Raw genomic sequence first — 144,179 nt, 5'->3', positions numbered from 1 at the left:
TCTTAAAACACAAAATGTATACAACTTGTATATATCTAGGTGCTGCCAGGATTTAAGACTATTAGAATTACACAGTTTTGTCTGCATTCAGAGAAAATTTTATTGTGTAAACACAGCCATTTTTGTTAAAGTGTATAAGTGAACCTTAAGTGCTTTTTTTTTCTCATCGTATTCGTATTTTTAAAAATCATTTAAAGAATTGAACAACGCCACAATCAACACAAAGTACCAGTAAATAACTCGCTTAAAAGAAAGCAACAAATCAAATCAAATCAAATCATTTTATTGGTGTAAAATCCAAATATTGGATCGTTACCAAGACAAACATGACAATCATTACAAACATACAATATTTAAATTTAAACAACATTCATATTCTATAAGACTATATTTAGATGTTTTGGAGGAGGTGATACTTTTGCAAATTTGAAAGTGCAAGTACAAAAATTATAATACAATTGTTATAAAATATATCATAACAAATACAATAAGAAAAATATAGAATAGTCACAACTTTGTTACATCGATTAGTTCTTCTTATCAGCTAGGCTATTTCTTAAAACATATAAATCATTAACTCCCTTGACAATAATTTTAGTTACATAATACTCATTAAATGTAAACATAAATGCAAATTTTTCCTCATTAGGCATTTTGGTGAAATCTGGAACTATACTCTCTACTTCCTGAAAAAGTTTTTGCCTACATTCTTCTAAAATTTGACATTTTAAAGCAAAATGATATTCATTTTCTACCTCCTTTTTACAGAGAGGACATAATCTTTTTTCCAAAGGTAATTTACGGTGTCTACCCTGTTCAATATTTAGATAGCTATTACTTATTCTTATTTTTATAAAATTTGATATCATGTATCGATCTAAATCTATTAATAAAAATTTTTCTAATTTGTATTCTTTTTTTAATTTTCTGTATGTTCTTAATTTGTTTCCATTAGGATTATTTTGGTCGTTAAAATGACTGTCTTTCCAGAAATCTGTATACCTTTCAGCTAATTTTTTACCTACAGCATTAATAAGGCATTTTTTGGAGAAAGTATTTTGATTTTCCCATACATGATTGAATCCTATTTTGGAAAGAGTATTTTTCAATTTGGCCGCAAAACCATTATTTAAATTGAAACTACATTTATACGCATTTGAAGCATAACTATCTTTTTTTGCATTCATCAAATGGCACCAATAGCCAACAGAAGCCTTTACAGCATCAATAGCAATAGGTAACATACCTATTTCTGCTAAAACTGCTGTGTTTACTGCAGCTTTATTTACACCAACAAGATATTAAGCAAATTTTATTTGAAATTTTGATGGTAAAAAAGACAAATATCTACATTCAGTCTTGAATTATCTTTAACTAGCATATTAAGTGCCCATATTTCACTGCAATAAAGTAGTATAGGTTTTAAACAACTTTCAAACAGTTTTAAATGTGGATAAATATTAAGTTTATCTGAGAATAAGAGCTTTCTAATGCAAAACATTGCCTTTGAAGCTTTTTTGCACAGATGATTAACAGCATAAGTGAAAATTCCTGAGGGCTTAAATAAAATACCCAAATATTTATATTCATTGGTCAAATCAACTGTGTGTTCATTTAATTTAAAGTTATATTTTTTTTAACAACATATACAACAAACAAAACAATAAAAACATAAACCAAGACTGTATATAGCCCTTCTCGTTTCAGTAAAAAAAATGGGATAATACTGATACTCATTTTCCCAACCTCAGACATCCGTCATAAGCTCATAAACTGTTAAACCATATAATGCACAGCTTCAATGATAAAAGCAATTTGGTGTACATTTGTTAAGATGCATATAAACTGTACATTTGTAAATATTCATATCGACTATACTTTTATTGAGATGCATATAAACTGTTTAGATACACTGACTGTGCATCTGTAAAGATGTATATAAAATGTAAATCTTCAAAGATGCACATAAACTGTGCATTTGTAAAGATATATATAAACTACAATTATGTGGCCTTCCAAATACCGTTTCGATCCCTAAAATCACTGAAGAGACATTAGTTGTCGAAATCCGGACATGGTGTATAAAATTTTTGCACCTCATGTTTGTGGTAAACCATCTTTTCCACAATTTTATTGTTTTCTGTTTGGTATTAAATTAATATTAAGATCCATTTTATACTGGTGATCAATTTATTTGGCAATCGCCAATGGCAGTCAGCAGGGTTTAAGAACATCCGTTTTTCGACCTGTTAGTCACATGCGTTTTGTTAAAATATACTTTTTCACTATTTTGGTGTTTTGGAAAATGTTGTTTGTGCTGTATTTAGACCCCTCTACCAAGAAATTTGTCTTACATGCACACGTATAAAAAATTACGGTTTTTATCCAACGCAATCATAGGATTGGACGTTGTTTTCAATTTAGACTTGTTTATATTTTTCCGTTTGGGCTTGTATTATATTCGACTCTTTAAAATTCCAGAGTCTATCCTAAATTGAGGTAAATTATATGGCCTTCCAAATACTGTTTCGATCCCTAACATCACTGAAGAGACATTAGTTGTCGAAATCCGGATATGGTGTATAAAATTTTTGCACCTCATGTTTGTGGTAAACCATCTTTTCCACAAGTTTATTGTTTTCTGTTTGGTATTAAATTAATATTAAGATCCATTTTATACTGGTGATCAATTTATTTGGCAATCGCCAATGGCAGTCAGCAGGGTTTAAGAACATCCGTTGTTCGACCTGTTAGTCAAATGCGTTTTGTGAAAATATACTTTTTCACTATTTTGGTCTTTTGGAAAATGTTATTTGTGCTGTATTTAGACCCCTCTACCAAGAAATTTGTTTTACATGCACACGTATAAAAATTGCGGTTTTTATCCAACGCAATCATAGGATTGGACGTTGTTTTCAATTTAGACTTGTTTATATTAACTACATGTATACACAACTTTACAGATATACAATTTATATGAATTTTCACAGTTAACATGCATCTCAACGAAAGTACAGTTACATTTTATATGCAGATGTGCAGTTTATATGCATCTTAACCGGTATACAGTAAATATGCATCTCACTAAATGTACGTTACGATTACTGTTACTAAAGTAGCTGTGTAAGCCGCATACTAAATATTGCTCGAAATATTGATATGAAAAACGAAGAAAAAATATACAATTGAAAAAAATACATTTGAAATACAAGACACAGAATATATAATCTTAATACAATCTAGCCCAAAAGGATTCTGATTGTATCTGTTAGACTTGGCATACATTTTATCAGAAATATCACATTGTGAGAACTCTGTTATTAATGAAAAAGCATTTTTTTCCCTAGACTGGGAGTTTTATTTGGGATTGAGTCACAAGTTAAAGCACTTTGTTTTAGCTTTTCAAATTCAAGTAAATTTAACTATCAATTATCGGGTTTCGTGTAATTCATAAACGAACCAACTGATTTTTAAAGTTTGTTCTTATGTTGTGCTATTACACCACTGTCCCAGGTTAGGGGAGGGTTGAGCGCTCACAAACATGTTTAACCCCGCCACATTCCCAAGACAGGAACCTGTAGTTCAGTGGTTGTCGTTGGTTCATGTCTGTCATATTTGTTTTTCGTAAAGTGTTTTGTTTAAATTAGGCCGTTCGTTTTCTCAATGGAATTGTTTCATGTTTTCATGTCGGGTCCTTTTATAGCCGACTATACAGTATGGATTTTTTCTCATTTTTGAAGGCCGCACGAATGCCTATAATTGTTTACATCCACTTTATTTGAACTTTGGTGGATAGTTGTCTCATTGGCAATAATACCACATCTCCTTCTTTTTATATAGTACAAATGCCTACAAATACCACTATTAGAGGTATACACTATAATGTTCATGAGCACTGGTCTTAATCTCATCAACAGGCGTATTGTACATTGTATGTGATCTGTTTGTCTTTTGAGGCATAACACATTGTATACAAATAAGGAGATGTGGTATGACTGCCAATGAGACAACTATCCAGCAGAGACCGAAGGACAGGAATGTAAACAACTCTAGGTCCCAAGTAAGGAGATGTGGTATGCTTGTCAATGAGACAACTATCCAGCAGAGACCGAAGTACGGGAATGTAAACAACTCTAGGTCTCAAGTAAGGAGATGTGGTATGCTTGTCAATGAGACCAATACACAACAGAGACCGAAGGACGGGAATGTAAACAACTCTAGGTCTCAAGTAAGGAGATGTGGTATGCTTGTCAATGAGACAAATATCCAACAGAGACCGAAGGACGGGAATGTAAACAACTTTAGGTCTCAAGTAAAGAGATGTGGTATGCTTGTCAATGAGACCAATACCCAACAGAGACCGAAGGACGGGAAAGTAAACAACTCTAGGTTTCAAGTAAGGAGGTGTGGTATGCTTGTCAATGAAACCAATATCCAACAGAGACCGAAGGACGGGAATGTAAACAACTCTAGGTCTCAAGTAAAGAGATGTGGTATGCTTGTCAATGAGACCAATATCCAACAGAGACCGAAAGACGGGAATGTAAACAACTCTAGGTCTCAAGTAAAGAGATGTGGTATGCTTGTCAATGAGACAAATGTCCAACAGATACCGAAGGACGTGCATTTAATCAAAGGCCTAATTTGTGATTTATAAATGTAGTCAATATAACTTGTGTTTATTAAATCTAATCATATAAAACAATAAATATTACAATGTACTACAATGTACCGGTATTACAGATGTTTGCCAAAATACATTACATTTGGCACCGTCATTAAAATGTTTAAATTTGGACTTACCATTAGCGGTGGATCCAATGTTCAAAATGAAGGCGAGTAGTTGCCTACCGAAAACGAAAAAATGACTGCAGTAAAAAATAAGAAGAATGGAAAAATGTATCAAAACAAAATTTCGGCCTTAGGGGGTCCGGGTCCCTTCGTCTAGATCCACTATACGTCCAAACTATAGTTGGGGTTGTTTTTATATTTTGTAAATGATCCGTCATATATATATATATATATATTACCCATTTGCATCTGTTGCACCAATAGTCAGGAAAACAGATGTGCATCCATGAAATTTTAGAACAATTCGTACAAATACAGTTTGAAATATTATGCATGCAGTTGAAATAAATTTATAAATTATCACATCAATTCACTATTATAGAATGTTGTGATAATGGTTTTACAATAAAAGTGTTAAAATCATTATAATCATAACCATTCCAATGTATTACAGTAATGTCATATTAAATCACATAACTATATTTGTAAAAACTTTCATGACAAAGAATGCACCAAGACTTCTATATATCAATAATATCAATAGTACGTCAAGAACTAGCAAAGTTAGATAAGAAAGAAAAACTGTACATGTATAGATTATCGGTTTTCTACACATTGATATCGTAAAATATCAGCCGCGATGTACACCGTTTTTGGCAAGTGAGCGTAGCGAACGAGCACAAAAACTTCACATTGTTTCGAGCGACTGATATTTTCAATCTATATTAGCGAAGGGAAGGACGAAAAATAAACTTATGTCTCATTTGCATTCATTATCTATTTTTTTTGTTTTCATAGCCTCTGTAAGGTAATTTTTTTTGTTAAGGCATAATGATGTCTCCCTATTTCTTCATTTGTAAAATCATCATTGAAAGAAGTTTATCACACGATAATAGCTCGTCAAATGGATTACTTGCATTTTGGTCGATACAAAATTTGCTTAAACAATCAAACACATTCATTAGTCGGCCAATAGAATAGGGAGCATTACATTTGCGCGTATTTGGGGATTATATTTTTTTAAGTTTGCGCGCAGTTTTTTCGTGTTTGTGTATAATGAAACGGATTTAGCCTGCTCGAAACCCAAATTCCATCTCCTCGTTGGTGAGCCGATGTCTTCGACTAACTGAAGGGTTACTTGTAATTAGTTAATTAAATTAATAAATAAGTATAATTTTTACACGCGTTTGCCTAAATTTACATGAATTTACATGTAAGATGAATGCGCACATATGTAGTCAAAAGCTACGCGCAAAAGTAATAATTTTTACGCGCAAATGTAATAGTAATGTGCGCAAATGTAATGCACCGATAGAATAAGCCTTTGGAATAAGGTACATCGATTTATGTTGAAAATGTTTGAAATCAGAACCAAATTTGGCAGTGGTCATTATATCGAATTTTAAGCTACCCACGTGACCTGATGTAGAATTTAATTTGTGAACAACCCAAAATATGCAATCGCCACTACTACTTTTACGTCATATATCAATTATACTATTTTTAAAATTCTCTTCTGCATACAATACACAATTTAAAGAAAACACATTTTTTATCAGTTCCAGTACATTTAGGGATTATAATAGCTAGTAATACAAAAAAGAACACCCCAAAAAATATTACAAATATAACACCACACTAGTATTAAAACTAATTCAACCATTGTTTGAAAAAATCTACTTTAAAATTATTTACCACATTTTTTTATAAAATAGAATGCTATTTTTGAAAATTTATAACGTTATGAAGCAAGTGATCTTCACATTTTGCTCTATGTGCTATTTATTGTTCTGCTGTGAGATAAATTATGATAGTGAAATTTTTTTTTTATCATAATAAACGGTTTTGAATATGTTTGCAATGATTTAAATTGCTTGAGTTTTTAATTAAGCTTTTTGAATTTGCACATTTAGCTATCGTGAAAAAAAACCAGTAGAAATAAGTAAAGATATATATAGCAATCACCATGATGAGAACTGTCTCTTTGGAGCAAAATAAAAAGTAATAATTCATTAACTGATTTTTTTTTTTGCAATGCTACGAAGATATACACCTTAAATATAATAACATTTGATACAATGTATGCGATCCGGCAAGTTTTAAATGAGTAAAAAAAGCTGTTAGTAATTATTTTAAAATCCATATGCAAATAAACCAACAAACTGTGAGGATAAATGAAGGGCCTTTTTGCCTGCGTCCGCGTGCGTCTGTTTGCTGGTAAGTTTTGATGGTCTGAGGTAAAAAAATATTCCTGAACAAAAAACCTTTTTTGATAAAAGAAAAAAAAAGAAAAATGATTTTTATTGGACATTTGAAACTTTAAGTCATACATGTAAAATGTCCTAAACTATTATTTAGTTCAAATTTAAAGTATTATATACTGGAGTCGGTTTCACAAAAATAACTTACATCTCAGATTGACCGTAAGTTATGAACAATTCAGTATACTCACGATCAATCTTAGTCGTAAAGTTTTTTTGTGAAACCGACTCCTGATGTATAGTTTCTTGAACAATAGTGATTGTATGCTACATCAAATTATATGTGTGATAATTTGAGTTTAGATGTTACCCGTAGTTACATTTTTTATGGGCTTATGTAAACTTTTTTTTAATTTGACTTGACGCAAAACAAATTAAAAACAGACACTACCTAATACTTTGAAGTATTGTAACATACAAAATTTATCGATAGACAATTGCAAAGACATGACAGAAAAAATTATTTAGATTTATTTATTTTGTTATTGCTTCGAATATTTTAATAACTTGATTAACAAAAACTTTATTAAAGGTTAAGTGAAACATACCCTGTCCTTATTCTCGTCACTGTCTATTTTTTTTCTTAAAGCTAGGTAACACTATAGTCAGAAATAATAAAAAAATAATGTAGCAAGCAAATTTTGGCATTTTTCAATTAAGAAATTGGAGGAAGCATACTCCTCTTGCGTAAAGTCTGACTTGGAAATTGTGTTAGTTCACTTCGGCGTCTTGATGATTGTTGCATTGACATTTGTGGCAATTGGCTGGGTCTTCTTATCGTGCTTTGCCGTCTTGGTGAATTGTCTACAAGTGGAAACATGCTTCTACGTCGGCCTTTCAGTGTATTATTAGAATCCAAAGGAACAAATTGTCCACTTTCATCTCGAATTTCAATTCTACTCATTCTTCTCTCTGCAGCTCTTCCTTTAACTCGTGTTTGCATGCTTGTCTTATAGAAAGAAAATATGTCTGGCAGCTTATCATCCTTAAACCGAATTTGAGGTTGTTCTACTATCTCTGACTCACCTTTCTCTTTCTCTTCCGATTTGTAATGCACACCCCAGCGTGATTGAAAATAATGTTTCACTTTATTTTTCATCTGATTTTCTTCAAGTATCTTTCCAGTTTCTTTATATTTCTTCATCAAGAAATCCATTTCTCTTTCTTTTCTAACTTTTGGATCTTTACTTGCGATGTACTTTTCAACATCCGAAGAAAATGATGCAATCGGACGACCGTTATAGTGTCCAAATAGATTTCCAGTCGGCGAAGTTAAAGTATCTTCTCTACTCATTTTTAGACATTTTCCAAGTACCATTGACTGGACAGCTTTCTTGCGTACACGTCCAGCTGATCGATCGTTTCTTTGAAGTTCCTCTTTCTTCTCTTGGTCAAAGTAATGTTTTAGGGCATCTTTTCTATATTTAGCAACATCGTTCATAATAACCATATATTTGCGATTACTATTTTCTTGTCGTTTTACCACTCCTAATCTTCCTTCGTTCATTGTAAACGTGTCTGATTACACAAATTTCTGTAAATCATCGGTTAAATTAACCTACCATCAGTTTTTCGTTTCTGGCGAATTGAATTTTTGCGTTCCAAATAAAACTTTGCATCCTTATTTATCCTAATAAATACAAACTAGCTGAACTCTTCCAAATTCTTTTGGAAATGCCGTAAATAATTTTAAATGCAATAGTCAATTCATGTATTATTTTAAACTTGACATTTAAAACAAAACCCCGTGACCTGGATCTTTACATTTAATTAAAGACATATACCTCGATTAAATAAATAAATCTTAGGCACTACAATTGCTCAAATAACTTGTTGATGTTTATTGTTCAATTCGTTTAAAGATCTTTATCCCCTTCATTGGCATTAAATGTTTAAATAAAGTAGTATAATTAACCTAACGATAAACTGGACACGGTTCTTCGAGGGTCTAGATTATGTAGCATTAGCGCAGATTAAAAAGCCAGGCATTATAGTTTGCAAAGGAGTTGAAGTTTAACTTACATATCCTTAGTTGACCGCATTATTTTCTCTGCAACAAATATGCACTGTTCTTATTCGAGAATATATTCGATCATCACAGCTTTTAGTTTTAAGGACCTACGAATTCGACAAAACAACTAAATATGATTTTTTTATATTTCAAACATTAATAAAAGTGGAATAAAGAAATAAGATTTCAATATTAGCAGTTAGTTTGGTTCAATTTAGTCAAAATAAGCTACAAAACATTACTGGTTAATTAATGACTTGCAAGCCAATAATTTAATCATTTGAGTTCGTATTCATGCAACGGTTTTAATTTGACCTTTAGAGGACATGGGTTCATCATGTGGCTCAATCATTAAAAAGAAAAGAACTTCAACATTTAAAAGTGATACAAGGGAGCCAACAAGAATAACCATTTCGTTGACTCATCGGGCCCAACAGGCAAAACGATAATTTATATATTTTTTAACCGATAACATGAAATCAAACGGACCTAGAAAAATCCGATTGCACATGCTTGCTATTTATATTTATATTTGTGTTTATATCAGGTTATATGACCGTCGGTAGTCTTCGGAGATCACATCGATGGATAATTATATAGCGTCTGGTCTAAAAATCGTACGAAATGCTAACACATTATAGCGAGCCCATGCATTGTTGGTTGTTTCAATTTGGATTTTTTGTAATTTGAATATTCGTTTAAGTATATTATAAAGAAAATATGAGATTATAATTTGTTGAAGATCTTTACTTCTCAATCTTTAGTATGCTGACATTTGAAAACCGGTCGGTATAAGCAGTTTTACAAATCTTAATAATCCTGTGGTGTCTTATAAAATTACCATCATTCTGTACTCATATTATATGTACAACTGTAAGCTAAAATATGATCACATTTTTCATAATGAGTTTAAATTAAACATTATTTATTCACTGAAAAAAATCAGTTTCGATCAACATACTTGCATGCCATTTTAAACCGATTGAAAAACTCGAAATTTTGGACACTCTCGTATATAAAAATGAGGTGATGTGGTATGGTTGCCAATGAGAAACATATATTCACCCAAAATTAAAATGAAGTGGTATTAAGCAATAATAGGCCACCATACGACCTTCATCAATTAGAAAACCCATTACGTATATTCGACTATAAAAGACCCCGACATGAAAAATGTGAAACATTTCAAACGAGAAAACCAACGGCCTTATTTTATAACAAAACAATTTACGAAAAACAAATATGACATACATGAACCAACGACAAGCACTGTACTACAGGCCCCTGACTTGAGACAGGCACATAAAGAACGTGGCGGGGCTAAGCATGTTTGTGAGCGCTCAACCATCCCCTAACCTGGGGCAGTGGTGTAACATCACACCATAAGAACACACTGTAAAAATCAGTTGCAATTCACTTAACTCAAAAGATCGGTACGAGGAACAAAAACACTAACATAAAAACAATAGACATAAAGCACAGAAATAATGATGTATGATTCAGTGCTAACGGACATCAAATAATCATTATGTCACTACTCGATATAGCCTTTTTGGGCTGAGGCAGCTTTTAGCAAGCACTAATCAATTGATCAATCTCATTATGGTAGATTGATATTTTCCACACGGTTTTTCTATAATATTTCAGTCTTTTATTTTCGTAAGTGAAGTACTCCACAATTTCTATTTTTTACTTCTTTTGATTTTTTTTAACAGACCTTTTAGAGCCTCATCAAACAACGCGTGTGATATTAGACAAACAAGTTTATATTTTAGAAACAAAGCATCTCAAGTATGACTGAAGTATTTGATTAATTATTGATAATATCATGTTTATGAATAATAATTACAAATAATTATGATATCAGTTTAGATAACACAATGATGAACTTATACAACTCGATCTTAACTTCGTGTTATTTCAAATTGTGTACCATTAATTATTAACATTTTTTCTAAACTAAAAAGCTAGGTTCATCTTCTCAAGGACATATGTTTTATCTGACAGTTTTATATCGACTAACAATTTTGATGATTTTCAATAAGATCCATCAGAAGACTTCATGTTTGTAGAATTTCTTACGTTTTAGCGTTGAACGGACCACATCTTACCCGATGAAGACATCTTGTATGTACCATATGGAGACATCTTACACCAACCCGAAATATCAAAAACAACGTGGACGCAGTTTGAAATACTCTGTATCTATCTTTCTTTTTAGAGGACTTTTATAATTGTGTTTACTTGTTTCAGTTGTACAGTCGATAGTCTGTCCGATATGTATTAAATTTGCTGTTTGGTTGTTTTTATATTCTCTCTCTATCTCTCTCTGTGTGTGTGTGTGTGTGTGTGTGTGTGTGTGTGTGTGTGTGTGTTATGCTTAGTATAGTAAACATAAGAGAATTGTATGTGTGATAAATACAATTAATTCTAATCGTACTGTATCAGACATTCGTGAACTGAAAAAGCTATATGATATTCTCTATACTTGCGTAATAGAAATAATAACTTTATTACAGATGAAGTTTTTATTACACAAACAGTTGCAACAAAGCACCATTATAACTCATTTTACATAACCAAGATTTCGTCGATGCCATGCAGTGATTTTCAAATATCACAACTATTGTTTAGGATTTCAGTTTGAAACTTCAATTGTATATTATATAGCTAGTTTTTAAAAAAATCACCGTCAGTTATAGGGATTTTATTGTCTTCGACTTATAAGATTTACATTGAATTTAATTGACAATTACGTAAAAACGATGTACTTTTAAACTCCGATTTCTAGATTCGGTGCAATACGTCAGCGTAGTAATCATATCGCTGTCAAAGAATTGCAGCCTTATTGAATTCTAAAAGTACACTTCTGTTTTTCCTTTAATCTAATTTACTACATAACTTAATTAAATCATAAGTAAATTTCAAATGAGAAACAGGCGATGCAGATATCAATTTCAAGTCTTCTGAGAAGATTTTGTACATAGTCATACACAAAACAATTCAGAATCCTATATATTTTTGACATAAGTAGTTGAAATCTTTCATTGATAGCATAAATTTAGTCTATGATGTTATAATATGTTCAAAAAGGCAACGCTCAAGAACCGGCTGTTTCGACAAGTCATGCCTTTTTAGAAACAAAACAGGGCTTTAGTTTTAAGTGTTGTTCTTTGTTCGTTTTGATTTTTAGTGTCTATGTTATTAATATCGGTAACAGTCTCGTTTATACTTTGTCATAAAAAACGTTTTTCTATTTTAAATTTTCACATTCGGTCAAGCTTAAGGGTTAGATTATTTACTTGTGCGAAGGTTTATTAGTTTGGTGATGACTTAGGTTATATAAGAGTCAATTACCATTCCGTTATTGTGTAAGGATTCAACTCCCAAATTGTTTATCAAAGCCGCTTTTTTTTTGTCTATCATAATGAACTTTTGTTACATCTCTCAATCTAATTAAAATAAAGATCTCTGATTTCATTATACTCATATGACAAAAGTAACGATAGATCGATAGTTTAATTAGATTGTTACATTCATTAGAAAGGACATTAGCTACGAATTCCACAAAAAAATACATTTTGTTTTGTTTCAAACATTTATAAAAGCGGATTTAAAGAAATAACATTTCGCCATAAGAAGTCAGTTTCGTCAAAATATGCTAAAAAAAACATCACTGGTGTAGTATTGACTTTCAAGTCAACAATATATCTCATTTGAATCTGTATTCATGCAACCTTTCAATTTACCTTTAGAGGAGATGAGTCCGTATGTGTTCATCATGTGGCTCATTGTTCAGCATGTGGCTCATTATTCATCATGTGGCTCGTCATTAAAAAGAAAAGAATTTCAGGGATCCACCAGGAATAACCATTTCGTAGCCTGATCAGGCCCACAAAACAATTATTCTTATACCTTCTTATACAGGTAAAACGATGATTTACAAGTATTTTTGACCTATAACATAACATCAAACAGACCTAGAAAAATCAAATTGCACGTGCTCCCTATGCATTTATATAATATTTATATCGGGTTATATGACGGTCGTTAGTCTTCGGAGGTCATCTCGGTGGACAATAAGATAGCGTCTGGTCTAAAATACGTACATTATAGCGATCCCATGCATTGTTAATTGTTTCGTTTTTACTTTTTGTAATTTGGATATCCGTTTTAGTATGTTATAAATAAAATATGAGATTTCGGCTCAAATCGGTGAACATGAATTTGACGGCTAATGCCCCTTTGACAAATTCTTATTAGCAATAAAGGGAAGTTATTTTATATTATCTGTTATTGATCATAATAAGGTTCGTTTTCTTTTTACAGAATGATCAAATCCCCCCAAAAAGTATAATTTCTGATTTTAAACAGTAACTTCGAGTTCACAAAGTACTGTAACAGTAAAAAGTTTATAAAATGCAGCCAAGAAACTCTTGAGAAACTTTTGGTTCTATCGACACCAAAACTTCAACTTTCAGGTCTTAAAAAGTTGTAGAAGATAACAAGGGGGAATAAAAAAACATAATTCGGAGATAGATAGACAACACAATAGAAAAATGAAAAAAGGGAAGAGACAAATAATACTACCCAAAAACTATCAAACAGAAAGCTAATGATTAAGCAACGAAAACTCCACTTAAAGCCGGTGTTGAACTCTGTGCTTCTGACGGCTCTCTCTTCGTGGCACTATCATGTATGATAAACAAAACTCTGCTTATGCGTCACTATATAAATAACACATAGCCGAGAGGGTGATAGAGCAGATTGTTACGCCGAGAAAACATTGTCAACTGAGGCGAAGGGTAATATATTCGATCATCACAGCTTTTAGTTTTAAGGATCTACGAATTCGATAAAAAAACTAAATATGATTTTTTTTATGTTTCAAACATTAATAAAAGTGGAATAAAGAAATAAGATTTAAATATTAGCAGTTAGTTTGTTACAAATGTACCATTTAGTCAAAATAAGCTACAAAACATTACTGGTTAATTATTGACTTGCAAGCCAATAATTTAACTCATTTGAGTCCGTATTCATGCAACCTTTTAATTTGATAGAGGAAATGGGTTCATCATGTGGCTCGTTCATTAAAAAAAAGAATATCAACATTGAAAAGTGATACAAGGGAGCCAACAAGAATAACCATTTCGTTGACTCATCAGGCCCAACAGGCAAAACGATAATTCATATATTTTTTAACCGAAAACATGACATCAAACAGACCTAGAAAAATCCGATAGCACATGCTTGCTATTTATATTTATATTTGTGTGTATATCGGGTTATATGACCGTCGGTAGTCTTCGGAGATCACATCGATGGATAACTATAAAGCGTCTGGTCTAAAATACGTACGAAATGCTAACACATTATAGCGAGCCAATGCATTGGTAGTTGTTTCTTTTTGGATTTTTTGTAATTTGAACATTCGTTTAAGTATATTATGAAGAAAATATGAGATTAGAATTTGTTGACGATCTTTACTTTTCAATCTTTTGTTAGCTGACATTTGACAACCGGTGGGTATAAGCAGTTTTACAAATCTGAACAATCCTGTGGTGTCTTATAAAATTACTATCGAGCTGTACTCATATTATATAAACAACTGTTAGCTAAAATATGATCACACTTTTAATAATAAGTTTGAATTTAACATTATTCATTCACTGAAAAAATCGGTTTCGATCAACATACTTGCATGCCATTTTAAACCGATTGAAAAACTCGAAATTTTTGACACTCTCGTATATAAAAATGAGGTGATATGGTATGGTTGCCAATGAGACACATATATTCACCCAAAATTAAAATGAAGTGGTATTAAGCAATAATAGGTCACCATAAAACCCATTACGTATATTCGACTATAAAAGACCCCGACATGAAAAATGTGAAACATTTCAAACGATAAAACCAACGGCCTTATTTTATAACAAAACAATTTACGAAAAACAAATATGACATACATGAACCAACGACAAGCACTGTACTACAGGCCCTTGTCTTGAGACAGGCACGTAAAGAACGTGGCGGGCTAAGCATGTTTGTGGGCGCTCAACACTCCCCTAACCTGGGACAGTTGTGTAACAGCACACCATAAGAACACACTGTAAAAATCAGTTGCAATTCACTTAACTAAAAAAATCGGTACGAGGCACAAAAACAATAGACATAAAGCACAGAAATAATGATGTATGATTCAGTGCTAACGGACATCAAATATTCATTACTCGATATAGCCTTTTTGGGCTGAGGCAGCTTTTAGCAAGCACTAATCAATAGATCAATCTCATTATGGCAGATTGATATTTTCCACACGGTTGTCTATAATATTTGATTCTTTTATTTTCTATGTGAATTACTCCTCAATTTCTATTTTTTACTGCATGTTATTCTTTGTACTTTAACAGACCTTATAGAGCCTCATCGAACAACGCGTGTGATATTAGACAAACAAGTTTATATTTTAGAAACAAAGCATCTCAAGTATGACTGAAGTATTTGATTAATTATTGATAATATCATGTTTATGAATGATAATTACAAATAATTATGATATCATTTTAGATAACACAATGATGAACTTATGCAACTCGATCATAACTTCGTGTTATTTCAAATTGTGTACCATTAATTATCAACATTTTTTCTGAACTAAAAAGCTAGGTTCATCTCCTCAAGGACATATGTTTTATCTGACAGTTTTATATCGACTAACAATTTTGATGATTTTCAATTAGATCCGTCAAAAGACTTCTTATTTGTAGAATTTCTTAAGTTTTAGCGTTGAACGGACCGCATCTTACCCGATGAAGACATCTAATATGTTCCATATGGAGACATCTTACACCTACCCGAAATATCAAAAACAACGTGGATGCAGTTTGAAATATTCTGTATCTATCTTTCTTTTTAGGGGACTGTTATAATTGTGTTTACTTTTTCAGTTGAACAGTCGTTAGTCTGTCCGATATGTATTAAATTTGCTGGTTGGTTGTTTTTATACTCTCTGTTTCTCTGTCTCTCTCCCTCTCTCTCTCTCTTTGTATGTATACATACCTTGCTTAATAGTAAACATAAGAGAATTGTACCAATCGGACCGTATCAAACATCCGTGAACTTAAAAAGCCATATGATATTCTCTATACTTGCGTAATAGAAATAATAACTCTATTACAGATGGCGTTTTTATTACACAAACAGTTGCAACAAAGCACCATTATAACTCATGTTACATAACCAAGATTTCGTCGATGCCATGCAGTGATTTTCAAATATCACAACTATTGTTTAGGATTTCAGTTTGAAACTTCAATTGTATATTATATAGCTAGTATTAAAAATATGGCCGGCAGTTATATGGATTTTATTGGCTTCGTCTTATAAGATTTACATTGATTTTAATTGACAATTACGTAAAAACGATGTACTTTTAAACTCCGATTTCTAGATTCGGTGCAATACGTCAGCGTAGTAATCATATCGCTGTCAAAGAATTGCAGCCTTATTGAATTCTAAAAGTACACATCTGTTTTTCCTTTAATCTAATTTACTACATAACTTAATTAAATCATAAGTAAATTTCAAATGAGAAACAGGCGATGCAGATTTCAATTTCAAGTCTTCTGAGAAGATTTTGTACATAGTCATACACAAAACAATTCAGAATCCTATATATTTTTGACATAAGTAGTTGAAATCTCTCATTGATAGCATAAATTTAGTCTATGATGTTATAATATGTTCAAAAAGGCAACGCTCAAGAACCGGCTGTTTCGACAAGTCATGCCTTTTTAGAAACAAAACAAGGCTTTAGTTTTAAGTGATGTTCATTGTTCATTTTAATTTTTAGTGTCTGTGTTATTAATATCGGTAACAGTCTCGTTTATACTTTGTCATAAAAAACGTTTTTCTATTTTAAATTTTCACATTCGGTCAAGCTTAAGGGTTAGATTATTTTCTTGTGCGAAGGTTTAATGTATTTATCAAAGTTGTACAAAAATCGAACATGTAAAAATGTTGTTTGTTTATAGTTGACTAGTGTTTGGTTAATTATAGTAAGGTCGGTTCGATAGGGATATTGAGTTCATGCACGAGTGAACTCAGGTGGTTTAAAGTCATTCGAGCCATTGCAGTCAAAGTGTACAGTAGCATTTTGCCAAATAAATAATATTATTAATTATATTATTTATTTTCAGATTTGTAGACCACTAGTATGGGGAAACCAGTACATGTACAAGCTGCTTAATACCTGTGTATTTATATGAACTTTCCACAATATTATACTCATATTTATAATAAAATATGCGCTTGTCTCTGCAAGTGGCATCTCCCATGTAAGAGTTTGTGGTTATTTGATAAATATTTTATGTTCGTTTGAGTTTACGAATTAGAATTTAATTAGTTTGGTGATCAATGACTTAGGTTATATAAGAGTCAATTACCATTCCGTTATTGTGTGATGCCTAATAACTCGATTTATTATACTTTATGCAAATTTCTTATATTATCCATTCATTTCATTGGAAACGCGGCAACCTTTCATAAGCCCCGCCCACCCATAGCACCATGTGATAATATTAGCAAAGGGTGTTAATGCCAAAATTAACACCCGCCTGAGTCCGAAGTTTGCCGATTCGGAACAATTAACAACCGCTTCGGCCGAAGTTTACCGATTTTTATTTCTACATCATTTCCGTCGTTTTGTTGTTATTAGTCAACTATCTTAATTTGTGACTTAGTTTATTTTTTACAATTGTCCTTCTTATAACATAGTGCACACTTAAATCATAAGGCATTCGGTATAATAAAAAAATATACTGCCCTTGGATGAAGGCGTTAGGGTGATTAACACACTCGATGAAAAAATTATCACCCGCGACTTCGACTCGAGTGATATTTTTCCCTCGTGTGTTAATCTACCCTAACACCTTCATCAAAGGGCAGTATGTTTATAAAAGCTTATAAGTGTATTTTATAGGAAAAACCCGACGGGTGTCTCATGTGGAGTAGGATCTGCTTACCCTTCCGGAGCACCTGAGATCACCCCAGTTTTTGGTGGGGTTCGTGTTGTTCAGTCTTTAATTTTCTATGCTGTGTTTTGTATACTGTTGTTTGTCTTTAAAAAATTTGATCGTTTTTCGTTTTTTGACATGACATTGTCAGTTTGTTTTCGACTTATGAGTTTGAATATCCCTTTGGTATCTTTCGTCGTTCTTCCAGTGATGCTTGAGGCCAAATTATTTGAAAGTCTAAAACTTGTTATATGCGTCGAAGAGCTAGCGGTTATATAAAAAAAAGGGCAAACGTGTCGCCATACTCAGACAAACTAGAGTTATGCACGAGGTGGATGCATTCTTTAGTTTTATGTATAATTTACTGATAATATACTTGCATATAAGCATTTTCACACAGTAAGGATTCAACTCCCAAATTTTTTATCAAAGCCGCTTTTTTTTGTCTATCATAATGAACTTTTGTTATATCTCTCAACCTAATTAAAATAAAGATTTCTGATTTCATTATACTCATATGACAAAAGTAACGATAGATCGATAGTTTAATTAGATTGTTACATTCATTAGAAAGGACATTAGTTACGAATTCCACAAAAAATACATTTTGTTTTGTTTCAAACATTTATAAAAGCGGATTTAAAGAAATAACATTTCGCCATAAGAAGTCAGTTTCGTCAAAATATGCTAAAAAACATCACTGGTGTAGTATTGACTTGCAAGTCAATAATATATCTCATTGAATCTGTATTCATGCAACCTTTCAATTTACCTTTAGAGGAGATGAGTCCGTATGTGTTCATCATGTGGCTCATTGTTCAGCATGTGGCTCATTATTCATCATGTGGCTTGTCATTAAAAAGAAAAGAATTTCAACATTGAAAAGTGAAACAAGGGAGCCACCAGGAATAGCCATTTCGTAGCTTGATCAGGCCCACAAAACAATCATTCTTATACCTTCTTATACAGGTAAAACAATCATTCTTATACAGGTAAAACGATGATTCTTATACCTTCTTATACAGGTAAAACAATCATTCTTATACCTTCTTATACAGGTAAAACAATCATTCTTATACCTTCTTATACAGATAAAACAATCATTCTTATACAGGTAAAACGATCATTCTTATACCTTCTTATACAGGTAAAACAATCATTCTTATACCTTCTTATACAGGTAAAACAATCATTCTTATACAGGTAAAACGATCATTCTTATACAGGTAAAACGATGATTTACATATATTTTTGACCTATAACATAACATCAAACAGACCTAGAAAAATCAAATTGCACGTGCTCGCTATGCATTTATATAATATTTATATCGGGTTATATGACGGTCGTTAGTCTTCGGACGTCATCTCGGTGGACAATAAGATAGCGTCTGGTCTAAAATACATACATTATAGCGATCCCATGCATTATTAATTGTTTCGTTTTTACTTTTTGTAATTTGGATATCCGTTTTAGTATGTTATAAATAAAATATGAGATTTCGGCTCAAATCGGTGAACATGAATTTGACGACTAATGCCCCTTTGACAAATTCCTTATTAGCAATAAAGGGAAGTTATTGTATATTATCTGTTATTGATCATAATAAGGTTCGTTTTCTTTTTACAGAATGATCAAATCCCTCAAAAAGTATAATTTCTGATTTTAAACAGTAACTTCGAGTTCACAAAGTACTGTAACAGTAAAAAGTTTATAAAATGCAGCCAAGTAACTCTTGAGAAACTTTTTGTTCTATCGACACCAAAACTTCAACTTTTAGGTCTTAAAAAGATGAAGAAGATAACAAGAGGGAATAAAAAAAAATAAGTCGGAGATAGATAGACAACACAATAGCAAAATGAAAAAAAGGGAAGAGACAAATAATACTACCCAAAAACTATCAAACAGAAAGATAAAGATTAAGCAACGAAAACTCAACTAAAAGCCGGTGTTGAACTCTGTGCTTCTGACGGCTCTTTCTTCGTGGCACTATCGTGTTACTTACATGTATGCTAAGCAAAACTCTGCTTATGCGTCACTATATAAATAACACATAGCTGAGAGGGTGATAGAGCAGATTGTTACCCCGAGAAAACATTGTCAACTGAGGCGAAGCCAAGGTTGACAATGTCTTTTCGAGGGGTAACAATCTGCTCTATCACACTCTCAGATATGTGTTATTTTATTTATTATACTGAATGTTCTGTTATTACTGTCGATTAGATTTCAAATTCAAAGTAATAAACTATGACGTCTTGTACATAACAACCATTCGTATTTAATAAAGCGCACACTTGATCAAGCGTCTCCGTGAAGGGAAATAGAGTATTTGCCATAGGATAGAGTCGTATTTAATAAAGCGCACAGTTGATCAAGCGTCTCCATGAAGGGTAATAGAGTATTTACCATAGAATAGAGAAAGTTGTCTCCCTCGTATTAACCAATCAAAATCTGGCATTTTGACATGAAATGTAATAAATTCAATTATGTTGTAAACGAGAAAACGAGAAAGATTGTGGCTACGTAAAAACGGATGATATATCCGTCGCCGGAAAATATTCATAGTTTATCTCTTTTAACCTTGTGGTTGTACCTTTGACCAGTCAGTTCTTCATTTTTTAACTTGCATTTTCTTTGATTTGTTAAATTATATAATGTATTTTACAAACTTCCATAACACATAACTTCAGAGGAAAGGCAGCTATTGGTTGATTGAATGTCATCTCGTATACTCTGCTTTCAAAGGATATTAGATCGCTGTGATTTATTGGTATTCAAACAGTACTACATTTAATCATTATGACATGATCGAATTTCAGGAATATTATTCCTTTAACGTTAAACGTCCTTTGTTTATAAATAAGAAATAATCATTATTTCAGAAACAACGACGTTCTTTGAAGATATTTATATGTATCATTAAATTATACTAAAATTAAGGGGGAAATAAATTTACTTAGAAAATTGGCGAACAATGATTTTGAAATTTCATATGGTACAAATTAGAAGAATAGAATGATAACAAAAAAGGAAACGATATCAATGGGTGTTCAAAACCCGAAGAAGTCAGGAGACGAAGAAAACAGACAGTACCATGGTCAAGAGAAAAAGACTAAAAGGTTAACAACAGTCCACGATCACTATGCAGAAATCCGCATAGAAGCAAGCGTATAAATAAATCTAATGAAAAGATTATATCATACATGTATTAACATTACCGCAAACAATTTATAAAAAAAAAAGAAAACAGTCACAATTATCATTAGATTAGTTGAAACACAAATTACAAAATGCTTTTCAAATTTTCTTACGGTAGACTATAAACCTTAGGAGAAATATACATCTCTAGTAGCATGGGTGGCTGGATCTGAGCTGAGGAATAATGACCTATAATTAAATATTTGCAATCGAGAGGTTGATTAACACGATAGACCTTACATGTACGTATTTACACATTTTTGTTGAGCCTGCAGAAAGCTCGACATAGGGATAGTGATCCAGCGGCGGCGGCGGCGGCGTTAACAAACTTCTTAAAACTTAATATTTCAGAAGGTAGAAGAGCTGGATCCTTTATTTTTTGTATATAGATGCCTTATGTTATGAAGTTTCCGTCTGTCATATGTTCATAATCCTTGATCTCATTTTCATGGTTCAGTGACTACTTGGAAAAAAAGTTAAGATTTTTAGTATTCTTAATTTCTCTCTTATTATGAGTAATATGATACACTATATTTGGTATATAGGTACGTCTACGTGCGTACCTTGCAAGGTACTCATGCCTGTCAGACAGTTTTCACTTGACCTCGACCTCATTTCATGAATCAGTGAACAAGGGTGAGTTTTCGTGGTCAAGTCCATATCTCAGATACTATAAGCAATAGGTCTACTATATTTGGTGTACGGAATGATTGTAAGATGTACATGTCCAACAGACCTGGGGTAATTAAAAATGTTATTGTAATTAGCTGTATGATTTACATTGCCTTTTTGCCATGTAATTATGAATTACTCTTCAATTACTTTGAATTACATTTATATAATTGCTGGGAAATTTTAAACATTTTTGGCTTTCTGAGGCAACTTGTAAATTTCAGTTTTTCCTATATTTAGTATGCACTTGGTACTTTGATTTTTTTAAATACTTTTTAAACATTTATCATGATGAAAAAAATATAAAATTCCTTGATATTTCATTAATCATTATAAGATGTATAATAATCTGTATTTGTATTTAATTCATTAATTTTTTCACATGTTTACATGAAAATATGAAAATTAAACACAATACCAATTTATTTACATACAATTTGAAAATTTTAATTATGTTGTTCTAACAATTAACAATAATCTTAACCTCAGGTTATTCCTTTCACTTAATTAATTATGAAGTACAAGTTTGTTCCTGAATTAAATTGACAGGCATTTTTTTTAAACCATCATATGTATATATTAAAATCAGATGGATATTATTTAAACACTTTCTACAAAATTTTAAATACAGCAGTCAAGACATACAAGAACGGAGTCCAATATACTTGACAAAAGACAAGTCTGGAAAATGCTACCATTTCTTCTTCTGTAATAAATGGAAGCTTTTAAGTTACTTCAAATTTCGCATGAGGTACATAAGAAAACCTTTACAATCTAAATTAACATTTTTAGTAGGAACTTGAAAATGTAAGAAAATTATTTTTAAGAATAACATTTTTTATGTTAATCTGGATCTATTTTCCCCCAACAAAATAAGAAATGCAATCAACTGATCAGCATTGAAAATATAATGCTGATTAAATGTAACAATGACGTTAAAAATTTGAAAACTTTTTTTAAAACAAATCTTGTACAAATGTTTTCACTGTAAAAAAAGAGCGTGTATAAATAAAAGTTTCGTTCTATTCTAGCCTGATGTCATTTTTATGATTTTATTCTAAATGATATAGCTCTTGTATGTCTTTGGACAAAAGTAATTGAAATGTAATTAATTACATTTAAAAAGCAATGTAATTGAAATGTAATTAATTACTTTGGCATGTAGTTGACCCCAGGTCTGATGTCAAACCAGCAGGTGTCATCTGACCTTGACCTCATTTTCATGGTTCAGTGATTAATGTTAAGATTTTGTGTTTTTTTTTCTGTTTTTCTAATACTGTATGCAAAAGGTCACCTATATTTGGTTTATGAAAATATTTTACGATGTATATGTCAGTCTGGCATGTTTTATCTGACCTTGACCTCATTTTTTCGGTTCATTGCTCAATGTTACGTATTTGTTTTTTGGTCTGTTTTTTTTATACTATATGTAATAGGTTAACTATATTTAAATATAAATAAGAAGATGTGGTATGAGTGCCAATGAGACAAAACTCTATCCAAGTCACAAAGCATGTAATGGTTGTAAGGTGAACATGTCTGTCTGACATTTTCATGGTTCTTTGGTCAATCTTAAGTTTTTCTAGTTAAGTTCGTTTCTTAGATACTCTGTGCAATAGGTCAACTATATTTAAAGCATATTTGGTGTATGGAATGATTGTAAGGTGTACATAAAATGGAGAATGGAAATGGGGAATGTGTCAAAAAGACAACAACCCGACAAAAGAACAGAAGACAGCCGAAGGCCACCAATGGGTCTTCAACACAGCGAGAAAATCCCGCACCTGGGGGCGGGTTTCAGCTGGCCCCTAAACAAAAATGTGTACTAGTTCAGTGAAAATGAACGTCACACCAAACTCAGAAATATATAAATGAACTAAAATTAGAAAAAAAATATACAAGACTAACAAACGCCAGAGGCTCCTGACTTGGGACAGGCGCAAAAATGCGGCGGGGTTAAACATGTTTTGTGAGATCTCAACCCTCCCCTATACCTCTAGCCAATGTAGAATAAAGAAACACACAGCAATACGCACAGTAAAACCCAGTTTAAAAGAAGTCCGAGTCCGATGTCAGAATAGGTAACAAAAGAAACTAAGCAAAATGACAATGATACATAAATTAACAAAGGACTACTAGCAGTTACTGACATGCCAGCTCCAACCTCAATTAAACTGATTGAAAGATTATGTCTTCATCATATGAAAATCAAGCACAATCCCTCCCGTTAGGGGTTTAGTAGCATACTATCATAAAATATATGAGAAGAACATAACCCTTATCATGCCAACAACTGGTTTTAGAATAAATGTGTTTATATCCGATGCAAAGACCCTATGAGTGAATCAATATTAATACCAAAATATGCAATCCTTAATGACCTGACAACAGTATCGTAACCATATCCCTTCTGAATAAGTCTGTTTAAAGGTTTGGTTAGCTTTTGAGGTGAATACCGACATTTTTGTGCTTTGTAAAGAATATTACCATAAAAGATTGGATGTGAAATACCTGAACGTATAAGATATCTGCATGTTGATTTATATTTACGAATGATGTCCTTGTACCGATGATAAAATTTAGTAAATGTTTTGACTCGTTTGTGATATCGAAAACCCTGGTATAATACTTTTTCAGTAATACAGAGATTTCTTTCGTTAAAATCAAATACGCTGTTACATACACGAGCGAATCGAACAAGTTGAGATATATAAACACCATAAGATGGTGACAAGGGAACGTCACCATCTAAAAATGGATAATAACAATAGGAAATGAAAAATCATCTCTTTAATCATAAATTTTGGTATTAAGCTTCCCGTTAAAGATATAGATATCAAGATCCAGGAATGGGCAGTGTTCATTGGTAGTATCAGCTTTATTCAAAGTCAGTTCGGCTGGATAAATCTCTTTAGTGTACATACTGAAGTCGTCATTATTGAGAGCCAATATATCATCCAAATATCTAAAAGTGTTATTAAATTTTTGAATAAGATGTTGTTTCGATGGGTCTTTGCTGATTTTAGTCATAAATTGTAACTCATAACAATACAGAAACAGGTCCGCAATAAGTGGTGCACAGTTAGTCCCCATGAGAATTCCGATAACTTGACGATATACGGAATTTCCATAGCGAATAAAAATGTTATCTAGTAAAAATTTAAGGGCAGTTATAGTATCAAAGCAGGTCCAATTGACCTAGTTTTTTTGTTTGTTGTTACTAAAAAATGACCTTAAAGAGTTTGAACATATATATTCGCATTCTGACTTCTTAAATGCCCATTTAATCAGGTGTGTGATTTTTTTCTCAATAAGATTATTTTATATGCATAATGTGTTGAATTCGTAATATCTGTGTGATTTTTAAGAAAGTAGAACAACTTTTAGTCATTTTTTGTAATTTTGTGTACTGAAAGACATCATTGAAGCATGAAAAAGGGAAATAAATCACAAAAAAATAACAGATTTTAGTCATTTCAATGACATGTTGACTGTCTTTTGCTCTGTGACAAGTTTGTCATGTTTCTGAGCTGTTTTGGCCAAGAGCAGATAAGTTTTAAGAAAAAATAATAGGGAGTCCCTGCGCGGCTTTATCAAATTGTGATGTGTACTGAAATTGTGCTCGTATGTAAACAACGAATAGTAACGTCATGTGACCATTCCAGTTCTGTTCTCCATGTTCCAGTTTATCAAAATTAACCTGTCATATTTATTTTTCATAGGTAAACCAGGCCTGTGTCAATTCGTCACGAGCTGAATATTTGTCAATGACAGTCAAAGTTGAAAAATGGCGGTTCCGAAGACAATAAAATAAATGACTTGAATTTCTTTTTCAGCGATACATTATTTTGACATCTTATATTTTTCATTTTCCCGGCTGATAAAGCAGCTAATAATATCATTATAGTTTGACGTAAATTTTACATTGAGGTTCTGCAAAAGGAAATCACGAATTCACCAACATTCCAACTGACTTCATTTTCAGAAAACGATATCTGTAACAAACATAAACTATTAGCTACTTCTTTACAAGCAGAACCAAATACAATGAAAGTCCCAACTATGTACTGGCTTCCCAAGCTACACAAATCACCTTACAAATATAGATTTATTTCGTCTTCAAGTCATTGGTCCACTACTAAATTGTCTATTCTACTTACTAGTACACTTGGTACAATCAAAAACCTGATAATAAATTGTTCAAATAAGGCCTTTGGAAATAGTGGAATTAACTACTTTTAGAGTGTCAAAAACTCGTTGGAAGTACTTGATAAATTGCATGTATATATTGGTGATTTTGAATCTGTTCAAAGTTTTGATTTTTCTACCCTATATACCACTTTGCCTCATCTTATTAAGAAAAAAAAATCACACCTAATTAAATGGGCATTTAAAAAGTCGGAATGCGAATACATATGTTCAAACTCTTTTAGGTCATTTTTTAGTAGCAACAAACAAAAGTGCTATGTCAATTGGACATGCTTTGATACTATATCTGCCCTTGAATTTTTACTTGATAACATTTTTGTTCGCTTTGGAGATTCCGTATATCGTCAAGTTATCGGAATTCTAATGGGGACTAACTGTGCACCACTTATTGCGGACCTGTTTTTGTATTGTTATGAGTTACAATTTATGACTAAAATCAGCAAAGACCCATCGAAACAACATCTGATACAAAAATTTAACAATAATTTTAGATATTTAGATGATATATTGGCTCTCAATAATGACGACTTCAGTATGTATACTAAAGAGATTTATCCTGTTGAACTTACTTTAAATAAAGCTAATACTAACAATGACCGCTGTCCTTTCCTCGATCTTGATATCTATATCATTAACGGGAAGCTTGATACAAAAATTTATGATTTTTCATTTCCTATCGTTAATTATCCATTCTTAGATGGTGACGTTCCCTTGTCACCATCTCATGGTGTTTATATATCCCAACTTGTACAATTCGCTCGTGTATGTAACAACGTATTAGATTTTAGCGAGAGAAATTTATGTATTACTGAAAAATTATTACACCAGGGTTTTCGATATCATAAACTAGTCAAAACATTAACTAAATTTTATCATCGGTATAAGGAATATAACTCAACATGCAGACATCTTATACGTTCGGGTATTTCACATCCAATCTTTTATGGTAATATTCTTTACAAAGCACAAAAATGTCAGTATTCACCTCAAAAGCTAACAAAACCTTTAAACAGACTTATTAAGAAGGGATATAGTTACGTTACTGTTGTCAGGTCATTAAAGATTGCATATTTTGGCTTTAATATTGATTCACTTATAGGGTCTTTGCATCGGAATTAAGCATATTTATTCTAAAACCAGTTGTTGGCATGACACGGGTTATGTTCTTCTCATATACTTTATGATGGCATAATACAAAACCCCTAACAGGAGGTGCCTGATATTCATATGATGAAGACATAATCTTTCAATCAGTTTAATTGAGGTCTGGAGCTGGCATGTCAGTAACTGCTAGTAGTCTGTTGTTATTTATGTATCATTGTCATTTTTTGTTTATTTTCTTTTGTTTCCTATTCTGACATCGGACTCGGACTTCTCTTGAACTGAGTTTTACTGTGCGTACTGTTGTACGTTTGTTTTTCTACATTGGCTAGAGTTATAGGGGGAGGGTTGAGATCTCAAAAACATGTTTAACCCCACCGCATTTTTGCGCCTGTCACAAGTCAGGAGCCTCTGGCCTTTGTTAGTCTTGTATCATTTTTAATTTTAGTTTCTTGTGTATAATTTGGAGTTAAGTATGACGTCCATTATCACTGAACTAGTACACATATTTGTTTAGGGGCCAGCTGAAGGACGCCTCCGGGTGCGGGAGTTTCTCGCTGCATTGAAGACCCATTTGTGCCCTTCGGCTGTTGTCTGCTCTATGGTCGGGTTGTTGTCTCTTTGACACATTCCCCATTTTCATTCTCAATTTTATATCATGTATACCGCTCATGATACGTTTGGTTTCTTAAAATTTCATAAATTCACGATTTCCTACAGGGTCGTCTTCCGCGGGGAAATATTTTTCTGCACAGCGACATCTGTTGACGGCTCTCTCAGAAATTATCTCCACTTGATTCTCGAATAATAAATCCGGGGTTTTAACGGACAAATCAGGGATTTGCTGTCAGGCTGTACATTTCTTACACATAATGGTCATGCATGAAAATCAAATGGTCAAAGCTTTATGAAATTTTATTTCAAGCTTCTTGTGAGGATGACTTTTCATCAAATACTTTAATAGAGTAAATAACTTATAATTTTTACTGTATGATAATAGCATGAAATTTACGTGAATTCCATATTTTCCGAAATGGTGTTTAGCGGGCTGGTATGAAAAATTAATCACATGCGTCCGGCTATTATCACATGCCTTACCGTAACGTTATCGCATGGCATTCCTACGTTACTCAGCAAATTCCAGAAAATACACCTCAATGATACGTTTTCGGTGAAAAACATAACAAAGTAAGGTAAAAAACAGTTATTAGGAAAAATATATTATGTAAAGTGCAAAAGAACAAATGATACAATAAATGCATTTTTCAAAGTTTCCAGCATAATTTAGAAAGTTACTTTACAAATGTTGACCTTTACAAACAGTGTTCATTATGTTTTGTTGAATTTTTTGTTGAATATCGTCAATATAGAAATATATCATACTGTTGTTTTTCTCCTCTGTTGAGGCATATGATAGAAAGATTACATATCGGATGTATTACATTTGGCGTCCGACATCTGTAAACTTTTCACTTTTTGAACTTCTACTTGAGAAACACTTAAAAGGATCAAGATATAAAACTGTTATTTTTCTCTATTGTGGAAGCATATGATAAAAAGATCATAACATGTCATTTTTCATATCAGATGTATTATCAGCACTCGGTTAATATCAGCCCTCGAGCCTTCGGCTCTTTGGCTGATATTGAACCTTGGGCTGATAATACATCTGATATGAAAAATGCCATGTAATAATCTGATATTATTCCGTATGGTGTGCTTTCACATTCATCGCTCATCAACTTCTAATTTATCGAAAACTTGTATATTCTTCCACATAATGGCCATGTGTAAAACTTTCGTCGCATTTCCTCAGTTGTACTTATAGCATGCTATCATTAGTGTTGTTCATCTTGTAAATTTCAATTCCGACTGGAAAGTTTTAACGTATTTTTTTTTTTTTTAAATAAAAAAAAATATCACTAGTTGGGTCTCGAAAGGAAACTATTTTCTAAAACCACAAAGGAAAAGAATACAGCATGGTGTATTATATACAAGCTAAATATATTGAAGTTTAGATTTTAATGTTTGACATAAAAATTACTTTATTAATCTAAACGATACAAATGTTTAATTAGATAATTATTTTTTACTAATAATCACTCTACCTATGTGAATACATTCGAATTATATCGTCCTGAACATGCGTGAAAAATTTGCCACTGGAATTTAAGCAAACATCAATCACCAATCGAATCAGATAGGACCTTCTTCGAGATTAACGATAGACTTGTAGTATAATCATGAGCAAGAACACGTGGGAAGGTCTTTTTAACATGTAATAAACATATATAATATTATCTATCTAAATAAAGTTTATAAAATCTAGTGATATATTAAAATTTTGAAATTTTAAATTATTTGACATTCCGGGTGGTCGACCATAATCGCAAATTAATGAAATTTTTATAAGTTGATGGGGGAGGTGAAATATATATAAAATGCTTTACGGTTGGAAACATACGGCTGTTTGGCCTTTCATTTCTTTATAATAAGCTAAAATATATATCATTTGTATTGATTAAAAGCACTAAAACTTATCACATGTTAAACATCTTGTATAGCAGCTTTAAGGTTGAACAGCATGTGCAAATAATCAACGCGCAATAATGAGATTCATTTTTGATTGTACGGAAATCGTTATTACAACATTTTTTTTTCAATGTGACCCTTACCGGCTTCCGTATGACAACTCCTTAATTGGTGTCTCCTGTTTTTGAATTTTCATCGCGGGTTAATTTACAACAACAAGAATGTTTAATTTGCAGTTGAAATTGAAGATTTTGTCGTATGTTTCTATTATATACTTTTTAAACTGGCGAAAGCTTCAGGACTGGTATAGACTGAGTAAGTCGTCAGATGTTAAAAAAACTGTGATGTTTTAAATGTATCCTTGTCATTATTATTTAATTTGCCGTTCGATAAAGCAGATTTTTATGCATTGAAAAGACGTCAGATGTTAAAAAACTATGATGCTTTAAATGAACCCTTGTCATTATTACTTAATTTCCCGTTCGATACAGCAGAAATTTATTCTTTGAAAAACAGCAATTGCTACAATCCTCTACAAAAACGAAACAAAATTACTGATTTCAAAATATAGACCACACTCGTTATTATATGTCTCAGCAGTGGGTAAATTATTTAGGACAATCGATTTAAAATGTTCTTTTGTATGCGCCAGTATTCTGTACTTCTCAAGAAGAAACAAAAAGAAAATGACTTTATTCTTAAACTTAACGTTCCAAAATATAGATGATGACTTTCCTATATATACTAGTAATTCAAAGTTGTCTGACATTTCAATCATTCTTTTCCGTTGAGCTGAAAATGAAGGATCCCATACATCATAGTAAACGCTAGTCGCAGGTTAACTTTGACCAGTGAAAATGTCTGGTAATATTTACTTGCTGTACATGTTAGGACCACACCCTTTGGTTCATATCTTGGTTATCTCTTAGTGAGGTACGGTTAAGTTACGATACAAGTGATGAGTCATTATGGTCGATATAAAACTTTCGAATTTACATGTTCATATTTTTAATAACAAATGTAAAAATTCTACGTCCCGAAGATTACTTATTACCCCCAACCCTGTGTAAAAGGAAATACTGTAAAAGATTACTAAGGTTCTTGGATATCACATCATCTGATATATAGATACTTAATTAAACAGGCAGAATGGTCTGGAAGTTTGAAGTCATCTCATTTTTTAATTGAGTTCCCTAACCCATCTGGTCCTCATATTCGATTATGACATCACATAATTATCTGTATCTCTGTCATCCTTAGTTCAAGTTCTATTGATTTTTCCAAAAGATGTGTTTTCTCATGTTGTACGTTTATTTGTCTTTAAATCTATATATTACAGGTGTAGTTTCAATGTGAAACGATTCTTACGTGGAAAAATCGCACTTATCCTGCATTTTAAAGGCGGATCTTCCGAAACAATGTGATACAAAACAAATGTTCCTTGCTTTTATAGAAAGGTCATAAGACGTATCGTTATGCAAATAAAATATGTGAGAAAATCTGAAATTTTGTTCGCGGTTTCATTAATTTTGGATTACACTGATTAACTTGATTAAATTAAATATTAGATGCAGGTTTGAAATTTTACGTATTGTACATATTAAAAATTACCTTTTTTTTTAATTTTAATTTGCAAAAGTGTCACACCCAGCATAGCATATTTGGTATAAATACACGAATGCATGCGACTTGCAAGTATCATAATTTTAACAATGCACTTGCTAATTTTTACAGTGCTTTTAACTGGTGTTCTTACACTACCACGTGAACATATCGCTCTGGGACCACCGCTTTCAGAAGAGTAAGTAGTATTATTATTTCGCGTGCATTGTATGAATGTTTTTTTTTTTAAATAATACTTTATTATAAGAAAAAAATACTTTAAATACATGTGTCGTGTATGTAGATTTAGAACCGTATGGATTATCTTCTCACTTGAAGAATATACGCCCATCATCATGACAGTGGTTGCAAAGCTACTTCTCAATTTCAACTTTATTTTGAATTGGGATTACACAATCGTAATCATATAGTAGCCCCTTTTGTTGTTTAACAACATTATCATTCATTTATGACAATGTCATTCGATGTGTTTGAGCATCACCGCTCTTCAACACTTTGTACAGTAGACCATTCATTGGATACCAATGACCGTTTGCCCCGCCTTCTTAAATTGATTGACAACCGTCTTTTGAATGTCATCTCGGGACAACTTAAATGAAAACATTTTGAAAATAAATTTATTAAATTGAAAATAATTTTCAGTAGAAATAAACTACTTTTTCCATTCCATTTCAAAACAAGCAATGCATTTTTCAAGACATTTAATCAAACATTTTATCTAAGAAAAAATGCTTCCCTCTTCCAAAAAAAAAATTAAAAAATCGGTGCATAAGAAAGAAAATTCCCAGCATGATATATTTAGTACCGATGTTTTAAATACTAATCAACTGTGAAAGATATTCTGGAGTCGTACATTTTACGAGATCCATTGATTTCTTTTAAATATGAAAACAGAGGAGTGATCAGGAGTCGTATGATTGTAAGATTACATTGTACTTGCTTGAAAATATTGTGTATAAAGGGAAAGTTCTCTTTTGCATTAAAGTCAGTAAAAACGTGCCTCTCTTTGTCGATTGAAATTTATACATTTTCGCTACGTGCGTGAATATGCATTTCTAAAAGAGGCAATGCATTTCACACACTAGTCTTAAATGTCAAACTTTACTAAAAACTCACGATGTCTTTTATGAACAAAAAATTAATGTGATTTCCCCTGTATTTATTTTAACTTGCAAGGTAAATATCTAAAAGTTACAAAATCCTACTGGAAACTGATTATTAAACAGTCTTTATCATTTTCTTAAATATTATTTCCCAATCTAAATTATTATCTGTCGCTGATAAAGGCATACTTTGTTAAAAACTGCAAATTTTACAGGTTTTTGGAAAATTTTACAACCCTAGCCAAATTTAATTAATTTGAATCCGAAAGACATTATACATTATAAACCTTCTTTATCGTGGTGAATTGGTAATAATTATGTACTGTCAAACTTATCTTTGCATAAAGAAAGTCTGTGGTGTAATTTATAACGCACAAAATTATGTTTGACTCGCATCGGTCAAACAGATGTTGGGATGTAGGAATTAAGTTTTTTTCTCTCGCAAAAACTGTTTGATTGTAAAGAAATTTTGGAAGAGAGAAATACATAAATATCCAATTGCAAGACATTTTTTTTACAATCCCTGGAGGGAAAGGACTCGATTTCAAATAGTTAGCTGCACATGGTATACGCATTTTATTTAACTTTTTGCTGTATAAAGTTTAAAGCTTTTCAGAAAGCTTATGGAATTTTAAACAATCATTTTGTGATTTAGTATAAGTACAATATAGAATAAGGAGATGTGGTATGATTGCCAATGAGACAACTTTCCACCAGGGACCAAATGACAAAGATGTTATAGCAACTATAGATCATTGTATGGCCTTCACCAATAAGCAAAACCCATACCGCATAGCAAGCCATAAAAGGCCCAGACATAACAAAATGTAAAGCATTCCAAACGAGAAAACAAAAGCCTGAATTATGTACGAAACAACAAACGAATAACAAATATGATAAACAGCAACGAACGACAACCACTAAATTACAATCTCCTGACTTGGGACAGGCACATAAAAAATGAGGCGGGTAGAATGATGAAGTCACATGTTGAAGGAATTAAGATTAACATTTGAGAACAAAAATAAAAAAAAACAGATAAAAGAAACAGCTATTTAATTATGCAATGCAATCGTGCAGACCAAATATAAAATATCGACAATGACAAATAAAACAAGGAAAGTTAACAATCAATCAGAATAAGGATGAATATTTTCATTTGCCTATGCATGATAAAGAGGTGTGTACCTTCATAATGATATATTTCCAGTTCAGTATTCTTAGTATCAAGTAGACTTTTGAAGATTCCGCCTTTCCAAAACTATTTTTTCATGGTAACCAATTTGAAATACAAATCAACTTGTTAAACAGAATTATTACATTAGCCAAATTCTTTCATTTGTGTATTTTCTACATAAATTTATTATTGATATCACAAAAATATATATTAAAATTGCTCTTAAAGAAAATACAAAATCTAAAATTGTATTTCAAGTTATCGCCAATGCCCCTTTCTGATTTCAGACCATTAGGAAATTTGTCTTTAAACACTGAACAGTTCTGATAACATCACTATTTGCTATGCACAATTCTGAGTGCACAATTTTCTATTTTCATATAAAATTAATTTTTTCACGGGCTTTAACAATTTTCACTTTTTCAGTAAATATTTTAAGCTCCTTTTCTGTTCCGAAATACAGGATATGCTTCCTCTCTGTGCAATAATTTTGCTGGCAATAGCAACTGAACTGTAAATCACTGTAAGGTTGAATTATCGGACAACAGCGAATTATGATTTTTCACAAAAGATAAAATTATTTTCACAAACACTGCCGAAATTACTCTTGCAAGTGTTGGACATGTCGAATCATAAACGTTGACTCTTTTCCAACAGTAACTAACAGGTCAATCTCTCCAGTCCAGTGGTGGTTTGTGCAATAAAGGAAAAACAATATCTTCTTCACCCTAAAAATATAATTTTATTTTCTTACAAAATGTATCATTAAATTTATCTCTAACACAAAGAAAATTCTAAAATAATGCGAAATGTTTTGAATATGGGAAGGAACCAAATATTGTATCTATCAATTTGCATATTCTATCAAATTTGGTGGAGGTTGTTTGCACTCGGTAGATGGACATTTTATTATCTATTTTATTTCAGGGCTGTTCCAAATTATTAAAATATGACGACCCCGGGAATAAATCGTTGAGATATAGAACGTGTTGCGAGTTACTATTGCCTTGACATGAATATTATCACCCCAAATAACAACAGAACACTGCAATGTATATGTTTTTTTTTACAATTAGTTTGCCATGTTTTTAAAATATTTTCTTTTATTCTAAATTTCTTAAAGAAGAATAATTAATTTCCAAAAGGGGGGGGGGGTGTAGCGAAAAAATTTTAATTACAAAACAATAAAATATGCATAATTGAGTTTGAATCAAGTTGAAATGACAGCAAAAATTCTACATTGATGATATTTTTATTCAAATGATACATACCTCGAACCATCAAATCGTCATTTCTCTGTAGACCCTACATTGCTGTAAGTCAGTGCGACTTTATCCACCAGTAACATATGTCCACAAACAAAACTTCGGGTACACGAGGAGACCTTCTTGCTTTAAGACGGTTCGAATTTTCTTCATTTTGAGCTAGAGCTAGTTTCGACCTTGGCGTCTTATTTTTAAATTTACTTCATTGATGAACTTATCACTACAACGTACTTGAAAATCTTCGTTCCCGTGAAAATTAAGAATTGTTTAAATTTCAAATTTCATCAAGGTCTCTTCTGTGAATATAAGTCAACTGTCTGACGGGCTTCAAAGTCCATAAGATAAGTGGTCAATGTATTCATGTGAATTTATTCTAAGTGTACAATGGGTAAATTTCTGGTTAAACATTAATCTTAACTCTGATGTGCCGCATAAGCATCCCTATAAAGTAAGACGGTCCGTGCGTGACCCATGACATTAGATATTTTATGCATTTCATTGGCTATTTTCTTTCAAAATCCAGACCAGCTAGTAACCTACATGTATATCAATTTACGTGTCTGAAGACGAATTTGTGTAAAATATTTTTGTTTGATTTTAATTTCTGAAAATTTAAATAAATTGAACTCTAGAACAGACCATTTTGGGACGTCGGGTTGGGTCTTTATGTTTTGCGATAATTCGGGATTTACACTTATTGGGACTCGGGAATCAATGATTAATTTTCGGGATTCGGGAAAAATGTTTTATGTTTTCGGGATTTCTGTATTCAGCTTTTTCCCTCGGAAATTCGGAATGATACCCCTCCTACGTATACCCCTCTCTCTCTCTCTCTCTCTCTCTCTCTCTCTCTCTCTCTCTCTCTCTCTCTCTCTCTCCAGCAGACAATGTTGAGGAAAAAAAATTGTGAATTTGAATTTTTTAAATATCTATAATTCTTATAAAATCACAAAACCTGCAGATATTTTGTATTTCTTTATGTGGAATGCATACAAAAAGGGGGTGTACACGACTTCCCAAACTTAATCTACAATTTCATGTTCAACGTTACTCAACACTTTTAATACTGAAATAATTAGAGATATCAATAATTTTTTTTTCAAATATCGAATACTAGTTCTCAACTAAATGTCTAAATATATCCGTTTGGAATATTTTTCCCCATATTGACAGCTATCTGAAGTCAGTTCATAGGACCTCAGTTTAATATAGGCGTGGTTATCCATCACTTTTATGAGCCTACTTTTATCCAATCAACTGTACTTTATGATAAAGATTGGCGTGCGATTTTAGTTGAAACAATGTAATTTATATAATGGCATTGTCATTGTAATAGTTTTGGGACACAGTTACATCAACATCAACAGGTAATGCACTTTATTGAGGAAGCTGTGAACTACTGATTCAAAATAAAATTGATTTCAACAAATTGATTTGTAACCATTGTCATGATGTTGGGTGTAATCAATGTGTCATCCTGGCACTCTCCATCAAAAGTTCGAGAGAAGTTACATATTTTTACATGTCTCTGAAGTTAGTAAACAAAAATACCAAACGGACTTAAGCAGAACAATCAAAACCTTCTCAGACCAGATTCATTCGAGGGAGTACAGTTAATATATAATACTTAAAAACTGCAAATATTCAGTCCCATGTTACGTTAAATATGTTAAATAAAACGCATTGCAGTGGAAGAACGTACATTATATATAATTGTTATGACAAATCTCATTTGAATGTTTATTGTATTTTATTGCAGTTTTTAGCGAATATAAACTAAATATATTTTGTTTTACAGAGATGTGAACGATGAAACTCCACCACATGATGATTTCGAATCGTTGATCCCTGACGAGATTGCTGAAAAACTGATAGCAAATGCGATTAGTGACAAAGAGAAAAATAGTACTGAAAATGATCAAAAAGGTGCTAGTACACGCAAACTAAAAGGCAGAGATATCATAAAAGCAAGAGAGCAAAATGAAAAGCCACGGAAATTCAAGAAGGATGGGAACAAAGAAGATACGACCAGTGACATGAAACGGCATAACACATGGTACAGCATAATGAGGAATGCTCAAAAGAGACAGGTTAATAGCGAACAAGAAGCTGCTTTGCTGAACATCAAAGGAGTCAAGAAACCCTGTCGTTTACCAAACGAGGCGGCTACCAGTGCACTCTATATACACAGAGCGTTTCGCAAAAACGAATCAGCTGGAAATATGTGGTCACTGGTAAGTCCTTTGCACAAACTTTAAAATAGACTTATTCCATGTTATTCATGGTTATAAAAAAAAGAGGCACAATACACCAAGAAGACAATAAAACAGCATAAGATAAACATACAATACCTTGACCAAAACTAAAAACGACGAAGAAAAGACAGACAAGAATCTACAACCCTTTCCCCCAAAAAATAACAACAAACACAAAAGACTGAGCAACAAGAACCCCACCAAAACAAGGATTTATGCTTAGAAAGGGTAAGCAGATACTTCTACACAGTGGCTACCATCGTGTGCCTCATGGAAAGTAAAAATTCGCTGATGTTATGTATTATAGATACAATGAATAAGCGTTGATTCTTGAAAAAGAAACTATGAGCCCGGAGGGCGAATGTTTTTTTTTATGAATTAACACTTATCCATTGTATCTCTAACTTAAACTATTGTGTTGATATCTTTTCAAATTTAAGTCTTTTCTAAATTAGAAGTTATTGTAAGTGAGTTTAAATAAGCATTTTATCATTTTCAACGATGCATTAATAAATATAAGTTCACAATTAATCGGTTAAAAAATACAAATATAACATAACACGTCTGTCTTTAAATAATCTGAATATCATCCGTAATTCAATAATTAAATAATAAGACATATTCAAACTGTATATAATAAGTATGGTACTGAAAATTCTATCAAGAAGCCTTATTCTAGGCACATCACGATTTACTCGAATAGGGACTTTTTAATAAACATTTGTAAAGATATGTAGTCAAACAGACGAAAGCATACTATATTTATAAAACAAAAATGGACAAATTGAATATAATCATTTTCTTTTCAATTATTTGAGACATATTCAAACTGTATATAATAAGTATGGTACTGAAAATTCTATCAAGAAGCCTTATTCTAGGCACATCACGATTTACTCGAATAGGGATTTTTGAATAAACATTTGTAAAGATATGTAGTCAAACAGACGAAAGCATACTATATTTATAAAACAAAAATGGACAAATTGAATATAATCATTTTCTTTTCAATTATTTGAAACAGCCAATAATAATCCAAACATAAACGGGAAAACCCGCTATCATTACAAAAATATCCACAGTATAAACATACAAAATAAGAAAAACGGAAAAACTTAAGAATAGGGACAACAAAGAGAATACAGGGATTCGGACCTGAACCGACAAGTCTCTACCTTTAAATTGACTCTTTAACTCATTGATCTTAACTATGTTAACCTCGCGGCTACCAACTATACGATTGTCTATTATGTATACATAAAGGTACAAGCCCCGTGTGTCCGTTGTACATATGTGTGTCATATGTTTATTTATAAACAAGTCTAGATTATAAACAACGTTCAAAACTATGATTGCGTTGGATAAAAACCGCAATTTTTATAAGTGTGCATGAAAAACAAATGTCTTGGTAGAGGGGTCTAAATACAGCACAAACAACATTTTCCAAAAGACCAAAAAAGTAGAAAAGTATATTTTAACAAAACGCATTTGACTAGCAGGTCGAACAACGGATGCTGACTGCCATGGCGATTGCCAAATAAACGTATCACCAGATGTAACAAAATGGATCTTAATTATCAATTTGATACCAAACAGAAAACTATGAACTTGCGGAAAAGATGGTATACCGCAAACATGAGGTGCAAAAATTTGTATTCCATATCCGTATTTCGACAATTAATGTCTCTTCAGTGATGTTAGAAATCGAAACGGTATTTGGAAGGCCAGATAATTTACCTCAATTTAGGATATATATGTTAATTTATATATATAAAATAGACATCTTAATTGCAAGCCATCGGTAGCCGAGAGGTTTCGTCGATGTGTTTATGTCAGTCGCACATAACAGATTTCAAGGAGGGGTTCGATTCTCAGTGAAGGCATATAAAAATTACAAAAAATTACAGGTAAGTTTTTAAATTAATTCCATTTGTGAACAGAAATCAGTAAATTATCCAATTCAAACTTATTGAAATTAGGCACACAAAGGAAACAGTTGAAATAAGTTGATGAGTCCTTTTAAGCGACAGATTTAGGAAGCGTTGATTCTGTAAAAGTTATCACATGAGGACGCGGTGTGTCAGTGTAAGATCGCCCCGATGGCTGGAGGGCAGAAGGTGATCTTACACTGACACACCAAGTCCGAGTGGGATAACTTTTTTACATCACAGCTCTTCTAGACTATATGTAAAAAAAAATTTACGCTTCATAACATCTAGTTCAAAATGCCATACAATAATTATAATATACTTTATATATTACTATATACCCTTTATGAGCCCCGGATACAATGTTTAAATATGTTAAATTAACAGTGAGTTTACAACTAGTCGTCCTGGTGTAGGGATATGAATCGTGGCTTCATATGCTTAAGGTCTTGAGTTCGATTCCCGGCACCGACTCTGGAAATTAAGTGGATTTTTTTTACATCAATTTTGAAAGTTAGTCTTTATTCCGAAGAAATATTTCTAAGTTTTATTGTGTGTTCAATATTAATCCAAACTGTTACAGAACAAAAGAAAGCATGCAGTACAAAGAAACTCAAGGTAGGGTGATCTGGTAGGGGTGATCCGACTCAGATCACCCCTGTTAGAACAAAGGAGTTGGGATATAAAGAATAAGAATCCACGGTAAATGAATAGGCTGACGTCACAATAATGGTTTAAAATTGAGGAAACGAGGACGGAATTGTAGAAAATAACAAAATGATTTAAATTGTATTAGATAGTTTATGTTTTAAACTGAATCAGATATTAAGCACTTTTTGTGTTTGTGAACCTGAAGTTTTGTACGATATATCTAAGATCTGATAGATTTTACTCTCGAACACAATCATATGGCTACAATAACATGTCTGGGGAAATATGATTTATTTAAAGTTTAAATTTGACTAGTTCTGTACTTGTGAGGATCCTTAGGTCGGTTATTTGCGTCTTTTTGTGAGCTGTTTTTATAGTCCCTTTTTGATGAGTCTAACCCTTTTAAACTGATTTCTTTCTCTTATTGTACTGGTGCAGCACTTTACGATGAACACTACCACATATCAAACCCCGCCACTTTCTGTTTGTGCCTGTCAAAAGACTGAAACCGAGAATGTAGTCTTCTCGGGGTTTGCTGTTTGTCATAAAAAAAACAAATAGTTTTATTGTTTAGCATAAATCAGGCCATTTCTTTTCGTCTAATGAGTTGTTTCACATTTTGACACGTCGAGGTCTTTTATTGTAGTGCACATCCTTGCATTTGGTCTTTGATGGAAAGTTGTCTCCTTTGCAATTATAACACAACTCCTTATTAATATATATATATACAGCATCTAAAGAAGAGTATGGACTAGAAAAAAAGTACTGAATGTTTATACTGAGAAGAGAAACCACGGAATGGTTTATGATAAAGATAGCCTTTATTTATTTTACAGCACACATTGATATCGTCAATTTCTACTTGTTTTGGTTATTCGACATGAGTACCAACTTCCACCCCTATCTTGGTTTTTAAAGGGTACCGTGTTGGTTTTGCTTTAGTTTTCATTATTTCTTTCAAACTTTCACATTCGGTTAAGTTTTAGGGTTTTGGAAAAATAACACATACAGAGGTTTCTGAAAATTAACACATACAGAAGTTTTTTTCCTTCAACTTAGGGCTTTTTATTGTCCGATTCACATCTTTTCCCACCCTTTAATGTCCCTTTTTTAAGCGGGTTTCTTTCAAAGAAGTATTTCACACTACTCACATTTCAAAAGCATGTTGACATTTTTTATTTCAGGATTGGGACCCAGACCTTGCTGACTTAGCACAAGGATTAGCAGATGAATGCACATTTAAGCACACAAACCTGGAGTTGTAAGTGATGGTTATTTTTGTTATTTGGGGGTTTGGGGGTTTGGGGGTGGGTGGGGTGGGATGGAGTCGAATTCAATAATACATAACTGACTAAAGAAATGTCCTCTAAAACCCAGAAAAGAATATACTTAAAATTTTTGGGATCAGTACAAAAATTAACAAAATCATTTCAATGGGCGAAATAGCTAAGGATAGCTTCTTGGATAATGAGAACAGTATGATTTAGTCAGTTTCTAAAATTGGCATTGTGTCTATAACTATGATTAAAATATACTAGTATTATTATTCCTGAAAGATAAGCTTGAATGAAAGATATTCGGTTATGTCCACGATCCAGTTCCCTAACATCCCAAGTTCATTTTTTAACATACTGCCATATTCTAAATTTAAAATAATGATGAAGTATCGCCAAGCGTCAAATGGTTCGTTTGTAATTACTAGTGTTATATTATACTGAAAACTCTTACCCTGTGAAATTATCTAATTAGGTCAGCCCGGTAGAAAAAGTCTTGCATCACCATTAAATGAAAAAGTTAGTAAACCTGGAGTAAAGTTGCGTCTACGTCTTTTTGCACGGTCTCGTGTTCTGTGGAGTGTTTTGTGGATTGTTGTTTAAAATTTGTACTTTTTACCATGGTGGTGATTGTCTTTTTTTGAAAACCGCCTTGGTAGTATCGTGGTATCATGTTCTCCTCGAGTGCAGGAAACCGTGGGTTCGATCATCGGCCATGCAAAACCTGAGACTTGATAATTGATATTGCTGCTTCTCCGCTACGGACGTGTCATTTAGGAGTAAGAGCAAAGACTGGTTGGTCAGGAGTCAAACTAATATGCCCGGATAGGGTGACATGTCTTTTCTCCTGACTGTTACCTTGTGAACTAGCACGTTAAAAATCCGACACAGCGTGTCGGTCATGTACAAAGCAGAGTTTATATTCAGATCACATTAACATGTTCTCACCTAGATATCATTTAACTTCTCAAAGTTTTACCTGATCATGTAACGTCAAGATAATTTACAACCGTCTAATACAACTTTGCTCTGAGGTTACAGAAAGCCTTATTTTTGATAAGGCATTTTCAATCCTTTCAGTTTGAAAGCATTAACATTAAAATGTGTTGCCAAATTACGTTTTAACCAATAACAATCTGGCATTTTAACATGATGTATAATAACAAGCAATATCCAATTCTCGCTTCGTATGAAAGATATAATTATCTGTTGAAATGTATATGTCATCACACTAGACTTTGAGGTGGTATTAAAAGTAATATGTCTTTTGTTGAAAACAGTATGGCCGCTCTATCATATATCTTTTAGTGTTGTTGACCAATGTTGGGCAACTGTCTAATTGACGAATACTCCGTCTTTTTTCATGTATACCTTGGTTCTGAGTAAGCTATAACAGGACTTAAATCTTAAATCGGATATTAATTCTGTTTTAGCGCTAATGGTGTACGCGTTGGTCAAAATTTAGGCGCTATAACAGGAAATGATCATTCTATTGAGAGAATTGTGCACTTGTTTATGAACGAAAAAGACGATTATAATTATAAGGATCATCAATGGACTGATGTTGTTGGACACTATTTACAAGTAAGTTCATTAATTATACTAACTTCACTTTCAGCTATAAATATAATATTCTCTCACTAAATAGTTTAAAGATTGTTTTCTTTCTAGTCACATAACAATGGGTTTTTTTCATTCAGTATTGCTTGTGATGTATATACGAAACATAATAAAATTACGTTTAATTACGATTGCATTTCTTCAAATGCAACTTTGTTTTTATTTAATGTGTATCACTTCCGTACACCAAAAAGTAAAATAAAAAAAAAATAACGAACTCCAAGGAAATTTCAAAACGGAAAGTCCCTTATCAAATGGCAAAATCAAAAGCTCAAACACATCAAACGAATGGAAAACAACTGTCATATTCCTGACTTGGCACAGTTATTTCCTTATGTAGAAAATGGTGTATTAAACCTGGTTTTATAGCTAGCTAAACCCCTCACATGTATGACAGTCGCATAAAATTCCATTATATTGACAACAAAGTGTGAAAAAAACAAAAAAACAAAGAAATATGTCAACAAAGAAAAACAAAATGGCATATAGACAAAGCACATAAGCAAAAATGAAAGACAAGAATACAAAAAATTGACCAAAGCACAATAACACAATGACGGGATGTATAAGAACCGAGCCACGACAAAGGGATTTTACTAAAAGATGGACTAAACAGTAAAGGTAATAATTTACAAAGACAAATAAAAGAACACTATAACACGTAATTAAGATGGCAAACAACGTCAGTACCTAGAATCTATACTTGAAGACCATCATGTATTATTTGTGAAGTTGATACGGAATATTTATCAACAAGGTCTTGGTATCTTCTGATGAACTTTTTAGAACATAACCCTGGTTCGTCAACTTTCTGCTCAGACATTGATGACGTTTTATAAAGTGTGAGTAACAGTTGCAAGCTATGAATACCGAATGAGTTTGGAAATGTATATCCGTTATGCCGGTGAAGTTTGTATATTGCTACTAAGGTGGGGGAAATTGATAATTTAATAACTGATAATGTCATAAATTCAGGTACTGAGATGACCGTTTATGTCAAATTCGAGGTATAAGTCTACAAATGAGGCGGAGGAAGCCGTGTGTGTTGTTTCTTTAATTTCTAGTTCTGTAGGATATATTAATGGAACCCATTCGGAAAGGTTTGGATTGTTAATGGAAAAACATCATCAATATATCTGAATGTGAAATAGAATGATATGGCTTCTTTGATCTATTTGTTTTTGATAAGTGTCTTAAGGAACTCCGACTCATATGAAAATAAGAAGATGTCGGAAAGGAGAGGCGCACAGTTCGTTCCCATAGGAATGCCAACAATCTGTTGAAAAAGTCTACTTACAAATCAAAAAAGAAACTCCATCATACTGATCACTTGTTCCCGTGTGCAGCATATTTTACATTTTTGGTCACCAATAACAAAATATGCCGTATGGTGTCCCAAAGTAATAAATTCATAGCGTATGCTACCATTTTTATATTGAAAAGCATTGTGGATTATTTCTTTTAGACGATTTTTTTTCAATTTCACATGGGGAATGGTGGTATACAGGGTTGAAAAATCAAAAGTTTTGATAGAACTAATTTCATAGAAAGATCGATATTTAGAACTATCCAGAAGTTCTTTGGAGTTTTTTAGAATCCACATATGGTTAATACCACTTCTCGAGTAAACAGTTCACAGTATTTCTGAAGACCCTCTTCCACTGCAGATAGAATTTTTGTCAATCTGATGGACAATTCCTTCGTAGAACATACAGATGAACCGGCAATGTACCGTTGTTTGTACGGAATTTTGTGAAGCTTAGGTATCCAATACAGACAAGGTAAGTCCTCAGATTTGCTGTTCAATGTAATGTTCATTGAAGCCATGAAGGACTTATGATTCGCCAAAATCTCATCCTTGTCAAATGATATGTTTTTGTATGTGGGATTACCTGTGTGCTCATTTATTCCTAATTCTGTTATAAGACACTCGTAGAAGTACAATTTACATACAAAGACAAGATTATTTGAAGCTTTGTCCGCAGGAACAACAACATATTTATCGTGAAGAGATGATAGACATTTCACAGCTTCTCTGTCTCTGAAAACGGACTTTGGTTGATCATTCATACAGTTTTTCAACTTATGAATTCGACGTTTTATCTGAGACCTGATTGTTTTGACTCATTCTGACAAAGTGTCCAGTTCAACTTCTTCTCGTTTAGCCCATGATCGGGCGTAGTCCTCAATGGAATCCATAACTATTTTCAAGCTATGGTTCCAATTGATGTGTTGGGGTTCTCTAAACTTAGGACCATGAGATATCACCTTTCGATGTTCATGTTGAATTATGTTTAGATCCCAAGTAATAACATGGCCAGAGGGGCTGTAAATATAAGGCAAGTGGGAACAGTCACATGTCAGAGGGTTTTTCATGTATTGTTCCAAATCAAGGTCCTGCAATGCTTTCTTATAGTTAAATTCTTTAGGTGCAATGGTTTTGGTGTAACTGTAGGATACAATAGGAACAGAATGATTTTGAAAATAAAGTGGAATTTTAGATGTTACCTCCTTGTGATGAAGAACGTTGCTGATGTTGATTGGATCAATTCCTTTATTAGAAAACTACTTCAAACGCAGAAAACGATTTGTGTTAGTCTGATAGAATTATACATGTTTGCCACACAAAATTTCCTATAACGTCGCTCACTTATGGTGTTTTATATTGTGTTAACTATTGGAAAATATCACTATCTCGATATCTTTTGACTGTCTCACGATTTAATCGCGATCGCATCATAGAATCACACAGCGTTTTGTTTGAGTTGATAATGATGAGGCGGAATGTTTAAATAACATATGATTTATTTCTTATTCAGTATCGATTTGAAATTGATCGATCTTGCGTTGAATGTTAGTTCGAATCAACTGACAATTTAACTATTGATAGTCATGATTAAAGTTTTTTATAGGATTACATAATGTGAAATAACTGTTACAGGTAGTAAACTGGAGAACCATTAAAGTTGGTTGTGCAGTAAACAAATGTGACAACTTGTATGTATCAACATCAACTCAACATGAAGTATGGAACAATGCTTGGTATTGGGTCTGTGACTACTGGCCTCCGTAAGTACTTACGTTTAAGTATTTAAACCAACTGCGCATGCGTTTCCATGCAATGGGAAATATTGTTATGAAATTAGAATTGATGAGAGTCATTTACTTGCTGAAGGTACATCCGGAATAATAGATTCCACTGATGTCGCACTTTGATTTCAAAACCAGAAGTCAATGTTTAAAATCGGCTGTAGTTTATTTCATACAGTTTTATGAATTTACCTATAAATGTTTTTACTTGTTTTACAAAAACTTAGGTTGCTACTCCCTCTTTCAGAATGAAACATTTATGGTTTTCGTTATACATTTTAGGTTCATGTAGCTTATATATAGCTCCCTGTATCTATGCATTTTTGCATTTACATAACTTAGATGTACGCGTCACGACGAAGATGGGTCTATAAACTCACTTTGAACGCAGTAAAAACTAGAACGCTTTACTTTTGGTTTAACACACTGCCTGATACAATTGCTATTGGAATGTTGGGTTACTTTCGGTTATTTTCGGGTTTGGTTTTCATTCTTATTGACGCAAATCCCACATCTCCTTTCAATCATAATTATATATATGTTAGTCCACGAAGGAATCATCCATCAACTATTCAATGTGTTGGCATTAATTTTGATTTATTACGCACGCCTTTATATAATCTAAGGCAGCTATGAGAACAAGTCAGTTGCAATGCGCAAAAAATCGTAAAAATGATTTTTTTCTTAATTTGTTGATATTTGTTTATAGTTCATGTAAGTGATATTGAAATTTTGTTGTTCTATACTTTGCGATAATTGGAGTTTTTTTTGTGTGTGCGTGTGATTTTTTTTCCTTTGATTTTCAACAAAGGCTTAAAAGCGTAAAAAAATCGTTGTCAATTACTTAATTGAAATAATTAATACATGTATGTATAAAAATAAAATTATCAAAATAGACCTGCCATTTAATTTGACTTTTCTATAGCATTAAACTTTGAAACTAATGCATTCTAATACTGGATCAATGTGTCAAACAGATCATTTCGTTCAACGAATTGATAATATTTTCATAATCAAAGAACCGAAGTATTGTTTACTAAGATGGCGTCAGCATCTGAAGGCTGTAAAATTTATGAAAATAATTCATTTCACTTTGATACGGCTAAAAGCGACATGCAGTATTCACGGTTCTCAATGCTCTTCAACTTCGTACTTTATTTGATCTTTTTAATTTTTTTTTATTCGAGCGTCACTGACGAGTCTTTTGAAGAATAAACGCGCGTCTGGCGTATATATTTTTAATCCTGGTATATTGTACCTATGATGAGGTTACTGATAGTTGTGTGTTTTCTTTTGATATTAAACATAATGCTCATACATATTATGATGATTGCAAATTAAATAATAATTTCCAGTGTTGTTTATTAGAGCGTGACTACTGGGGATAGGGAACAGCGTGTCAGAAATTTATGTTGCAACAAAACATCAAAGTTCCCGATAGGTTGATTCAAATTTTTGTTTTTTAATGTGCAAAGCCAATGACAATCCTTATAAATAGAAAGTTATACAATATGTATGTTTCCATTCCTACCGGACGAACTGTATAATATTTATACATTTATTAAATAATTAAAACAGACGCCCGCTTAGAATGGGTCTTTCTAATGGATAAAAATCTCAATTAGTGGTGAATTTATTTGCTGGAAACAAAGAATATTTTTTTTAAATGGGTTAATTAAACTTGCAAACAATATACGACAAAGGTGCCTACCATTTTTTTTTTATTAAATGCTCAACTGCATTGTTATTTTTTGCTACAAATATAATAAAACAATATTGAATTGATAAAAACGTTTCAAGTTTTAATATGACATTATATAACAGGTAGCGAGCAAAAATTCAAAATCGGCTAATTATTCTTACATTTTGTTTAAGTGTATCTTACAATTCGAGACCTTATGACTATACGGATGGGAAAGTATGTTCTGAATGTATGGTGCCAAAGGACAGTGGACTTGGATGGAAATGTGTAGATCAAACATGCCGTAAGTTGAGATTTATTTTTTATAAGTCAAAACATTCAATATAATATCAAAAATCACCAAGTAAATGTTTAAAGCAAATAAAAACATATCAGTTACATGTACTGCATGTGATATAGTTTGTTATTCGCCGAAAATACGCTTTCACAAAACTTAAGGAACTCCGAATTCCATGTCAAACAAAATTTTACGCTAGGAAATGATACGAGAACGATTCAAGCAAACAAATCTAACAAAACACAACGAAAAGATTGGAAACGAACTACAAATACAAGATTTAAATGAAATAACTGAGGACAAACCATGTCTTCGTATCTTTTTAATAAATCAAATGTCGTTTATATAGATTTATGTTACATAACATGCATTATACAAAATAAATAAAACTGAGGATGGAAAAGGGGAGTGTGTCAAAGAGACAATTGCCCGACCAAAGAGCAGAAAACAGCTCAAGGCCACCAATGAGTCTTCAAGAATATATAACCATGTTTTATCGGAATATCTGTATACAACCAATAACTATATCCATGAGCAAAGTCAATCATAACTTCAGATATCGTACGACCAAACTGAAATTGATAGTAAGAGTGCACTTTGAAATTTTAAATCGTTTCGCTGTGATTCTATTATGTTATACATTTCGTCCGCCAGATGTGCTTTTCTGGATTTACCTTCATCAGGAACGCTCAAACACAAAAATGTTAAAGCCAGAGATGCAACGTTACGAGCCATATGACCAACAGGCCTAAACATAATGGCCAAGTTCATCTAAGATCAACTTTGCCTGACTTTAATATTTACTTGTCCTTTTTCACATGGATAAAATTTGAAATAATTATGAAACACATTGATTATTTTAGGCGATTGTAAGCTTGACGGAACTGATCCAGACTGTAGTAAGTATATTTAATGAAAGCTATACGGAATTGATGAAAGCTGAAGTAACGGTTAGGACTTCTTTCTGTATATAGCCTTATTCAACCTGAAAATGTTCACCGGCATCTAGCAATCGGCGCAATATAGCGGACATAAATCATTTACCGTTTTTTTTTGTTCCAATACAAATATTTCTTGATAAATAATAAAGTTGAGCGGATTGATGTTTTTGTTTGTTCAAATATACATATTTCTTGATAAATAATAAAGTTGAGAGGATTGATAAGCAACAGTTCAGCATTATACCGAATGCAAATGATGATATTAAGTTGGTGAAATGGTACTTGTAAATATATGTCAAAACGATCAACGATCGACCCAACAATGCATTTTGTAACCTGGGCCCCGTATGCATAAAGCTACTTAAGTTAAGATATGCAATCGTAATACTAATTTATCGTAGGACATGTAGAAAAATCCGTCCGTTCGGAACAAATCTTAACTTAAGTAGCTTTATGCATACGGGCCCATAGCCTTAAAGTTTTCATCATTTCTTATAAAGCAATTAATGCAAAATATTCTAACATTAGTAATTAATTGATTGGTAGAATGAGTTAACATTTGTAAGCATCACTTTCAGCAGTATTTCTCCTACATGTGTATCATAGCGGTCTGTTTTATTGGTGGAGGAAGTCAGAAGAACCGCTGACCTTGGGCAAATAATTGAGATTGTAGATTAACTGAAAGTGCATGTTTCAAATGCAAGAAGATACCTATGTTTTCATCTTGAATGACCAAGATCTGGAAAGGATTAATCTAAATGTTTTGACCAACAAGTCCTACATAACAATATTGCTGTCCATTACACATTTCGAAATACTTATTAATTATAAACACATGCCTCAAATTATGGATCAGCCCTATATTTTCTGCTTAAAAGATTTGTAGGCCAGTAGGTCCAGGTCCATAAAAGTCCGTAGAATACCAACCAGATATCTAGGAATACCCATTAGGGAACAGCTACATAAACTCCATGGGATCAGGTGCTTCACAGAATAAGTGTTTATATATGTATATATCAATGTATTGTTTGTATGTATGCACACGCATCTATGTGTCTACTGCATCAATTTGCCTTGATACATATGTTCATGTAGTTAGCCTCACTTCCATACAGGTCAATATCAATTATAAAATTTCCAGTTATCATACTATCCAGAAAAATTGTTGTCGTATAATGATATAATGGAGATTTTCTCGGAGATGCGTCAGTATGATCTAAGTTTCACTTACAATAAACTCCAACAGGTTTATGTCAGCTCAAAGAACTTGCCAGTGGATACTTGAGCGTGCACTCATTAGTGTTTATGAAACTATAGTGAAATAAACCAATTTGATATGAAATTTTGAAACTAAGTGCCACCATTGCATTTAAGTTTACCACATACTAAAATTAGTTGTTTTTTTGCCAACAGAACAATCGAAGGAGTGCACTAAATTTAATAAAGACAAGGATCAACTGTGTCCAATGATCGCAATGTACGGAATGTGTGGAGGTCACAATTTCAAATGGGCTTTAATTAATTGCCAGACATCGTGCAAGTAAGTCCATGTTACCTGCCTATTCGGATATGCGCTATCATTTAGACTTATTGAACTTATATATACTCTTATATTTGTTAATAAGACAGTAACACAACAAGATAATAAAACCATGAAGATACTGTAATTAGATATTTGTGTCTTGACAATGAGGATATGCTCTTAATGTGCAACCAAAAACCAAATTTGTCCAATAAAAAGATCAAACTGTTAGAAATATTTGCTAGACACATGAACATTTTGCAAGGTTAATCTAGGTTTTCTAGAACTCAACCCTCCCTCACATTTTCATAATAGTTAAATAAAAATACCTTGAAGAACGAATTCACTTTTAGGAACGAATTGACCATCATTAAAACAGATGTTTTAACCTTGGTAACGAATATCAAAAACATTCAGGGAAAGTTCTCAACTGAATGATATATGTAAGACTAGGTACAATGTTGTGTTTAGAAATGACTTTGCGAATTAGTAGCTTCGGTTGAACACAAAGTCAATGGTAAATACAACATTATTCCATAAAAGCGTATAACATAATGCTCGCAATTACTGACCGTATCTCGGAGTCATTTTGCAATTGACACTCCGACAGAAGTTGTAGATCTACTTTTTTTGTAATGTCGATTTATAAGTAGATAAATTATTAACTATTTTAATTTCATGTTTCTTTTTTAATTTCTAGATTATGTTCAACGGTAAATGACGCATTTTTTGAAGAAGCCTAATCAGCCGGGATGACATATAATTGAAAATGCTTTTGGATCGCCCACGGTTATTCGAATGGACAAACAGTAGAAAATGCTTTTAATTTTCAGATGGATACAACCTTCAACACATCATAACATATTTAGACCACGTCTGATACTAAACGTGACAAGAACATTTATGTCTTTATCATGTTCAGTTTTAAGATTTACTTACAAATTGTGTATTGTGTTTTTGGTATTATTGTAAGACATGTTTGAAATTATTTTGATTATTTCTTACTTTAACTTACTCTTTTGTCAGATCATCCTGCTTCAATTCTATCTGCATCATATATATTTTTATTTCATCAATTTTTTTATTAAACAATAACTTCATACGTTTTTAGGAAAGCAATAGCAAATAAATAATCTGCATTGTTCACATAGTTCAGTTGTTTTATTTGCTCTTTTTTAAAATGATCACCAAATGTAAAACTATACAAAACTCAATCGTTCGTCCGCCCGTTCCTTCGTCCGTCTATTCGTTCGTTCGTTCGTTCGTTCGTTCGTCCGTCCGTCTGTCCCGCTTCAGGTTAAAGTTTTTGGTTAAAGTTTTTGGTCAAGGTAGTTTTTGATGAAGTTGAAGTCCAATCAACTTGAAACTTAGTACACATGTTCCCTTTGATACGATCTTTCTAATTTTAATGCCAAATTAGAGTTTTGACCACGGTCCACTGAGAATAGAAAATGATAGTGCGAGTGGGGCATCCGTGTACTATGGACACATTCTTGCTTGTTATGGCGTTGTCGGCTTCTTTTCTACTTATGAGTTTGGAATGTCCTCTTGGTAGTATCTTCCGCCTCTTTATTGTTTTAATGACACAATCGTGTCAAGTAGTCTTAAGTGCGTTGATCTAAAAAAAAAAACCTGTTGAATTTAGTTTTTGTTTTCACAATAAAGATACCAAAGGGATATTCAAACTCACAAGACGAAAACAAACTGGCAATGCCATGACAAAAAACGAAAACAAACTGACAATGCCATGACAAAAAACGAAAAACGACGAAAAGACAAACACAAAACACAATATAGAAAACTAAAGGCTAAGCAACACGAACCTCACCAAAAACCGTGGTCATCTCAAGTACTCCGGAATTTAGTTAAACATGTACTAAAGTGCGCCTTTTTTCTGTTTTAGTTTCACTGCCGTTTTCATAATCTAAAAGTTAATGATATCTATCATCTGTATATGTAAACAACGACAAAGGCTATCTAAAACAGAGCCAATAGTAGTGTACTGTTTTTTGAAATCTCATAAATCCATCAAGAAGATACAAATCAAGGTAAAAACAAAAACTCATGGATGAAATCCATAAAGTCACGAAAACATATTCCTAGCAAGTTTTTGACAGACACATCGTATCGATAAACGCATTCTTGTTGGTGACCGTAAAACTTATGTAGTGTCGATGTAGTCGTTTTTCCTCATAACTCTGTTGGAGCAGTTAATGTGTTAGGATCACATCCTTGTTAATGAAGTTCGTATTGTGTAAACATGGAGGATGGTAACATACTAATTTCGATATGGATACGCCATACAATGGAGGCATCTGATGTGTTACTGTCGCGAAATGGGGAGTAAATAACTGGAAAGTTGCAATCTTGTAGTTGTAGATTCTAGTTGGAAGTTGTAAACCAGTGTCACTATCAAGAAAAATATCAAGATATGAAGCAGACCTTTTCTAATCTCAAGTTGACCTGAATATATGAGATGCAGGTTCATACGAAAAAAGAAACTTAAACAAAAACTATAACAGGAATCACCAAAAATACTTGACAGTGTAATAAAGCAAATCAAACACTAACACTCGACTCGCCCAAAAAACAATTAGACTCGCAAACAAAAACAAAAAACAATGAACAACACACAGTCAAGAAATCCGGATTCGGTACAAGCATGCAATAATGTGGTTAAACATGGTTTGTGTGCGCACAAACATCCCACTTTGTTTATCTACACCGTAAGTCCTTAAACTTAATTCACAATAACAGCCATTAATAGGATGACCACTGACTTAGTAAGAAAATGAAAAATACGGAATACAATTTTTAATCTGGCTTGGTTTGTTATATTAAATTGGATTTTGGAATGACAAATGTAATTAACTTCACGTTATATTCTAAAACACAAATGTGCATACATATGGTATAAAAACAACAACAATCAATATTCAATCTATCTATACATTTAGTATGAATCAATCTAATTAAAATATAGATCTCGGATTTCGTTATACTACGTTATACTACATACGAAGCTGTAGTATAACGTAGTATAACGAAATCCGAGATCTATATTTTAATTAGATTGAGTATGAATGAATGAATGAATGGTTTATTATAGTGCAACCTGTATATATACAATAAATACATATAAGTACAATATTACATTACAGCCTCCCAAATAGGCTTACGATGCACTGCCAAATTGAAACGCAATATACATTTAATATAAATAGAAATATGTGGTATGAGTGTCAATGAGACAACTCTCCATCCAATTCACAATGTATAAAAAGTAAACAATTATAGGTCAAAGTACGGTCTTCAACACGGAACCTTGGCTCACACCGAACAGCAAGCTATAAAGGGCCCCAAAATGACTAGTGTAAAACAATTCAAACAGGAAATCCAACGGTCTAATCTATATAAAAAAACGAGAAACGAGAAACACTTATAAACCGCACCAACAAACGACAACCACTGAACAACAGGCTCCTGACTTAGGACAGGTGCATACAAATGCAGCGGGTTTAAACGTTTTAACAGGCGACAACCTTCACCCTAACCTGAGATAGTAGTGGAACTTATTGGTCACTTTGATAATAAGCAAATACGGCTACTAGATTAAAATTGTAGAAAAATGCTGAAGAATGTAACTTTAACACGCTAATGAATTGTACTTTATGCAGATTCATGCATTAATTCGTTAGTCAAACTAGCCTTTTTAGATGTGCAGCTCTCTAGCTGATAATAAATCGGACACTGATATAAAACTTTTGACACTTAGCTTAATGTTAAAAAGGATTTGAATTTTGCCAGGTAACATTGTATTACTTTTAAGACTTGTATGTTTGATATCTGAAAATAGCTTGTGTATCCAACATATGTCTCTATTTTTCATATTATGTGTTCCAATTTTGGTTACACTTTATTAATTAAATGGGGATATTTTCGAAAAAAAATAATCTGTTAATTAAGAGGTGCGTCGTGATTATGCAGTTTCTTGCTTTTTAATGTAAAATGACCGATGAGTATTTACTTTTGCCATCACTTGGCGTCCGTTGTTTGTTGTCATCGTTGTCTGTCGTCATCCGTTAACTTTTACAAAGATCATCTTATCTGAAACTACTCGGCCAAATTTAGCCACAACCATCAATAGGGTATCTAGTTTAAAAAATGTGTCCGATGGGGTGACATGGCTTAACATAGAACAAAAGGATAAAAGGCAATTTGTCTATTATCTTAAAAACCGCTATAGATAGATAAAATCTGACAGAAGCGATGATGTTCAGAGGAATTATTGACCTATAACGACGAATTTTATAAATTGTTTTTCATTTACCTATCATCTCGATAATTATAATAGAAAGATCTACAAAGAAGTTTGAATGACCAAAATTGTTAGTCGACTCCTTATTGGAGGTATTGCCCTTTTATGACGATTTTTTCCTATTTTTGCATGTTTGCTTATTATCTAGAAAACAATAATAGATAGAAAGTAACTTTTAACAGCAAAAATTACCAGCTAGACAAGATCTACAAATAAGCTACTTGACTCGTTATCGGAGTTATATACACATCACATAAGTATATAAGCAAATCATTTTAGCATATTTGCACATTATATAAGTATCTTTGCACATTATATAAGTATATTTGCACATCATATAAGGATATTAACACATCATATAAGAATAAAATCATATCATATAATGGCAAATGCACACCGTATAATTAAAATGGACATAATAATTAGATATAAGAAGATGTGGTATGAGTGCCAATGATACAGTTTTAGCATTCCGTAGATCGTAAGAAGTTGATAATCTATGCTACCTCCGAAGGAAAAAGTATACTGCTTTATCTGTGTTCGTCCATCTGTTCGTCCGTCCGGTCGTCCGTTCGTCCATCCCATGAAATGTTCGTCGCATTTTCTAAGAGATTACAAATCTGAGCTTCCTTAAATTTGGTATCAAGCTTCATGTGAGCACACTATACCATGTGATGTGTTTTCACTTAAACTGAGTATCAACTGCCTGTTTGTCGAATCTTACACATAATAGTCATGTTTGAAATATTAATCGCATTATTTGTCTTAGACATCATCATCATCATCATCATCATCATCATCATCATCATCATCATCATCATCATCATCATCATCATCATCATCATCATCATCATCATCATCATCATCATCATCATCATCATCATCATCATCATCATCATCATCATCATCATCATCATCATCATCATCATCATCATCATCATCATCATCATCATCATCATCATCATCATTTTTATTATGATTTATGGAATGCCAAAACTGTCTTGATATGCCCATCTTCATTATATGATGTGCATTTACCTTTATATGATTTGCACTTGTCATTTTGTGATGTGCAAACACCTTTATATGATGTGCAAATATCCTTATATGATGTGCAAACATCCTTCTATGATGAGCAAATGTACTTATATGATGTGCAAATATACTTATATGATGTGCAAATATACTTATATGATGTGCAAATACACTTATATGTTGTTCATAAATCCTTATATGTGCAAATATACTTATATGATGTAAATATGTCCTTATATGATGTTCAAATATACTTATATGATGTGCAAATATCCTTATATGATGTGAATTTTCCCTTATATTATGTGCGAACATCTTTATAATTTTATGGTTGTGTCATTATATTAATATGTGCTTGAATCATTTTAAAATGATGTGGTTCGGTTTACCTCATTATATGATGCCAAAACGTCCTTATATGATGTGCTTTCATCGTTGTTATGGTCGATGAACATGATTACGATTAGAACGATTACTGTCTACGTCATAACTGATTCCGATCTGCTTCTCCAGAATCACTTAGTCTATAAACCCGGCTCTAATCTGTAGCTATCGTTTGGAAAAGGGTTGAGATTTTTAAAAGAGATAAACATTGGCACGTTGGTACCTCGTTTTAAAGATGAAAAAATCACATCTTATATAATTGTTGGAAAATTGTCAAAATATGAATTGCAAAGTTTAGGTTTAATCGATGGGTCTACAATAATGAACATACGGTCAAAGTTATTAAATTATGTGTCCTGGACTGTGTATTGAGCAACTGGAGTTCAAATACTTGATCTACCAGAGGATATTCTGCATTTTGTATTTGAATGCCAGTTTACTGTTTCTGATCTAGCAGCTCTAGCCTCGTATCAGCTTCCGAAAGTAAAATTGAGAATGGAAATGGTGCATTTTACAGAAAAAATGAGACAGTGCAATTTAACAAAAATCAACGTTGCAAACATTTCGGAGGACGATTTAGATCCATCAAAACAGGAGCTAGTTTAAGAATTTCCCTGCTGCGGCGAAAATATGATAAAACAACTTTTATTGCAAAAGCAAGCTTTACCGGTATATGTATTCCCTCTTTGTGAATTGCCGCTTTATCTTAATTCATTTTCTATACCAATTAAATCACAGCCATTTTTAAAAGTATTTCATAACAATAGCTATAAGATAATCTACTTATGCATAATTATATCGGTATGAATAATTGATTGATTGATTGATTGATTGGTTGATATATTGGCGTTTAACGCCACTTCCAACACTATCGTACTATTTCGTGGCGGTCAGTTTATATCGGTGGAGGAAGCCCTAGTGCCCGGAGAGAACCACCGACCTTCGGTAGGAAAACTGACAATTTTAGTCAATTTAAAAGATTGGAGTCGAGCTTATCTGCCACGTGCTGGATTCGAACACACAACCTAAGTGTTTTATAATGTGCTAGTTCACTAGGTAACAGTCCACAGGAAGACATGTCACCTTACCTAGACATATCATTCTGATTCCGAGCCGACCACTCTTTGCTCTTACTACTTAATGCCGCGTGCTTAGCGGGGAAGCAGCAACAAAAATCTTTAGTTTGACCCGGCGGGGTTTGAACCCACGATCTCCCGCACTCGAAGCGAATACGCTACCACGAAACCACCGAGGCGGTGCTTCAACTAGACAGTAACCCGCAATATAAAAGGTTTCGTGGGAGGCCGCCCATATATACATCCCCAGACTCAAGAAATCGAACTGTAAACAGGGCTAAAGTACCGATCATTCATCTTTTTTTGGGGGAAAGGGGGGGGGGGAGCATTTTTTTTTAAATGTTTGGTTCCAAATTTCTTGAAAAAGACTTTATTTGTTTCAGAAGTGAAGCGAAAAACTAGTTTATTTCCATTGGAAATGAGGGAAAAAATAAAACAATAATAAAATTAAAAAACTAACCTTGTTATTGAAAACAAAGCTAATTTTTTTACCAAAGTCGAAAAATATGTTTTCCTGAACGCAAGGAAATACACATGCTCCCGCCCATAAAAGATGAATAGTTTGTGCCTAACCAATCTGATCAAGCTACATATCATGTGGGTAAGCCTTGGTTACAAGGACCTGACACCACTCCATTTTACTTTCTGTTCAGGTAATTATTACATCAGCCAATGAAATTTCAGCCTTCAAACTTTTGAAGGTGTGTGTGTAATAATCCGACAAAACCAGAGAATCCCAAATACTAGTAGTCTTTAAAACAGAAAATAGAATGGAGCGTTTTCAGATCCTTGTAAGTAAAGCATTGACAAACAAGATCTGTATTTTAATCAGATTGGTGTCTAAATGAAAATAAAAAAACTGCATTAATTTATTGTTTACTGAGGCCTGTTCGTCTCATACAGATAGAGAGTTATGTTGTTTTATTTTTTTTAAGGTGAAGCGCTGCAGAAGTAAAATCAATATTTAAAGTCAAGCGCTGTAGATATAATGTTCAGCGCTGTAGATATTAATTTCCTTTACATCTCCAGCGCTGGACCAACAAGACTCCGCAATTATTAAAGCTTGAGGATTGAGGATGTTAAAAATATCTTTTTTTAAATAAAGTCCAGTTTTCCAACAGTAACTGTTATTGTGATACAGGCCTGTAAGGCCATGTGAGCTATTCTCGTCATTAAGCATACGTCGTCCGTAAAATTTGACATTTTCACCTTCTTCTCTGAAACCTTCTCAGCCAATCTTAATAAATCTTTGCAAGAATAATGTATTGAAAGTCCTATACAAAAGACCTTCATTTAGTTCCGATTGGTAAAACATTATACCACCAGAGTCAATCTTTGAATTTGACAGGTCAATTTTTAAAAATCCTCTTCACCGAAACTGCAAAGCTATATGTTTGGAAACTCAATATGATTAATGATGAGTAGACCCCTTTCAACGATTACCATTTACTATTGATAGGTTGCCGATACTGGTCACAATGTCACATAGTTTCCATTGAAAAACAACGGGAAATAGTATTATCAAACCACTTTTTCAGTAAACAAATTACGTAGAATATCAAGATCTATACATACATGGACTTTCTATATCCACCAAATCTATTCCGGCGATTAATCCTTGTAGGAGTAATTGGCTTTAAATGATCATTTTTGGGTAGAAACTGTAAACAGTTTAAATGGTGAGCAATACACGATCTAGAGCAATGTCCAAATACTTACATGTAGCCCTACCTTTCATATTGATTTTGAATAAAGACTCGAGTATCTTATTCTAAATTTTAACACATTTGTTCAGGTAAAAAAAAAATGTTTTGTAAATATTTGTCCCTCCAAGCATTAAAAATTGTGAACCCTTGAACAATTTTTTTCGGCAGTGGCTTTTAATATTTTGCGTTTATCTTGAAAACTACAATAGATTTAAAAAAAAAAAGAATAGTGCTATGAAAACAATCTGAATATGCTCTATAGTAAAGGTCCCAATTGGAAAATTTGGGCTCTCATGAGTTTTGCTGTTTCATTGCCTATTATCTTGATAACTTATTAATAGAGAAACCTTTCCTAGCAAAATGGTATAGACAAGCAAAATAAATAGTTAAATAGTTAAACATGACTGAAATTATAAATCAATTGCTAATGGTAATTTACTTTCATTGGGAGGGGGGACGGAGGAAGAAACATTTTTTCAAGTCCCCACTTGAAGAAGGAAAATAAATTCAAGACTCCCCTTTCCATAGACATAAACATTTCAACCCCCTCCCCTTCATTCAATTTTAGCTTCAGATGAAAAAAACTCTGCTGGAAGAACATGTTGAAACTAAGGATTTAGGTCTTAACAATTGAGGCGAGCGGAGCAAAGCGTAAAAAATTGATGTCTTTCTAGTCAAAACTTTGTTTTATTGTAGGGGGAAGTGTAGGTCGTGGGTAGAAACCCTGAACAGTTGGGACAAGTAAGGACACACCATTCAAGCTTGATACAGCTTTGAATTTTGATTATGATTAAAGACACAGCATAGGTTTATGACACAGAATGAATCAGGTCTAAGATCTTAAAAAGTTGAAATTGGACATTTACCTATTATATGATCCAATATCCACAATCTAAATATATGGTTAGATTCAGCATATCAAAGAACCCCAAGAATTCAATTTTATGTTGAAACCTTTTGACCTTAATGTGGACCAATTTGAAAACGAGGCCCAAAATAAAAAAATCTAAATACACGGTTAGATTCGGCATATCAAGTTTGATTTGGACCCTTTGGACCTTTATGTGGATCAGTTTGAAAACGGGACTCAAAATAAAAAATCTAAGTACACGATTAGTTTCGGAATATCAAAGTACCCAAATAATTCAATTTTTGATGAAATTAAACAAGGATTGATTTTGGACCCTTTGGACCTCAATTTCGAACCAATTTAAAAACAAAGCCAAAAAACAAAAATCTAATTACACGGTTAGAACCAGCATATTAAAGAACCACAAGAATTAAGACTTTGAATTAAACCCCATTGAAATTGGTTAAGTAATAAGCAATTTATACAGCATTAGAAAAGTATTGTTTTTGACCCCTAATTCCTTAACGGTTACGGCCATACTAGGGAAAAAATGCCACACATGTGTCACGCATGTACCTTGAAATGCATGTGTTACAGGTGTATAACAAGCGTGACACGCGATGTTTTCTGCCACGCATGAAAAACATGCGTGGCACACATGCGATCACATGCGTAGCCACGCATGTGAATCGCACGTGTCTGAAAATATGCATGTGTCACGCTGCATGTGTTCGCAAACACATGTGACACATGTGATATACGCATGTAAAACGCATGGATTTGAAAACGCACATGCGTTATTACTCAAAAGAAAGAATGCAGTTCCTACCCAAGGCACAGAAGTATAAAAGTAATCATGTGCCGTTGCACCGTTGTCCCAGGTTAACGTAGGGTTGGAACCAACAAACTAGTTAAACCCCGCAATATTCTGTATGTGCCTGTCCCAAGTCAGGAGCCTGTAATTCAGTGGTTGTCGTTTGTTTCTGTGTTTCATATTTGTTGTTTCGTTCATTATTTTGTACATAAATTAGGCCGTTAGTTTTCTCGTTTGAATTGTTTTACATTTTCATTTCGGGATTTTTTATCGCTGACTATGCGGTATGGGTTTTTCTCATTGTTGACGGCCGTACGGTGACCTATAGTTGTTAATTTCTGTATTATTTGGTTTCTTGTGGAGAGTTGTCTCATTGGCAATCATACCACATGTTCTTATTTTTATATACTAGTATACGTTAAGGTTACACGATACCGAATGACGTTACGTCACGAGTTATCGTTCCTGCTGTTGTCGACAATAGATATAAGAAGATGTGGTATGAGTGCCAATGAGAAAACTCTCCATCCAAGTCAAAATTTATAAAAGTAAACCATTATAGGTCACAGTACGGTCTTCAACACGGAGCCTTGGCTCACACCGAACAGTAAGCTATAAAGAGCCCCCAAAAAAATTACTAGTGTAAAACCATTTAAACGGGAAAACCAACGGTCTAATCTATATAAAAAACGAGAAACGAGAAACACTTATGAACCACATCAACAAACGACAACTACTGAACATCAGATTCCTGACTTAGGACAGGTGCAAACAAATGCAGCGGGTTTAAAAGTTATAATGGTACCAAACCTTCACCCTTTTTCTGAAACAATAGTGTAACATCACAACATATAAAGACACACTATAAAATATCAACTGAAATAGCTTAACTCAATCAAAGGACATATTAACACCATTGAACATACACTGAACAAATAAATTTGACCTATGACACAATGTAAATACAAAATAAATAAACTAAGGGAAAAATACTAAAAGTAACATGTTAAAACGGTAAGAAATGTTAAACAATTAAAGAAAAACAATATGCTCGAACAAAAATATCAGCCATTTGCAATAACTTTAAACACAGGTAAATGAAAATAATTTTGTTGTTAGGTATACGTGTACAGTACCAATAGAGAAAGGAAATATTTTTACAAAATAAATAATTTTGATGTTCATAGTAAGACGTGAAAATTTATAGTTATACCAAACACTTATCAAAGCTGGTATATAGACCAGATATAACCCTGAATAAAATTAAATGACAAAAAAGCAATACAATTAGTATCAACAGGTCAAATAAACAAGAAAGTACGATTTGAGAGTACTCGCAGTTACTGACAGCTAGTTAAAAGCCAAAACAATTAATAATAAAAATCATGCATCAGAGACTAAAATCAACTAAAACACATCCCAGGGATTTAGTATTTTAACGTCATGGACTATTCAAAGAAGACATGACTAGTGCAAACATGAAATTGACGACAAAATGTTTCTTTATTTCAAATTTTCAAAATATATATATTTACATATTAAAAATACCTTCATATTAGCGTCGCTTTCATACGTATCATATTCAATCACAACACACAAACTTTACATATACGCGATTGAAAGGAAAGAACAAAAATGAGAACATCAGCTGTGAAATTCGAAAAAAAACCAAATACTTATAAATAATCTTTGTATTACATCATCGTGTTAAATATTCGCAATATTTATCATATATTAATATCGTTTATAATCATATCAGACTTAGAAAATCTAACTGCAAATTTGCGGCAATATGCATGCTTTAAAAGAAAATCTAACTGCAAGTTTGTGGGAATATATATGCTTTAAATTGTTACGTGCAATGCAAATCCCGTTAGACGTTTCAGTCCTGCATTTGAACATGGCGGAGAAGCGACGTATGCATTCTTAAAAGGGCAAGTTCACTTGGAAAAAGAGAAAAGTAGATGATGACATACCAGTAAAAACCTGTACTTTAGAAACGCAAACTGATTCAGATTTTATTTTGTGGAATGAGGGCAGAAGAATTGTAGAGCTTGGGTATTTAGCAGATCAGTTATCTTGTTGTAAACAATGTAAAAAGTTCCCACTCAACCTGTTGGACTGTCTTGCAGAAGTTCGATACGGATTCGGTAGCGTATTGAAGATAAAATGTCAGCAGTGTTAATCCGTCAATTGCGTTTACACGGGAAAACAACACAGAGATGAAAATAAGGAAAACAAAGGCTTTGTAATATGGGATATTAATACCAAAGTGCTCTAGGTAAGTATAAAAGACTTTTTTGTCCAAGAAACTCACAGTCACACATGTAAATACTTTTTTTGTCATACACATGTCACTGATTTCGTCCATGCATGATCTAAGTGAAGTGATGATAGATCATACCCTGTATATAGCGATTTGAAAACCAACGAGAAACATGTTTTCGCGGTGAGAAATGTCTATTTTACATCATCCACAGAAATGAAACCGCGCGGATATATTTTTTTTCTCCGCGGCTTTCTTACTAATGTTTACAAATGTTGCCGCGGTGATACGTTGTTCCGTGGGTTTTTTCAAATCGCTATAAATGCAGGATGTGTAAATTGATGCAACTGATTATAGAATACGCATCACATAGAAAGCATAACTCGATATTAGTCCTCACGAAAATTAATTTACATCTCCATTCTATAATGATATGACTTCATTGTATTGTGACAAATGATGTTTTTAATTATGTTAAAACTTTATCTTTTCGATTCAAAATAAAAAAAATTTTTAAAGAAAATCATTGGTTGTTGAAATTTGTTTTTCAACCGCAACAAGCGATACTGAAAACCGGGCTAAACCAAATGTCGTGAACTCAACTTACCAGGTGGTGAACACATTACGGGCAGTTCTATTATTTTGCCATGTATTTTATAATACTTATTATTTGTTTCCAGCAATGATACATACAGTATGCTTTAGGACCCGAACGAGTTGGATATTTCTTCTCAACCATGAATATCCCTTCAATAACTGTAAAAGCCCCCAAAAAACGCGAGCGAGAAATAGGATCGACGATAGAGAAAAAGGTTGCTGACACTTGTAAACAAGGAATCGATGAGGAAATACAAATAACCAGGTAATCATTTTAAGAATTGAATGCTTCTTTTTGTAAATTTATTGTGGGGTAAAAGCGTTGACCGAGTACATTTTGTATGAATTCCGCGCTTCATTCTAAAAATGTGCGCATGGTCAACGCTTTTACAGCCCTATAAAATTACTAAAAGAAGCATTCCATACTTATAATTTCATTTTTTTGCTAGCATCATGAAAACACGATTTCTATCATGTTTTTCTTTATTTATCTGTGCACTTTATTATGGAAGCTAGTGTCATCATGGATGTTACATTTCATTTTGAAATGAAGGTTAATTTCAGAATGACGCGAGATTGCTGTTAGCCAATCAAAATAACGTATTATAATGAAACATACATTTAAAATGTATAGAACTTTACATGTAGCTACACCTCAAAATGTTAATATTTAAACTAGGACATAATAATTTTAGAACAAAATCCAAATATCATATAAATCAAAAACTTTTAAGATCCGTACCCGATTGAATTATCGTTTTCTATATATCATATTATACAAATTGAATAGGTATGTTCAATGATAAAAAAATCCATTATTGCTGTATTTTCAACTATAGAATGTCAACAAAAGAGATAAACCTTCCTTTAGATATAGAGCCCTGTACAAGTACGTGTACCATGGAAAACTCTACTGACAATGATGTGGACATTGAACGTTTACTTTCCGTCTCGTTTGATGGCGCTTGGCAGAAAAGGGGGAGTGGAAAATGTTATAATAGTAAAACAGGTAAATTATTGAATTCTCAGATAAACTGCAGTAGTCAAAACCTATCAAAATAAACTATTTATTTTGTCGAATTTTATTCTTGTATTTTCCATCTGTATTATTCTTTTTAAAACTATAGTACAAAACATCGTATTTATGGTCTCGCATCGAGATGAAAGTTTCCTATAATTTTCACCTTGTCTGTATACATTGTTTTGTCGGAAGTCTTCTTCTTGCATTTTTTATCGGCACAGAAGAGAAATGAGAATTGGTTTGCAGCTCCACAATAATAAGTTACTGTGCATTATTTTTTCATGTATGTCGTGCCAACCCTTCCTATCTTAAGCTTTGGATTTTCAAATATTTTGGCCTCGAGCTTCACTGAAGAGATATTGAGTGTCGAAATGCGCATCTGATGCAGAAAAATTGGTACCGTTTATGTTATTATTCCTAAACTTGATTCCTAATACATTTTGTTTGGTTTTCTGTAGTCTGTTGCTCCATAATGTACTATAATGTAGGTGAATTTTTAATTCTGTTGTGCAACTACTTCCTTTTAAATGCATGATACTTTTTCAGGGCATGCTACGATGATTGGAGAAAAAACTGGTAAATGTTTTAGACTTTGGGGTTAAATCAACAGATTGTAGAAAGTGCCTATTTACAGATAAACAATCAGATCATGACTGTCGGAAAAACTATGCAGGAAGTGCACGATCTATGGAATTTGCAATAGAGATCTAGTTTCTAATTTAATGGAAATGGGTTACAGAGTGAAATCAATAACCATGGATGAGGATTCACCTACTATATCACGACCTCATAAGTCAGTTGATCCTAATATATTGAAACACTCAGACAAAAATGACATAAAGAAAAACATTTCAAACTCGTTTTATGAAATAAAGAAAGGCCATAAGGAGTTAAGGTAGATTCATGGTATACCGCCATCTTGGATTGTACAATCTCAGTACAAAATTTGTCTAGTTATTTGCCCAAATCTGCAAATTTGGAGACAGATTTGCAATTCAATGGTTAGATTGTTTATTTATATAAAGAAAACTTGGTGATTTATTGTATTATTCAGAATATTTAAACAAATATCAAATTTTGTGTTTTTAGAATCATTTTTTTCAAATAAGCCATTTAAGGGGAGATAAATCTTTTAGTAAAAAAATATATACTGGACTGATAGGGAAATTTTTTATTTTTACTTGTAGCAAGAAAACAAGTTCGGTGACACCATTTTTTCTTTTTATTTTTTTAAAACATATTATAAAACCTATCTTCTTACAATTTATTTCAAAATTCTATCTCATAGATTTTTTTTTATGCACACAAATGTGTTTTTTCATGAACAATCTAACCAAATTTAGGCAATTTTCAACGACTCATAGCTTGGAAAATAGCACGGTGACCCATACTTTTTATTATATTTTTGAAAAAATCTTCCTTTTGACAAAGTATAAGAAAATTCTATCTCAAAAAGTATATACTTATGATCTACCTTAAGCATAAGTGTAATCAGTTACTTTGTCAGGTGTGCCTCGTATGCCATTTCTCAAAACCAAGGTAACTCGGATGAGTTGAAACAAATAGATATAAGAAGATGTGGTATGAGTGCAAATGAGACAGCTCTCCATCCAACTCAAAATTTAAAAAAGTAAACCAATATAGGTCAAAGTACGGTCTTCAACACGGAGCCTTGGCTCACACCGAACAGTAAGCTATAAAGGTCCCCAAAACGAGAAACGAGAAACACTTATGAACCACATCAACAAACGACAACTACTGAACATCAGATTCCTGACTTAGGACAGGTGCAGACAAATGCAGCAGGTTTAAACGTTTTAATGGTACCAAACCTTCACCCTTTTTCTGAAGCAATAGTGTAACATATTGCTTGCAATTGTCCCTCATGCATACGGTGATCACGATCATTGTAAATCAGAGTGGTGCGGGTTTCTGAAAAATTCAGAGACATACAAACATAACGGCTTACGAGGTGGGTTCGACATGTCAGGAGAACAGCTGCGAGATGACTTACTGAAGCTATTTCAACGATTTGCAGACAGGTCGGATAGGCTAATACACATTGGTACCTCTCAGGCAAATGAGTCGCTGAATCATATAATTGCAACAAAAGCACCTAAAGCCAAGCATTTTGGCGGATCAGAGTCCCTGAATTACAGAGTAGCTGCCGGTGTTGCACAACTGAATGGTGGACGAAAATATGTAGTTGACGTAAGTACTTTAATTTATTTTTCATAATTTATTGCGATTTTTTTGTGTGTCCGTTGGATAGGACGTGAAGAGGAGACTCAAAATACAAAATACCAATGTTATATCAATACTATGAATTAGGTTATGCTGTACACATGTTTTAAGGTGTAACCTCTCATCAGCAACTAAACGGAATGTCACAATCTGAGGATTCGTTCGAGTGGTCCTTAGGTTACTAGTTGGAAAGCTACTTTTTTTTCGAAAAACCTTTACAAAACACTTTATTCCATGGTTTGATAAACTTGTTCTTGTTCTTGTCAAAATTATGAGACATCAGCGCCGGTATGTGAAGCAACTAACAACCAATCAATCATTATTTCTGTAAGTTAAAATAAATATATTTTTTGTAGATTTAATAAATTAAACATTGGATACCTACTGAAGTAAATACACGGTATTATAGAAGTGCAAAATAACGTGAATTCTTGTGGTTTCTGAAAGCAAGTTATAAGCATACTGTCACAAAATCATTGTCCTTCACTTTAATATATGTGGCTGTACTTAACCGAGTAGATTTCATACTTCAACCATTGTCAATGTTGTATAAGTGAAACACCTATCATGATCTGTACAATGCAGAAAAAAAACCAGAAAATATTAATTTATTCTTGCTCCAAACTAACATTAATAGCACAAGAAAAACAAGATGTAATTTTTTAAAAAATGTGTCATCAACTGATCAATTCAATACTAAAGGGTAAATTTTGTAATCTAATACTAGTATTGTCTTATTCTATGTTTTGTATGAATGATCGATGCTATCAAATGTGAATTCAATTGCAGTTCATATTTATAAATAAAAGGAGATGTAGGGATAATATTAGTCCGAGATTACTCTGACGTCCAACGGTTGTTTTGCCAGACAAGCTGGGGCCGTGGGACACGGACACTGTCCCACGGCCCCAACTTGTCTGGCAAAACAGCCGTTGGACGTCAGGGTAATCTCGGACTAGGATAATATATACATTTGACAATGAGACAGCTACCCAAAGCAGAAATTAACCATAAGCTATCTTCATAATAGACAGGTGTCTAATAAAACTGTCTATTAATTATCCATTTTTAGATGGTGACGTTCCCTTGTCGTCATATTATGGTGTTTATGTATCTCAACTTGTTCGATTCGCTCGTGTATGAAATAACGTATTTGATTTCAACGAAAGAAATCTCTGTATTACTGAAAAATTATTACACCAGGGTTTTCGATATCACAAATTAACTAGTCAAAACATTTACTAAATTTTATCATCGGTACAAGGACATCATTCGTAAATATAAATCAACATGCAGACATCTTATACGTTCAGGTATTTCACATCCAATATTTTATGGCAATATTCTTTACAAAGCACAAAAATGTCGGCATTCACCTCAAAAGCTAACCAAACCTTTAAACAGACTTATTCGGAACGGATATAGTTACGATACTGTTGTCAAGTCATTAAGGATTGCATATTTTGGTATTAGTATTGATTCACTCATAGGGTCTTTGCATCGGAAATAAACACATTTATTCTAAACCAGTTGTTGGCATGATACGGGTTATGTTCTTCTCATATATTTTATGATGGTATGATACTAAACCCCTAACGGGAGGGATTGTACTTGATTTTCATATGATGAAGACATAATCTTTCAATAAGTTTAATTGAGGTCTGGAGCTGGCATGTCAGTAACTGCTAGTAGTCCTTTGTTCATTTATGTATCATTGTCATTTTGCTTAGTTTCTTTTGTTACCTATTCTGACATCGGACTCGGACTTCTTTTAAACTGAGTTTTACTGTACGTATTGCTATGTGTTTCTTTATCATACATTGCCTAGAGGTATAGGGGGAGGGTTGAGATCTCACAAAACATGTTTAACCCCGCCGCATTTTTGCGCCTGTCCCAAGTCAGGAGCCTCTAGCCTTTGTTAGTCTAGTATATTTTTAATTTTAGTTCATTTATATGTTTTGGAGTTGAGTGTGACGTCCATTTTCACTGAACTAGCACACAATTTTATTTAGGGGCCAGCTGAGGACCACCTCCGGGTGCGGGATTTTCTCGTTGCATTAAAGACCCATTGGTGACCTTCGGCTGTTGTCTGCTCTTTGGTCTCTTTGACATATTCCCCATTTCCATTCTCAATTTTATATAACATATCAAGTTTTAAATGTACTAGTACTGTGTGTACAAAAAGTCAAGAATAAATCAAATTCAATCTTATAGAAATCTGCTATCTGACAAACACTAATTTTCCAAATAAAAAACAAAAACAGTATAAAGATGTTACATGTACATCAGACAACCACTGAATTGCGTACATCCACTTCATTTTAACTTTGGTGGATAGGTGGCTGTTGTCTCATTGGCAATCATACCACATCTCCTTATTTTTATACTGAATTCAGGTTCATGTTTAATTTCTTACTGTTCTATTGTTTTACCTCTCGAGTTACATTTTTGTATCTCAAAATTGGTAAATTCAGCTTTATAGTTCATATATTTGGATTTTCTGTCTGTGTTAAACGTGATAAAAATTATAAATACTAATTCAATTTTGAATTTTCAGAATTCGCTCCTCGTGAGATGTCAGTGGAATAAAAGTTACATGCTTCAACTTTACCTGTAATGATTAATGCCGAACGTGCGAGGGCTGTATAGCCAGTCAAAGTCGTTAAAAACTCCCATCATCATAATGATTAAACACAGAGGGAACAATACAGTAGCTGGTATGTTACAGTATCAATAAGTACATATTGTTTGTTTAATGGCAAATATCAATAGAATCAGATGTGAGGGTTGGAACTTATAAATATGATTTTTTTAATTCTTTACAATAGAGCTTTAAGGATCTGTTCAGTTAAAATACTTTTTAAGTCATACACATTTTAGTATAAGTTTAACAATCAATTTAATTGTAAAATGTTTGTGGAATGAGTCGCTGGACAGTAACAAACATGTTTTTCTTTGAAATGTTTTCAAGGAAATTTGTGTCTTTTTAAAGACAAATTTGTATATTTAAAAAAAATATAACGAAAGTCACAGAACAGAATGTGAGACTTAGTGATTAAAATCCAGCGGTGACAGCCAAAACTATTTGTATAATAAAGCTTTATATTTTAGAAGGCAAGAGACCTGGATGCGTCAAACCTTGCATGCAAATGCCTTATGTTAAGAAAGAGCCTTGCAAGTTTTACATGTCTGTCAGACAGGCCTACCTGACCTTGACCTCATTTTCATGGATCAGTGATCAAGGTTTACTTTTCGTGGTCAAGTCTCTATCTCATGTATTGTACTATAAACAATAGGTCAACTTTATTTGGTGTGTGGCATGATTGTAAGGTGTACATATCTGACTAGTAGGTTTCATCTGAACTTGACCTCATTTTCTTGGCCATTGGTCAATGTTAAGGTTTCGTGGTTTGGTCTGTTATTTGATACTATTAGCTATAGGTCAACTATATTTGGTGAATGGAATAATTGAATGGTGTTCATGTTGTCTGGCAGGGTTCATCTGACCTAGACCTTACTTTGAAGTTTCATTGGTTAATGATCAATTTTCGTAATTCATTCTGCTTCTTTGATACTATTAGCAATATTAAAACTAACTATATTTGGTGTATGGTATGAATTTAATTATGATAAGTAAGGCAGGCTAGACATTTCAGCGTGTGCACTCATGCATTTTTTAGTCAGAAAGGTTGTGGTAAAAAAAAAATATTTAATGGGTATACTGGTTAAATTAATGTCTAATAGAAAAACAAAAAAAAGGATATGGGTATCCATCCATGACACAAAATCAGTACATGCACTGCAAAAACACACAACAAGCAAAGGAACAGTACTTTTATTGCTGTTCTTTATCTCAAAGTCACTATGAGGCCTTCATTAACACGGAGCAAAAAAAGACTGGTTTGAGCAGAATTCTTTGCAAAAATAATTTGGATAGACTTTGTAAGATGTAACACTCTCAATCAGGCCCGGTCAAAAGAATATACTAGAAAGTAGTACATATTTAAAACAAAAATAGTTCCTATGCATAGGTGTAAATATCAAACTATATAGAATATTTTTTGTTAATTTAGGTATCAAATGAAAGATGAAGGACTGGTGATCAAGGTAGAACACATTTTGACTGATAATTTTGAATAATACAAAAATGTATGAATGAATTCTAAAATTGAGGGCATATATCTTCTGTTTCTCAGATATGAAGTACCTGGTTTGGTGAATCCAAAGTTCTGAATAGTGAACCCGCCCCATAAATGTTTGAAATTGAAAAATTTAACGTGGATAGGAATTGGGGTCAAGTATAGGTGGTGTGCGTCTTATTAAAATTTTAGTACACAAACTGGCTTAAAATTGAGAGAATGATGTGGCACACATAAGAGAAGTTTTCTCAAGAATAGATACACGATAACTTTGAAAAATACAGAAGAGCATAAACCTCAAGCACGGGGAAACTTTATAAAGCCAGACTGCCTCCATACAGCACGAGAGAAAAACTCCGTTAATATAATAGAAACAAAATGGATATGTGGTATCCATCCATGACACAAAATCATTACATGCACAGGAAAAACACAAAAAAAGCATAGAAACAGCACTTTTATTGCTGTTCTTCAGCTCAAAGTCATAGTGAGGCCTTCTGTCCATGAATCCGTCAGTCAGTCTTATTGAGTCTGTCATACTTGTATCCTCTTTCTGAAATTATTAATTATATGGAAAATTGCATTGTTACAGCTCTCATGTGTACAATTGAATCTTATATCATAGGTTTAAATCAGCAATTTCTCAGACAACTTAGAAAATCAGTACGGATCAGTTATTTTAAAAGAGTTATGCCCTTGGAAATATTAATTATTTGGAAAATTGCATTGAAAGCGGCCTCTCACGTGTACAGTTTTTGCCAGATTTTTAAAAAATTTATACCAAAGGTTTATATTAGCAATGTTTATTACAAGCTCGAAAATCAGTGCGGATCAAATATTTTTAAAAGTTATGCCCCTTGGAAATATTAATTATATCGGATTACATTTGCTCTCAAACTTTCATTTCTCTAAGATGTTTATAAAAAAAATTTGAAGAACAAAAAGAAAGTTTGGATAGATTTAATATGTGCAACGTGGGGGGAAATAGGAACTCTGTTCTTTTAATTTATTATGATTTTGGCTCCAAAATATTGGAATGGACATTTTTGTTGCTAGAAACGGACCTGTGAATGGCCAATATGTGTCTGCCCTACTGCATAATTGTCTGGAAAAAAGGTGCATATGATAGTGACATTCCAACTCATAAGTTGAGAACAAACTGGCAAGGCAATGGAAAACCAAAAAAAAAAAAAAAACCAAAAAACTACAAAATGATATTAAGCTACAGCTATAAAACACTACTAAGAAAACTAAATACTAAACAACACTAAGGGTTACAAACCCAAATAAAAACCAGGGATGACCTCAGGTGCTATGGTAGTCAATTCAGATCCCGATTTGACCAAAGGTGTGGCATAAAAAAAGCAAAGCAAAGTAGAGTTACTTTTATTAGTCCAGTAACTCACAAAATATATATCTATATGTGTCTACATTTAAATCTAAGGTCATTCTTGACAATTATAATGTCTGCAATACATTTCTGTGTCACCTCATGGGATTTCACATAAAGACTTGTAAAGCATTGCACAGTAAATTAATGATATCATTTTGCTTGATTGGTCAAGAAGTATTGATGTTGATTTAAAAATGTATTTACACCAATATATCATAAAATGTTATTGGATATCCTGCATTGGTCATGCTTTTCCATAACATACTGTCAAATTGTTAAAAGAATCTCTTGGTGTAAATTTAGTTACACCCTGAAGCTTTCATGGGTATGTTTAATCCAATCAAAACTCTTTTCTTACTTTACAGCTACTGTGGGAAGTATTCCGAAAGTCTGATTGCTGATTGTATCATTGAACAACATCTTACAAGGACAAGTGCAAACATATGAAGGAGTTCATGGGCAAAAATGGCAATTCTATAAAGGAGGGAACTATTTAAGGTCAACAATACTTATAGACATACAGTGGTGTTTTCAGGAGATCAAAAACAACCTAGGAATCTGATGTTCAGTAGTTGTCGTTTGTTGATGTTGTTCATAATTGTTTCTCGTTTCTCGTTTTTTATATAGATTAGACCGTTGGTTTTCCCGTTTGAATGGTTTTACACTAGTAATTTTTGGGGACCTTTATAGCTTGCTGTACGGTTTGAGCCAAGGCTCCGTGTTGAAGACCATACTTTGACCTATAATGGTTTACTTTTATAAATTTTGACTTGGATGAAGAGTTGTCTCATTGGCACTCATACCACATCTTCTTATATCTATAGTCTATTTTTTTTTTTATAATTTGTCAACCAGATATATGAAAGTAATCAAAAAGAAATTACAATTTTGAATGTGAAAAATGATGTCTCCATAAGGAGAATGTAGCTTTATAATGGAGTATTAAAATTTAAATACATGTAACAAGAATTTTAAGTTTAATATGGCACCAAAAATGAGACCCTTAGGGAAGTCTATATTATCAAAATTCTTTTATTTTGTGGGAGTCATAAAGATCAGCATTCAAAGAGATCATGTGACTTTTGTCAATACATCAACTAGTCCACACATAGCCTGTGAAGAATGACAATTTGAAATCTTTCTCGCAAGGCCAGTATTATTGAAAATTCATGAATATAGATAACTTACATGCATGGGAGGTCAAAGGAAATATGTTTTGAATTTGTTGCATTTGATTTTAAATTTCTAAATTAATAATCATCAGCAATTCCAAAAAATGCATAAGATTAGAAGTCTTAATAGATGTATGTTTATAATATACATCATATATAGCTCTATATATGTTACGATGATTATATTAAAAAGGGCTCAAGAGGCCTAGACTATCATTCATCCTTAGAAAAAAACTTGATCAGCTACTAACTGTTGTCCCACTCTAAATTGTTTGAAGCCTGTAACATTGTGAATAAATTGAAAAGAAATAATCAAAGATCTTCTGTCAGTACTCATTCTTGAAATAACAGAGAACAAAAAAGATTTGACCAAAAACTACCACTGACAAGGTTCATGACTTTGGACAGGCACATGGATATTTTAAAAATGTTTTTGAGATCTCGTATATCTGTTGCATTAAAGTAGCAGTGGTTTTGAGATTATAAGGCTGATTTATAAATACCTCTCATATTGTTAGAATCAAGAATTGTGATAATACATAGCACTGAGTGTTGTATTTACTTCAATTTTTCGTGAATTTCTTATATTAGCTTTATTCACATCAAATTCACAAGACATGTTTTCACACGCATGTGAAACGCATGATGACATGCGTGAATCATGTGTACCACATGCGTTTTCCACACATGGGTCACATGCGTTGCAGGAAACGTCTCAAACATATGCGTGTGACACGCATGTGAAACGCATGTGTCACACATGTGCACATGTGTGGCATTTTCAATGGAAACAAACTATTTTGTTTGCTTCCCTTCTGAAACAAATAAATTAAATGTCTTTTTCAAGAAATTTGGAATCAAACATTTAAAAAAAACATTCCCCCTCTCTGATCTTTGTTTGTCTTGTATGTTTTTTTAATTTTAGTTCATTTATATGTTTGGGAGTTTAGGGTGACGTCCATTTTCACTGAACTAGTACACATTTTTATTTAGGGGCCAGCTGAAGCCCGCCTCCGGGTGAGGGATTTTCTCGCTGTGTTGAAGACCTATAGATGGCCTTCGGCTTTTTTCTGCTCTTTGGTCGGATTGTTGTCTCTTTGACACATTCTCAATTTAATACATAAACCGGTAAAGCTGTCTTTTGCAATAAAAGTTGTTTTATCATATTTTCGCCGCAGCAGGGAAATTCTTCAACTAGCTCCTGTACGAATTAATGAATCTTAATCTTCCTCCGAAATGTTTGCAACGTTGATTTTTTTTTTAAATTGCACTGTCTCATTTTTCTATACATTGGACTTTCGGAAGCTGATACGAGGAAGGAGCTGCTAGATCAGAAACAGTAAACTGGCATTCAAAAACCAAATGCAAAATATCCTCTGGTAGATCAAATATTTGAACTCCAGGTGCTCAATACACAGTCGAGAACCCATAATTTAATAACTTTAACCGTATGTTCATTATTGTAGACCCATCGATTAAATCGAAACTTTGCAATTCATATTTTGACAATTTTATAACAATATCAAATGTGATTTTTTCATCTTTAAAACGAGGTACCTACGTGCCATGGTTTATCTCTTTTAAAATCTCAACCATTTTCCAAACGATAGCTACAGATTTGAGCCGGGTTTATAGTAATTCCGGAGAAGCAGATCGGAATCAGTTTTGACGTAAACAGTAATCATTCTAATCGTAATCATGTTCATTGACCATAACAACGATGAAAGCACATCATGAATATAAGGACGTTTTGACATCATATAATGAAGTAAACCGAACCACAGCATATAATGATACAAGCACATAATATAATGACACAACCACAACATATAAAGATGTTTGCACATAATATAAGGGAAAATTCACATCATATAAGGATATTTGCACATCATATAAGTATATTTGCACATCATATAAGTATATCTGCACATCAGATAAGGATATTTGCACATCATATAAGTATGTTTGCACATCATATAAGTATGCTTTCACATCATATAAGTATATTTGCACATCATATACGTACATTTGCTCATCATATGAGGATGTTTGCACATCATATAAGGATATTTGCACATCATATAAGTATGTTTGCACATCATATAAGGATATTTGCACATCATATAAGTATATTTGCACATTATATAAGGATGTATGCACAACATATAAGTATATTTGCACATCATATACATATATTTGCACATCATATAAGAATGTTTGCACATCATATAAGGATATTTGCACATCATATAAGGATATTTGCACATCATATAAGGATATTTGCACATCGTATAATGACAAATGTACATCATATAAAGGTAAATGCACATCATATAATGAAAATGGGCATAATTAGACAGTTTTGGCGTTCCATAATTGTTATTTTTTATCATTATTATCATATTTTTTGGTTTTTCGTTGCATCTTTAGCAGTAGTCAGTTTCATCGATACTGCAGAATGCCGTCAAAAAAGAAAACATGATTATGATTAAGACAAAGGGCAAATCAGTACAGAGTGGGGCGAATTTTAAAAAAAAGTTGGGTCTCGAAGTGAAAATTATTTCTGAAACCGTAAAGATACATTTTGCAGCGTGGTGTATTATAAACAAGCTACCTATTGAAGTTGAAATTTAAATGCTTGATATCAAAATTAATTTATATACCTAAACAATACAAATGTTTAACATGTTTTACTGTACAGTAATAACATGTTTTATTAATAATCACTCTACATAAAAAATTATGTGAATACATTCAAATCTATAAATAGCACCTTCTTCGAGATTGAAGATAGAATTATAGAGTATATCATGAGCAAGAACACGCTAGGAAAGTCGTATAGTTTGTACATGTTATTAACGTAAAAATTTAAACTAATAGATATTTAAATAAAGTTAATAAGATCACGTCTTATATTGAATGTTAGAAATTTTAAATTAAGGACATTCCGGGTGGTCGACCATAAGCGGAAGTTAATGAGATTTTATAAATTGATGGGGAGGTGAAACATATACAAAGCGCTTTACGGTTGAAATACATAAAGGTTTGGCCTTTCATAATTTACTTGATAATAAGCTAAAATATATATAAATTGTAGGGGTTTAGTCATTTGTATTGATTATAAACACTAAAACTGATCACGTGTTTGACATCTTATATTGCGGCTCAAGTTAAGGTTGCACAGCATGTGCAAATAATCAACACGGAATAATTAGATTTCATTTGTGATTTCTTCTCTGTATTTCCTTCCTTTTTTATATGTTTCCATGCAGGCTAATTTAGAACAACAATAAGGTTTAATTTTCAGTTCATTTACTTTGATTGAAGATTTTGCCGTATGCTTTTATCAAATACTTTTTAAATTGGCGAAAGCTTCAGGACTGGTATAGACTGAGACGGTCATCAGATGTTCAAAACCTGTGATGTCTGTTTATTAAATGAACCCTTATGAAAAATAAGAAGATGTGGTATGATTGCCAGTGATACAACTCTCCATCATGCTTAAAATGTACCCTTATCATTATTATCCAATTTACCGTTTGATAAAGTTGATTTTACAACAACTGCTACAATCCTCTTCAAAAACGAAAACAAATTACTGATCAAACTCGTTATTACATGTATCAGCAGTGAGTAAATTATTTAGGACAATCGATTTAAAATTTTCTTTTGTATATTCATTTCTTTAATTTGGCGTATAAGTATTTTTAGAGTAATTCGGTTTCCTTACATATATATATTATATATTTCGATTTCGCGCCTTTCTCTCGTCTAGAAAAATTCACTGATCAGATCGTCACGTATATTTTGCATTCATGATATGTTATTCAATAGAATTATCTCTTTTTCTGATTGAACATTTTTGTATTTGTAGATCATTTCCTACCATTTATTCGGAGTTTTGAAGACCATGATTTACAGAATTGTCATGATTTATTATTAAACTAATCAGTGAAATTTCTCATCCCACATTGCTTTTTGGTTTTTTTTACGCATTATTAAGACAATCTTTATGTTCGTATGAGCATAGCGAAGTAGAACATAAGAGCAATTATTCTGTACTTCTCAAGAAGAAACGAAAAGAAATTGACTTAATTCTTTTAACTTTACGTTCCAAAGTATAAATAATGACTTTTCAATATACTAGTAATTCAAAGTTGTTTCACTTTTTAAATCATGCTACTCTGTTGAACTAGAAATGAAGGATTTCATTCACCATAGAAACCGCTAGTCGCAGGTCCAGTTTGACCAGTCAAAATGGCTGGTAACCTTGTAATCCACAACTCTTTTTTTAAAGGAAATAGATACTGAAACAGAAAACTAAGGCTCTTGAATATCAGATCATTTGACAGATAACATGCAGGTGCTGTTAGAATGGAAAATTTGAAGTCATCTCTTTTTTAAATTGAGTTTCCTGACCCAGATGGTCCTCAAGTTTGATTATGACACATACTTATCTGTATCTGTATCATCCTTAATTCAAGTTTTCTGAATTTTCCCAATAGATTTTTTTCTCATGTTGTACGTTCATTTGTCTTACAATATATTACAGGTGCACTATGTCAATGATTTTTACGTGGAAAAATCACATTAATTTTGCATTTTAAAGGCGGATCGTCCGAAACAAATACGTTCCTTGCTTTGAAATTATGTTATAAGACGTATCGTTATGCAAATAAAAACTGTAAGAAAAGCTGAATTTTTATACGCGGTTTCATTAATTTGGGATTACACTGATTAACTTGATTAAATCAAATATTAGATACAGATTCGAAATTTTATGTATTGTACAAAATGAAAATTACCTATTTTCTAAATTTTGATTTGCAAAAGTGTCACACCCATCATAACAAATTTGGTATAAATACACGACTGCATGCGACTTGCAAGTATCATAATTTTGACAATGCACTTGCTAATTTTTACACTGCTTTTAACTGGTGTTGTTACTCTACCACGTGAACATATCGCTCTGGGACCACCGGTTTCAGAGGAGTAAGTAGTATTGTTATTTCGCGTGCATAGTATGAATGTTTTTTTTTAAATAATACTTTAATATAAGAACAAATAATATATATGTTTACTTGCTTTTGTTTAAATGTCTTTTTGATCGAGTTAAGCCATTTCAATTGATATTTTATAGTGTGCCTTTTTATGTTGTAACATTACACTACTGTCTCAGGTTAGGGTGAAGGTTGTTCATTAGTTGTCGTTTGTTGGTGCGGTTCATAAGTGTTTCTTGTTTCTCGTTTTTTTATATAGATTAGACCGTTGGTTTTCCTGTTTTAATTGTTTTACACTAGTCATTTTGGGGCCCTTTATAGCTTGCTGTTCGGTGTGAGCAAAGGCTCCGTGTTAATGGCGGCCGTACTTTGACCTATAATAGTTAACTTTTTATACATTGTAACTTGGATGGAGAGTTGTCTCATTGGCACTCATACCACATCTTCTTATTTATAAAAAAAAACTTTATATACACGTTTCGTGTATGCAGATTAAGAACCGTGCGATCCGATATGGATAATCTTCTCACTTGAAGAATATTATTAATGTGTCAGTCATCCTGGCACTCTCTACTAAGAGTTCGAGAGCGCAGTTACATATTTTCATATAGTATAATATATAAGTATAGGTTAATAATAGACATAAGCAAAACAATCAAAACCTTCTAAGGCCAGATTTATTTAAGGGAATTGAGTTATTTTATCAAAACTTAAAAACTGCAAATTTTTAATTTTATGTTACTTTAAATAAAACGCAGTGCAATGCAAAAAACGTAAGAGATGTATGATTAGATGTACAATTGTTATGGCAAATTTCATTTGAACGTTTATGGTATTGTACTGTAGTTTTCAGCATATATAACCTAAACATATTTTGTTTAACAGAGATGACACTCCACCACATGATGATTTCGATTCGAAGATCTCTGACGAAATTGCTGAGAAATTGATAGCAAACGCGATCAGCGACGAAGAGAAAAATAGTGCTAAAAATGATCAACAAGGTTCTATTACACGCAATCTCAGTGTCAGAAATGGCATAAAAACAAGTAAAAGAGACCCAATTAAAAACAAAAGAAGATACAAGAATGAGGACACAAAAGATTTGAACAGCGCCAAGAAACGGCACAACATATGGTACAGCCATGGACACAGATGGCACAACTTTCCTGACAGAATCAAACGTGGAAGGAATTCAAGATTTGATAAACAACGTAAAAGGGATATAATAAGAAACCCCCAAAAGAGACAGATTAATAGCGAAAAAGAAGCTGCTTTGCTAGACATTAAAGGAGTCACGAAACCCTGTCGTATATCAGATGAGGAGGCTGCCAATGCACTGGATGTACACAGAGCGTATCGAAAAAACGAATCAGCTGGAAATATGTGGTCACTGGTAAGTCCTTTGTACAACCTTTAAAATCGGCGTATTCCATTTTATTCGTGGTTATTTAAAAGAAGCAAAATACACCAAGAAGACAAAAAAAAATAATAGAAAAACATACAATCCCTGGACCAAAGATAAAAACGACGAAGAAAAGACAAACAACAGTCAACATGTCGGGGAAAATATGGTTTAAATATAAGTTTGAATTTGGCTAGGTTTCTGTACCAGTGGGTATAATTAGGTCGGTTATTTGTGTCTTTGTCTTTTTGCTTCGCATCACGGTGCGGAGCTATTAGTTTCAGTCGATATACACGCCATCTTGAAATAATAACTAATCACATATTGATATTGATTGGTGTTTTATGATGCGGCTAAGATACATCAACAGCTATTAGCTTAAATGAGATAAAGAATTACAGACTTTTCTCGTCTCAGGATAAGACATCAAATGCCGGAAAATTAACTATGTGTATTTAGTTCCGATCAACTGTCATTAATTCATGTTCGTTTTATTATGCATATTCTGCACACTGAAATTCAATATTGAAATATCAATTATTAATACGAGTTTATTTGCTTTGTTAATCTGCAATATGCACGATTTGTTTTGCTAAACAATGTTCCTATACAATGTTTACAAAAATGCATTATCTGTATTTTATAACTTCTGCCAATATAGGCATACCCCCAGAGAGGCACACCTCCATAATACTAATTCAGCAACCACATGTACACATATTACCTTAAATTAGGGTAGAGCGAAGCAGTCCACAGCTTTTTAGAAAGCTCAAACTTGTTGTGATTTGTTTTTATAGTACCGTTCTGATGAGGTAACCCTTTTAAAGTGAGTTTTACAGTTTGTCCTTTTGTCGCACTGGTTCATCACTTTACCAGTTAAGGGAGGGACGAACATTAACCCATGTCAAACCCCGCCACTTTCTGTTTGTACTTTCTAAAAAAAAAAAGGATCCGATAATGCTTGCTGTTTGCCATGAAAAAAATCGTTTTATTGTTTAGCATAATCAGGCCGTTCCATTACTTTCATGAATTGTTTCAGATTTTGACATCCCGGAGTCTTTTATTGTTTACCAAACAGTATACGTTGTGTCGTACGTGTATTCGAAGTTTTTCACATCCGTGCCCTTTGGTCTTTGATGGACAGCTGTTTTATACAATCATAACACAACTCCTTATTTATATATATGCAGCATCTAAGGAAGCGTATGGACTATAAATAAATCCACGAACTTGTTGTTTAAAATGAAAAGAGAAACCATGAAATGGGTTATAATAAAAAATACCCTTTATCTAGTATGCAGCACATATTGATATCGTCAATTTCTGCTGGCTTCGGTGTACTCTTTATGAAAACGTTCACTCCTATTTTTGGTTTTAAAGAGGTTGCGTTTGCTCTAGTTTTATTTATTCATTTCAAACTTTCACATTCGGTTAAGTTTTATGATAATTAAATTTAACATATACCGATGGTTTATGACTATTATGATGTCATAGGGTTAGAAAAAAAAGACATTTACCAATCTGATGTTGTTCAATGTCTTATCACCGAATATATTTATTACCGGAGTAACACAACGGGTGTCACTATTAGAGTAGGAACTGCTGATCCCACTTTCGGAGCACATGAATAAGAGTTGCGCGATCTTTATATTTCTGTTAATAGTTATGTGGGCCTGTTTTTCTTTTCGGGTCTGTTATTCTTCAACTTACGGCTTTTGATTGTCCGCTCTATATCTTCTCCATCTTTTCAATGTCCCTTATTTTAACGAATTTCCCTTTAAGAAGTATTTCTTACTACTGTTATGTAGTAATAGTTGAGTATTATAAAACGATGATTAAGACAATTAAAGATAAAATTGATAAAAAATAATAACGGAAAACACATTTCCTAAAAAAGTTATCATTATTATTTCAGGATTGGGACCCAGAACTTGCTGACTTAGCACAAGGATTAGCAGATGAATGCACATTTAAGCACACAAACCTGATGTTGTAAGTGATAGTTAATTTTTCTTTTCCTTTTTTTGTGGGGGTGGGGGTGGGGGGGGGGGGGGGGGGGTAGTCAAACGCAAAAAACAAATTAGATAATAAATACCTGACTGAAGGAATGTCCTCCAGGACCAAGAAAAAAGGCATTAAATTTTTGGAACATGTACAAAAATAAATTCTAAAATCATTTCAGTAACAAATGATCATAGATTCTTGTCTAATAAGAACAGTCTGATGTAGTCAGTTTTTCTAGAATTGACATCGTGCTTATAACTATTGGCTTAGAGTGTTGTGTCTTATTTCTGAAAAGTAAGCTTGAATGAAAGATATTCGTTAATGCCTATGAATTAGCTACCTAACATCAACTGTTCATTTTTAGTTCACCTTGCCCAAAGGACCAATTAAGCTTTTCTCATCACTTGGTATCCTTTGCCGTCGTCATCCATGAACTTTTACAAAAATATTCTCCTTTGAAACAACTCGGACAAATTTAACCAAACTTGGCCACAATCATTATTTGGGTATCTAGTTAAAAAAATGTATCCGATGACCCTGTCTGCTTTCCAAGATGGCCGACAAGGCTAAAAATAAACCATTGGGGGTAAAATACATGTTTTTCCAATTATTTTCAGAGATGTTATAAACAGAGAACAGGGACAGAAACGTTTGAAATTTTGAGCTCTACTATTGTTTTTCAAAACTATCAGACGATATCTTATAGGAGTTATTTTTTCTTAAATGGTAAATGTTACGATTTTTTTCATTTTTGCCTATCATCTTCAAAACTAGAGAAACTTGAAACAACAAAAAGAGTCAGCAAGACAAGATCTACAAATAAGTCAACTAAGTCGAAATCCTCAGACGACTCCTTATTAGAATCATTGCCGTTTAATAACGATTTTTACCAATTTTTGATTTTTTGCCTATTATTTTGAAATCTATAACAGATAGACAGAAACTTTAAATTAAAAAAAAACAGCAATATAAGCTAAAGATCTACAAACAAGTCAAATTTTGGCGAAATAGTTAGCAGACTTTTCAAAGGAGTAATTGCCCTTAAATGATGATCTGTTTACACAATTTTGTGTTTTGAGCAAAAACTATAGATCAAGAGATTTAGTAAACAGAAAATATAATCACCAAACAAAAAAGATTTTTGTCATGAATTTTATTCTAATCTACAATGTTGTAGTGTGTCTATTGTTGAAGATGCATATTGACCAAGGTGAGCTTCAGAGCCTCTAGTTTAATATACTACTATATTCTTAATTTATTATAATGATGAGGTAACACCGTTTAGCGTCAAGCGTCAAATGGTTCATTCGCTATTACTATTGTTATATTAATCTGAAAAGTCTAACCCTGTGAAAATATCTAATTAAGTCACCCTGGTAGAAAAGTCTTTCGCTGCCATTAAATAATAATAGATAGAAAATCCGGAGTTAAATTGCCCTCAGTCATAAGTTGGGTTTCGTGTAGCACAGTCTTGCTTTCTGTGTAGTGTTTTTGTGGATTGTGTTTGTAATTTTGGCTTTTTCTTTTGGCCATGTTTGTCTTCTTTTTTTTTGGAAAATTAAACCACCTTCGTGATGTGTTCGCCTCGAATGCGGGAGGTCGTGGGTTCAATCCTCGGCCATGGCATACCTCTAATATAACTGTGTTCTGGGCTTACAGAAAAAATATTCTTATTGAGGAATTTTCAATCATTTCAGTTTGAAAGCACTAACAATACAAGTGTTACCAAGTTACGACATTTCAATTGACAATGCGTTAGATAAATGATGACTTTCGAAGGACACAACGGACTGCATTGTTATAATGCCTCTTAGAAGCCAAGATTGACAATGATTTTTTAGCGGTAACAATCTGATCTATCACCCTCTCAGCATTTTGTTACCTAATCTATGATAGTGTATGTTCTGTTATTATTGTCTTTTAATATCAAATTGAAAGTTATAAACTATGACAACAAGTACATAGTAAAAATCCATGGTTTGATCATTAAAGCGCACAAACGGTCAAGCTTCTCCGTGAAGGGTAATACATTATAAACCATGGAATAGAGTACAACGTATCCTTCGGATTAATCGATTAAAATAAAACAAGCGATTGTTATTATTTATATTTATGCCGATATCCAATTCTCGCTGCGTATGAAAGATATACTTATCCGATATTTATTGATAAAGCTAAATGTACATCCTTCTAGAACACTCACTAGTCCTTCACCTGTCAAAACTATTTTGTTTTAAATATGTATTACTTTTCAGTATGTTCTTTTTTGACCGGGCCCGATTCGGTGTGTTACATCTTACAAAATCTATCCGAATTATTTTGCAAAGAATTCCGCTCAAACCGGTGCTTTGGACAGTCTTAAATTTGCAGTGAGGTGAGAGTATTTTTGCTCCGTGTTATAGACCTCACTATGACTTTGAGAGGAAGAACAGCAGTAAAAGCGCTGTTCCTTTGCTTTTTCTGCGTTTTATGCTGTTTGTGCACAGATTTTGTGTCATGGATGGATACTTCATATCCTTTGTTTTTCTATTAGGTCATCACAACTTTCTACACTTCGGGGTGATTTGAACATGGTATATATATATAGACACTTGACTTTTGTTGAAAACCGCATTTTGACCGCTATATATCTTTCGTTTTTTTATGTTGTTAGGTAACTCTCTAATTGACTGCTAAACTTCTTCTTTTCATTTATACATTGGTTCTCATTTAAACTTTAACAGGGCTTTAATCTCATATCGGATATAAATTCTGTTCTAGTGCTAATGGTGTACGTGTTGGTCAAAATTTAGGCGCTACAACAGGTAGTAATCATTCTATTGAGAGAATGGTGCACTTGTTTATGAACGAAAAAGTCGATTATAATTATAAGGATCATCAATGGACTGATGTTGTCGGACACTATTTACAAGTAAGTTCAATAAGATATTAACTTCACTTTCCGCTATATTAATAATATTCTTTCACTAAATATTCAAAGTTTTCTTTCTAGTAACATTACAGTGTCTTTTCCGTTTATTACTGCTTTTTTTGTGATGTAGTTACGAAACATAATAAGATAATGATTAAAATTAAAATTGCATTTCTTCAAATGAAATAATTTGTTTTTATTTAATTTGTTTCACTTCCGTACATCAAAATTACATCACCTCCGTACATCAAAACTACTTCAACACAGAAAACAATTGGTATCTGTCTGATTAAACCGAGAAATTTCCTATAACATGACACACTTATGATGTATTGTGTTCACTATTTCTCCATAACTTTTGAATGTTTTCATGATTTAATCGCGATAACATGATAGATTAACAAAGGCGGCGTAATTCTTTAAAATTGTATACATGAGCTTAAAACAACTGATAGTCTAATGATTCGATATTATACAAAAATGTAAAGGATTAAGTAATGAGAAATAATTGTTATATAATTAGAAATAGACTTATCATCGGATTTGTACATGAGCAAATCGATAGGTGCCACATGTGGAGCAGGATCTGCTTACCCTTCCGGAGCACCTGAGATCACCCCCAGTTTTGGGTGGGGTTCATGTTGCTCATTCTTTAGATTTCTATGTTGTGTTTTGTGTAATGTTGTTTGTGTTTTGGTCTTTTTTGAGTTGTTAGTTTATTTTCTACTTATTAGTTTGAATTTCTCTTTGATATCTTTCGCTTCTCTTTTACAGGTAGTTAATTGGAGAACAATTAAAGTTGGTTGTGCAGTAAATAAATGTGACACCTTGTTTATTTCAACCCCAACTCAACAAGAAGTATGGAACAATGCTTGGTACTGGGTCTGTGACTACTGGCCTCCGTAAGTACTTACCTTTAAGTAATTCAACCAACTGCCTTTCCAATGGTTCCATTTTTATGAAATACGAACAGATGAAAGTCATTTACTTGATAAAAGAGCATCAATAATTGAAATATCGTTCCACTGCTGTTGCACTTTGATTGCATATCATAAACCAGAGGTCAATGTTTGAAATCAGCTGTGGCTTATAACATACAGTTTTATGATGAATTACCGATAAATGTTTTACTTGCATTACAAATTACAAACACGTAGGTTGCTAATCCCTCTGTCAGAATGAACCATTCATGGTTTTGGTGATATATTTGAGGCTTTTGTTTATATAAGGTTGCTTATCCCTCTGTCAGAATGAACCATTTAAGGTTCTGGTTATACATTTAAGGCTGTTGTTTATATAGCTTCCTGTATTAATGCATCTTTGCATTTCCTTAACTTAAATGTACGCGTCCAGACGAAGGTAAGGGCAGAAATTCACATTAGACGCAGTTAATGGGGTTACGTCTATCTTGTGGTTTATTACAATGGCTAATACAATTACTAATGAACTGATAAGATGATTGTGGGGGGGGGGGGGTATTTTTGTCTTTGGGTTGCATTCTTATTGACCTTAATCTGACATCTCCTTTCATCATATATTTTAGTCCACGATGGGATCGTTCTCAGTTTTTCAATGTGTTTGCATTGCTTTTTATTTATTACGCACGCCTATATATATAAATAAAGGCAACAGTAGTATACCGCTGTTAAAAAGTCATAAATTGACTGAGAGAAAACAAATCCGGGCCACAAACCAAAACCGAGGGAAACACATCAACTACAAGAGGAAAACAACGGAACAACAGAAACACTGAAATGCAACAAAAACAAACGCCAATGCAACACACATAGAAACGAACTATTTGATAACAACTGCCATATTCCTGACTTGGTACAGACATTTTAAGATTGATTGATTGTTAGTTTATTTTCTACTTATTGATTGGATTGAACCTGGTTTTATGGCTAGCCAAACCTCCCGCTTATATGGCACTGTTAAAAATACCGTTAGAATGACAACATTACGTGACAGGATTACAGTACAAATAAATGCAAGAACACCCAGGACAGAGAAATACATAGATTAATAATATAATAGTACATTTCGACATGTAAACCACAGAATAACAAAGAATATCCAAAATTAATTTACGACAGTACACAAATACAGCATAATAGAACTATGAACTTGCGTCACACGAATGTATCAACGCCACAAAAAGTGACGTCACAGGAAAATTTCTAAAAATTGAATATAAAATCGGGATTAAGTTTGTAATGGTGTTCTTTGATGTATTTTCTAACAATTACAAGAATATCAAACTGTGTAAAAACAAATTAATCCTGTGCATATAGTTGCTTTAAACCAAAGATCATACAAATCAACTAGGTGATTAATTATCTTTACTTTTACATACATTTAGAAAATAAAAATAGAATTAAAACCACAAACGATAAGACATAAAACAATATCCAATCAGAATTACAAATAAAACATCATAACTAAATATATGAATGTTGGATGTACAAATACCGAGACACGCATAATAGCAATGCGGATTCACACTCAGCATAACAGTCATATTCGGGAATAGGCCACGTTCGGTACTTAAAAGACCAGACGACGTATATTATCTATGGTAACCCTGATAACAAAGTCAGTTGCAATGCGCAAAGAAAGCGTAAAATCTGTGTTCTTTTTTTAATTATTCATATTTGTTTTGAGTTCATGTAAGTGATTTTTGAAATTTCGACTTTATTATATTTTTGAAACAATTGGATTTTTTTTAATTTTAATTTTTATGTTTTCAACAGAGGCTTGTTGAAAGCGTTAAAAATTGTTGTCAATTCCTTAATTGAAAGACAATTTTATATGTATAAAAATTAAATTATGTAAATAAACCATACATTTAACTTGATTGATATGTGCATTGAGCTGACAATGACGAAAGAATGAATTTTCTATAGCATTAAACTTTGAAACTGATGCATTCTTATACTGAATCAATGTGTGAAGCAAATTATTTCGCAAACAGATTTGATAAAAAGTTTATCATAAAAATACTAAAATACTGTCTAATTATATAATTTAAGGAGATGTGGTATGATTACAAATGAGACAACTATCCACCAATGTTCAAATGAAGTGGATGTAAGCAGTTATAGACAACCGTATGGCCTTCAACAATGAGTAAAACCCATACCGTATAGTCGGCTATAGAAAGCACCAACATCCAAAAATATGAAACAATTTAACTAAAAAAACTACTAGTAACGGCATTACTTATAACAAAACAATTTATGAAAAACAAATATGACAGACATGAACAAACGACAACCACTGAAATACAGGATCTTGACTTGGGACATGCACATAAAAAATGAGGCGAAGTTAAATATGTTTAGAGGCGCCAATCCTCTCCTTAGCTTGGGACAGTGGTATCGGCACAACATAAGAACAAACAATGCAAAACAACAAACAAAAAACAAATACGAGAAGAAGCAATAAACGACAACTACCAACATGGTCACAGAATCTGAAGGCTGTAACATTAATAAAAAATATGTCATTTCACTTTGGTACTGCTATACGCGATATGCTCTTCTACTTCGTACTTTATTTGGCTTTTTTAACTTTTTTGATTTGAGCGTGACTGACGAGTCATTTGAAGACGAAACGCGCATCTAGCGTACACAATTTTAATCCTGGTACATTGTATGTATGATGAGTTTACTGATAGTTGTGTGTTCACTTCTTCTGTTAAAGATTATCCTCATACATATTTATAACAATTGCAAATTAAACAATGACTTACAATGTTGTCTATTAGATTCTTCCTACCGGAGATACGGAACAGCAAGTCAGAAATTTAGGTTGCAGCAGGACATTAAAGTTTCCGATAGGTTGATTCAAAACTTAGGTTGCTTCTCCATCTGTCAATATGAACCATCCATGGTTCTGTTGATACCTTTTAGGCTGTTCATTATGCATTTTTGCATTCCATAACTGAGATGTACGCGTCCAGACGAAGGCGAGATAAGACACTCACATTGAACACAGTTAACACTGGTACGCTTTGCCTTTTGTTTAACACACTGGCTGATACAATTGCTAGTGAACAGTTGGTTGTTATATTTGTCTTTGTGTGCTTTCTTGCTGATGTATGTCCCATATCTCAGTAACTTCTGCGTACTTTATTTGGCCGTTTTAACCTTTTTGATTTGAGCGCCACTAACGAAGTCTTTTGAAGGCGAAACGCGCGTCTGTCGTACAAAATGTCTTAATCATGTACATTGTATCTATGATGAGTTTAATGATAGTTGCGTGTTAACTTCTAATGTTGAAGATTATACACATACATATTTATGACGATTGCAAATTAAAAATAGATCACAATGTTGTTTGACAGATTCTATCTACCGGAGATAGGGAACAGCATATTAGAAATTTATGTTGCAAGAGGACATTAAAGTTCCCGTTAGGTTGAATCAAGGTTTTTTTTATGTGCAAAGCCAATGAAATTCCCTATAAATTGAATATTGAATGACATTTATTTTCCCATTCCCATCGAACGGAACTGTATTTTATAATATTTATAAATTTATCAAATAATTAAAACAGTCGTTCCCTTATAATGGGTCTTTTTTTACTCTGAATTAGAGGTGAGTTTATTTGTAAATAGTGTTGAACAAGGGGAAAATGTTCTAACATAGGTTAATTATAAACTTGCAAACAATACGACAAAGGTGAATACAATTTGTAATAAAATGCACATCTTGCCTTGCTTTTGATTTTAGAAATAACTTAATATTGTAAAGTAAACAATATTAGATTGATAAAAACTTTGCAAGCTTCAATATGACATTATATAACAGGAAGGAAGCAAAACTTCAACATAAGCTAATTATTCTTAATTTTTTTAAAGTGTATCTTACAAATCAAGACCTTATGACTATACGGATGGCCAAGTATGTTCTGAATGTATGGTGCCAAAAGACAGTGGACTTGGATGGAAATGTGTAGATCAAACATGCCGTAAGTTGAGATTCATTTTTTATCAGATAAAGCATTCAATACAGTATAAAAAATCCCCAAGTAAATGCTTAAAAAAAAATAAAAACATATCAGTTAAAAATACTGAATGTAATATAGTTTGTATTTCGCCGAAAGTGTAAGCTTTGCAAAAACTTAAGGAACTCAGGATTCCATGTCAAACAAAAAAAAAAAACTTTACGCCATGAAATGATACGAGAACAGTGTACGCAGACAAATCTAACTAAAATACAACGAAAGGATTGGAGACGCATTACAGAAGCAATGCAAATATAAAATATTGATAAAATACCGGAGAACAAACAATTTCTTTGTGTCTTTTTATTAAATCAAATGTTGTATATACAGAATGACGTTACAATATATTCATGTTACAAAAGAATAAAATATATACACCTGTATCATCAGAATATCTGTACACAGAATAACACTATCGATTTGCTAAGTCTATCAAAACTTATAATGTCGTAAGATCAAACAGAAATTAATAGTAAGGGTGCAATTTTAAATTTTGAATCGTTAAGCTGTAATTGTATTGTGTTCATGAAATAAGTACTTTATGCATTTCATGCGCCAAAAGCACTTTTCTGGGTTTACTTCATCAAGAACGCTCAAACTTAAACATTTCAAAGGCAGTGATGCAAAATGAGGAGCCATATGACAAAATAGGACCTAAACAGACTAACCAAATTCAGTTAAGATTAACTGAACCTGACTGTAATCTTTACTTGTCCTTTTTCACATGAATGAAATTTGAAATAATTATAAAACACATTGATTATTTTAGGTGATTGTAAGCTAGACGGATCTGATCCAAACTGCAGTAAGTATTTCTAATGTTACCGAGACGGAACTGATTTAAGCGGACTTGTTCTGTCAATAGACGTACAACTTAGACCAGCTGCTACCGGCAAATTTCATGTTTCTGTCAGTTAACGTAAATTCGCATGCCAGGCATAAGCCTTTTTTCCACCGGAAAATGTAATGTTCACCGGCTACTAGCAAGCGGCCAAATATAGCTGACATACATTAGTTACCTTTTTTGTTCACCGGCTACTAGCAAGCGGCCAAATATAGCTGACATACATTAGTTACCTTTTTTGTTCACCGGCTACTAGCAAGCGGCCAAATATAGCTGACATACATTAGTTACCTTTTTTTAATATAAAAATCTTTTGGTGACAAATAATGTCGAGAGGATTGATAAGCAATAATACCGAATGCAGATGATTATCTTAAGTTAATGGAATGGTATGACCACAAACTATTTTAATACTTAGTAGAGTTCTGTAAATAATAGTTATTAGGTTAATCTTCAATCAAACTGATCCAATCGTTTTTAAAATTAAGGGCGCGCCTGTAATTTAAGAGAAACACATATCAACCGGAGAACATCAATTTTTGAATGTTTTAAAGATATTTAACTTGAAGTAATAAAGAAGTTTCACAATTATTCTAATAAGGGAAAATATTTCCCTCATTCAAAATTCTCCATAAATAAATAAAAAAAACCTTTCACAGTAATTATTAATGCCTTGTTTCAAATTCTAATGTTGAACTAGTATATACATAGGTATAAAAAAAAATTGTGAACGAATGTTTTTATATTTTATGGTAAAATTTAAATATTAGAGTATACACGTTTGACATTATGAGAAAAATCAAGAATGCTTTGCTTGCTATGTACATGTCTTTCGTTTATTTTTAACACAAACCTAATTGATTGATTGCTGATTCCATTCAATGAAATTGTCAATTACTAATGTTAGAATTAGTAGAAAATAAATATCAAAACGGTCAACGGTCGTCCCAACAATGCATTTTTGAACCTCTACCCTAAAGTTTTTATCATTTCTTTTAAGCGCAATTATTGCAAAATAATCTAAAATTAGTAATTAATTGATTGGTAGAATGGCTTAACAGATGTGAACAGCACTTTCTTTCTGTAGTATTTCAGCTACATGCACGTCATGGCTGTCATTTTTTTAGGCAGAGGAAGCCAGAGGAACCACCAACTTTGGGTAGATAATTGACAGATCTTATTACATGCCAAACATTTTTTTCATATACAATATTGATGAAAGACACTCAAACACACTTTCATTTCTGTCATTTTAATGCCACAAGACATTCTCTTATACTCATGGAGTGTAGATCCAGACAAGGTTCAGGTCCAAAGCTGTTTTGGTGTGCATAAGCATAAACGATGTAGATTAAGTGACCATGTTCACCTAACCTCGACCTCATTTAATGGATCAGTGATTAAGGTTAATATTTCGTGGTGTTTGATGTGCATAAGCATAACCCATGTAGATGTTATAGATTATGCATATTTTAAGGTTTTTCTTGTCGTATAACACCTTGAGTTGTGTTATACGACAAGATAACCCTTAAAATATGCATGATCTGACTTATATACCGTAAAAAATATTAATATCTGCAAATATTTGCAGGATTTGCATCCTATTTTACCACACTAAAGTATGATATTCTTTTCTGATGCGTTCATGTTTTAAGACGCTATACGGCTCATTTATAATGTGAAATAACACTCAATAATTAATCTAGATATAAACTTTAGAAATCTTTATCCAGGCACAATAAAAATATATCTGTAACTGCATGAAACAAGTTACCGCCCGATAACGGTGTATGAAAAATACAAGTCAATTTGTAAGTAATTTATTGTACCAACTTAGTTGTTGAAAGGGAATGCTATTTTGGTTTTTTTATCGCGAAAAAGGCAGATTATTTTTTCAACAATTTTAACGAATTGAACTATTCAAAATTATTTTCTTTTTTGAATGGCAATGCATTTTTTTTTAAACTGAGAATCAGGATTAAATATGTACATGTAACACGAAAAACGAATATCAATATATGTAGGTCAAAATGTGTGATTTCCAATACAGTGTGAATCAATAAGATTGTCAAAATCCTACACACGAATGTGTTAAATCTGGCTTGTTTTAAATGTTATGAAAATTTTGCATTATTAAATTCATCTCACATAATGGCCCTTTATTGTAGTGATAAATAAACAAAACTTCACATTATTTGTTTCGAAAGTTAAAATGTGCGTCAACGACAATATATATATATATATATATATGGCGTCAGTAAATTCCATGTTGGTCATTATTTTATGCCTTGAAGCATATTTCATTGAAACCTGGTATTGTCCGGGTTGATTCTTCGACAGAATGACCTATCGTTCAACTCCATATAGGTATATAATAAGTGCATGTTTCAAATGCAAGATGTTACTTTTATCTTTTGCCTGAATGACTAAGATCGGGAAAGTGTTAATCTAATCTTTTGATCCTACAATATTGCTGTCCATAACACATTTCGAAATACTCCTTAAAACACATACCTCAAATTATAGTTTAGTCCTTTACTTTCTTCTTGAAAAATTTGGGAGTAGGTAGTTTCAGGTCCATAAAAGTTCGTAGAATACCAACCAGATTTCTATAGTTATCCATTAGGGAATAAAGATAACACATAACAGCTACATAAACTGCATGGGATTAGGTGTTTGACAGAATAAATTTATTTATCTTATCTCCTATAGATTTCTGGGGATATGATTGGTTAAAGGACTACACGTGGTGACTACATATATTTGATATAGAGTGTCCTAAAAAATATGGGGTTAGTTACCATATGGGGTTAGTAAGGAGTTACTTCCCTTTTAAAACAAAAAAGAAATCTGAAAGGTTTCAACAGATGAAGAAATTGATAATGAACGATTGAAATAAATTCATAAAACAAATTTCAAGCTAACAAGTTGTTAAGATATTGGGTAAGATAAATTCGTTACACGGTGTGCTAGTGACCTAATACGATATATATGGTGTCAGTAAATTCCATATGAGGATTCGAGCTTCGCTCTCACCCAATATGGAATTTACTGACCCCATATATATCGTATTAGGTCACTAACACACCATGTAACTAATAATATATAATTACAAGTCTAAATTGAAAACAATATTTAATTATATATATATATATATATATATATACATGCAAGTCTAAATTGAAAACAACGTTCAAACCTATGATTGCGTTGGATAAAAACCGCAATTTTTATACGTGTGCTTGCAAAACAAATTTCTTGGTAGAGGGGTCTAAATACAGCACAAACAACATTTTCCAAAAGACCAAATGAGTGAAAAAGTATATTTTAACAAAACGCATTTGACTAGCAGGTCGAACAACTGATGTTCTTAAACCCTGCTGACTGCCATTGGCGATTGCCAAATAAACGGATCACAAGATGTAGCAAAATAGATCTTATTATTAATCTATTACCAAACAGAAAACAATAAACTTGCGGAAAAGATGGTATACCGCAAACATGAGGTGCAAAAATTTGTACACCATATCCGGGTTTCGACAATTAATGTCTCTTCAGTGATGTTAAGAATCGAAACGGTATTTGGAAGTCCATATAATTTACCTCAATTTAGGATAGACTCTTGAATTTTGAAAGAGTCAAAATAGGATGAACGGATCATATAAACCCGAAGTCAAATATAATACAAGCCCAAACGAAAAAATATAAACAAGTCTAAATTGAAAACAACGTTCAAACCTATGATTGCGTTGGATAAAAACCGCAATTTTTATACGTGTGCTTGCAAAACAAATTTCTTGGTAGAGGGGTCTAAATACAGCACAAACAACATTTTCCAAAAGACCAAATGAGTGAAAAAGTATATTTTAACAAAACGCATTTGACTAGCAGGTCGAACAACTGATGTTCTTAAACCCTGCTGACTGCCATTGGCGATTGCCAAATAAACGGATCACAAGATGTAGCAAAATAGATCTTATTATTAATCTATTACCAAACAGAAAACAATAAACTTGCGGAAAAGATGGTATACCGCAAACATGAGGTGCAAAAATTTGTACACCATATCCGGATTTCGACAATTAATGTCTCTTCAGTAATTTTAAGAATCGAAACGGTATTTGGAAGTCCATATAATTTACCTCAATTTAGGATAGACTCTTGAATTTTGAAAGAGTCAAAATAGGATGAACGGATCATATAAACCCGAAGGCAAATATAATACAAGCCCAAACGAAAAAATATAAACAAGTCTAAATTGAAAACAACGATCAAACCTATGATTGCGTTGGATAAAAACCGCAATTTTTATACGTGTGCTTGCAAAACAAATTTCTTGGTAGAGGGGTTTAAATACAGCACAAACAACATTTTCCAAAAGACCAAATGAGTGAAAAAGTATATTTTAACAAAACGCATTTGACTAGCAGGTCGAACAACTGATGTTCTTAAACCCTGCTGACTGCCATTGGCGATTGCCAAATAAACGGATCACAAGATGTAGCAAAATAGATCTTATTATTAATCTATTACCAAACAGAAAACAATAAACTTGCGGAAAAGATGGTATACCGCAAACAAGAGGTGCAAAATTTTGTACACCATATCCGGATTTCGACAATTAATGTCTCTTCAGTAATTTTAAGAATCGAAACGGTATTTGGAAGTCCATATAATTTACCTCAATTTAGGATAGACTCTTGAATTTTGAAAGAGTCAAAATAGGATGAACGGATCATATAAACCCGAAGGCAAATATAATACAAGCCCAAACGAAAAAATATAAACAAGTCTAAATTGAAAACAACGTTCAAACCTATGATTGCGTTGGATAAAAACCGCAATTTTTATACGTGTGCTTGCAAAACAAATTTCTTGGTAGAGGGGTCTCAATACAGCACAAACAACATTTTCCAAAAGACCAAAAAAGTGAAAAAGTATATTTAAACAAAACGCATTTGACTAACAGGTCGAACAACGGATGTTCTTAAACCCTACATGTATATATATAAGTCTAAATTGAAAACAACGTTCAAACCTATGATTGCGTTGGATAAAAACCGCAATTTTTATACGTGTGCATGCAAAACAAATTTCTTGGTAGAGGGGTCTAAATACAGCACAAACAACATTTTCCAAAAGACCAAAAAAGTGAACAGTATATTTAAACAAAACGCATTTGACTAGCAGGTCGAACAACGGATGTTCTTAAACCCTGCTGACTGCCATTGGCGATTGCCAAATAAACGGATCACAAGATGTAACAAAATGGATCTTTATTATCAATTTAAAACCAAACAGAAAACAATAAACTTGCGGAAAAGATGGTATACCGGAAACATGAGGTGCAAAAATTTGTACACCATATCCGGATTTCGACAATTAATGTCTCTTCAGTGATGTTAGGAATCGAAACGTTATTTGGAAGGCCATATAATTTACCTCAATTTAGGATAGACTCTTGAATTTTGAAGAGTCGAAATAGGATGAACGGATCATATAAACCCAAAGGCATATATAATACAAGCCCAAACGAAAAAATATAAATAAGTCTAAATTGAAAACAACGTTCAAACCTATGATTGCGTTGGATAAAAACCGCAATTTTTATACGTGTGCATGCAAAACAAATTTCTTTGTAGAGGGGTCTAAATACAGCACAAACAACATTTTCCAAAAGACCAAAAAAGTGAAAAAGCATATTTAAACAAAACGCATTTGACTATATATGTCTGTGAAAAGGACTAACCAGCATTTTTAATATGTACCGGATCGTCTAGAATAGGTGATACTGCGCAAATACGGAAGACATTATAAAAGTCTTAAGATTTGCACAACAGTACTAACATAAGATGGTAGTATACGAAGATGTTGTTATAGATACGTGTTGACAAATATTTCGGCTGAACAAATAGCCTTCGTAGGTGTCAATAATTTTATATTATATATATATATATCCATATCAATGTATTGTTTATATGTATGCATATGTCGCCTATGTGTCTGCTGCCTTGATAATATGTTCATGTAGCTGGCCTCACTTCCATACAGGTCAATACTAATTATATATTGCAAGTTAACATTCTATCCCGAAAAATGAAAGTCGTATAATGATGGTTATTTCACATGTTCTCGGAGGTGCGTCAAACTGGTCTTATTTGCGCTTACAATAAACTTTTAATAGGTTTGTGTCAGCTCCAGGAACTAAGGGATACTCGTGCTTGCAGGCATTAGTGTTTATAAAACTATAAAGAAAAATTAACAAATCTGATATGAGATTGTTAAAAGTAAGTTAATGCATTTAAATTTACCACATACTAAAATTGATTGGTTTTTTTTTTTGCCAACAGAACAATCGAAGGAGTGCACTGAATTTAATGAAGACAAGGATCCAATGTGTCCAATGGTTGCAGCATACGGAATGTGTGGAGGTCACAATTTCAAATGGTCTTTAATCACTTGCCAGACATCGTGCAAGTAAGTCCATATTAACTACCTATTCGGACATGCGCTATCATTTAAACTTATTTAACTATTCTCGTAATTTTAATTTAATTTTGAAATTAATTTGGAATCTTTATAAAACCCAGTTGCTAATATTGATGATAAAAAACAATATGTAAATAAGACAGTAACACAGCAAGATAATAACACCAAAAGATATTTAAATAAGTACAATAGTTTATATACCATGTGGTAAGGTCGTAACGTGCCATCAAAACAAAATTTGTCCGACAACAGGATCAAATGACAGTAAGAAATTTACAAGACGATAACTATACAGTGTCTTGTTTTGGGACAGATACATGAACATGCTGCAAGGTAATCTATGTTTTCGAGAACTCAACACACTCTCTAACTGAAATTAAAAGTACCTTGCAGAACAAATGCACTTTTAAGAACGAATTGGCCACAGATATTTTTATTGGTAAGAACCAACAATAAAACAAATTTATTTAAAAGTACATTGGTACCACAATATCAAAAACATTCAGGGAAAGTTTTCAACTCAATAAAATACAAGCGCTAATACACTGATACACATAAGACACAACTAGATAGTATTATACTTTCTGTAAGAATGATCCTTGATAATCAAGTTTCTTTAAAACGGCATAGAATTAAAACAAATTATTTCGGGGGAAAGCCGTACAATTGCCAGATAGACAATACAGCTGTTATTAATAGTCAATTATGTATTCACATTAGTTAAAATTGTCGCACGAATTCTTTCAAACATTTTGATTTATTCTGTTGTTTAGTGCTTTATATGTAGTTCAGATAATGAATGTTTAGAGATTATTTTATACGGGTTGGTTAAAAATGACAGTCAGTGTAAGAATATGCTCAACATCGTAAATTAGTAGCCTCGGTTGAAGACAAACACAATGATACAAATAACATTATTCCGTAAATATCGTATATAAGAATGCTCGCAATTACTGAACCACTTTGCAATTGACACTCTAACAGAGAAGTTATAGATCTACTTTTTTATAATGTTGATTTACAAGTGGATGTGAACTATTTTAATTTCATTTTCTATTTTTTTTTATTTTCAAGATTATGTTCAACAGTAAATGACGCATTCGTGGAAGAAGCTTAATCGGCTGTGGATGAACTATAATTGGAAATGCTTTTGAATCGCCCACGGATATCCGTATGGACTAACTGTAGAATATGCTTTTAATTTTCATGTGTATACCAGCCTTAAACAAATCATAATATGATTAAAACATATTTGATATTACTCGAAAAAAGGACATTAATTTCTTTATCATGTTCAGTTTTAAAATTCAATTACAATTTTGATATTGTTTTTTTTTCTTTGTATTATTGAAAAACATGTTTGAAATGATTATGTTTACTATTTCTTACTTTATTTTACTTTTTTGTTAGAATATCCTGCTTCAATTTTACCTGCATCATATACGTTTGTATTTCATCAAATTTCATATGTTTTTAGAAAAGCGATAGAAAATAAATAATCTGCAATTTTTACATAGTTCAGTTGTTTCATTAATTTTTTTAAGATGATCACCAAGCGTAAAACAGTACAAAACTCAATCGACAAAAACCTAGAGAAAAAGTTCGTACTTACTTACGTCGACATTTCTATCAGCATTACTGTTTCCCAAGAAAAGAACCAAAATAAAATGAAATGAGCAAGACAACGAAAAGCTGCATTTTTTTGTTTTCATTAATTTTCTCATCAACTTTGACATGAAATCACCCCGGTTCGTAGGGGCTTCGTGTTGCTCAGTATTTCGTTTTATCTGTAGTGTTTTGTGAAGTTGTCTTTTCGTAATTTTTGCCCTAGTGCTGTCGGTTTCTCTTCAACATACTAGTTTTTAATGTCCCTTTTATGGTAACAACGACGAAGGTTATCTAAAGTAGATACAACAGTAGTGTACCGATGTTCAAATGTGATTATTTCATTTAGAAGATACAAATCAAAGTAAAACAAAAACTTCGGGATGAACTCTTACTATAAAGACTTGAAAACAGGGCGTTTTTGACACAGCCACATCTTATCGGTAAACCTATTCGTGATGGTGACCGTACATCATATTTAGTGCACGAACGTTATATATTAATTGAGATATGTATACACCATAAGATGAGACAGAGGATGTGTTACTGCTGCTGAATGGGGAGTTGACAATTGGAAAGTTGAAATCCTGTAGTCATAGATGCTAGTTTAAAGTTTGTCAATATTAAGGAAAAGATCAAGATATGAAACAGACCTTCTAGTTTCGGTAGTATCTCTAATATTAATCTGCATTGTTCACATAGTTCAGTTGTTTTATTTTAAAATGATCACCAAGCTTTACGATATACGATCTAGATAAACAAGATGACAGTACAACAGTTGTTTTTTAATTATTCTAATTATATATTTGTATCCCTTTAAATATTATTATATTAGGTTACATTGTAACTTTAAAGTCTTATTCCTATGCTATCTGATAATATTTTATATAGAAACAACCATCAACACTGGACTCGCCCGAAAAAAACAGACTCAAAAACAAAGACAAAAAACTAACGAACAACGCATGGTCAAGATATCTGGATATAGAACAGTCACACAATGATGTAGTTAAACATGGTTTATGTTTCGGAGTTTTTATTGAATTAAGTCCTATTAGTGTGGCGTCCATTTCTCTGAACTAGTATATATTATTGTTTAGGGACCAGCTGGAGCTCGTATCCGGGTGTTGGACATCCTCGCTGCGTTGAATACCCATTGGTGAGTGAGTCCAATGTTGGTAGTTGTTTCTATATAAAAACTGTTGTACTGTCTTTTCGTTTTTCTAGACCTTATGTCGCAAAGCTTGGTGGTCATCTTAAAAGATCAATTAAAACAACTGAACTATGTGAACAATGCAGAACATAAATAGTGCGCACTAACATCCCTTTTTGTTTATCTAGACCTTATGTCATAAAAGTTAACTCATAATAAAAACCTGCACAGTGCAGCAACTAACAGGATGACCACTAACTTAGTAATGAAATACAAAACGGCACATAATTTTTAATTTGGCATGTAAAACTGGAATAGGATTTGAGAATGACAAATGTAGTTAAGGATGTTCGCTACTCCGTTTCAAAATTACGAGCTTCTTAAAACGCTGTTATAAATCTATAGTCTATAAATAAGGGAACTAGATAAAAAAAAAATGAAAGGTCTGTGTCCGTGTTTTTGAGATATTAGTTACGGAAAATTTGGCGAAAAATGATTCTCCCAGATTTTCCATATATTTAACAATGTTGCCTTTTTTCTTTCAAATACTATGAACAAATTTTATAAGATTTTCAAAAATGACTTTTCAAACTATACGTAATAAGATAAGGAAAAGAAAAGTCGGGGTAGCGGGCAAATTTTATGATTAGACTCTCCTGGTAATACATCGGATGCTCATACGAAACTTTTGCAACTTATTCATAAAAGATACAACAGAATAAATTTTGCCAGGTAACATTGTAACTTTTAAGACTTATTCTTTTGATATTTGAAAATACTGTTTTTCATCTCTATCATAATACCAATTTTGGTTAGCCTTTATCATTAATTGAAAGGATATTTTAAAGAATAATAATCTGTTCTTAAAAGGTGTGTCGTCATTTGGCGGTTTCCTGCCTTTAAAACGAACGATGATTTTTTAATCTGATGTTAAGTGTTGTTTCTGTTTCGCCATCATATTGCAGCTTTCAAGTTCCTCAATTAAGAAAATAAATAATATTTTACATTAATACTTAGATGTTGGATATATATTGTATTGCACGTCTGTTACTGCGATGTACGTAAGTGTTTGCGAAGTTATCGGTCTTTTACAGCTCTTAGGGACGACATCGAAAGATCAATGTTGGATAAAAAACTCAATTCAAATAACTTGGGGGTGGGGTAAAAATCGCTGCAAGTTTTATTTATCAGACATCGATTTTCGGAATGAAAAATATGGATTTAAGTTCGGTACTAACATATGTTTGGACTTTTAACCCAAATGAAAGCCATCAAATCGTACTGGAAAGCAAATTTTTGGACGAAAGTATTGGGGCGAAATTAATCATAGTATCTACGTCGTTAAACCGCTTTATCGATCGTGAATTTTAAATGATATGAAACCCATATACAGATCAACAGAGATTGTTTTGGTCCACACGGCATGGTGGCATTCTAAAAATCAAAGAACTGAAGTACTGAACATCGGATGACTGCAAGTTCTTGTGGATAGTCACAAGCATTTGTCTCAGAAATAAAATCACATCTCTATACCTGAAAGTGAGGTTAATATACAGATATCAGTGAAAAAACTATGTGAATTAAGTTTTTTATCCTATATTGAACTTTTGATGTCGTCCCTTACAATTACTTCTGCATTGTTAGTAACCCCTTATTTCAGAGGTCAATTGGTTTTTCTCTCACTTTAGATGTAACTTGTACATCTTTTTCATTTTTAGGGTCTGCGGTAGGCATAAAAGGAGGTTATTTTTAATTAGACACCGGTGCTTGCAGACAATAGATAACAGATTTGTTATATCGGGATGAAACGTGACAGCGAAAGAAACCCGAAAAACGCATTTTTTTGCTTTAAAATTCAGAAGTAAATTAAATAAAATGATGGATAATAATCTGGAAATCTTGAAGATATTCTACAGTATCGTTCTATCTTATTTCGATGCTATTACTAAAACGGCGACAAAACAAGGGTTTGTATGGCACACTCAAATATTTTGTACATGTATATGTTTTGTCATATAGCTCTTCAACTGTTTCGGTACTTATACATCCTCGGATTTCAAATGTTTGGCTTTGAGCGTTCCTGATGAAGGTAAATCCAGAAAAGCGCTTTGGACGCATGAAATTATTAAACGTGTTGTTTTCAATTTTTTACAGCACTGGGTCGATACCTCTGCTGGTGGACTATCAGTCCCCGAGGGTATCATCAGCTCAGTAGTCAGTACTTCGGTACTGACATGATTTATAACAAACCTTTCTAAAATTGTCCGTTTATAAATTTTGAAATTATAAAGAAACTAAGGTTTCAACTCCCTCAGGCAAAGTTGGCCTTTGATGAATTTGGCTATTTTTCTAGGTATTTTTGTCATATAGCTCTTCAACTGTTTCGGTACTTATACATCCTCGGATTTCAAATGTTTGGCTTTGAGCGTTCCTGATGAAGGTAAATCCAGAAAAGCGCTTCGGACGCATGAAATGATTAAACGTGTTGTTTTCAATTTTTGTTTACAAGTTATCATTTTGCATAAAATATATTTTGTATATTGACTTTGTACAAATTGTAATTTGTCCAAAAAGTGCTTATGCAAATTATAATTTTTTTTTTACAAATATTTGACTAAAATTCACTTATAACTTGTACAATAATTTATAATATGGATTTGGTAAAAAAAAAATAATGACCGCACAATAAACAATTACGCGTAAGATACACAGATCGCTTCCCTGATAACTTTACAAAATGTTGTTAAGTTCTTTGTTGGTTTTATATACCTCTATGACCAACCCCTACATGAGCTGTTTTTTATAAAATCATACATCTCTTTTATAGATAGATAGTATAGAATAAGGCAACCTGGAAAGAAAAAACCCAGATTAGCACACAAGCCTTATGAATGACATTGTTGAATGAAATCTACCCTTAGTTAAGTCGCCGATACTAATGTGATGGATGACATTATATACAATCAGTAGGTTACAATGAGCTTACTTTCAGTTAAAAGTTTTACAGTATGTTATTTATATTCCTTACGTAATAACACTGATTGTATATTTACCTCTTGTTTTTGTGGGGCTGGCTTGCTGTCCAATTGACGTATACCAAAGATCTCATTTATTAAAAAAATTGAACCTTACGTACACTATAAACAGCTGTATAAAGTTGATACATTAACTAAAATACACAAAATTTATCGTTGCCTCCTTTCTTTATGAGTTTTTCGATTTCAGCTACTTGGACCATATCATATTTCTTTAGCAAGTATCGATTTTGATAATTTTTCTTCAAAAACTGTTTTGGCATACCTCACTTTAGCTGTACGCCCATTAAGCTTGCCCTTTGTGTATACCTGAATGTGTATTTCTAGTAATCTATGCTAGTTTCAGAACTTCTTGGACAATTTATCCTGCTGATAAACAATGCTGGCCATGTTTACACTCTAACATCAACTGAGTAAATGACAAAAAGAGTGTTCACGAACACCTGGGATGTATATCTTTATAATATAACAAAGTGCTCTGGACCAATACAATTGTAGTATTTGATGTGTCTTAATTGTGAAGAATGAATAATAAACTGTTATCACAGAGATATGTCTCGTCTTTTTGTAATTTTGATAATTCAAATGTTGAAATTAAAATAGCAATACTTTAACATGTAAATTATGCAAATATTCAAAGTCGATGTACCATGACTGAAGGTACATGGCTAAACAATCTCCATGGAATGAGATGTACCAATGCTAATACAACTGCATACCAAATACCAATGACTAATCATAAGTCGTTCCCTTTAAACAAACCTAAACACAAACATTAACTTGTAAACTATGTAAAAGTTTCAAAGTCAATGAACCATGATCAGGGGTGGGGCTATATAAACTCCATGGAAACGATACTTGCAAATGCCAATAAATTTGCATACCAAATATCATTGACTTAACATTAGCAGTTCATCTTAAACTGATCTAATCACAAACTAATTCATGTAAACTAAGCTAAAGTTTCAAAGTAAATAGTCCATGACTGAGGGGGCCGGGGCCAAATATTCTCCATGAAAATGAGATGTGCTTATGCTTATACAACTGAACACCAATTAACATTGACCTACCACTAATGGTTCCCCTTGAACTGACCTAATCACAAACTAATACATGTTAACTTAGCAAAATTTTCAAGTCTATAGACCATGACTAAGGGGGCGGAGCCAAATAATCTCCATGGAAATAAAATATGCCAATGCTTATACAACTGCATACCAAATATCATTGACCTACCACTAGTGGTTCCCCATAAATTGACCTAATCACAAACTAATACATGTAAACTATGAAAAGTTTCAAAGTCAATAGACCTTGACTGAGGGGGCGGGGCCAAATAATATCCAAGGAAATGAGATGTGTCAATGCTAATACAACTGCATACCAAATATCATTGACCTACCACTAGTGGTTCACCATGAACTAGACCTAATCACAAACTAATACATTATTGACGCCGCCGACGCCGGAAACAGCATACCTATGTCTCGCTTTTTGACTCCGTCAAGGCGAGAAAAAAATCATGTTCTTAGTAAGGGAATTTCCTATTGTTTAGGCCTACTAATAGTTCAAAACGAAATTTCTATAAACTGCTTATCTTATATACAACTGCCCGAAGCCATTTATGACAAAACCTTTCGGAATTTTGGGGACCTCAATGCTCTTCAACTTTGTACTGTATTTGGCCTTTTAAACTTTTTTGATTCGAGCGTCACTGATGTAGTCTTTTGTAGACGAAACGCGCGTCTGGCGTATACAATTTCAATCCTGGTACTTAGTATCTATGATGAGTTTATTTATCAGCTTGAAAATTAAATTTTATGATTGAAATTGATTAAAAATCAAATAGATAAACAAACGAAAAAATTAAAAAAAGGTGAAGTTAACTTCGAAATTACTATAAAAAATAAACTTAACCAAAGCATTGCAAAAGGAAAGAAACAAAAAGGCCCTTCAAGCTAAATATAACTTAAAGCTAATACACTTACAAAATTTCAGATTACTGGATCCGCGGTTGGTAAGAATGGTTTTTACATATATGGGGTTAAATCAACCTTTGAATTTCATTTTATTTGAACATTTGATTTTAGTTAATTACTTTACTTAATAAGATCGTATTTGATGTTAAAAATTTGAATCAAATATTTGCTGTGGAATAAACTTCAAATGTAACTTATTTAGAATTTATTGACTTTGAACTGTAAATAAACAAAAAGATACTGCCTCACTGATAGATTGCACGACTTACATTCATACTCACAATTAGGAAACTTAAAAATTTCCGATCATTTCATCGTATTTGTCGTGTCATCTAATACCTATAAAACACAATTTATTAAACTTTCCGATGTTAAAAGATAATCCCTACATTATCAACACCTATCCATAAATGAAGTGCCTAAAAAGAAAGTCATGCATTAACTAAAACATTGCACTGACAATGAAACAGATTATTGATTAAAGGCAATGAAAAGATTATTTTTGAGTCTACAATATTCTAAGTCTGTAAGAGAATCTCTTTCTTCATGATTAAGTATGAGCGTTAGCGAGTACTTATCATGAAGAAAAGGATTATCATTCTCTTACAAACTTAGATTATTGTAAAGTGATCAAGGCTCAAGTGACTCTTGATTGGTTGTAGTAAAGAATTAGTTTCATTGTCAGTGCAATGTTTATACTTTTATGCGTGACTACCTTTTCAGGCATTTCGTTTATGGATTAGTTTTAGTGGTGTAAATATAAAAATAAGATATGGTAGGATTGCCAATGAGACAACTCTCCACAAGAGACCAAATGACACGGAAATTAACAACTATAGGTCACCGTACGGCCTTCAACAATGAGTAAAACCCATACCGCATAGTCAGCTATAAAAAAAAACGAAATGACAAGTGTAAAACAATTCAAACGAGAAAACTAACGGCCTGATTTATGTACAAAATAATGAACGAAAAACAAATATGATACACAGCAACAAACGACAACTACTGAATTACAGACTCCTGACTTAGGACAGGCACATACCGAATGTGGCGGGGTTAAACATGTTAGTGGGCGCCCTACCCTCCCCCTAATCTGGGACAGTGGTGTCACAGTACAACATATGAACAAACTATAAAAAATCAGTTGAAAAGGGCTCAACTCATCAGATCGATATAAAGCAAAAATACATCTAACAACGAGTACAAAAACACAGAGTGGACGTGGTAGGGTACTTATACATCCCCACAACAAAAAGACACTAGGTAAAGATCTGAGAGTACTCGCAATTACTGACAGCTAGTTCAACGCCAATAACAATTCTTAAAAAAATCACGCATCTAAGACTAAAATAGCAATCAGTACACATCCAACATCCAATGGATTTAGTTTAAAGACGTCATTGACAGTCAGAGAAACACATGATCTTGTTCAATGCCAAGATACAGGTATCGACAGATTGTAGAGCCATGAATGTGCATATGTATATAAAAATCATATTAAGATTGATTTTAATTTACTGATAACAAAATTAATATTAATACCAGTAAAAGCAATATTCAAAGATCTAATTATAGTGTTGAATTGGTAACCTTTTAGAACAAGTTTAATTAAAGGATCGATAAGTTTACCCGGATCGTATCTAAATTTCTGGGCTTTCTTATAACTTTGGAAATTATGATAAATTGTGTTTTAGACATAAGTTGACACAACAGTACAGTGAAATGGTAGTAATTGAATATGTTTCCTGATTGTGAATATGAATGTGAATCATGTAATATTTTGTGAGGGATTATCTTTTTTTTTAATTTACTGTGTAACAGTTCAAATCAATAAATTCATAATTTGAGTTACAACAGAAGACGCTTACCGTGTCGACGCACATGGACTCGCTTCTATTGAAGTTCATGCTATACCTTCATATCTTTTTTCTTGATTTATATATTTCTAATGGCATTACAAGATTTGAATGTTGAATGTAGGAAAAATGCTGTTATTTCTAATTTGTGGACTGTGGTTTGTTTGTTAGTTGTTTTATTCTTTTAGCCATGGTGTTGTCAGTTTTTCATAATTCTGTTTGCTCATCGTCATGTTTCCCCTTTTTATATGCCATGTGGGAAATGTTTTACGTATATAAAGCTTTAAAAAGCTTAAAAAAGTTTATTTAAATGTTGAAAAACAAAATTGCAATATAGATCCAGATAAACAAACATATCCACAACACGTGTTTTTGGAATAACGTTCATCAAATAACACAGAGACTGAACATTTAGAAAGTCAAAGTATATAACATTTGTAAGCATAAACACAAACATTCTTAAAAGGACGCTCACAATAAAAAAATAACTGTGGCTGGCGGAGCTGCCACCTTAGTTAAACATAAATTACATAACTTTACAGATAAAATATGTCATTTTTATTATTGAAATACCAACGCACCAGCTCCTGGATGGATAGTAGCCTAGGTATCAGTCCACTTTTAAGACAAAATCGCTAAAATATTTTCCGTGTAAACAACACGGGTTTCTAGAATTACCCTAATCAGAGAAGTTCGAGATCAATACTTTGGGAAGCCAAAAAATATATAACGTTATAGAGCATAACAAATATATATATATTTTACCATTGCATCGTGTGTGATACGATATTTATCCACTAGAAACTGTTAAATTTTCAAATTGAAAACGCGAGACTCGCCGAGCGTTTTAAATATTTAAAATGTAACTGTCGAGAGTGGATAAATATCGTATTGCACGAATTTGGTGGTGGAATGTGTTTCGCTAATGATTTTTTGACGATATACAGACAATGTTAATTTGTTTTTTTCGAACGACCTGCAAAAAGATGTGTTCTTTCTACGTGACGTCATCAGACATGGTCGCCTTTTTTTCATGACGTCACAACAGGAATTTCAGAGGAAAGCAAGAAAATTTGACGTCATAATCGAATTTTGAACAATGAAGAACAGAGATCAAACGAACCACATGTTCATTGAATAAAAATAATCAACAGGTCAGGAAAGGGATAAATCGAGTATGAATTAGAGAAATTAAAATATACCATAACATATCACTAAAACTCGTCATATAAATTATTGTGATAATTTATCACTGGCTGCATGTTGGATGGTACCCTTGCAAGAGGAAAAAAAGAAGCAAATAAACTAATATAACATAACACAACTGTATACTAGTACTTATACTATATAGAAATAATACTTCCTTAGACGCACAGACAGGATAGCAAAGAATGACTGATTGATATGAACCTTAATAGAATTGAAGGTTTGAAGAGTTGTATATGTTTTTTTTTTTTTTCTTTTCAAAACTTACTTATTCCAGATCCCGAAAACATGCATCTCGTCAGTTGATATACAGATCCATTGTACCAATCAGCTACTTTGTGACGGTGAATTATTCTTCATGACCCTGCTGGAGTATTTTTTTTTTTAATTATGAGCACACTTCATGTTAATGAAATATGTTTGCTTCTTGAATCTAGCTATCAAATTTCTCTGTTGTAATGGTTCACATTTTGAATATTCGGAGCTTTTATAGTTTACTATACGATATGGGTTTTGCTTTTTATTGAAGGTCGTCTGCATCTTCTCCTTTGGTGTTTTGGTGGATAGTTGTCTTTATTGGCGTTTATCACAATTTTCATATTGTTCATTGAATAGCTATTTGGTTTTTTTTATCTGAAAATTGTGCAGATGCAATACGGTAACGGTAAGAAAGGTTTTCAGATTTTTTACTTAGATTGATTAGTGCTATGCTTCTTGAAATGTCTAAAAATGGTAACAAAGGCTTCTGGATAATAAGGTTAGTTTGTCGTGATCTTTGTTTTATGCTTTTTATTATTATTTATCTCTAAAATATGAAATCGTCATTATCAATTATGTCTCTATTTGTTCCTTGCCTTAGCTTCATACAATGTAGATCTCTAATTTGAGGTTTAAGAATAGGACTAGGGAGTTTGTACTGTTTAAATCCTTCTTTGGATTTGCGGATGTGTGTGTTTGGAGTCCATGAAGTTTGAGCTCTGAATGTAGGAGTTTTTCATAATGAAATATGGTTTACTTAAATTCAACAGAACAGTAGTTTACATAAATTCATAACATTCCTACTATGAATCTGAGTGATATTTCTAAAGTCTTAAAAATATTTTTCAAGAGACCTACAGATTACGATATAAAAATTTTGGAGATGTTGTACAAAGTCAGTATCATATAAAATACAAAATATTTATGAAATATGAAAAGAAAATAACATACATCATACCGCTGTTTATTTTCTCAATGGTTTTCAAAGGTAATTACCACTGTAGAATACTGCAATATCGAGCAACTGACGGACGGTTTTGCCGATAAAAGATTGCATACAGTTGTTATTGTAAGGCGAACGCATGTCAAAATAAAAAAAAAACCTTTGCAATTATATTTATGTTGTCAGAAGAGGATTTGACTTACACAGTATATCATCAACAAAATATCTGCTACTTTTAGGAATTTTCGAATTTTAATGCTGTTCAACTTCGTATTTCATTTGGCTTTCTACTGAACTGTTTTGGTTTCAGGGCCACTGATGAGTCTTCTGTATACGAAACGCGAGAATGTCGTACCAAAATATATAATATATACCCTGTACGAATCACATCGGTTAACTTAAGGGCGAAGAGATGAGTATGCGAGTTTGCACCATGTATCTATCTTTTATTCATATATAATATCATATGGTCGCTAACAATCGATTCTCTACAAATAAAGAATAATTTCACATAAGTAAAAATACATAAATTATAATAAGATACATGTTTAAGTGTTCACATTAAACTAAACAAACAATAAAAACCATTTCATTCATGTATCATAAGTTCTCTCATAAGTTAACCCTCTTGCTGCCAAAGGGACATTTATGGCTTCTACACACAAATCTTGTTGATTGTGTAGAACGTCAAAGGTCCATGGTAACGTCACAATACTGAGGGGCACTGACAACGTCAAAAGACGGCGCCAAAAGGACGATTTTGGCGGGAATGAAGCAAACTGAATAAAATGCATTATTTGCATACTTAAGACGGATGTCAAAAATTGATACAGGATTACAAGCTTGTTAGTACTAAAATACCAACTTATTTAACGTGTTTACTAGTTCGTCATTTTCATGTAAAATGTTGCATACTTTCGAGAAATTTGTTAAACGTTTTTTTCATACATCTTTCAATCAGAATATCTCATATAATAATCGCATTCCTAATAAATAATCATACAAAAGGTAACTGTTATACTTGATTACGCGAAATATTAATATTCACAATACACGCTTTATTTAAGAGAACTGGAAAATTTCTTTAGGGCTCAAATGCCGCGATTGAATTCTCAGTGAAGATTTTTTTGGTAAAAGTACACAAATGTTACCCGATATACTTGTATTGCCATACGATATTTCAATACATTTTATACCCGTTTCATCATTGAAGCACTAATCTAAAAATATTTATTTTCATTCGAAATGGGGATGGTAAATTAGTAGGTGACCCAATGATTTCTTTTCCTATCCTACATATCATCATTTCCCAGTGGCAACCTCAATTTTCAGCCATTCATCACAGATCTTTTACTTTGTAGGACCCACTGAGCAACAGATTTATTGTACATTAAATTTCAGACGTCCTTAATATTGCATGAAACACTTGCCACTGAACGTTGAGAAGAGAACAATTTATCAATCAACAGATTTTAAAAGATATTTCGTGTATGCCAATTACAGTGTGTACTTCATCATAGAAAATGAAAATGAATTATTATTGATTCAGGTTCATTTGTAGACAATAGAAATTAATTTTAGAGATTTTTTTCCCTCGCTTTTCTGTTTTTTTTTTTAATTCATATTTTCAAACATTGCTCTAAAATTTTTAGCAATAAGTGTTCAACAAAATAATAATAAACATGATTAAAAAACAAACAAAATGAATATGGATAATAACGTCTATAAACATTATTTTCTCGCCTACCGAAACAAGGCTTGGAATGAAAATTTTAATCTGACGCGTTTGATACTTTACAACAAGAAGTAGTTCATAGAATTGGCTGCTCGGAGTTTTTATTTATTTTTATTTGTACACTCATTGTTTTTATTTTTATTTTTATTTGGGGCCGTTGTTTTGTTTATATAATTATTTGAGAGATTTTTTTACGGTATTTATCAATTATAACAAGGTTTACTAAGCTAATCGGATAACAAGGATAAATATATTTTAGTATTTTAGAGGTGGTTAAGAATCAGTTATGCATTTCACTTGACAAAGATAAAACAAAAGCGCTTATAAAGCTAGTAGCAATGGGTGACCATGGGTATATTATTTTCATTTTTTTGAAGACAAGAAAGATAAAAAAAACTATATTTCAAGGTTAAAAGTTGTATTGTAAAATAATATTGTATTAAAAACATCGTTTATAACAATCTTATAGCAATAGTTTTCATAAAATTACTTTTACATCGCTTTTCATAATTACGGCTACATTGACGCGGGAAATATTATGGACGGCGGGAAAGCGCTGTTCTACAGAGAGGCACAAGTTTTGCAACGTCACAGATATGAAACGTCAAGATGCTTTTGGCGCGACAAAGTAAGAAAAAAACTCGGCAGCAAGAGGGTTAAATTACGTTTAAAATAATAATTAAAAGTTACGCATATTTCTAATAAATAGTATACAATGTTTTCTCTCTTTAAATAAGTTTTGATGTAATAAAAAGATAGTATACATAAAAGGTTTCTTACCAACTATAACCTGTCTAATAAAAACAATGTGCATCCGTATGCAATCAAATAAAGTCTAGACGACGAAGCGCACGTCAAAGGCGTAACGTCATAAAACAGAAACGGGAAAATGTGTTATTCCAAAGAGCGCAACGTTACATTAGCGCTTTCATAAATAAATAGTAAAAACTGTGTTTCGTATTCTTACAAGAATAAATGAATACGTTAGTTAAACAATTAATAAATAATTAACTTATATTTAAAATGTGAATACTTCAAATCTTACATACCCTTTATGACCCCCGAACACGATGTTTAAATATGAAACCATGTCAACTCGCCCCACTAGCCAATCGGCCCACACTAAATCGCCACTTTCTAAAAAATCGCCCACTCTTGTTTAGCAACTCTCCCCACTTATGAAAAAGGGTAAAATCCAATTGAACAATCAGTCTGATAACTCGCGTTATTTATGAAAAGAGTAAAAGACCTGAATAAAGGTCTGCCAACTCGCCCCACTTATGAAAATATCTTGCTTCCTTTAAATATATTAAATTACTGTGAATTGGTATCAGTCGTCCTGGTGTAGGGTTATGTGTCGTGGGTTGATATGCTAAAGGTCTTGAGTTCGAATCCCAGCATAGACAATGGATTTTTTCTATTTAAATTTTGAAAGTGTGTCTTTATTCTATCCTGTATTAGAATATAGCAAAGTGCTCTCGACCAATGAAATTGTAGGATTTGATGCCTCTTAATTGTGAAGAATGAATGTAAATCATGTTCTTAGAAAGGAATTATCCTATTATTTGGGTCTATTTACAGTTCAAAACAAAGAGTTTCTATAAATGAGTTACAACTGCCCCGAAGCACATTTATCAGCATGATCAGATTGAAAGGATTTATCACACAGTGATTGAAACTGACTAAAAGTTGAATTGTGAAACAAACAACAAACTTAAAATAATTTGAAGTTTACTGGTGCAGTAAAATTGGTACCGTGAATGTAATAATGATAATATTAATAACCTCAAATTACTAAAAAATTAGACAATATCAAAGCAATACAAAAAAAGAAAAAAAAAGATTTAAAATAGAAATAACCTAAATCTTTAGCTTTCAAAAACTTTGATTACTGGATCAGCTGTCGGGAAGATTAGTTATTTCCAATAGTCCGATAAAATAAAAAAAAAAAGGAATTTAAGTTTTGAACAAATTCAAAACTTTTAAAGGCATTTTATTTGAACATTTCCCTGACATAATGAAATAGTATTTGATCTAAAAAGCCGGACCAAAATATTGGCTGTGAAATAAAATTTAGTTGTAACTCAAATGTATTAATTGATTTAAACTGTAAATAATAAAAAAAGGATAATTCCTCACTAAAATATTACATGATTTACATTCATATTCACAATCAGTAAATATATACAATTCCAACATTTTCTTTGTACTGTTGTGTCAACTAATATCTGTAACGCATTTTTGTTAAAAATATTTCCCAAATGATAAGAAAGTCCTTACATCACTAAAACTAATCCATAAATGACATGCCGAAAAAGGAAGTCATGCATCAATTATAAACATTGCACTGACTTAGAATATAGCAAAGTACTCTCGACCAATGAAATTGTAGGATTTGATGCCTCTTAATTGTGAAGAATGAATGTAAATCATGTTCTTAGTAAGGGATTATCCTATTATTTGGGTCTATTTACAGTTCAAAACAAAGAGTTTCTATAAATGAGTTACAACTGCCCCGAAGCACATTTATCAGCATGATCAGATTGAAAGGATTTATCACACAGTGATTGAAACTGACTAAAAGTTGAATTGTGAAACAAACAACAAACTTAAAATAATTTGAAGTTTACTGGTGCAGTAAAATTGGTACCGTGAATGTAATAATGATAATATTAATAACCTCAAATTACTAAAAAATTAGACAATATCAAAGCAATACAAAAAAAGAAAAAAAAAGATTTAAAATAGAAATAACCTAAATCTTTAGCTTTCAAAAACTTTGATTACTGGATCAGCTGTCGGGAAGATTAGTTATTTCCAATAGTCCGATAAAATAAAAAAAAAAGGAATTTAAGTTTTGAACAAATTCAAAACTTTTAAAGGCATTTTATTTGAACATTTCCCTGACATAATGAAATAGTATTTGATCTAAAAAGCCGGACCAAAATATTGGCTGTGAAATAAAATTTAGTTGTAACTCAAATGTATTAATTGATTTAAACTGTAAATAATAAAAAAAAGGATAATTCCTCACTAAAATATTACATGATTTACATTCATATTCACAATCAGTAAATATATACAATTCCAACATTTTCTTTGTACTGTTGTGTCAACTAATATCTGTAACGCATTTTTGTTAAAAATATTTCCCAAATGATAAGAAAGTCCTTACATCACTAAAACTAATCCATAAATGACATGCCGAAAAAGGAAGTCATGCATCAATTATAAACATTGCACTGACTTAGAATATAGCAAAGTACTCTCGACCAATGAAATTGTAGGATTGGATGCCTCTTAATTGTGAAGAATGAATGTAAATCATGTTCTTAGTAAGGGATTATCCTATTATTTGGGTCTATTTACAGTTCAAAACAAAGAGTTTCTATAAATGAGTTACAACTGCCCCGAAGAACATTTATCAGATTGAAAGGATTTATCACAAAGTGATTGAAACTGACTAAAAGTTGAATTGTGAAACAAAAAAAAATCTCAAAATAAGTTGAAGTTTACTAGTGCAGTAAAATTGGTACCGTGAATGTTATTATGAAAATATTAATAACTTCAAATTACTATTAAACAATACCAAAGCAATGCAAAAAAAAGGAAAAAAATCTTTCAGATAAAAAATAACCTAAATTTTAGCTTTCCAAAACTTTGATTACTTGATCATCGGTTGGGGAGAATAGTTATTTCCAATACATGTATTCCGATAAAAAACACAGGAATTTAGTTTTGAACATATTAAAAACTTTAAAGTGCATTATTTTTGAACATTTCCCTGACATAATAAAACAGTATTTGATGTAAAAAGCCGGACCAAATTATTGGCTGTGAAATAAAACTTAGTTGTAACTCAAATGTATAAACTGATTTAAACTGTAAATAAAAAAAAGGATAATTCCTCACTAAAATATTACATGATTTACATTCATACTCACAATCATGAAACATACAATTCCTATCTTTTCTTTCTACTGTTATGTCACCTAATATCTATAACGCATTTTTTTTTTAAATATTTCCCAAATGATAAGAAAGTCCTCACATCACTAAAACTAATCCATAAATGACATGCCGAAAAGGGAAGTCATGCATCAATTATAAACATTGCACTGACAATGAAACTAATTGATAGATCATTTGAGCCTTGAGCACTTTACAATATTCTAAGTTTGTAAGAGAAATATATTTAATAATAGTACGGAAGCACATGTATATGTTTTGGTAAAACACGTGTGTTTGTTTACATCAACACATGTTTTTAGAATACCTGTAATGTTTACAATGTATTCCATTGGATAAAATTCGTCGAATTGCGAATTTAAAACAGGTATTCTATGTATCGTATGATTTTGGCTCGTGTTTCTCGTGCTTGCTGTTTGATATAAATTAAATGTAATTTATAATGTTATTATTCGAAGTTCTGCCTTACGCTGAGTAGCATACGCCGTACTACTGCCTTGCCTGTATTAACCATGACAGACCACCGTTCCGAAGACGGAGACGAATTACTACTACACGAGTCTACAACTCCTGTCGTTCTTAATAGAGAAACTGCATTTCCTAGTTTGCCTATACCAGTACCGTCGACAGCAACCCAGCAAACAGCGCCACAGCAACAAATAAGTGACAGCACTTTTCAACTGTTTACGTCGTACTTCGATTCTAAAATATCTGCATTGAAGAACGAGTTACTGTCGGGCAACGACTCCTTAGCCACTAAGTTGAAAAAGGAAGCGTCCGTGAAACTAAAGAGTGAAGGTAATCAAATCCAATTTTCTTTCAATTCCGAAGTCCTTGCTGACCTACATAAGCTGCAAAAACGTTTTTCGAAGGAAGATTTTGTTTCTATAAATTTAATTTCTGGACTTATCTTAAAGTTGAACAAAAGAAATAAGCTCATCAGAATAGCCGATAAATCTCCTGCTGGTTGGACCACAGTTCGCGAGTACGAGAGTGACGAAATAGCATCAGATTCAGATGACGAGAAAAGACTCCGACAAGCTGAAAGCAGAGCTCTCAAAACCATCAAGGAGAAGAAAAGTCGTACTAAACCTTACGCTAAGCCTTCAGCTACTGTTTCCAGACCTCCTACTAATACTGCAGATATGCCTCTTCAACAGTACAACCAGCCGCCCTTTCGGAGGAACAGTCGCCGAGAGGCGACTTCCTATGACATGTGTTATGAATGCCACCAATTTGGACACTGGAGGACAAACTGTCCCAATAGAAGCAGCAAGCAATTTACACCAAGGAACAACCCAGCAACATAAGATAAAAGATAAGTTTCTTAATTTAGTAGATGAATATTTGTTGCAAGGGCACATGAATATACTTTTCGAACATGTTAAGTATTTTGATAAAGTTGATTTTTCCAAATTCGCCAAAGGCGTCAAAAGTAGTTTATCTAAAAATGTAGCTTTTTGGGAGCACATTGGAGCAAGCAAATTTATAATTAATACTATAAAATCAGGTTATATGATTCCTTTTGTGAGTTTACCACCTCCTATGAAATTCCGCAATAATAAATCTGCAGTTGATAATACTGATTTTGTAAACGAAGCTGTTCTCGAACTTTCGAAAAACGGATGCGTACACGAAGTACCATTCCAGCCTTTTGTAGTAAATCCATTAAGTGTTGCCATTCAAAAGTCCGGGAAAAAGAGATTGATATAAGATCTATCTGAATTGAATTTATACGTTTTGAAAAATAAAATAAAATTCGAAGATTGGAAAGTTGCTCAACAATTTTTTAAAAAAGATCTATACCTATTAAATTTGATTTAAAATCTGGATATTTTCATTTAGACATCTGCAAAGAGCTACATACATATTTAGGGTTCTCTTGGAACGGAAAGTTTTATTGCTTTTCAGTTTTAGCTTTTGGTTTGAGTTCAGCGCCTTACATTTTTACAAAATGTTTACGACCTATGGTTAAATACTGGCGTGAAAACGGTGCAGATATAGTGCTTTATCTAGATGATGGTTTAGGTATGTCAGAAGGGTATTTAGAATGTCAAAATATATCTGAATTCGTAAAGTGCTCATTGGAATTAGCTGGATTTTTGATAAATGAACAAAAATCTGTTTTTGATCCAGTTCAACGCTTGGAATGGCTAGGATTAATATGGGATTCGAAAAGCTTTAGTTTAGCAGTGTCTGAACGTAGATTAAATGATGAAAAAGAATCGCTTGACAATATTTTGAATAAATTTCCCATTATAAGTGCTCGTCAGTTAGCACAATTCACAGGTAGAATTATTTCTATGTCTCCAGTTATGGGCAATGTCACAAGCCTAATGACAAGGCATTTATATTTTGCAATTGAGAACAGAAAATCATGGGATGGTAATTTAAATATTGCTTACACTGAGTGTGTATTAGCAGAGTTGAGATTTTGGTCAGACAGTTTGACAAATCTTAATCAGAAGAATTTTGTGAATGACACCTTACCAAACATAGTGGTGTATTCAGATGCTAGTAATGTAGCCGCAGGTGCTTTTACTGTAGAGTTGAATGAAAAAGTTTTTCATTCCACATGGAGCGAATATGAGAAAAACATGAGTTCGACCTGGCGAGAATTAAGGGCTATTCAATTAGCTTTGTATTCATTTAAATCTGTTTTAAAAAACAGTACTGTCAAATGGCACACCGATAATCAAAACTGTGTAAAAATAATCAATAGAGGTAGCACCAAGATGCATTTACAGTGTTTTGCATATGACATTTTTAAATTTTGTTCGAAGGAAGGAGTCATTGTACATCCAATATGGGTACCTAGATCAGAAAATTGTAGAGCTGATTTTTTGTCTAAAATGATAGATATAGATGACTGGCAAACATCTCCGGAGTTTTTTGAATTCATGGATAATTTATGGGGTCCTTATACTGTTGATAAATTTGCCAATTTTGCTAATACAAAATTGAAGCGATTTAATTCAAAATTTTGGAATCCCGGGAGTGAAGCTATTGATGCTTTTACACAAAATTGGAAAAATGAAAATAATTGGATAGTCCCTCCAATTGATTTAGTTACTAAAAGTATAAATCATTTAGTACTCTGTAAAGCCGAAGGTACCCTGATAGTACCAAAATGGCCGTCTTCATCGTTTTGGACTTTATTATTTAGAAGAAACATGGAATTTCGTCATTATGTATTGGAAGTAATTGAATTTTCCAGTGAACAACGCATATTCCTTCAAGGGAACAACAAGAATTCCATTTTTGGCTCTAAGAATTTTAATTCTGATATTTTAGCTGTTAGGCTAAGAACAATGTAGATAACTGTTTTTGTATTACTGTGACATAGACATGACACATGTTTACAAGGCTATAGAAATGATAGCGAGGTCTTTTTTAGAAATCTGACAAGGCTATAGTACGGAGCAAGGTCAGTAATGATTATATATTAAACGCATTTGTCATGTAGTATATACTTTTTTATTTACTATCTGTTTGAATTTTTACATTTTTCAGATATTTTCAGCGTTGGTAGGTGGTCATCAGAAATTCTTTCACCACACCAGCCATTACAAAATTTAGCAAAATGTCTTCCAGAATTTTGTCTTCACTCTAGAGCTGAAAGCACTCGGAAGAAGTACAGGTACGCCTTTAACAATTTTTGTAGATGGTGTAATTCATTTAATCTTAATTCTTTACCAGCATCAGACTATGATGTTTCGTTATACCTGATTCATTTATGTAAAAAACACAAATCCGCATCTATAGTTGAAGGAGCTTACTATGCAATTAGTTGGTCACATAAACTAGCTGGATTTGCCGATCCTTGTAATTCTTTTTTATGTACATCTATTAAAGAAGGAGTTCATAGGTCAATCGGGCATTACATTGTAAAAAAGAAAGAGCCTATTACACCTGAAATTCTGTACCAGATTGTACAAAAATACGGTAACAAATTCAGTACTTTAAATCATAGAAGAATCGCCTGTATGTGTCTTACAAGTTATGCAGGATTTTTAAGATTTTCCGAACTTGTTAATTTGAAAAGATCAGATATACAGTTTTATCCTACTTATATGTCTTTATTTATCGAAAAAAGTAAGACTGACCAACACAGAGAAGGTAGTAGAGTGTTGATTTCGAAGACTAGTTCTATGACATGTCCGGTATCTATGTTACACACATATTTATCACAAGCTAACATAGCAATCGATTCTAACGAAATCATTTTTAGAGCAGTAACTTTTCGTAAGAAAACAAACACTTATGTTTTAAGAGGAATTACTCCTCTATCTTATACAAGGACTAGAGAGTTGTTGTTAGACGCTCTTGGATCTTTAGGTCTAGAAAAATCTAATTTTGGTTTACACAGTTTGAGAGCAGGTGGTGCGACGGCTGCAGCCGCTGCTGGTATAAATGACAGGTTATTCAAGAAACATGGGAGATGGGCATCTGAAACTGCAAAAGATGGGTATGTTCAGGAAAACATATCAGAAAAATTAACAGTTTCTAAAAACCTTGGCATATGACCCTCCCCCTTTTCTTTCTTTGTTACTTTCGAAAGTATGCTACCCTCACAAGGAGAGCTCATCTCTGATACATGTGTTGAGTTTTATTGCATAAATAATTTATGTTCGTTTAAGTCTGGCGAATTAGAACATAAATATATTTAATAATAGTACGGAAGCACATGTATATGTTTTGGTAAAACACGTGTGTTTGTTTACATCAACACATGTTTTTAGAATACCTGTAATGTTTACAATGTATTCCATTGGATAAAATTCGTCGCATTGCGAATTTAAAACAGGTATTCTATGTATCGTATGATTTTGGCTCGTGTTTCTCGTGCTTGCTGTTTGATATATTAAATTAAATGTAATTTATAATGTTATTATTCGAAGTTCTGCCTTACGCTGAGTAGCATACGCCGTACTACTGCCTTGCCTGTATTAAGCCCCCCCCCCCCCCCCTCACCCCCCACCATCATCAAGACCATCTATTGTTTTTATGTGGAAAGTAATGTTTTACTTATAATGATTTATTTAAGTTGTATTTCTTGTTTTGTAGATTGGTGTATATTTGTATGTATTAATGGTTGGCTGACTGTGATCGAGCCTGTATGACTGTTTTTATACCTAATTAATAACGACTGAGATTAAGCCGTAATGTGCTTAAAATGAACTTTGAAACGAACTGTTTGATTTATATTATACATTGGTTAATAAAAAGTATGCTACCCTCACAAGGAGAGCTCATTTCTGATACATGTGTTGAGTTTTATTGCATAAATAATTTATGTTCGTTTAAGTCTGGCGAATTAGAACATAATGATAATCCCTTACTTCATGATAAGTACTCGCTAACGCTCGTACTTATTCATGAAGAAAGGGATTATCATTCTCTTACATATACAAAGAAACTAATTCTTGAATAAAACCAATCAAGAGATCATTTAAGCCTTGAGCACTTAACAATATTCTAAGTTTGTAAGAGAATGATAATCCCTTACTTCATGATAAGTACTCGCTAACGCTCGTACTTAATCATGAAGAAATGGATTACACTGAAATGCAGTCAACTTTAGCGTTTGGTAGTTCATTGATAACATTCTGGCGTATCACAAACAAACAACTTGTAACGTCTCATTTCATTGGCCGAAAGATTCAAATACAACAACAATCGTAGTGTGCACGTAAATTGACACAGGTGACTGACAATGGAATGTACTATGTTACTACGAACGTAAAAACAAGGATTTGACAATGTATAGTTTACAAATCTTTGGTCAAAAGAATTAAATAAATGTTTTGTGAATTTCAAATAGTTGTGTCGAAATATTATACTGCAGCAACATAATTATCTTGTACCGCATTATGAAAAATATAAGGATAAAATAAAATGCATGTGCCGCTTATATACGGATGATTAAGGAACCACTTTTAATTTCTTTCAATGTCGTAGTTACTTATAATAAGGATCTCATAATACTGATCCATTACAATAATTACAATAATTTATGATGGGTTGCACATTCCTCTTTTAGTGTTTTCATGCTATAAAACGAACATACAGAACGTTACACAGTAGCTAAGCGTTTGGTCATTCAGAAATTACGTATCATAAACGGAGCAAATATTGTCCCCGAAATATAGTAACAAAACGCTAACAAAACAACAATAATCGTATCATTTGTACACGTGAATGAAGACGTAGTATGCAATGTACTATCTATTTATTATTTGTATGTAATGGAGAAGACGTTCTAAGTTGCAAAACTTGTGTCTAATCCTATTGTCAATGTTTTACGACAATAAAATATGTTTAAACTAATGTACTATCATGGTCACCACGAAATTCAAATGAGTTCAGTGAAGGCATGTTGGTGTAAAAAGGATTGAAATGTTACATCGGCGAAGATTTTTTCTTTTGTATGTGTGGAACTTAAAAAAATAAATATGTATCATTCTCTTACATATACTAAGAATAATTCTAACTTGAGTTTTATTGTGGATTAGGCATTCCCGCCAAAATGTTGCAAAACAAAGGAAAGCATGCATAACAAAGAAACTTAAGCCATGCCAAGAAATTGCCTCCGTTGAAATTCTGCAAACACCCCATAGAGCAAATTACATGGATGATTAATATTGACCATTTGGTATATGGCCGTGTTCTAAGCGACACGTACATGAAGGTCATAAATTAATTTGTTGAACGAAATCAAATCTTTAGCTACTAAAGAGTGCCGTAGGAGGTAGACCGGAATTTTTAGCGAGGATTTCTTGGCATGTAACAGATAGAAAACTCGGGGTTAGAATTTATAGAACAGAAAAGGGGCAGTGGCAAATATTTCATGTATATTTTGAACACAGAGAGAATTACCCCGCACCCTTTGCAAAAAAAAACATTCTTTTTCTTATTTGTGCCTTCGGACTTTATGTTTTGAATTGTAGTTTCACTTTCCATATTCGGTATTTATTCAAATGTAAGCTCCACGTGGTAAAAATCACGTGATGCAGGAATATAGTATCTTGGAGTTGGGCTATTTCTTTCTTTTCGGGCTGGGACTCCAAGCAAACAACATGCATGTATATAACGGCACTGCAGATTTTCGTATTAAATAAAGAAAATTGCCGGTCCGGTACATGAATAGATTGGTTAGAAAGCAAGGTTTTGATTTTCATTAGATTGGAAAGCTTAATTCGAGGGTTGAAAATAGAGAGCACAAAAAAAAGGGGGAGGGGAGGTGTTCCACAGGGAATATTTTTATCTTATGAACTCTACATTTGAAAGGTTTATTATTTTTTTTATTTAATTAAAAAAGAGAAAAATAAATGTAAGACAAATTGTGAATGGTCTTTCTTCCTTTCTCCCGTAAGGTGATCTGGTAGGGATGATCCGACTCAGATCACCCCTGGTAGAACAAAGGAGCTGGGATATAAGTATTATATTGATATTTTTAAAGTACATGTTCGGTGGACTATTGAATGGAAAACTACTGACCAGAGTTTTAAAATAACACTTACTGTACAAACAAATACAGTCGGTTGACCAAACAAGGATAATAACGATTAACTTATATTCTAGTGTAATTTTGTTTTCTTTTTTAAATACCCCAGACTTTAGGAATGTAGAAATGTTCAGAAATAATGATCATTCAAACGATGAGGATTTTAAAGTTCGGACATAATAAAATTTAGTGAAATGTTTATGAAAAGTACCAGAAAGTTAAGAACTCCGTTGACATTTATAGCTGGTTTGATAATTGGGAGCTTATTTTTAAAATGTAAAACAAATCAATATAACAGTAAGTTTAGAAATAATAGCTAACGGAAAATATTTTTAATTCATAGTAGAAATTATCGTATAATTCACAGTTAAGATAATAATTATAGTAGCTACTTAAATACGTCACAGTAAGACGGAAACCTTACGGAGGCCATAGTGTACATGTGTCTTTAATAGACTTAACATATTTCATTTTTACAAAGTATCAAAAATGAAAGACAAGAAAATGGAAAAACAATGATAGTCATCAGACTTTATGCGCTGATGTTGATTAAAATCACGTTAAATTGTTCGACAATATATTAAATGTGATTCATTCGAAACCGTTTTTCTTACAATAAATTAACAACCTTCATTAGAAACGTTACTAGCTAAACTTATTATACAGACGTATGACAGTGATGACGAACAATTGTATCATACAGAGAGGAGTGACAGGAAAAATGTTGTACAAATGAAAGCTGTTGAACACGGAATACAGAATCTTGTATTTTATAAATTCTATAACTAAATAAACAGCACCACTACCAAATTTCCCATAATAAAAATATTGAATTGCACTTTTGGTATATTCTCAAAATAACTTTTACTCCTCGTTTACCTTCAGGAAACTATCCAAATATTTTCCAAATCTGCAATGTAGATCATTCTTGAACACAAAGTATTTTCTTCCGGCCGCAACATGTTTTTTTTTCCTTGAGCTTCCCTGATTATAGTAAATTTGGAAAAGCACTTCGAATACAGCAAAACGAAGTCTGGGATTTTCATTTTTCTACATATGAATAAAAGGAGGCGTGTATTTAATGTCATTTTAGAGACCAACTCAACAACTCGAGCACCCAAACATCGCCATTTATGTATATATATAATACGTATGTCGTTAGCAAATATGGTTATCTTAACATGTAGTTATTTTTCTTATCAAACCAGTCTTTGCATCTTGAAATTTAAATGTGCATGTCGTGCAAACATTTCTAATGGTGCAGTTAAGTAGCTTACATAGAATATACAAGTATATAATATACTGACCATAGAAAAGATATATATGCACTTGGGTATATTTCAGGTTCTATGATCACTGTTACTAGACCGGAGCAGCATTTAAAGTCAATCGTAAGTTAAATCTTCTACGTATATAAAATCATATTGCCTAAGGAAAGTTAACATTCAATTATTCACCATAAAAATCCCAGTCATAGTATAGATCGATACCAATATAACAATTGGTTTGTATCTATTCCGAATTAGCACATACTTACAACTTCTTGTCCAATCAAATTGCTTGAATTTGCCTCCTAAGTTTCATAGTACATACTTTTCCCGTGTACTAAGTAACTATGCATGAATGACCACAAGGGTAAGATTTCATTGTACTGTACTTTTGGAATAAAATGCTGTGTGCCAAATAAAAAAAAATGTCTGTAATTAGTTCTCACATTGATTTTTATATATCCTGTTGTAAAAATCTGCAGTGGTTTAAATTTTTTTTTTTGACAATTGCAAGTTTCTATCATTTAAATAAAAAATAACAAATATGGTCCTTCATATCTTGATTAGAGTAAAACGCTATCTTATAATTATCATTCATGCAATTACTTTGTACAAAAAAAGTATGTACTATGCAACATTGTGAAGGGAAATTGCGGCAACTTTATGCTGATGTTTTTAACTTTCTTAAGGAACTTGATCAATATCATCATGAATTGAAAAACCCTGATAATGTCTGAAGGGAATGTGCTACCTTTATCTATATTCTGACAAAGTTTTTAGTTTTTACTTTGAAATAAAAAAAAAATATATAATCTTTGATCTATTGGTAGTTGTTTTTAATGCATATTAGCTAGACTATCTATGGGCCCATATATCTGTATTTTTGCAAATTTATTATAGCTTTAGTTTTACTGTAAAATTGAAGAATATTTTCAAAAAATGTAAAGCTCCACTACAATTTAATTATGTTTGCCTGTTTTTTGGTCAATTTATTATGTCATATTACCATGTAAAGAAGTACATGTAGTAAAACATCGCTCTATATCAATATTATACATACTTACATCAGCAGCTACCATCTATTCATTCTGGAGTCAATGGCTTTTTTAAATCACATATTTTTTCTGTGTAATTGACTTATAAACCGCTCTTTTCCCAATTCGTGCATGCTGCATTTATAAACTCATGATCTGATAAATCATTGTCACAAATTGATCAAATATGATAGCTATGATACTAGTGAGTAAATTTACATAACATAATACTTAGTTAATGAACTCCGTTTTACAAACACTTGTGATAAAAGTAATCAGTCAAAATAAACTATCAATAAACCAATTAAAAGATTATTTGAGTTGGAAATATGTGCTAAATTGGATATTCAATGGAAAGGTATTTACTATGAAATTAAGTGCTCGGGGCAAGCCCCTCGCTCTAAATTTCATAGTATATACCTTTCCACAGACTAACCGATACTTAAACCTTAAAATAAGAAATGACTACAATGCAATGTAATTAAACCATTGTCGTGACGTCAGCCTATTCATTTACCGTGGATTCTTTTTCTAGAATCAACGCTTCCTAAATCTGTCGCTCAAATCGACTCACCAAATTATATTCCATTGTTTCCTTTGTGTGCCTAATTTCATTAAGTTTGAATTTGCTATTTTACTGATTTCTGTTCACTTATGGAATTATTTTAACTGACCTTTAATTTTTTGTAATTTTTGGGAAACGAACCCCTCCTTGAAATATGTTATGTGTGACTGATATCAACTCATCGACGAAATCTCTCGGCTACCAATGTATTGCAATTTACAAGTTTATTTATTATATATAAATGAACATATGAACAAGTCTAAATTGAACATATGATACACATTGGTACAACGGACAGTGTCACAGGGATTGTCACTTTATGTATACATAATAGACAATCGTACAGTATAAGTTGGTAGCCGCGAGTTTAACATGGTTAAGATCAATGAGTTAAAGAGTCAAGTTAAAGGTAGAGACTTGTAGGTTTAGGTTCAAATCCCTGTATTCTCTTTGTTGTCCGTATTTTCAGTTTTTCCGTTTTTCCTACTTTGTATGTAACTGTGATTATTTTTGTAATAGTAGCGGGTTTTCCCGTTTATTTTTTGATTATTATTGGCTATTTCACATATTTGAAAGGAAAATGGTTACATTCAATTTGTCCATTTTTGTTTTATAAATATAGTATGCTTTCATCTGTTTTACTATATATCTTTACAAATGTTTATTCGCAAATCCCTATGCAAGTAAATCGTGATGTGCCTAGAATTAGGCTTCTTGATAGAATTTTCGGCAGCATACTTATCATATATACTTAGACATGTTAGAAATAAGTTCGAATATGTCTTATTTTGTAAATTACGGATGATATCCAGATGCCTGATAAATTAAAGACAGACGTGTTCTGTTATATTTGTATTTCTCTAACCAATTAATTGTGAACTTAGATTTATTAATGCATTGTTGAACATGATAACATGGTTATTTAAACTCACTTACAATACGTTCTAATTAAGAAAAGGCTTTAATTTTGAAAAGACATCAACACAATACATGCAATAGTTAGAGATACAATGGATAAGCGTAGATTCACGAAAAACAAACCATTCGCCATCTGGGCTCATGGTTTCTTTTTAATACTTAAACATGCCTGTTATAATTTGAATCTTCCTGTATACGTGGACTGTTTTGTATCGAAGAATGGCTACTGTCACTTTCAATTGAAATTTTGAGAATTTGGATTGAAAATATTAATTTGAAATGTAGGTACACATACAAAAGGACTCCCCAATCCCACAATGTTATTAGTATATGGAAAATATAAATGACTAAGTCTGAAAAAATGACATGTAGGGCATATAGGTATCAGACCACCAATTACTTCCTCTAATTTAGAACGTATGTAAAAGCAGCCCTTCTCGACACAAAATAGTGCTTTTGGTGTCATTTTCTACTTAAACTAACCAACAAATTTGCAGAAATGAAACTTTTGGTGAAAGAGAAATATATTAAGACCATTTTGAGTCAAAATTTACCAGTCTATGAGTTTGCATTAAAAATTAAGGATTAATGTGCTCCACAGTATACTAATTTAAGATTTCCAGAAAACCAGGGGTTATTTTGGTAGCACCTGTGTTCCGAAGGTCAGATTTTTCTTATAAGACTTTAAAAGTAGGTTGAAAATTGACATGTTAAGGTGATACATGTATGATTCAGGATATACCTGGTTTCTATGAAGTTAAACTTGAGGTAAAATATTCAGAAAGCTGTGAAAATTGCAAAATTTGGTTGAACAGATAGGGATTTTTAATTGGTGGTCTGACACCTTTAAAGCGAAAAGCGGTGAAACCCAAAAATCAGAAAACAGTTGATTTTTTTTGTCTTAATTGATCATTTGAAATGATAGTAGCCACAGTTCAACCTTTTTTTTAGCAAAAAGTCACATATTGCAAATCTAGAGCCTTGAACCTGAATTTGTGCTATTTTTAGCTTTTCCCACCCTTACAATATGCTTTCATATAAAACAAATGTCCTAAATTGTTATGAATGCACAGTAAGTTGTTTTTGTGGTATTAAACATTAAAAGATAGGTTGTTTACTACCCCAAAAAAATTGTCGTCATGAAGATTTAATGAAATTATTTGATTTTTACCCCTTATATCATTGCGTTATTCCATGTATTTAGCAGATAACATAGCCTAATGTGAACACTGCATAAACTCCTCACAATCCTATTAATTGTCTCAAATGAAAGTTCTCTACCTTAGCTTTTATTGACTGATAGTAAATAAAAATAGTTTAATGACCATAACTGCACTATTGATCAATTAATAGTCCCATTACTGACATCTGGTGAAAAAAAGGGGGGGGGGAGGTCAATATTCCTTGACTCTTCAATACCTTTTATTTTTTACTAAACTCATTTTAAAATTTGTGGAAAGTCTTTAAAGCAGTAGGATTAACAAGGAAAAATCAACCAAAACTGATCTTGATATTGAAAGTTTATGTTCCTGTAGTCTAAAATGAAATTTTCAAGTATTTTCTATTTAAGTCATACATTACAGTCAGTTTAAATTGAGCTGTGAATTTTGTAATATAAGTCGCATTATGCTCAGATATGATTTTTTTTACTACAAATTGACCAAGGATTAAGGATAAAGCAAAACAAAAGACTTCTGATCAATTTTTTTGCTCTTTCGGAGTCAGACCACCAATTTCTCCCTCCAATTTAGAACGTATATAAAAGTAGCCCTTTTCTGACACAAAATAGTACTTTTGGTGTCATTTTATAATTAAACTAACCAACAAATTTGCAGAAATGAAACTTTTGGTCCAAAGAGAAATATATATTTAGACCATGTTGAGCCAAAATTTACCTGTCTATGAGTTTGCATTAAAAATTAACGATTAATGTGCTCCACAGTATACTAATTTAAGATTTCCAGAAAACCAGGGGTTATTTTGGTAGTACCTGTGTTCCGAAGGTCAGTTTTTTCTTATAAGACTTTAAAGGTGGGTTGAAAATTGACATGTAGAAAGGTGATACATGTATGATTCAGGATATACCTGGTTTCTATGAAGTTAAACTTGAGGTAAAATATTTAGAAAGCTGTGAAAATTGCAAAATTTGGTTGAACAGATAGGGATTTTTAATTGGTGGTCTGACACCTTTAAAGCGAAAAGCGGTGAAACCCAAAAATCAGAAAACAATTGATTTTTTTGTCTTAACTGATCATTTGAAATGATAGTAGCCACATTTCAACCTTTTTTTTGGCAAAAAGTCACATATTGCAAATCTAGAGCCTTGAACCTAAATTTGTGTTATTTTTAGCTTTTCCTACCCTTACAATATGCTTTCATATAAAAAAAAATGTCCTAAATTGTTATGAATGCACAGCAAGTTGTTTCTGTGGTATTAAACATTAAAACATAGGTTGTTTACTACCCCAAACAAATTGTCGTCATGAAGATTTAATGAAATTATTTGATTTTTACCCCTTATATCATTGCGTCATTCCATGTATTTAGCAGATAACATAGCCTAATGTAAACACTGCATAAACTCCTCACAATCCCATCAATTGTCTCAAATGAAAGTTTTCTACCTTAGATTTTATTGACTGATAGTAAATAAAAATAGTTTAATGACCATAACTGCACTATTGATCAATTAATATTCCCATTACTGACACCTGGTGAAAAAAGGGGGGGGGTGGGGGTGGGGGGGTCAATATTCCTTGACTCTTCAATACCTTTTATTTTTTACTAAACTCATTGTAAAATTTGTGGAAAGTCTTTAAAGCAGTAGGACAAACAAGGAAAAATCAACCAAAACTGATCTTGATATTGAAAATTTATGTTCCTGTAGTCTAAAATGAAATTTTCAAGTATTATCTATTAAAGTCATACATTCCAGTCAGTTTAAATTGAGCTGTGAATGTTGTAATATAAGTCGCATTATGCTCAGATAGGATTTTTTTACTACAAAAGAGGGACGAAAGATACCAGAGGGACAGTCAAACTCACAGATCGAAAACAAACTGACAACGCCATGACCAAAAATAAAAAGACAAACAGACAAACAATAGTACAGATGACACAACACAGAAAACTAAAGACTAAGCAACACGAACCCCACCAAAAACTGGGGGTGATCTCAGGTGCTCAGGAAGAGTACAAATTGACCACGAATTAAGGATAAAGCAAAACAAAAGACTTCTGATCAATTTATTTGCTCTTTAGGAGTCAGACCACCAATTATTCCCTCCAATTTAGAACGTATGTGAAAGTAGCCCTACTCTGACACAAAATAGTGCTTTTGGTGTCATTTTCTACTTAAACTAACCAACAAATTTGCAGAAATGAAACTTTTTGTGAAAGAAAAATATATTAAGACCATTTTTAGCTAAAATTTACCTGTCTATGAGTTTGCATTGAAAATTAATGATTAATGCGCTCCACAGTATACTAATTTAATTTCCAGAAAACCAGGGGTTATTTTGGTAGTACCTGTGTTCCGAAGGTCAGATTTTTCTTATAAGACTTTAAAGGTAGGTTGAAAATTGACATGTAGAAGGGTGATACATGTATGATTCAGGATATACCTGGTTTCTATGAAGTTAAACTTGAGGTAAAATATTCAGAAAGCTGTGAAAATTGCAAAATTTGGTTGAACAGATAGGGATTTTTAATTGGTGGTCTGACACCTTTAAAGCGAAAAGCGGTGAAACCCAAAAATCAGAAAACAATTGATTTTTTTGTCTTAACTGATCATTTGAAATGATAGTAGCCACATTTCAACCTTTTTTTGGCAAAAAGTCACATATTGCAAATCTAGAGCCTTGAACCTGAATTTGTGCTATTTTTAGCTTTTCCCACCCTTACAATATGCTTTCATATAAAAAAAAAATGTCCTAAATTGTTATGAATGCACAGTAAGTTGTTTCTGTGGTATTAAACATTAAAACATAGGTTGTTTACTACCCCAAAAAAATTGTCGTCATGAAGATTTAATGAAATTATTTGATTTTTACCCCTTATATCATTGCGTCATTCCATGTATTTAGCAGATAACATAGCCTAAAGTAAACACTGCATAAACTCCTCACAATCCCATTAATTGTCTCAAATGAAAGTTTTCTACCTTAGATTTTATTGACTGATAGTAAATAAAAATAGTTTAATGAACATAACTGCACTATTGATCAATTAATATTCCCATTACTGACACCTGGTGAAAAAAATGGGGGGGGGGGGGGGTCAATATTCCTAGACTCTTCAATACCTTTTATTTTTTACTAAACTCATTGTTAAATTTGTGGAAAGTCTTTAAAGCAGTAGGACAAACAAGGAAAAATCAACCAAAACTGATCTTGATATCGAAAGTTTATGTTCCTGTAGTCTAAAATGAAATTTTCAAGTATTATCTATTAAAGTCATACATTACAGTCAGTTTAAATTGAGTTGTGAATTTTGTAATATAAGTCGCATTATGCTCAGATAGGATTTCTTTTACTACAAATTGACCAAGGATTAAGGATAAAGCAAAACAAAAGACTTTTGATCAATTGTTTTTGCTGTTTAGGTGTCAGACCTCTAATTACTCCCTCCGATTTAGAACGTATGTAAAAGTAGCCTTACTCTGACACAAAATAGTGCTTTTGGTGTCATTTTTTACTTAAACTAACCAATAAATTTGCAGAAATGAAACTTTTGGTGAAAGAAAAATATATTTAGACCATTTTGAGCCAAAATTTACTTGTCTATGAATTTGCATTTAAAATTCAGGATTGATGTGCTCCTCAGTATACTAATTTAAGATTTCCAGAAAACCAGGGTTTATTTTGGTAGTACCTGTGTTCCGAAGGTCAGATTTTTCTTATAAGACTTTAAAGGTAGGTTGAAAATTGACATGTAGAAAGGTGATACATGTATGATTCAGGATATACCTGGTTTCTATGAAGTTTTAGCGTTGCACAACAGCAAAAAAAAATACAAATGGTCATGCGGCAAAAGTTGACTTAAAATGCAGTTGATTTTTTTTTTCGCTAAATATAAAAGGTATTATTTTTAACGTTCAGAAATTGGTTGTTTTTTCTATACTTTGTAAAATATGAATTTGATTTTCTGGAGTTTTTAAACCTAATTGGATAAGCTTTCGATTAAAAGTAATTCCAGTCCTGTATCATCCAATCAGAAGCCGTTCAAGATTCTATTCTGAGTACCAACTTACAGGTAAAATGTAAACAAATAATAATTTGCGCTCTTTTAACCTGTAAAGAAGGGTTGCACTTACTAGCAATTATTAGACATTGCAATATTAAGGTTATTTAATTGGATAATCACTCCTTTAACATCTAGGAAACGGTTTATGTTCAAATAGGTAGTTTACTGTAACTGCATGAAGATTGCATCAATATCGTCTAGCTTTTTAGGATGAGTTGCTCTTAAGAGAGACTACTGTCATATATTGCAATAGTGAGGAAAGTAGATACGATGAACTCCATTTTAACATTTTTGACTGGGGTGATTTTCTTTAAAACTGTTTAAAGTTTTCTCAATATCGTGTAGTTTTTAAATGGAGTTGCGCTTACCTTTAGGCCTTGTTTCTATGATGAGGTTTTTACGAGACTTTTGTCAAATACAATGTATGGAAATATTGAAGAAAGTAAATTTGATGAGCTCCGTTTTAAAATTTTTGCGCGGGATAATATTAATTTATCCATATCCTTAGGAGTGTTCTACAACCGTGTAAAGCGTCATCAATATCTGTCTAGCTAGTAAGTAACATTGACAGACGGAAGGCCAGGCAGACAAGCATACGTGCACATGTAGGGACGGAGGACCGAATTGATTCTTCTATACCCCTCTTACAAAATACCAGCTTTGTTTGCAGGGGTAAAATAATGTATAGTCATTAGTTCCACTATTGACGTCGTTGAACTATATTACTCTTTTTGAATTAGAAAAAAAATATATTAATTTTGTGCATTACTTTAGCATTTTCATTACAGCAAAAAAAACAGTTGTTATAATATTGTCTTACTCAGTTAAAATGCGTTTGTTAAAAATAACTGTTTGACAGCTGTCGTTGTCGCTTGTAAATTCAGTTTGGAACCAGTAAATTTATAACTGATGACAAGTCAGGAATTTGACAGTTGTTATATATCAATTCGTTTGATGTGTTTGTTTTTTTTTTATTTTGCCATTTGATTGGGGACTTTCCTTTTTGAATTTTCCTCGGAGTTCAGTATTTTTGTGATTTTACTTTTTTCTCCTAAAGTCTTTTATCATCTCTTAATCGCAAATAACGATAATGTTTTTGAACCTCTTTTTTAATTATGTTGATTGGAAACTTTCAGAAACCAAAAGAAAACTAATATTAGAGCTTTTATACAGTTATGTCATAAGAATACGACTTTTGCCTTTTGTAGTAGATTTTGACTTTACTGCAACTTATTACACATAAATTGTCAACTATCTTTAAAAGGTAAAAGTAAAATTTGTTTTGCTTTGTTTACATTGCATATACTGTTTCATGATTCGGGTATCATTGCATTATGCAGATCAAATTTAAAAAATGTGTTGAGAGCTAATCTATAAAGGGAGCACATTTCAAACAGGGACGAGGGATTAAATTCACATTGAATAAAAAACAGTAGTCGGTCGGTAGGGGCTTTTTTACGTCCTACACAACAACTTCATGATCTAGGTCTAACGGACAAAAGACACAGTGGTTAAATATATTGTTTTGCGTGACAATATATATATATACCTTTGTGAAAAGAAATAACTATTTCGACCGAACCAATTTGTTTCAGACTATGTGAATGCATATGTATCTTTAAAGCAGTTAAACATACTTTGTGATAACTTTTTTATCACGGTACGTCGTGTTGTCTGACAAATTACAATCTAGAATGTGATTTTCCTTGGATAATAACAAGACTTATTTGGAAATTGTCATCATTTTTCAAAACAATTTTATCAAATGTGTAGATCGGAAATTTGGTCATATCTAGATGACATAGCAGCCATAAGAGAATAACGTTATGATCCTTAATCTCAACAGATGATCCCAAAACTAATTTAGTTTTAAGGACATAAAAGCAAAACATCGGTATGAAGCTGTACTCTTGCAAGTTAATATCCGATATCCCCAATGACAATCAAAAGTATTCAGCTGGAAAAATAATGCATCTCACTTGATTGAAGGTAAACAGAACTGATAAGACAACAATTGTTGTAATAGAAAACTAAATCAAAATTTATTATGACCTATACTCAATTTTGTTAAATAATAATCAGGGACGATCCAGGTTTTTTTTAAAAGGGGGCGTAATACCTTAAAACGGAATCTAAACTGCTGAGCGAAGCCATGCGAAAAAAAATTGTGAACGCTTTTATTCTATGAAAGTCATATAAATCGTGAAAAAAACATGATACAATTATATTTTGGGGCTATCAAAGGGGGCGTACGCCCTCTACGCCCCCTGGATCCGCCACTGATAATATCTAATAACAGTCTTACGGTCATTCCAGTCATTTATTACTACTGATTGTATATGTTTATCATACTAAGCATAAACTTATCAATAGTTGATATTTTTTTTTCTTTTTATTCTAGGCTCAAGAAGAGAACACTTTAATTAATCGAAGCTTTACTGACGAACCAGAAATTAGAGCACATCAACTCCAGAACTTATGTAGAAAGCTTAAAGACATTGGACATATTCCCATAGCAATACCGAGAAATAGTTACCAGTATATGTATGTAAATGACGAGTACAAATTTATATTTTGTATGATGCCGAAATTGGCATGTACAAACTGGAAAAGAATATTTCTAGCGTTGAGTGATAAGTTTCCAAATAAAGACTTCGTTTTTAATAAAATGTGGTCTGGTGATGTGCATGATACCTGGGCAAAATATGGAAACACCCTGGACAAATATTCATTTCCTGAAATTCAGAAAAAGCTGCAAACATACAAGAAACTCGTGTTTGTTCGTGATCCTTTTGAAAGACTACTCTCAGCTTTTAAAGACAAAATGTTTCGAAAAGACTCGACGGTCTTTCAAAATATTGCAGAAAAAATAATCAGATTTAAGAGAAGTAAAGAAGTAAACCGTAGTGAACCGATAAAATTTGTTGAGTTCGTTAAATATTTGACTGACCCAGATACTTTTGAGTTATCTTATGAACAGCACTGGGCAAAATATCAATATCTATGTCAACCTTGTTTGATGAACTATGATTTTGTCGGTAAATTTGAAACAATCAAAAATGACATTAGAAAGGCTTTCGGATACATGGGAATTAAAATATTCAATGAGACAGTTTTCCCCGACAGAAGCGTATCTTACAAAAATACAGAAAGTTCCAAAATCACTCAAACATTTTACAACAAAATACCTAAAATCTATCTGAAAAAACTATGGCATCTGTATAAATTTGATTATCAGATATTTTCTTACCAAACGCCAGAATATGTGTCAGGCATCGATGAATACAAATAATGTTAATATAAAAGATTTTTGTTAATCGACAATGATACTTGTGTGCCTTTCTGTATGTCTGCAATAACAAGTGATTACTGTAATTGAATTACATTCTTTATTCATGTCACTTTCATTGGAACAAATATAATTACATTTAACATGCATATAAAAATACAGATGTCTTATAGACAACAAAGTCCTCATTATGTGAATTAATTATTTATCATTGTGCGTAGATTTTCGTGGATTTCCAACGAACTTCTAAAAAATACAGACAATGATTGAAATGAATATGATTAAAAAGCGAGAGAATAGAGAAAGGGGGCAATCGAAATTCATAAGTCCAATAAAAACAAACACTGTGGCCAAAAGTGAAAACAATGAAAAGAAAACACACCCAGTTTTGGTGGGGTTCGTGTTGCTCAGTCTTTGGTTTTCTACGTTGTTTTGTGTACTGTTGTTTGTCTGTTTGTCTTTTTTCCTTTTTAGCCATGGCGTTGTCAATTTATTTTCGATTTAAGAGTTTGAATGTCCCTTTGGTATCCTTCGCCTCTCTTTTTCAACAATAATAGAACGTTACACAAAAAATTAAAGATTGAGCGACACAAACCCCAACAAATACCGAGGGAAATCTCGGGTGCTCAGTAAGCAGTTTCTGCTCTACCTGTCGTTTTTATCATGCAAGTACAAACCCAGCAATGGGTCGCATTCGGGAATGTCATATTTGAGCAATAGAGGAATGACAATTGGAACATATGCGTGGTCATCTGTGACGTAGATATTCCATAATGGTTAGCCAAAATTGTAATGGCGTCCATAAAACTTTCGAATGAATGACTTCAATTTTACCACTTGGAACCCTTGATGCAATAGCTTCATTAACCATCTATCAAAGAAATCATAGGAAATAAGTTGCTTTTATATAAGTACACAGGAACATATAAATTGACGGGACCTTACACTACCTAATTATAGTTAGATATACTGTTCCCAGAAGTACATGATATATCAGAGTAAACTATCTTCAAATCCAAATTTTAACTACAAGAATAAAGTGTATTTATCTTTTTTGTTACATAATCATTTTATCAAATGAAAACAGAGTGTTTATAAATATCATTTGATTCGATAAAATATTTTTTTAACTGAAGTTAAAGCAAATTTGATTTTTTTTCTTCTATATTGTTAACAGTCCGTAGAACATTAGACTGATACGCAATTGAGGGTAAAAATATATAAGAAGATGTAGTATGAGTGCCAATGAGACAACTCTCCATCCAAGTCACAATTTGTAAAAGTAAACAATTATAGGTCAAAGTACGGCCTTCAACACGGAGCCTTGGCTCACACCAAACAGCAAGCTATAAAGGGCCCCAAAAATGACTAGTGTAAAACCATTCAAACAGAGAAACCAACGGTCTAATCTACATAAAAAACGAGAAACGAGAAATACTTATGAACCAAATCAACAAACGACAACCATTGAACATCAGGTTCCTGACTTAGGACAGGTGCAAACAAATGCAGCGGGTTTAAACGTTTTAATAGGCGCCAACATTCACCCTACCTGAAACAATAGTGTAACATCACAACATAGAAAAATCATTTCTGATATAGCAATAAACAATATAATTTATAAAAGCATAGAAAAAAGTATGTTATGTCTTTTCTTGAACACAAAACGTATCTTTGTAAGAAAAAAAATGTTTTCGGAGTTTGGAGAAAAAAAATATATAACGTATAAGATCATATAAATCAGAGTGCTTAAACAGGACAGCCAAATGAGTTATAACCTTATTTACTCTGTAATTACACAATTCATAAACTGAAAATTTACAAGCAAAATGTATCATTTATACCATTAAAATTACATGCCTCGTATAAATGATTTATCTACGCAACCCATCGACTTATTCATGAAAAATTACAAATGTAATGTATACAATATCATACAGCACGTGTTCGTCATACTTGACAATCTAATGAGCTTGTTTTAAAGTCTTCAGTGCTCGTTGATTGGTCCATTCTGATAAAGTTTAGTATCATTGTAAGAAATTTTCTGGAAGTTTGAGCCCTTTCTAGGTCACGTGATGACGATGTACCGTATTGTTCATCTTCTATATTGGGAATCATTGGACACTGTACGGCTGCCCCACTGCAAAAAAGGTAACATTTTTATGATAAAAATATGAATATATATATGTATATTTACATACTTGGCCTTCACATATTCGACTTTGAGCGTTCCTAATGAATGTTAATTAGAAAAGCGCTTCGGAAGCATGGAATTTATAAAATGTTGTTTTCATTTTTTACTTCCTTGGAGAAAATATCACATGTACTGCCGAATTTCTCAATCATATTATTGGTGTTAAGTTCTGGCAAATATTATCAAATATAGTGTTCCACTTGATGTAAACAGTATGATAAAAAATGACTGCCGAAGTTCGAATTCAGGCAAATTGTGTGCGTGGTGTTAATATGTCAATCAAATTTAAATGAAGTTTATAGGTTAATCAAATTTAAAAAAAATATCGAGAAATTATTTTCTACATCAAAAACAAATATAATCTTTTACCACTTTATCCAATAACGGGTTCAATTCCATAAACACTTGTGCATACGGATATCATATTCTATGTTGGTGGGGTTATTGCCCATTTCAATTCCAATATTGGACACATTTAAGTTAAAGACATACTTAGAATATGCAAACACGTTTATTCTGATTTGTGATAATCTAACCATAGCATGCATATTTCATTATCATGTTTTCAAATAAATCCATTTTTTGGTTCACCATTTTCATTTATGTATCCCCTTTTGTGATGTGGAGAAGAGAGATAGCAAAAAATCTGTTTACTGTTGAATATTATGTTTTGAAATTCAAACAGACATTTACATGTCCATTGATGACCAAGTGTGCTCTTGTTTTAGATTTTTTCTTTTAATCAACATTTTCTTCTTTTAAGAAATTGTAGTACAGGCTTGTTCTTTTTTCTATCCGGTTAGCGTATAACATATATAGATAAGAGATATGCTATATCGTTAAAAGATGATGAGATATTTGATACAATTATAGCCCTTGTATGAGGTCGATACGAGGTTATATTGACCTAAGAGCAGCATATTGACTGAGGACAAAGTCCGAGGTCAATATGCTTCTCTAGGTCGATATAACATCGTATTGACCTCAACCAAAGGATACAATTGTTATATTATTAATCAAAAACTACTGCATGAACAATGTGAAATTAGGGATTTCTAGAATGTATTTTTAGTAAAATGCTGTATGCCCTGTGCACTATGCTGTTTTTGACCTACGAAAAGCTAAACATAACAGTATTGGCGTGTAAACTGAGTAAAACAAATGTACATGTGATCAAGTTTTAACGAATCACGTTTTCTTAAAAAATTTCGATTAATAATATATATATGTATATTACTTTGATAGACGAGGAACATTTCGCCTTTACCATAGGTCTTCAAGAATGAGCAAGAAATAATACTGCACGTTAAAAATTGTTAAAATGGACTGTAGCGAAAGTAATTAAAGTTGGAAAGGCAACACATAGACATTTGGTTTCCCAAAATGTAAAAAAATATTAAACCATAAGGGTATTTCATCATAAGAGTGTGAAAATATCACTAATTATTCGTTAAACAAAATTTGGCGTCCTTGATTTGTTAGCTTATATAGTCAGAGAAACTAAATTTTAAAACTGACCAATTAGAACAGATACTTATTTGCCTTATGTGACCATGTTTTTTGTCCAATATGAACATATTTGATAATTATTATAAAAGACATACACCTATTCACATTCACGTAAAAATGTAAATAAGCCTGCACTTAACCTAGATCGATGATGTTACTTGTCTTTAAAAGTATACTATGCTTTATTGTTACCCCTTAAAGGCAGCAGAGTATTCGTAAAGCTTAGCGTAATCATACAGGATCACCTTTAATAAAACAATTCTTGTTTAGAGGATCGAAATCACATTCAGTATATCGACAAAAATAATCATGAAAGAATAAGTAACGGTATTCGAGTATTGCGATTGGATCGTTTAAGATCTGGTATCAGATGGTGAAGGAAATCTTACCGAGAAGACATATGCAAGGGCAGTACTTAATCTGAATTATTGAATGATCAGGACAAATAATTTGAGAAATACAAAATGTCTATCAAAAAGGTTCAACATTGGTATTTGTTTCTACAAAAAGGTAGACTGGTCCTAACATTTCAATGACATAAAAAGTGTAAACACACAAACGGATATTTTAATAATATGAAATGCATTTTACTGTACTATCTAATATGATAACGATGTATTGCCAAATGAAGCATGCTATATTGGAATGTGGCTATAATATGACTTAAAACGTGTGTTTCGTTAATTTTGATTCCCTTTCAATTGGCCATATTTCGTCTTAATCGTTTTCTTAAAGAAATACGTATTTTTTTTTTCTTTACCTTACAGGCCAGTATCATTTAGATATAATAATCATTCTGACAGACACATACATTTTCTAGGGTTTGTTTTCTCGTTCTTCATAATACCACGGATTTTATCACAGATTTTGAAATAAAAATATTGTACTTAATTGCAATCACGATCAGATCGCAATACATGACCACGATTATTTCTCTCGAAATACAAAATGTCAGACGTTAAATTACTTAACTTTTCACAAAATATTACAAAACATTCTCACATTACCGATTTATTACATCGGATGACCGTGAGGGCATTCCGGTGTATTGCTGTCGCCTAGATTTCCATTACGTAACTTTCGTGTTGGGATTGTAACCGATCTATAAACATGATAAATACGCGGACATTATCGATTGCAAATCAACATTCCTTATCGCTTGTTATAAATTCATTTTTTCAATGGATACTCCTAAAAATATTTTTTTTAGAACATAAATTAATAATATGAAAATGTTTTGTCGTTAGAAATATATATATAAGTAAAAAATCTTTAATATCTATGCACACGTACAGAAAATGTGTGTTAACGCATGCGGAAGAATATCTCAAGAACGTTTGCAATCTCCCATGCAGAGTTATCGGTCCTCGCTTTCTCTCAAGGACCGATAACTCTGCATGGGAGATTGAAAGTTTGGCGGGAAATATGAAAGCCTACCCAAATTCAATCTATTAGAAAAATCGAATTATTACAGAAGAGTGTCCACCATGCACTTGCACTGCACTATTATTAATATAGACTAGTAGAATAGAATGATATACAAATGGATGAAAATTATATATAATACATGTAACTGTAATATACAAATATTAATATAATATATAACAACACACCAGAGTATACTGATTTGTATCACTTCAATATCATATTTATTACGGTGAGGTTGAATTCCCTGTCATTTATTTATCATCCACGCACGAACTTGTCTATGAAAAAAAAATGATATCTGTACATTAACCTCACTTTCAGGTATAGAGATGTGATTTTTTTTTCTGAGACAAGTGCTTGTGACCATCCACAAGAACTTGTCGTCATCCGATGTTCAGTACTTCAGTACTTTGATTCTTATATTGTCTTCATATTATTTACTGATTACATTTACATAGAAGTGTTATTATCTACGAGAAAAATGTTAAGGTTTTGGCAATTAAACCAGAAAAAGACTAGATACAACAGCGAGTCATACTGCCATTAAAAAGCATGAGGTATTATGTTGATGACAGAAAAAAAAAGCAATTAAGATTTCATTTCAAATCCATAACTATAAAACATCTTCTGAAAGTGTTACTATTCCTGTTTTATCAAAAACTAATTGCTTTTTAAAATAAGGGAAAAGATAAAATAATTATTTATTACTTCTTTGTAAACTAGATATTGTCATCTCATATCTTCGTGGCTGACGCCACTCAGATATTAAAGGACTGTTTTTGTATTGTTATGAGTTACAATTTATATCTAAAATCAGCAAAGACCCATCGAAACAACATTTGATACAAAAATTTAACAATACTTTTACATATTTTGATGATATATTGGCTTTCAATAATGACGACTTCAGTGTGTATACTAAAGAAATTTATCCTGTTGAACTTACTTTAAATAAAGCTAATACTAACAATGACCACTGTCCTTTCCTCGATCTTGATATCTATATCATTAACGGGAAGCTTAATACAAAAATTTATGATAAAAGAGATGATTTTTCATTTCCTATCGTTAATTATCCATTTTTAGATGGTGACGTTCCCTTGTCACCATCTTATGGTGTTTATATATCTCAACTTGTACGATTCGCTCGTGTATGTAACAACGTATTAGATTTTAGCGAGAGAAATTTATGTATTACTGAAAAATTATTACACCAGGGTTTTCGATATCATAAACTAGTCAAAACATTTACTAAATTTTATCATCGGTATAAGGGCATCATTCGTAAATATAACTCAACATGCAGATATCTTATACGTTCGGGTATTTCACATCCAATCTTTTATGGTAATATTCTTTACAAAGCACAAAAATATCAGTATTCACCTCAAAAGCTAACAAAACCTTTAAACAGACTTATTAAGAAGGGATATAGTTACGATATTGTTGTCAGGTCATTAAAGATTGCATATTATTAATATTAATTCACTAGGGTCTTTGCATCGGAATTAAACACATTTATTCTAAAACCAGTTGTTGGCATGACACGGGTTATGTTCTTCTCATATATTTTATGACGGTATAATACTAAATCCCTAACAGGAGGGATTGTGCCTGATATTCATATGATGAAGACATAATCTTTTAATCAGTTTAATTGAGGTCTGGAGCTGGCATGTCAGTAACTGCTAGTAGTCTGTTGTTATTTATGTATTATTGTCATTTTGTTTATTTTCTTTTGTTTCCTATTCTGACATCGGACTCGGACTTCTCTTATATTGAGTTTTACTGTACGTACTATTGTGCGTTTGTTTTTTTTTTGTATATTTTGACAGTAAATAAGCATTATAGCATAAAATCATTCTAATGAGTCCTAGGAAGTGGTTAACACTTTCTTAAAAATGCATTCATATTGCGGTTTCGTTATGATTTTAAATAAACATGGTGTATTTAAACGGTTTGATGAATATTTTGCCTCATAAAGATCGATTACTGATTACTGTGCAAAAACTTTATAATTTGAGAAAAGAGTCGCACCGAATCCTTGATAAACCCACGGGTTCTGTTTCTTCTTAAGTATGTATACCTTTTCTTTATTTTTTTAGAGCTATTTTCCTAATGCTTGTAGTTTAAAGGTTTGGTAGGCTTGCTTGCTTTTTTTGTATAAATGTTTGCTCAAGCATTGTAATTAAGATTGACATCTGAAATCAATAGATAGGTGGGGCTTCATCTTGTATACATTATACTCTGCATTACACTTAACATCCAAAAAAAATTTAAGTATAATGTATACAAGCTGAAGCCCCGCCTATCTATTGATTGCAGTTGTCAATCTTTATTACAATGCTTGGGCAAACATCTATACAAACAAAGCAAGCAAGCCAACCAAACCTTTGAACTACAAGCATTAGGAAAATAGCTCTAAATGCTCTTCAACTTCGTGTTTTATTTGGCCATACAACTTTTGTGAATCGAGGCCACCGATGGATGGAAACAAAACGCGCGTCTGAGTTTTGGCTCAACGATACTCTCATACATTATCAAAACAAACTTTTTAACCCTTGATGTTACTGCTTCATCGTCCAATAAGAACCCCAAGCTTTTCACACTGTATACATTACAAAATTTCATGTTTATTCTTTTTTTCCTATTGTATTTTTTATCTTTTTCATATTCATATACTTATTGCAAAGAATGCAACTAATGTTTTGCGTAATAAATGTATTATTTGTGTACTAGGAGACGTATTTGTGAAAGCAGCTTTGCTTGTTTCTGAATCCTAGATATTTATTTCAAATGTATATATTGTAATGTGTTGATTTATCTAAATAAATATTGTTTAAACTAAAAGAGGGACGAAAGATACCAGAGGGACAGTCAAACTCATAGATCGAAAACAAACTGACAACGCCATGGCCAAAAATAAAAAAAACAAAAAGACCAATAATAGTACAGATGACAAAACATAGAAAACTAAAGACTAAGCAACACGAACCCCACCAAAAACTGGGGGTGATCTCAGGTGCTCCGGAAGGGTAATCAGATCCTGCTCCACATGTGGCACCCGTCGTGTTGCTTATTTTATTACAAATCCGATAAATAGTCTAATTCGGTAGGTCACATTCGTGAAAAGGGAAGGGTATTGAAGTTACGACATAAGGAACATATCCGATATCATCTGTGAAACGGTTATTCCATAACGGTCAACCAACTCGTGATGGCGTCCGTAACAACGCGCGTCTGGCGAACCAAATTATAAGTTATTATCTTTGATGAGCTTTTTGTTTGAGTATTAAGCAGTTTTTCGTGTCATTTGTTCCCATGGTACATGTATGATTTAACGATTCTTTATGAACTCGATCTCTATAGAGCATAAATATAAGCGTAATATTATTCAAAGAAAACTCACACCTTCTTGCGTGAGAATGTTGAGCAATAGTAGATGTACATGTAGATATGCGGATCGTCAACCAGATATGAACTTTGTCCTCGTCCTTTGATCTCTGTGGATAGTTTATAACTGTTATCTCATTGGTAATTATACCACATCTGGTATTATAATCGCAGTGTTGTAACTTACTCTATTCGGTCATCTAAACGAAATCCTCTATATCGCTTCTTTCTTTCTAGCTTTATTCGTAGGATACAAAATATAGTCATTGTCATTATAGGAAATCCAAACACTACCAATCCAGTTATTGTTACATATGTGCTGTTTACTTCCGGTATTGATTCTGTAACGAAAAACAAAACAAAAAAAACGTTCTTTTAAATAAAGTTTTAACATTCTGACTTGAAATTGCATAGGATAAAACAATATAAGGAAAGAGAGTTACCAGAATGGTAAAAAATGAACCAATGAACTTTAGATTTCTAGATTTCAAGACGTACACTATCATTACAAATGTAAGGGACTATATTTACATGCATGCTGTCTATTGTCTTTGATATATATTGGAATAATTGAACCTCTTCGTGGTGACTGAACCTTTTTTCTTCCTTTTACTATTTTCAAATAATTTCAATATTTCCATTATCTCAATTTTAAATTGAGCCGTAATAATACATTCTAATGACATTCAATTTAATGATATATAAATCAAGCGTAAAAATCTGTAATAATAAGATTGCAGATAACGGATTTCTGTCATTGTTGGTCTGCTACCTAATTTGACGTTAACCCCACATCTCCTAAGGTTCTTATTTTCCCTTTATTGTAAGAACAACATAATAGAATCAATTAATTGTGTATGAAAGGTTTAACTCTGGGCTACAGTCTGCAAAAATGCGCGTGAAGAAATAAACATCTATCATGGAAGAGGAAGATGATAAGAGTAATTTGCTTACGCCGTCAGCTTATTCTAAAATGAAATTTTGCTGACATTTGTTTCTTTTCTAGTAGGTTTTTTTAAAGTAAGTAACGGTTCATTTAGTATAGTATTTTTGTATATAACATGTTTATAACTGCCTCAATCTAGGTTGGCCTGGTGACTGCTTCTTTAAGATGACATTGGTTATAGTATTCATTCGCATGTCTCAACATTGGTTATTGATTATTGGCTTTTAGAAAAGAAAGT

At 32.4% G+C, this 144,179-nt stretch overlaps 3 protein-coding genes and 2 long non-coding RNA genes across 6 annotated transcripts; all 5 read left to right on the top strand.

Moving 5' to 3' along the window:
- The first annotated feature begins 2,466 nt into the window (after positions 1-2,466).
- On the top strand, positions 2,467-6,496 carry LOC127730223 (uncharacterized). 2 transcript variants are annotated; one of them, XR_007995000.1, is made up of 2 exons: positions 2,467-4,137; positions 4,306-6,496. It is a non-coding gene; the product is annotated as an uncharacterized LOC127730223 (long non-coding RNA). The 2 variants fall into 2 exon arrangements; XR_007994999.1 differs by having other exon boundaries at positions 2,467-4,221.
- Positions 6,497-31,507: 25,011 nt separating this feature from the next.
- On the top strand, positions 31,508-98,170 carry LOC127729020 (uncharacterized). Its single transcript, XM_052236592.1, has 9 exons — positions 31,508-31,596; positions 36,762-37,197; positions 40,982-41,058; positions 42,505-42,655; positions 45,633-45,760; positions 47,657-47,766; positions 90,341-90,376; positions 96,766-96,892; positions 97,979-98,170. Exons 1-9 carry the CDS (start codon positions 31,508-31,510, stop codon positions 98,019-98,021), a joined length of 1,197 nt encoding a protein of 398 aa, XP_052092552.1. The 3' UTR covers positions 98,022-98,170.
- A 16,988-nt stretch (positions 98,171-115,158) lies between these two features.
- Positions 115,159-115,982, top strand: LOC127729019 (uncharacterized). The gene has a single exon (XM_052236591.1). The coding sequence runs from the start codon at positions 115,159-115,161 to the stop codon at positions 115,954-115,956; it is 798 nt and encodes a 265-aa protein (XP_052092551.1). The 3' UTR covers positions 115,957-115,982.
- A 2,149-nt stretch (positions 115,983-118,131) lies between these two features.
- LOC127730220 (uncharacterized) lies at positions 118,132-119,908 on the top strand. Its single transcript, XR_007994997.1, has 2 exons — positions 118,132-118,286; positions 119,714-119,908. It is a non-coding gene; the product is annotated as an uncharacterized LOC127730220 (long non-coding RNA).
- Positions 119,909-122,324: 2,416 nt separating this feature from the next.
- On the top strand, positions 122,325-136,605 carry LOC127730219 (carbohydrate sulfotransferase 11-like). The gene is made up of 3 exons (XM_052238507.1): positions 122,325-122,450; positions 123,498-123,544; positions 133,584-136,605. The coding sequence occupies exons 1-3, from the start codon at positions 122,348-122,350 to the stop codon at positions 134,472-134,474; spliced, it is 1,041 nt and encodes a 346-aa protein (XP_052094467.1). The 5' UTR covers positions 122,325-122,347; the 3' UTR covers positions 134,475-136,605.
- Positions 136,606-144,179: the final 7,574 nt, after the last annotated feature.

The sequence above is a fragment of the Mytilus californianus genome, unplaced genomic scaffold (genome assembly GCF_021869535.1).
Source record: "Mytilus californianus isolate M0D057914Y unplaced genomic scaffold, xbMytCali1.0.p SCAF_2, whole genome shotgun sequence".
NCBI lineage: Eukaryota > Metazoa > Mollusca > Bivalvia > Mytilida > Mytilidae > Mytilus > Mytilus californianus.
Note: the sequence above shows the minus strand (reverse complement) of the source record. Positions and strands in the feature narration are given on the sequence as shown.

Excerpts from the sequence above, each read along its gene's own strand:
- LOC127729020 (XM_052236592.1), top strand. The coding sequence starts at position 31,508 with ATGCACTTGCTAATTTTTACAGTGCTTTTAACTGGTGTTCTTACACTA. Across the intron at positions 37,198-40,981 it reads CTGGAAATATGTGGTCACTG|GATTGGGACCCAGACCTTGC; the intron begins GTAAGTCCTTTG and ends TTTTTATTTCAG. Across the intron at positions 90,377-96,765 it reads CGGATCTGATCCAAACTGCA|AACAATCGAAGGAGTGCACT; the intron begins GTAAGTATTTCT and ends TTTTGCCAACAG.
- LOC127729019 (XM_052236591.1), top strand. The coding sequence starts at position 115,159 with ATGACAGACCACCGTTCCGAAGACGGAGACGAATTACTACTACACGAG.
- LOC127730219 (XM_052238507.1), top strand. The coding sequence starts at position 122,348 with ATGTTTATGAAAAGTACCAGAAAGTTAAGAACTCCGTTGACATTTATA. Across the intron at positions 122,451-123,497 it reads TAAAACAAATCAATATAACA|GTTCTATGATCACTGTTACT; the intron begins GTAAGTTTAGAA and ends GGTATATTTCAG. Across the intron at positions 123,545-133,583 it reads AGCAGCATTTAAAGTCAATC|GCTCAAGAAGAGAACACTTT; the intron begins GTAAGTTAAATC and ends TTTTTATTCTAG.